The sequence below is a fragment of the Phodopus roborovskii genome, unplaced genomic scaffold (assembly GCF_943737965.1).
Source record: "Phodopus roborovskii unplaced genomic scaffold, PHOROB, whole genome shotgun sequence".
In the NCBI taxonomy this organism is placed as follows: domain Eukaryota; kingdom Metazoa; phylum Chordata; class Mammalia; order Rodentia; family Cricetidae; genus Phodopus; species Phodopus roborovskii.
This window is the reverse complement of record NW_026126651.1, coordinates 3205063-3346878: the sequence shown is the minus strand read 5'-3', so window position 1 is coordinate 3346878 and position 141816 is coordinate 3205063. Positions and strand designations below refer to the sequence as shown.

The window sequence follows — 141816 nt, the reverse complement described above, 5'->3', positions numbered from 1 at the left end:
TTAATGCATGCTCAGAGGAGAAATCTGATTTGAGTTTATGCCATCATTAGTGACGTTCACTCGGGTCTTCGGGTGAGGCGGTGTCTGCGCCTTTCTTGAGTGTTAAGCTGCTGCCTTTCCCTTTGTAGCTGAATTGTGACGAGATGGCTGCTACTGTGAAGGGTACCTGCCACTCCTCATGGACTTTTGCTAAGCAGTTTTAATGATGCATCCCTGCATTAACTGTTATTATAATAGTTGTAAAACTTTTCTAAATCAATTATTCCTTTTATGTTTATTATTTATGAATGTAAGGAAGAGCTCCCCCTACTTCCCTATTCATTACTCAGTTTATATTCATGGATCTTTTTTTTTTTTTTTATTCAGTGCATTGTCATCAGGTTTTGTCATTATTCATTGTAACACTCAAATTGTCCCGGAGGCCGGCTGATGGGGACCCCGTCAAGGTGGCCCCTCCATCCTTTTACATGCCCCCACCACTCTGACTTTGTGGGGCCCTATGTCACCTTGCTTCTTGGAGAGAAGCTTTCAGTTCTCTCCTTGTCCTAACCCTGGAATTTGACACTTTTTTCCAGGAAGTCTGATTTCTCTTAGTTAAAAAAGGAGTTAGGATCAGAGATCTGTTCAGTAAGGGAACTCACAGATGCCGGGGTAGGGTGGGGTCAGTCACTGCTTCCAGGCACTTTTGCCCTGACGTAAGCAGCCTGCTTGTGTAGGTATGGAACTGTAATTTCCCATCATGCCTTGGCCTCTGCTCTGACATTTGCGGGGTTGTTCTTTGCTTCCCCAGTCCCATGTGTGTGGAGCTCCAGCTTCCAACAACGTTAATGTACTTTCCGTCTGCACAGTCCAATAGAGTATGGGAAATACTATCAAAACCTACACACACTTTCTATGGAAGGAAAGGACCTACTATGTAATTTAAGATGTTTTTGTAGTTCTTTCTTTGTTTTTGTTTTTCAAGGACAAAGACAATTACTATTATTTAGAATTACTTGGGATTCTCAAGACCGTGTGAGTCTGTTTTCTTGGGTTAGAATCCCAAGTAATTCTCTGAGGGCTGAACAGTTCTTACACAGGCGTGACCTAAGACCATTGGACAACACAGATGTTTACATTACAGTTCATAACAGTATCAAAATTACCGTTCTGAAGTAGCAATGGAAGTAGTGTTGTGGCCGGGGGTCACCACACATGAGCAACTGTATTTATTAAAGCATCACAGCATTAGCAAGGTTGAGAAACGCTGTTCTGCAGTATTTGCCTGCCCCAAAGCTATTAATTGCTGTGAGTTTAACCAAGCTGTGTGTCCTCTGCATGTGGGCCCATGCTGCTCCCCAGGGTATGATGGCACACCTTTGCTGGGTCCAGATGTAATGTTGTACCGGGCCCTTTCAGGCTGCGGTGGACTTCGGTGCAGGGGGAGGGCAAGGGAAGTGAGTGTCCTATGAGAGAGCACAGGAAGTCATCCAGGACACACGGCGGGCAGCGCAGCACAGCGCAGCGCACGCAGAGCCCAGGCACTGGCCGGCACAGGGTCTGCCCGCTGCTTCTCCCTGTAGAACTCCCACACTGCACTTTTCCTGCATCTTCTGCCCATAGCCCTCCTTGTGTTAACCTTTCCTGTAGGGGCTCGTCCCCAGAGCCTGCTTCCCAGGCTGTGGCCGGCCCCTGAACTAGATACCCTCGCAATGGAGTAGAGTGGAGTCTTGTTCCGTAGGTGGCAAGGTGCCCGTGTGCGGTACGGTACGCCAGATGGGTCGGTCAGGCAGGATGAGTGAGGTGGCTCCATTCTCAGAGAGGCAAAGGGGTGTGCCGGCCGTCACATGGCTAGGGAGCAAGAGTACCAGGTTTTCTCGTTCCTTCTTCAGAGCCCATTTTCTGCTACCCCACACTAAGTGGTGAGAGTATTGGAAATTCAAAGGAGATTGGATGAAAGCAGATAATACCCAAGGCGAGAAGTGAGCGGACTGGGCCTCCCAGGAGCTGAGGTGGTCCAGAGGGCAGAATACTTTAGGTTGTGCCTGTGTGTCTCTTGGGTATGGGTCTGAATTGGAAATACATACGCAGGCAGGGGACTTGTCTTCCTGACCTAGAGGTCATAAGAAAGGAGAGACTGAGTGTGGGGACAAGGCACACAATTTTGATGTCGTGACAGTGTAGAACTTTAACAAGAACCAAAATCAGTGTAACACGGAGCTGAGAAGGGACAGGGGAGTCGCGTGGGGCTCCAAAAGAGCAGGGCTGGAGCGGGAAGGCCAGGAGCGGTGCAGTGCAGGCGTTTGAGACTCCCTGAGAAGCGCAGCTAATGGCTCCAAGTCTGAGTAGATGCCAGGCGGGAAGGACGCGCGGAGGCAAGCCTCACTGTCTGAAGACCGTGTCCCGAGCCGGTCAGCTCTTGCCTGCACAACCCTGACTCCCCTGCTGCCGCCACACAGGACAGCTAATGCTTGGGGTAGAAAGGGAATCCCATTTTCTCAGATGAGGTAACGTGGGGAGTCTTGCTCTGGGGACACGGATGTCCTGTACCTTGCTTGCCCTGATAGCTATATCCTCTTAACTGCTGAAGTCCACCTGCAGAAGTAAAACTTTGGAGAATTCGGAACCCTACCTAGTCTTTCTGCCACAGAAAGCTTGCCAGGCCTCTGTAAGACTGGAGAGATTCTCCCAGTCCTGATGAATGGTCCAGTTCAGCCAGATTTGGGTGCCCAGAGAAGACCACAGGAGGAGAAGCTATTGAGATGTCTCAGTGGGTCTAAGAGGAGTGAGTCTTCACCCAGGTGGAGAGAGCTTGGAGGAGGAATGAAACTGCTGAGCTGGCAGCTGGCCGGCGTCTCAGCTGCAGGCAAATAAGCAAACTCACTCTCACTTCCCTGCGCTCATATTTAACCGGTTCCTGGTGGCGGCGGTGGCAGGTTCAATCCCAGGGGATTGACCTTGGAGAGGTAAATGCTCTTTCTACCTATAAGCCACATCTCCAGCCCCAGTTTACATCCCTGCAGGAATGCCACCTTAACGACTGTGCCCACACATGCTTAGGACTATTTTGTGCCAACTTTACCCCTCGCCTCCCATTATTTTTTTATTGTCCCTCACTTCGTGCCCTGCATTTGGGCTGTGGGCAGAGATGCTAGGCAGGTAGTCTATTGGATGACAGAGGGCAGAGCCTGCGAATAGAAATCCCTAGTGGGAAGGACCCTGACTCAGAGAGCCCAGGGAGAGCAGCCAGCTGGGGTCGGGATTTGATGTTTGAACAGTTCTCCAGGGCTTACTAAGTAGACAGTGGGAGACAGGAAATCCCAGTCAAGGAAAGTAGAAAGCATAAGAGCTTGAAATGACATTGATGTGAGTGGGAAAAGAGAATACATTACTCGAGATTGAGAGTTTATGAGAGGCGATTATGGACCAGCTCACGCTGGCCTTGTAAGTTGTGCTTTGTAATTTAGACCGTGCCCTCCCAACAGAGTGTCCGGGGAGCTGAGGAGGGTTTTCATCAGGGCTCTGATTTGTGTATAAGAAGGGGAGGGCATCTCATCTGTCCTCCAGCACCTTTGTAATGCAGACAAGACACACGATCACCGTTCACTATCTGAGAACGCTCAGGTCCCAGAGGCCTCAGGAGCCGGAAGGGAGAGGGCCCAGAAGTGACTTGGCTTCCTGGCTTGGGATCTTTTGCCCTGATACACCTCCATTGTTCATAGTTTGGAGAAACTGCCTGCCACTGGGTGGTGGGTAGGCACTGGGGGGAACGAGATGAAGCAAATGGCCATGTGTGCACTCTCACTGGAGGAGTGTGGCCTTGCTTGTGGTGTCCAGAGTCCCCACCTCTGTGCCGGAGCACAGAGAGGGAGTAGCCATGGGCAGCTCCATGCACACAGCTCGGCTGGCCTGGCAAAGTCCGTCCATCACTTTCTCTCTCGTGAACTCAGCGCAGCAACTATGGTGTGGGACCAGCACTTAGCTGTCGTTGGCTGGCTTCTGGAAGCTTGATCCCTGACGCTGGTCAGCTTCAAGTCATGATCCCAGGCTGGCCCCCAACACACAGGTGTAAGCCCTTTGCCCTCTGTGTGTGTTTTATGAACTGAAGCTTTTTGTTTGTTTGTTGTTGTTTTTTTTTTAAGGTAACATGAAGCAGAAGTAAAGGATGTAGCTTGTAGATCAGCCAAACTGAGATTATACTTCTGTTGCTGCCTCCTTAACTCACTGTGGAAGTCATTGAATATGTATGAGTCTCGGGCTCCTCGGCTCTAAAATGAGCAAAGCCAAACATACCTGGAAAGATGTCTGTGATGATTAAAATGTGCCAATGTTTCAAAAGTGCCCTGGAGCACAGCCTGGCGCACATGAGTCCTTGGGTTATGGCAGTTTTAATTATTGTCCTTATCACTGTCACCACACCACACTGCTGCCACCGCAGTGAAAGAATGTTCTGGAAAGAAAGACCAGTGGGAACAAAATGCCTTCTATTCCTACTGCTAGGTTGCAGTTGCCCTGTTAATTTACTCTTTTTACCTTTGGAGTTCTAAACACACAAGATTTTATAGTCAATTGGCTTTTTTCCTATGTGGAGGGAACTGCATCATAATTTTTAATAGTTCCCCCCTTTATAAGAATACTGTATTAAGACTTAGAAAGTGAAAGAAAAACCATACTCCCAACCCCCCCACACACACACACCAGAGACAGGCATTATCAATCTGATATCTTTCAGTCAGTTTTTTTTCATGTTTCATTATAGAGTGGATATTGCATTATGGATACAATTTTTATGTGATTTTTTTTCCAGTTCACACGATATTTGGAATATTTTCTTAGTGTAAGCATCATTTTCCTAGGCTGCTCAATAGTCCATCAAATAGCTTTACCACAATTTACATAAATATTTGTTTACCAATAGACATGAAAGCTTTTTTCTGTTCATCAGTATAAGTTGCTCCCTGTAACAAACAGACTTAGGGAGCCAGCCTCAGTATAGCCAGGAAGATTAAGGTGACCTCTTACTGTGCCTTTAGTCTCCAGTGAGTCATCATGGGAGATTCAGGTCAGTGACAAACCACCTCAAGCTTAGACACAGTCTGGAGCCACTTCCTGAGGGGCCTCTCCGCCACACCCTGTCAGGGTCCATGTAATGTGTGTAGTACCCTCCACAGGGTTGACTCTGGGACATGGGATCCCAGCTTTGTGCAGGGCAAGACCTAGGAGCCCCGGCTGCCCTGCACACCCACTGCGCTCAGAGCCTTGAGTGCCTCCCTGTGGTCGGAACCTTCCTGTCCACTGGGGCATTGGACAGGAGCTTGTCAGAGTCATGGTGGTTCCAGTGTTTTTTAAAAGTACTTCGTGTTTATGGCTGCTTTGCTTGTGTGTGTGTGTGTGTGTGTGTGTGTGTGTGTGTGTGTGTGTGTATTATTATATGCCCTTAGAAGCCAGAAAAGGGCACCAGATCCCCTAAAACTAGGATCATGGACAATTTGAGCCATTATGTGGGTGCTGGGAATTGAATTCAATTCCTCTAGACGAGTGGCCAGTGCTCTTAACTGCTGAGCCATTTCTCCAGCTCCTCTAGTCTTTCTTTTAATTAACAGATATTTATCTGTTATATATATTTGTCATGTACAACATGAAGTTTTTAAGCAAGTACACAAGTCAAGCTAATTTATGTATTATTTCCCATACTTGTCATTTTGTGGTAAGAAAGCTTAAAATATACTCAGTGTTTTTCTTTCTTTCTCTCTCTCTCTCTCTGTGTGTGTGTGAGTGTGTGTGCACACGTGCATATTCACGTTTACATGGATGTAGACATACACGGGTGTGGGCATGTGTGTACATGCGTGTGTGTATGTGTGAAGTCCTGAGGCTGGTGTTAAGAATCATCTTCCATTGCTTTTCCGCCTTATTCATCGAGCCAGGGTTTCTCAAATCAAATAAAAAGAAAATGTCTTTACAATCCAGCTTGCTTTAGGGATCTGTCATCTCCACCTTCTGAGATGGAGTTGTAGGTGGTTTACCATGTCCACCCTGTGTTGATGTGGGTTATGGGGATCTGAACTCACAAGCCTCATGCTTGCTTGCACAGCAAAGGCTTTAACTTCTGCTACTCGGCATTTTTCAAGAATGTAACATAATATTATTAATTACAGTCATTAGTGGGCTCTAATGTGGATGAACTCAAAGAATACTCTTCTAAATGAAGTAAGCCAGGTGCAGAAAGGCTAGATGATCTGACTCTTGTGGAATCATTCCTGTTGTCATGAAAGTTCTCACAGTTAGACTTGCCCTGGAACCCAGGACAAATCATCTCCTCTTGCCAAGCCTCATCTCCATCCTGGTAATGCAGCTGATGTGCATGGCCCTTCTCACATCAACATCGAGAGTACCTGCCCCCTTCCTCAGGCCTGAGGTTAAAATGAGCATTCTGATACAGCTCGCACACGCTTCTCCAGAGTCTAGAGCTCTTAATTAGCATCCATGGAGCCACAGCCTTCCCACTCCGTTACTTCTTCCTGACAGCAGACTGAAGGGGTAGAAGTATCTGCCAGTGGTTGGAGAAACTGAGTTCAGAACCCTCAACGACCAACTGTTTTCTTTCTTTCATGCATTTGGTACTTTTATTCTTCCTCTTGCTTGTCAGATATTAACTGAGCCCCGGGATTTGTACATTTCACAAGTGCAATGCAGAGGGGAGACACAGCTGTGTCCTCAGGGGGCATGTGTCTAATGCAGAGACCAGAGGAAACATTAAATGACAAGGTGCCTGCTGCAGTGTGATACCGGATGGATGGGCACAGTGACGGAGTACTTGAGTCAGCCTAACCGCTGCAGCCAAGGGGTCCAGAAGTGCTCCGAGAGAACAAGTGGATAGAGCCTTGTGCGTAGGCAGCTGGGAGAGGCCATTCTGGATGGATGGACGGGCATGTACAAGAGAACACACAAGCACTAGAGAACACTGTGTTCAGAGGCCACAGAGAGCCTGGGCTGGACGGGAAGGGCCAGAGCAGAAGCATCTGCTTCCACTGACATCTTGGCTGTCACTAAATGACAGCAATGGTCTTTTTAGTTCCGTATTTAAATATTGCTGTCTTCCCAGTTTTTTTTTTTTTTTTTTTTTTTAAGTAGCATGTGCATTATAGAAATTTTGAAAAAGTGCTGGGTATACAGCCCAGGCATCTCAGCCCTTGGGAGGTAGAAACTGGAGTTTAAAGGCCAGCTTGAACTACAAGAGACCCTGTCTAAATTTGTGTGTGTGTGGGGGGGTGCTAGAGAGATGGCTTGGTGATTAAGAACACTGACAGAGGACGCAGGTTCTATTCCTAGCACCCATATGATAGCTCTCGACTGTCTGAAACTCCCATCCTAGGGGACTCACCGTCCCCTTCTGGCCCATGCATGCACACAGTGCACAGCCATGCAGGCAGACAAACGCCCATACACATAAAGCAAAATGAAAAAAAAAAATTAAAGACATAAAACTAATTAAAAATTTTAAGTAGAAAAGAAGAAAGTTGGAGAAGTAAAAAGTAGAAAGAAAAAATTTACTGGTAGTCGAAGTGGCTACAACTTAGGCAACTTTAACATCTTGATGCATTTCTATTCAATGTTTTTCACACTGACTTTTTATATAACTGTGCATGTTATAATTATAATTTTAACCTTTGTATATGGTGCTCTTTTCTACATTTTTCTAAGATTTACCAAAATGAATGTGCATGTCATTATAAAATAACATGATCATAAAACATACTGGCTGAGATATCTATACATTTTTTTTTTCTAATAGCATATATTTTCTTTACTTTTACAGATTTCTTGTGGCTCAGAGCACAATTTGGCAGTAATTAGTAAGTAACCTTTACACTGATAACAGTTGATTGTGAAACCCATGTAACAGAATTGGAGAAGACTCTTTGGGGAGCCAGGCGTAGTGGTGTGGGTCTGTAACCCCAGCATTCCAGCAGCTAAACACAAGTTCTAAGCCAGTCTGAGGTATATAGGGAGACCATGTGCTGTGTGTGTGTGTGGGGGGGTATTTTGGGAAGAAAGCATTTATTAGAAGCCCGTTTTATGAACATTTAAGACTGTATCATTGAGTCTCTTTTGAAGGTTCCTGAGTGTCTCCTGCCTCAGAAAATGACATTTAAAGATAATGAGACCTAAAACTGAGGAGTGGGTTGGACACTTCCGGATCTCTGGATAAAACCATTCTAGAAAGTTCTTTTCTCTTGCCTGGCCGTGCCTTTGGAAGCACGGGGCTTGGCTCACTGCCCTTGTTGCCTGGTATACAAGCTGCACTAGGGAGCTCCCAGTCAGACATGAACCTGGCTCATTGAGACTTCCCTTAGTTGGCTCTAGATAATGCAAGTTCAAGGTTTTCACGGTTACACCCAAGAGTAATTCATTCAGGAAAGCTGTCTCGTACTTCCCCTGGTCCGTTCTGGCTGAACTACACTATGTGGCAGCATGGGCTGCTTATGCTCTTGCTGCTCACGATCCTTCACCCCATATGATTCCACACGTGCATGTGTGTAAGGTACACGTACAAATTAGACAAATACTGCCAATAGCTCATAAAGAGATGTATCTTAAAAGCCGTTCTTTGGTATACATGAAATTTTACTATTAAAGAACAAAGCAGTCTTGTGCGTTAATGACATGGGTATGCATGTTTGTTTCTACATACAGAGAGAGTTAAGTCTCAGATGAACGTTTGATATTCAGTGTCGTCAGTAATGAGAACACCATTTCCCATAAATACCCAGTACAAAACAGCAGTATGTTTAGAACCATTGCAAAAACTGTTGGAAATTTCTGTCCTAAGCCAAAATTCACTTAATGATGTTTAAAGCTTTATTTGGGGGTGTGGCGGGGGGGGGCATACTTAGCACTTATTTCAGAGATCAAAACTTAGGTCTTTAGGCTTGGCAGCGAGCTCTTTTACTCACTGAGCCATCTGGTCAGTTCTGTTTAATGACTTAAAAGAAAAAAAAAATCCAAATCAGCAACATACATGGCAGTTTTTAAAATCAAACATTGCAGCGTAGCCCAGCCCAGCCACTTTGATACTGCTGAGACGTGACAGTGGGAAGAACTAGAGAAACTCTTTGTTCTCATACTTTGACATCATGCTTCTAAAAGAGCAGAAACCAATTTCTGTCACAGGGAGGCTGAGCCTAGGTTTTCGGGGCGGTGTTTGTCGGCCTTGTCACATGTTCAGAATCTAGGCTGCAGTGAGATCACATGATACAACATGGGCTGACACTGCCAGTGACACCTTAGCTCCATTGCTTATTTGATTTTGAAATAATGTATTACTGTGTGCGTTCAGAAACCTTTTTACGCCTGCCATATTTTTCACAAGCCCCGCGTTCAGTCACTGTACCCCATCTGAGGTTGTCCCCACAGTTTAAGAAGCTGGGCGGTAAGGACAACAGTGTCGTGGTAAGGTTTCCCAAGTTCGGTGCAGGCTCCCGTGCCAGCGGGAGCTCAGACAGGGTGTTTAACCCTCTCTGCCTCGTTTTCCTTGCCACTAAAGCAGGGGTGGCCGGCACATGGTGCTATGTGGCGGGGTATGGGCTGCACTTGCAGAGAACCCCTCTTCGGTCCCCTGCAGTCCTGTCCGGCAACCGACAGCCGCCTGTAACTGCAGCGCCAGGTGATACAAAGCCCCTTTTCTGGCCTTCATAGACCCTGCAGGCACCTGTACAAACACATATCATATGCACATCATTACAACGGAAAGTAAAATCTTTAAAAAAACAAGTTTTTAAAAAATGTCGGTTGCTGTGGTCTGGCTGTAATTGAGAGAATGTAAAGCAGCACCAGTCACTGCTGCTGTCACTGGCTGGGAGAAGACAGTTTCCCCTGGGAGCAGCATGCATGCAAGTCAGCCGCAGGAGAGGGCCCAAGCTCGCAGAGCTGGAAGCTGGAGGACAGAGGCAGCCTGGGGCCTGGGACGAGCAGAGCCGGCCAGCAGACAGCCATGAGTCAAACCAACCCCACCTCAGTGTGAACTCCATTCCCTCCTCGTCCGTGCAATGGGGATGGTAATTCCTAAGTGCGGGGCTATTGTGCACATTGGGCAAGCTGCCTCTTTTGTCTGCTTCTTTGCTTATGATTCCAGTGAAGTGTTCCCCTGTTGGGGGAGGGAAATGAAGATATTTTGGGAAAGAGGGTGTCCCATGTTATCTTAGTAAGGCTGTCAGGGTCAGTGGGGAGGACTGGACAAGTGTTTGAGGGTTAGGGTTAGTCCACACGTGATGGACTCGGAATACTTTCAGAAAATGCTGCAGTGGAACCAGAAGAAACCAGACTTTGTTCACGGGCAGGAGCTTTAATGGCTAGCAAGCATGTACTGACCAGAGAGCCTGGAAAGGGAATTGGGGCAGAGAACTGTGGAAGGGTGGCATGGAGGATGTCTCTATCTTAGGAAATAAACCCAACTCCACAAAGTGAATGTGTTCTAACCCGCTTTATGGACAGCTGGGACTCGGGGATGCGGTAGGTTAAACAGGGTTCCCAGACGTGTACGTGGTCAGGCTCTCACCTGCCTCTAAGACTGTTTTCCACCTACCGTGTCCTGTGCCTGAAGCTGTACCAGGCTGTGGTTACACTACCGACCTCACACAGTTGTGAGTAGAATGCTGACCGCCACAGAAGTGAGGGTGTGATTTGCTGTTATGTTTAGCTGTTGTGACCTCATAGAAGGGAGTGGTTATAATCGACTGTAAGGACTTGAGACCCAGGGGCCCCGAGAGCTATAGAGGATGGAGAAAAAGGCGTCTTCACCCTGGATGTCAGTGTCCTGGACAAAGTCTGCATGTTGCTGCAGAGGCCATGGTGAGAAGAATCCTGACCCTGTCTGGGTCCAGACATCTCAGTGCCAGCCCAGGTTTGTTCCCAGTCAGGATTTTGCTACCCATTTCCCAGACAGGGGTCCAGGCTCTGCCTGTCCAGCCTAGGGGCAAGTTTCTTGGCAGCCACTTTTCAAAAGCCTTCTCCAAAGAAAAGAATTCTACATAGTGACTTTATCTACATCTGGGTCCTCCCCTTCTTTGGCAATTTAGGTGAGTTTGTCTCTTAGTTTCCCATATAAGACTTTCTTGGCATGTCTGGTGCTTGCCACCAGGCCCCTGTGGTGAGGCAGGCTGGCAGCTGGCGTGAGCCCTGCTTGGGAAGGACTGTTAGATCCAGGCCTGCAGGTGCTTAGGGGACATCTGAGGAGGGAGCAGAGTCCATTGGCTGTAACTGAGTTGGCCACTCAACCTCCGGCCTCCTGCAGTTACCCTGCCCCACTGAGCTGGATTCCCAATTGCCATCCCGACGCCCACCCCAGAAATGGGTCTTCCCGAGTGGCACAGACACGCAGAGTCCCTGCTCACTACCTGTGCATCCTAGGTGTCTGGGCTGGTGCTCACTGTCCTCTTTTTTCTTCTCGCCCAGGATTTCCATTGTAGACAGGCTGCCGTGGGCAGAAGTAAGCAAGGCCACGTGGCCACACTTTTTAGAAGACCCTTGCTAGGAAGGTAGCTCTGCGAGCAAAGGACCAGCCATCTGTTGGGGTTACTTTTCTTCTTCTCCCTTCCTGACAAAGGTGACTTGAGGACGGCATAGTTTATTTGGGCTCACAGTTGCAGGGAGACAGTCCATCGAGGCAGGAAGCCATGGCAACCAAATAGAAGGCAACTGCTCACACCACACAGGAAGCAGAGACTGATGAGTACTTCTGTTCAACTCACTTTCTCCTTTTCATCATGTCTGAGACCTCAGCCCATGGAATGGTGAGTGTCCCCACCTCAATTAACCTAATCTAGATCGTCTGGAGTGGCAGTCATATCTTGTGTTTGTTGGCCAGCCAGTCTTGTCTTCTCAGTGGGCCCCTAGGGAATGACACTTGAGGTTGTCCTTTGGCCTTTACATACATGTTCACAGAGGAGCCCAAACATACACATGCATACACAGAAAGAAAAGGAGGTAGGCAGGCAGGGGGAGCTGGCTACGTTGCCTTTCTCTGCACTCTACACAGATCCTTTGAAAAGGACGTTATTGGTGAAGGTTTCTGGGGCACGAGGCTTGCCAGAGAGCCTTCGTTAAAGGCTTGTATATTGGCAGGAAGCATGGTCCCTACTTTTCCAAGCAAAGCCAGTTCTTGTAGCAAATTGAAATGATAGTCTGTGCATCATTTTACTGATGACTTCCAGCTGTTGAACCTTTGAACCTTTGCTAGATGTATGGGAAGCGCCTGCCCTTGGCCTGACACCCATCAAACAGGGCCGTGTCAGAATTTAATAGAGGAAAGTGTAATAGAGGAAAATTACTTTTTTACTTTTATTTTATGGTACTAGCAATGGTACCTTTGAACCCCAGGGCTTTGTAGAGTGCTTTGAGGCACGTTTAAGCTTGCACGTTTCTCTGTGGGGTATGATAGGCAGGCTATAAATGCCTTCTCTGATTATGTCATTTCATATTCATAGCTAAGTGATGAGTTGGTACTGCCATGAACATTGGTATGTCACTGTGGGAAAGTGTAGTTATAGGATAAATTTCCAGAAGTGAAATTATTATACAAAAAAGGGAATTGTATTTTTAATTTTGCAAGACATTGCAGAATTCGCTGCTGTAAGGATGATAGCATTTTTTTTTTTCCATTCCAATCAACAATACGCAGCAGTACCCTTTTTTTGCAATGTGCCTGACAGACGGTTGTAACGATTTGGATTGTTGCCAGTCTGATGTGACTGTAAACAGCTTTGTTCAAAGTGGCTTTTTATCTTTGTTTTGTTCTGGAGACAGAGTCTCTCTACATAGCCATGGTTGTTCTAGAACTCACTGTGTAGATGGAGTTGATCTTGAACTTACAGAGGTCCACCTCCCTCTGCCTCCTGAGTGCTGGTGTGTATCAACATGCCTGGCTTTTTTTTTTTAACTTTATGCACTTGAGTGTTTTGCCTTAATAAGTGTTTGTGTACCACATGCTTGTCTGGCGTACATGGCGCCCGGAAGAAGGAGTTATAGACGGTCACTACCCACTCTGTGGGTGCCAGGGATCTAACCCAGGTCCTCCGAAAGAACAGGAAAGCGCTCCTCACCACCGAGCCACTCCCCAGCCCTTCCCCTTTCTTTTGAACTTGAGGCACATTTATGGACTGGCAAGATGGCTCAGTGGGTATGAGCACTTGCCTCCAAGCCTGGAAGCACGAGTTCCAGCCCCGTGACTGGCTTTGAGCTCCGGAGAGCTGATGTCTGCAAGTTGTCCTCTGACCTCCATGCCTATGCTTAGTGCACACACGTGCACACAGGCACGTGTACACACACACACACACACACACACAACATTTGTGATGACTAATCTTGGTAGTCAGCCTGGTTAGGTTGGGAAGTAAACAGGCGCTTACTAAGGCAACTCACAACGTACCTATCTGAGAAGGCCTCCTCGTAATTGTCTGTGAAGTGTTTCCAAAGCCAATTAGACCACTGGGGTTTTGATCTCAAGAATGGTTTAATCCATTAATAGATTCACATTTTGAATAGACTTTGGAAGGTGATGGATCTGTGAGTGTTGACGTCCATTTGAAGGAAAAGGTGGCTTGCATGTATTCTTGGGCCTTAAGTCTTGTTCTAACCACACTCCTGCTATTGCTTCAGTCTGCTTCCTGTCTGCCATGATGTGAGCTGCTTTATCATGCCCTCCTTGACACAGTGGCTGAAGCCTCAGACATCATGAACAAAACGAATTCTCTCTTAAATTATTTGTTGGTCTGATAAAAGTTACAGAACATATACAGTGAGTGCACTGGAATCCTATCGATTTGGATTAAGGGCGGTTCACACAAGAAACTTCCACCCAGGGCAAGATACAAGACACTCCCAGCGCCACAAAAGGCAGCCTCGTGCCCCATCCCGGCAGTAACTCTCCCCTAAGTGGGAGTCTTTCCTCTTCTGCCTCTAAAGATGAGGGTTGCCGTTTGAACTGCATATAAAGAGCAGGCCCCTGCTGTGTGACTTTTAACCAGCACATGTGTCGCTAAGAATTACCCATGCTGTATGCAGCAACGGCTCTTGGTTGTGTGGCAGGTACTCCTCTCCCAGCTTGTACCAGGCTGTATTTATCCTTTAACTACTGGTGAACATCTGGGCTTCTTGCTGGGGGTTGTGAGGAGAGTTGCTGTGGGTATCTCTTAGATGTCTCCTGCATGTGTAACTGCACTGAGGAGCTGTAGATCACGTGTGATGTTTGCATGAGAATGGCCCTCAGAGGCTCATATCTGAATGCTTGGCCCCCAGTCAGTGGACCGTTTGGGGAAGGATTAGGAGGTGTGGCCTTGTTGGAGGAGGTGTGTCACTGGGTGGCTTTGAGGTTTCAAAGTCCTACAGCATTCTAGTTTGTCTTCTGTGTGCCTTATGGTTGTCTCCGCATGTAAGCTGTCAGTAACTGCTCCAGTGTCTGCCCGCCCGCCTGCCTGCCTGCTTTTGCCATAGTGGTCATAGACTCATCCTCTGGAACTGTGGTCCCAGAATTAAATGCTGTATTTTATAAGGTACCTTGAACACGGTGTCTCTTCGTTGCAGTATAAAAGTAACTAACACAATGCCGCTTAAGCATTTCTTAAAGTGGTTGCACCAGTGCATGCCAGCCATCTGTGAGTGCTCCCAGTCTGTGTCCTCCCTCAGGCCTCTGATGAGCGTGTGGTGTGGCGTATCGCAGATTCTCATGCTCCCTTTAAAATGCCTCAGCTAACGACACGGAAAGTGTTTGATCGTGCCGGCCAGCTGACTGGAAGCTCCTTTTTCATAAAACTCAAAGCCCCCAGTGCAAAGGGTTTGCATCTTTGCCCACTGCTTTGGATTGTCTGGTTTTTCTTAATGACGTGTGGCTTACGGAGCCCACCATTTGTTGGGAAATTGCATTGCAAATGCCTTTGCAGCCCTTTGCCATCTTCGTAATGTCTTCTGGTGAGTAAATGTTCTCTGCCTTAGGGACATCCAAATTATCAATCTCTTCTTCAATGCTCTGAGGTATTGGTACCCAATTTAAGATGTTTGACCCACTCCAAGGTCATGAAAATTTTCTTCTGTGTTTTTTATGTGAAATTTTGTTTTGTCTGTTAACATTTAGAACTAAAACTCCACCTCAAATTCATTTTAAAAAACATTACTTAGGAACTGCCTATGAAAAAGTTTAATCTCTCGCCGCTAAATGCAGAGGCCCCTTGGCTAATAGTCAAGAGATGGCGTATACACATGAGTGTGTTTTGATATGGGTCTTTCTTTCCATTAGTTTGTTTTGTAAGCCCTTCTACTTTGTTCTCCTCAAAGATTATTATTCCATTCCAGCACTCAGACGGCTGAGGCAAAGAGGGTCCCTAGTTGGAGGATAACCTGGGCTACATAGAAAGATGCTATCTCCATACACACACACACACACACACACACACACACACACACACACGCATGCATGCACTCACACACGCACACACACACTCACACACACTCACACATGCATGCACTCACACACACACTCACACACTCACACATGCATGCACACTCACACACACATGCACTCACACACGCATGCATGCACTCACACACGCACACACACACTCACACATGCATGCACTCACACACACACTCATACACGCATGCACTCACACATGCATGCACTCACTCACACTCACACACACATGCATGCACTCTCACACACACTCACACTCACACACACGCATGCATGCACTCACACACACATGCATGCACTCACACACGCATGCATGCACTCACACATGCACACACACACTCACACATGCATGCACACTCACACACACTCACACATGCATGCACTCACACACACACACATACTCACACATGCATGCACTCACACACACATGCATGCACTTTTTAGTTATTTTAAGTGAGGTTCAACATCTTTTTCTATGTTGAGGCCATTGACATTTCCTCCTTTTTTGATGGGTTATTGCAACCCTATATTGGTTTCTTCATTGCTACTGAAATAAAATATACAAAATTAGTGGCTTCAAACAACATTGTTTTAAGGCTAAAGTCCGAAGTCTTGATAGATTTCTGGGCTAAAGTCGGGATAGTGATTTGTTTCTTTTCTGGTTGCTTTTCTGGTAGGATATTAACTTAAGGCGGGTGACTTCTGTTTATGCTGCACATGTTTAACTCTGTGAAGCGGTGATTTCTCTTTTCTTTTTTGTCTGTCTAAAACACCTGGTGTTGAATGGCCAGTAGCAAGGCAGGAGCAAGGACAGGTGGGGCTGGCAGGCAGAGAGGATAAATAGAAGGAGAGCCAAAGGAGCAGCAAGAGAGCAAGGAGAGGATGGAGGGTGACAGGGGCCGGCCGGCCAGGAGTAAGGACAAAGTAAGACATACAGAAGTGGGAAAGATAAAAGCCCAGAGGAAAAAGGTAGACGCGTTCATTTAAAGATAGGAAAAGCTGGCTAGGTACAAGCCAAGCTAAGGCCGGACATTCGTAACTAAGAATAAGCCTCCGTGTGTGACTCATTTGGGAGCTGGGTTGAGGGTCCCCTCAAAAAGCCAAATGAGTAAAGTATCACACAACATGCTCTAGAGCAAGTCTGCCACTCTCTCCACGTCTGTCAGCCACCTTTTCAGAAGTGACTCGCAGCCCTTGCCTTCAGAGCCATGAGTGGCTGATAGAAGCTTTCTCCTCTGACATCCTCTGACCTGACTATCCCCTCCCTCCCTATCCCCATTTGGCCTCATGGTTCTGTGGACCACTTGGGCAATTTAGCACAATCTTTGTGGTAATGTCAGCTAATCAGTTGCCGTCATTTGTTCATTCAATTCTCCTTTGTCATCTAACCCTAGATTCACAGGCTACAGGAGTTAGGATCCAGGCATCTGTGGGTAGTCACTGTTTTTCTTATCACTGTATCCCTGTGGTCCAGGGTCTGAATGGGCATTCTCCAGTCACATGCTGAATGCGGAAACAGTCAGACATGGGAGATGGGTCTTTTAGGGGTGACAGCTGCCCCATAAGAAAATGAATTGCCCTTATAAAAGAGGCCCAAGGGAGCTTATTTGCTCATTTCCCCACATGAGGACAGTTAGCAGTCTATGAGAAATAGCTTCTACCAAACACAAAGCCAGTGTTGGCCTTGGAGTTCCCAGCATTCAAATTTTGAGTGGCGGAGCCCTGTTTGGAAGTGACCACAGCTATGGCATTTGGTTAGAGCAGCCCAGGCAAGCCTATAGCCCTCTCCCACCAGTGGACAGTTGGTCACTAAGAGTATTCCATATAAGGGACAGCTGTCCTTTCTCAGTGGTATTCTTGCATATATAATCTTCTGAGTTCTCCTCTTTTGTTTCTGCTTCTGGTGTTTTGTCTTATTTTGCCGTTATGATTTTTGCCATGTAACCTTTTCTGTTAGTGGGGATTACACTGATCAGTCCTTTTAATGTGGATTCTGGGTTTTAAGGTGGTGTAGTCCTCCACAGGAATATTTGCAGGCACATGCACGGGAGTCCAGAACTCAACCTCAGTGCCCTTCCTTAGGTATCAGACACTTTTATTTTTAAAGACAGGGTCTCTCACTAGCCTGGAGCTTGCCAGTAGGTTAGGCTGGCTGGCCATTGGTCACAGGGATCAGCCTGTCTCCACTTCCCAAGAGCTGGGGTTACAAGCCTGCACCTCATTCCCTGCTTTCTCTGTGTGGGCCCTGAGGGTTAACTACATCCTTTACTGACTGCGCTATCTCTCTGACCCTGCGCCTTTCATTTTCTCCTTCTTTTAGTATGTTAGTTGTTGATCCCATTTGGAATTCATCCTAGTTTAGAGTGTCAGGTGTGGATTCAACTTCATTATTCTCCAGATGGCTGCTCAATTATCTCAATACTGTTGATCGAAGTCTTTGGCTGACTTCCTGGCTCCTGTTGCTACCAGAGTAGCCTGAAGGCTCAAAGAGAGGAAGGGACTTCCCCAGCTTGCCGGTGCTGGAGTTAGGACGCAGTAGAATGCGTGCTGCTTGTCAGGGGCTTCCTGGGCTGTGCACCAGGCAGAGTGGGCGCTAAAGCAGAGCTTCTGTTGGCTCTGTGCTCAGAGGCCCTGCTCCTGACCTCACTGCAGTCTGGAACTGAGTGATTTGTTTCCCTTTCTCACCTGGTGGCTTGGGTGCCATTTTCTTCTCCACCAAGCCAGAAATACAACCAAAGCTTCCACATCTCATATTAATTGTTGGTGGTGGGTTTTGTGTATGTGTGTGTGTGGGGGGGGGTTGTTTTGTTTTCCTGCCATTTTTCCTAAAGAAAGAGTGTTTATATCCCTCCATGGGAGTCATTCTAAGTGGCATGGCAAGGGGAGGCTGCCGGGCTGTGTGTGGAAAAGGCTCCTGTGTTTGCTAAATTACTCTGTCAGGCTGACCCTTTTTAACGCAAAGGTGACCATGACGTTTTTTGTATATTTCTCTGGTTCTTTAGAGTTGTTTAGGGTAGCAGAGACTGTAGCTTTGACCCTCTGCATGTACAGATACCAAAGTCAATGGGAGCTTTGAGAAAGAGAATCTAATAAGCAAGGTGAATTCAAGGCCAAATTGTGAAAAATTAAAGTAAATTGGAACCCTTCTGCTGAGCTAGGACTGAGCTCTGGTCCCAGCAGTGGCTGACACTAACTCTAGGCACTTAGTCATCTGCACCTCCCAGCATCCGTCTTGGTGTCTGTTACCTGTGTCACCATCTTGATAAAACTAAGCCATGTGCCCATGCCCCTCAAATGCTTTTTAAATATTGACTGAATAGTATAATCTTCCCTCATGCTGCGGAGAAATATGGTAGCTGGGTGTCTTGGGGAGCTCGTGTGTAAGGAGAAAGAGCTGTGAATGAAATTTGCTTGAAAATACTGAGTGGATGAGGGAGCGAGCGAGCGAGCGAGTGAGAGAGAGAGAGCGAGAGAACGAACACAAAGTAGACGGGAGATAAATAGTAGAGAGGAGGAGGAGGGAGGTGTGCTGAGTCCTGGGGAACCCATGAGAGAGGTAGGTCCTGAGTGATGCAAGGGTGTGCAAGGGTGGGCACGAGAAGGGACGGGTGGGCGACAGCCGAGACAGCTTAGAGTTTCATGGGACCAAGTCTTCAGTGACATTGACTCAGCAGAGTGGATCCGGGACGCAAAAGCCTTCAGATGCCAACTTGTATAAGAATGAAAAACTACTTTGTAAAGGACAGTGCCTTTTTACAGAGCAAACGCACAATGAGTGGCTAAGTACCTGCTAAATGCTGGGGCCACTCTTGAGTCTTTGCAGCTAGGTAGCATTTGAGGCTGGGATGTAGCTCAGTGGTAGAGCACTTTGCCTAACATGTATGTTGCCCTGAGTTTAATGCTTCCCCCCTTACCCCACCTCCCAGGGGAGGTGAATGCTCACTTAGTTATCACCTCGTAAAATAGAAATGAGATAAAGCTGAGTTTCTGTTCCTAGCGCAACATCAAGACCTGAGGGGAGCCAGGGTTCCACCTGCTGACTCTAAGGATGTGCTTTCTCATCAGGGTGGTCCTTTGTAAAGTTCAGACTTGGTTAATCAGCTTCCCACACAGGGTCACCTGCGCTTTTTGTGTGCACGGGGCAGAAGTCAGCCAGAGCAGAAGCGGCATTTCCCCTGTGCGCCCCACGTCACTGGAGTGCAGCACTTCAAGGACCAGGTGTGTTTAGCAACTGGACAGCTTTTGACAGTGGCCACGCAGTCAAGCCAATGAGCCAGGGAGCCCAACGTTGGGCCAAGTCCAGGGGCACATCTGCCTCCCTGGGAACATGTGAACTCAGCTGTGGCTGCCTTGCTGCTGCCCTTGGCCCCTGGAATCCCCTGTGCCCTCCAGGAGCATGCTCAGCTCTTCCACAGGGAACGGGGTGACCATGCCGTCAGATGCACTGACTGAGCAGAGCTTCCACGAGCACCCCACGAGCCCACGTGGCTGCTCCTGCGTTCGTTCGTTCACTCATTAAGAGGCTGAGCCCTGAGCATTACACAGGTCAGAATCCTGCCCCAGCACTCACACGCCCAAGACTGCCATGCCTCCCAGTCACCCCGCAGCGGGGCCAGGGGGAGCTTCCCAGGTGATAGAGGGAGTGGGAACAGGAGAGCGAGCTTTCAGGGAGTGTGCAGACATGAGCAAGGGCAAACTGGAGGGAGCAAGGGCATGGGGAGGGTGGGGCTCGGGTATTTTACCCAGGCAGAGCCTCTCATATGATTCCTTTGTGCTAAGGGAGTGAGGTGAGCCCGGAAGAGACTTGCAAAAATCTCACCAAATGGCCTTACAGAGCAAGAGGAAAAGACGAGACAGGGCATTGTTCAATGGGTGCCCTCTAAAACCTGAACTTTGAATGTTGCCAGGTGAGGCTGGTCAATAGCTTCAGCTGCAGGACTACGGGAGAGGGTTGCTTTTCCCTCTGACGGAGAGTTGCAGGCTCTCGGTAGATTTGATGAGGGAAGGTCCCTGGGCCCAGAGAACCATGGGCTTAGCAACTTTAAACAGACTTGAACACTAGCGTGGCTCCTCAGAAGAGAGTTACGGCTGAAGGAGGAGCTCATTTGCCCTTCAGACCGTGGCACTGTGAGCCCTTAATGTGGCACAGCCCCCACCCCTGTGCAGTCACTGTAGTCCGGTGCTACAGGAGCATAGACTTAGTCTTTTGTTCTAAATATTTTTCTCCCTGGGCTTGTTGTTAGGACTCAGCTGTAGTTTAAAAAGAAAAAGTAAAGGAGGAGGTAGATAGGTATCCCGGCTTGTATGGTGCTTGCCATGAGAGCATGAGGACCTGGGTTTGAGCTCTAGAACCCACATTTAAGACAAATAAAACAAAACAGAATAGCTGTGGTGGCATCTCTTGCTATTATTCCTGAGGCTAAGGAGGCGGAAACAGGCAGATCCCTAGGTCCCAGTGACCAGCAAGCCTAGCCTATTTGGTGAGCACCTGGCTAGTAAGAAATTCTGTATTAAAAACAAGATGAATGACTCCTGAGGAATGATGTGCAAGGTTGCCCCTTTTGGTGACACTACCTAGTTGCTTTTAACCGTATCTGCAGAATACCATCCACACCTAGAATAGATAGGCCCAGGCTGGCATGTAAAACTGGTCGTCACATGGCTCGGGCTGTGCTCTGAGAAAGTCATTCCAGGGGCAGCGGGAATGCCATGCCAGTTATAAGAGGGTTGGAAACACAAAGTCATGGAAGGAGATGGGGCTGTTTCCTCACTGGGGAGGCACCAAGGCCCCAAATTAGGGCAGTGACAGCATAGAGAGATCTGGAAGGCAGAGCTCAGCTTGTTGGGGAAAGTGGCTCAGATTCCAGGGGCGGTGCCGATTTTCTGCTTGGTCGACTGGAGAGATGTATCACCATTGAGAAAGGAACGCCTGGAGAAGGGAATGGGTAGTGTGAGGTTTTTAAATGCAGAGGAATGTGAAATGTCTGTGGCCCACCCGAGGAGGATGCTGTGGTTTAAGATTGGGGTAGAGTCCATTATCTGTATAATGAGGTCAAGAGGAAGAGAGACACAGGCCCACTGAAGCCCAGTTTCTCTTTCATTGATAGGCCAGTGGTGTTTCTGCCATGTGGTCCTGCATTAGGGTGTGGTATCGTGATACCAATGATAACATTGGTAACCTTAGAGCAGCCAGCATCTCTGCAGGCAACTTTATTCTTGCCACTGCAGGTGCTGGGCCCGTGGCTCGTCTGGCTATCTTTTGCAAGGAGTCGGCCCTTTTAGTTACTTTTCCTGTCACCTTGATAAAACATCCTGACAAAAGCCACAAAAGTGGCTCATTGTTAAAGCATACAGTCCTTCGTGGGTGGGGGCCCATGGCAGCAGGGGCTGGTCACTTAACACCCATAGTCATGAAGCAGAAAAGCCAGTCATGCTGCCGCTTAGCTCTCTTTCTCCGCTTATGCAGTCCAGGATCCGGGCCAGAGGACAGCACCACTCACAGTGGACAGGTGTCTCACTAACACACACACACACACACACACACACACACACACACACACACACAGACACACACCACTAACACAATCAAGATAATTCCTGTAGGCATGCCCAAAGCTCCATCTCTCCGGTGGTTTTAGATTCTGACAAGCTGACAACACTCACCATCACTTAGCCTACCCTGGTAGATGCTCTTCTAGATACCAAGATGCTCTTGGCAAGAAGGCAGCTCCCCTTTGCAGCATATCCCTCCTAATAGTGTGACATAGAACATTTCCATATATGCAAACCTCTTCCCGAGAGGAAGCCTAGAGTCCTTACTTCTTGCAGGCATGCAATGTAGGCATGACTGATGCTGTATGTAGTGGCTCTCACCGCATCAGTACAATCAGGCTGCCTGGAATGAAGTGCTCTGCCCTCCTTCTTTCCAAGCCCAGGTTCCTCTCACGCAGTTATCCGCTAACAGGGGCCTTAGTGCCCCAGGAACAGCTTGCTGAGCACCAGGCAGTGTGCTCACACTTTTGACGTGCTAGTGACAAAAAAGAATACCAACTAACATGCATGTGCAAATACGATTTTTTGTTTTTTGTCATTTGACTCTTACAATTTAATCATTGCAGCAATCATATAAGAGAGATACTATTATCCACATTTATCTACTTTTGAGTGAGGGGTCGGTGCAGAGAGATTAAGCAACCCCAGCTGCATAATTAGTAGTTGTACAACAATCAGTGGATGTCAAAGGATTGGGGAGATGCTCTGATTCCCAAGTCTGTGGGTCAAGGCCCCACGCTGTCTTCCTCTAATGTATCTCTAATCAAAGCTTTGGGGCAAAGGCTGAGGCTCCAGCAGCCCCAGCAGGCTGGACCCAGCCACTGATCCCAGCATGCCAGTTAACTAGGCAGTAAGGATGAGAATCAGCGTGGCCACACTTGAAAGAACAAGTGACTCACAGCCCTCCATAGCCTCTGCGTCAGCCTGAGTCCCTGCCCGGCTTTCCCTCGACGATACACTGCCCTACAGGTAGAAGCCGAGTATCTCCTTCCTTCCCACAAGTCTTTTGACCAGAGTGGTTTATTTATTTCAGCAACAGAAAGCAAACCAGAAGAGTATGCAGTGTGTGTGTGTGTGTGTGTGTGTGTGTGTGTGTATTTTTCATGTGTGTGGCCGTGCTGTGGAGGCCTGAAGTTGTCACTGAGAGTCCCCCTTGACCACTCTCTACTTCATTCTTTGATACAGAGTCTACATCCAGGGCTCACCCATCCGAATCGTCTAGTTAGCCATCTTGCTCCGACCGTGTTATCTCCACCTTCCGAGCATTGGAATTACTCATAGCTGCTATGCCCGCCTGGCATGTGCACAGGCTCTGGGAATCCAAGCTCTGGTCCTCATGCTTGCTCAGGAAGCTCGTTATGCACTGAGCCACCTCCCTGTTCCCAAACCCCACTGTTCTTACCCGTAGCTCTTGGCCGTGGGAATGAGCACCTTGGGTAGGTCGATATGACGAGCGGAGCAACAACCTGGTCCTGGGGTACAAAGGCAGACAACCCAGTGTACGTGTGGGACCGCAGCTCGGTCTCCCGTGCAGCCCTTCCCGCTTTCGGGGTAAGCAAGGGTGTGGGGTTGCCCAGCTTCTCTGAAGACACAAGGCCCTGCTTTCTAGTCACATCCTCTTCTCCAGCAGTCGCCTTGGATACCATCCGCTCTGAGGCGATCCGTGATCGTGTGCGAATGTGACGCGTCACTCTTGTTCAGCAGCAGCTCAAGGCCAGCGCGCCTTCAGCTCTCAGCTTCGAGTAGTGAGGAGGAATTTCATCCGTGACCGTGCCTCTGTTCTCACAAATCTGAGGGTGACTTCAGTAGGTGCCACCCCACCCCATCAGTCTGTGCTCACACAGGACCCCTGGGGTCACACTGTGACCCCACTGTGACTGAGGGAGCATGAACCCTGCAGAGCCTCCGTGCTCTTGTATCTTAGATGGAAACCCTTAGACTTTCCCTGCACATGAGACATTTTTATGTGGCATCTAAGTTTATATAAACAGGTATCAGCTGTTTATTGATAAACATAAAGAAACTTAAGTTAAAAGAGCTCTTTGGTACGTATTCTTTACCTATGCAAGCCAGATTGCATACTAATGGGAAGGATCTGCTTATGTGTTTCCTTTTATTATTATTATTATTATTATTATTATTATTATTATTATTATTATTTTATTTAAATTTGAAACAAGCTTGTTTTACATGTCAACCACATTTTGGCAACCTCCCATCCTCCCCTCCCCCCATCCCCCATCCCCCATCCCATCCCTTTCTTCTCCCCAGGGAGGGTGAGGCCTTCCATGGGGAGTCTCCAAAGTCTGTCATATTATTTGGAGCAGGGCCCAAGCCCTCCCCCATGTGTCTAGGCTGAGGGAGTATCCCTCTATGTGGAATGGGCTCCCAAGTCCATTCATATACTAGGGATAAATACTGTTCCTCTACCAGAGACCCCATAGACTGTCCAGCCCTCCCAAATAACACCCACATTCAGGGGGTCCAGGTCATGCTGGTTTCCCAGCTATCAGTCTGGAGTCCATGAGCTCCCCCTTGTTTAGGTCAGCAGTTTCTGTGGGTTTCTCCAGCCTGGTCTTGCTCCCTTTTCTTATCACTCCTCCCTCTCTGCAACTGGATTCCAGGAGTTTAGCTCAGTGTTTAGCTGTGGGTGTCTGCTTCTGTTTCCATCAGCTACTAGATGAGGGTTCTAGGATGGCATGTAAGGATAAGGTAGTCATCAATCTCATTACAGGGGAAGGGCATTGAAGGTAGCCTCTCCACTATTGCTTAGATTGTTAGTTGGGGTCATCCTTGTGGATCTCTGGACATTTCCCTTGTGCCAGATTTCTTTTTATACCTATAATGGCTCCCTCTATAATGGCTCCCTCTATTATGATCTCTCTCTCTCTCTCTCTCTCTCTCTCTCTCTCTCTCTCTCTCTCTCTCTCCCTCTCCCTCTCTCTCTTTCATTCTTTTCTGTTCTTTTCCCGACTCAATTTTCCTGCCCCTCATGTTCTCTCCCCTTCTCTTCCTACCTCCCTCCACCTGCTCCCTATTTGCTCAGGAGATCTTGTCCCTTTCCCCTTCTCCAGAAGACCATGTATATCTTTCTTAGGGTCCTCCTTGTTTCCTAGCTTTTCTGGCAGTGTGATAGGCTGGTGATCCTTTGCTCTTTGTCTAAAATCCATATATGAGTGAGTACATACTATGTTTGTCTTTTTGTGACTGGGTTACCTCACTCAGGATGGTTTCTTGTAGTTTCATCCATTTGCCTGTGAATTTCAAGATTCCATTCCCCCCCCCCCACTGAGCAGTACTCCATTGTGTAAATGTACCACATTTTCTCCATCCATTCTTCACTTGAGGGGCATCTAGGTTGCTTCCAGGTTCCGGCTATTACAAATAATGCTGCTATGAACAAAGTTGAACAGAATTCCTTGTTGTATGAATGTGTATCTTTTGCGTATATGCCTAAGAGTGGCATTGTTGGATCTTGTGGTAGACTGATTCCCATTTCCCTGAGGAACTGCCATACTGATTCCCTAAGTGGGTATATGAGTTTGCACTCCCACCAGCAGTGGAGGAGTGTTTCCCTTTCTCCATATCCTCTCCAGCATAAACTGTCTTTGGTGTTTTTTATTTTAGCCATTCTGACAGGAGTAAGATGATATCTCAGAGTTGTTTTGATTTGCATTTCCCTGATGGCTAAGGATGTTGAGTACTTTCTTAAGTGTCTTTCAGCCATTTTAGATTCCTCTACTGAGAATTCTCTTAGTTCTCTACCCCACTTTTTAATTGGATTATTTGGTGTTTTGGTGACTAGCTTCTTGAATACTTTGTATATTTTGGAGATCAGCCCTCTGTCAGATCAGAGAAACATCACCCTTTACAATAGCCACAAATTACATAAAATACCTTGGGGTAACACTAACCAAAACAAGTAAAAGACCTATACAATAAGAATTTTGAGCCTTTAAAGAAAGAAATTAAAAAAGATACCAGAAAATGGAAAGATCTCCCATGCTCTTGGATAGGTAGGATCAACAGAGTAAAAATGGCAATCTTGCCAAAAAAGCAATCTACAGATTCAATGCAATCCCCATCAAAATCCCAGCACAATTCTTCACTGACCTTGAAAGGATAATACACAACTTTATATGGAAAAACAAAAGACCCAGGATAGTCAAAACAACCCTGTATGATAAAGGAACTTCAGGAGGCATCACCATCCCCAACTTCAAGCTCTACTATAGAGCTTTAGTCCTGAAAACAGCTTGGTATTGGCACAAAAATAGACAGGTAGACCAATGGAATCGAATTGAAAATCCTGATATTAACCCACACACCTATGAACACCTGATTTTCGACAAAACAGCTAAAATTATACAATGGGGCGAGGACAGCATCTTCAACAAATAGTGCTGGCACAATTGGATGATGGTGTGTAGAAGACTGCAGATAGACCCATGTCTATCGCCACGCACAAAACTCAAGCCCAAATGGATCAAAGACCTCAACATAAATCCAGCCACACTGAACCTCTTAGGAGAGAAAGTGGGAGGTACCCTTGAACAAATTGGTACAGGAGACCGCTTCCTGAACATAACTCCAGTAGCACCTACACTGAGATCGACAATTACTAAATGGGACCTCCTCAAACTGAGAAGCTTCTGTGAGGCAAAGGACACAGTCAATAAGACAAAATGGCAGCCCACAGAGTGGGAAAATATCTTCACCATGAAAAAATAAGTCTTGACCAGGTCTTGATACTGCAGGACATAAAACATCCTCAGTGCTTTTTGGAGTTGGTTTATGTTTTTATTTTATAACTGTTGGTGAGAATGCCACTTCACATAAATACATAAAACAAAACAACAGAAGAATGTTTAGGGCTGTTTCAGACATTATTAAAAATCCTGTGCTAATCTGAAGCCCAAATTCAACTTTTTTTTTTTAAATAAAACTCAAACCATCAACTCAAATGCAGTTTTTTTTAAATCCAGCATTCTAACACAGTAAAATTAAAAAAAAAAAATAACCTATACTAGTTTTATACTTACATACTGATAAGTGACAGTTGGAAAATATTAGAAAGAAACTATTACATTTTACAGTAATTACACCACAGTTTATAATGTAGGCTCAAATGTAGGCTGAGGTGTTTTGAGCATATCCATTGGTACAAGGTGTGGTGATGGCAGACTGTACCTGTCCTGTGCTCAGAGCCAAAGAGACGGTGAAGTCATATGATACCAGAAACACCTCATACCCATTATGTATTTGATTTTGAACTAACTTTTGGTCATTATGTGCTCATAAACTTTTTACTGTTGTCAAGTATTTTGTGGCCCTCCACATTTAGTTACTTTGCCCATGGTTTAAGAAGCTAAGTCTTAGCGAAGAGAGACCTACACTGCCAAGCAGCCAGTCAGCGTCTTATAATAATGTTATCTGATTTCTTCCTTGCAACAGCTCTATGGAATGTGGTTGCCGATTGAGAGCATAGGTTCTAGTTAATACCAGAGTTCTGAATTCGAATGTGCTGGCTAGTTTTATGTGACTTTTGAGAGGAAGGCTGTAGCCGGGCCTAGAAGGCATTTTCTTTATTAGTATTTGACAGGAAAGGCTCAGCCCATTGTGAGTATTACCATACCTAGGCTGGTTCCATAAGAAAACAGGCTGAGCAAGCCATGAGAGCCAAGCCAGTAAGAAACACCCCTCATGGCCTCTGCATTAGCTCCTGCCTCCAGCTTCCTGTCCTTTTTGAGTTCCTGTCCTGACTTCCCTTGATGATGACAGTGATCTCAAAATATATGCCAAATAAACCCTTTCCTCTCCAACTGTCTTTTTGGTCATAATTTTTCATTGCATTACTAAGACAGATAACTTGAAAGTGTAACAGTTGTGTGGCCTGATTTACTTAGTTCCTCTGACTATGGTTTCCCGTCTGTCAGTGGCGATGATAGTGGCCATCACAGAGGGTTGTGAGGACAAGAGTGTGGTAAAGCCCCAGCATGGGCTGCACACGGGGAGTATTCAGATAGTGGTTTTACAGCAGGAGGAACACTGTCTCTGGAAGGTTAATTGTGTATCACTCCTTTCTATAAAAGGAAAGAAACTGAGGTTCGGCATCTTGTCAATTATTACACAACCAATGAGTAGAATTGTTGAACAGCCCGGGTCTCCTGATACTTTACCAGACACCTCTGAAAACTGGAATAAATGATCTCAACTCATTTGAACTAACCCCTTGATGATACTCCAAACCCGACACCCTTTCTGCTGAATCTTGCTTCTCTCCAGACAGCCTTCCAGTGAAAGGTGGGTGTGACTGTGAATACAAGCCAGGCAGGCACCTGAGTGATGGAGCAGGAAATACTCTGAGGAACCATGACTCCCCGGGGTGCTCCCGGAATGCAGGGTTTCGGTTAATGGATTTTCTCAGAGTATGAACCTCTTCTTTCTACTCTTCCCTGAAAGTCACTAGAAAACTCAGTGCAGCTACTCACTTCCTGCTGCTCAGAGAGCTGAGCAGTCCAGGAGTACAATTGAGCTCGTAGGATGGCCAAGGACCTTGGTGGGGTTCGGCCGCTAGGTGTGAGGTGCCGGACTCTCCTAACTCATCAGTCTGGGTCCTTCACAGGTGTTGTAGGCTCTGACATGCAACAGTGCTGTGTGCACTGAGCTGGAGGGCCAGAATGGGAACACTTACCCACACATCACTAGTGAGGAGATGGTGCGTGGGTGTCCACTGGGGCCGTGTATCGGACCAGAGCTGGAGGGCTGTCATAAGATGACCACACCTGGTTTTGAATCCTGTTTTGCCACTTAGTGATAGCATGGCCTTTGAGCCAGTTACTCTTGGGTCCCAAGGTTTCTGGTCTGTAGAATTCAGAGAATTTTAGGGGGTTAGGATACAGCTCCACGGTGCAATGTGCACTAGTACACAAACGGCTCTGGGGTCAACCCCAGTACCACCAAGAAAAAGAAGGCAGAGAGATCATTAAAATGGTGTTATTGGTAGATTCCAGCAGAAAGACAAGCATTGTGCCTGGTCTGAAAGGCCCTCAGCACACAGAAGCTCTTACTGTCTCCACTGATCTCAGTCTGCCAGGATACCTGCCCCTAAGATCAGAGAGACAAGGGATCAGACTGGTCTGCTCTGAGCCCATCCAACTCTAGGAGTCTCTTTGAAGTTGATCTACCCTGCGAGCTTTGGAGAATGCCATTCTCTTTCTAATAACAAGTCAGAGAGCTTTTATTCTATAGGTAAAAACATCTTTCTGTCCAGAGGTGCTGCAAAGTCACAGGCTAACATCTGTGTGTGGATTTGTTGATAGTGAACTCCGTGGTCTGGAAATGGACTGTAGGGCAGTCTTCTTAAGACGCGCAGGGTTTGAATGTGAGACCAGGAGGCATGTGAGAGGGGACTGGACATATTCGGGTGGTCCGGATGTGGAGAACAGATGTTTGAGATGTGAGATATATTACTCTTGACTACAACAGAAACTTCCCTTGGTGTGGAAGCATTCACGTTTCTAAAGACGGAGAAATCTACTCAAGTATAGACCTTGTGTTTATGTAAGTAGGTGTGCGTTGCCTCATGTACCGAAGGCCATTGCTGACCACGCTGCCATCAGAGGCATTCACCAGAGTTGGTCTTATTGCAGAAGAAAGAGGACCCAGCTAGAAGTTAGGGGGCCAAGAGGCTGCTCTTGCCTCACTCATGTTCAACATTGTGACTTGGATAGCATGTAGCCTCTTAATGCTTTGCCTCCTCATTTGTAGAGACAGTGCGCCTCTTTTGGAAAACCTTTCAGCAGCATTGCCAAGAGCTTTGAAGAGAATTAGTTACTTTAATTCATTAACTCATATCCTCAAATTCCCTCTTAAGGAAGGCTCTTAAATTTGGAAAAATCTGGGCTAGAGTCCAGCTTGTCAGAGGCTCTCCATCTCCAATACCATCGTGGTTTTACTTTGTATTTTGGTGGTGTTTGGTGTGTGTGTGTGTGTGTGTGTGTGTGTGTGTGTGTGGTTTGAGATAAGTTCTTACTGTGTATACCTGGCTGGCCTGGAACTCATGATGTAGGCAAGGCTGGCCTTGAACATTGTGGTGACCCTGTCTCTGTTTCCTGGTGCTGCAATTATAGGTATGTGCCACCACCTTTGGCTTCATCTCGATGCTTCTATGGCTTAGTAAAATTGAGAGCTACACAAATGTCCATAATCCGTGTTGGACGAATGAGGGCCATCTCCCTGACCCATCCGCAGTATTTACTAAGAAGCATTACACTTTTGAGGGCCAGCATCAGACTGGTAAATGTGAGGTCAGACGCCATGGATAAAGAAAGCAGCAGGGTGAGTCACAGCTCCCGGCACAGGGAACATCGCTGCTGCCCTGCCCTCATGCCAGCCGGCTGTCCTGGCGTCGCCGGCACAGTTCCCTCAGTGTGCGACTTTAAGGATCCGTGCGGGCTTCCCTCTGCCCAGCTCCTTCCTCCTGAGCTGCCCTTCCCATACCCAGCAGCTGCCCACCTCTCCTTTCTGCCCAGGTCTGTAGGTTCCCTTTCCCTGCTGAGACGGCATCACTTACTCCCCGTTCTTGTTCTTGTTGGCTCTGCTCCAACAGGTGTGCTTTGGCTGTGTACTTATGTCTTACTTCGTGTCTCTCATTGGCTTTTGTGTATATAGTCTGGATGTTCCACGAACGTGTGATAACCAAGTTCCCAGGGCTTGGACAAAGGCCTGGCGTAATCTGCGTACTCAATATTGACTGTGTTTTCACTTTTTACCTTTCTGTTTGCCTTGTTTACTGTTCATATCATAATGGCCATGTAGTATACTCAGAATACACATAACAATAACTCATTTGTTCATTTATGTGCCTTTGAAGGATAACTACCTCAAATGTTCTCAAATCCAATAGTGCATCAGAGCTGCCTGTCATTCCATTCAAATGCAGATTGCCTGACCAAGAGCCTTCAGCTGTTATCTGGGCACCCTTAAGCATCTCCTTGGCCCTTTCAGCTTACCTTAGGTGTGTGTGGGGTGTGTGGTGTGGTGTGTGTGTGTGGTGTGTGTGGTGTGTGTGTGTGTGGTGTGTGTGTATGCGTGTGGTGTGTGTGCGTGTGTGCGGTGTGTGTATGCGTGTGTGTTTATGTGGTGTGTGTGTGTGTTGCTGAGATTGAACACAATTTCCCACATACAAGTCCTCTATACTGAGCCCTTTCTCAGGCCCGTTTCTTGTGTTGGTATGGCTGGGTTCCTTGCTAGCACACCTGTGAGAAGCTCCAGCAGACAGGTCTTGTTGAGCAGCAGGCCAGATGGTGAACAGCTCCACTAGCTTCATTACCAAGCACCTCTTCTGTGCAGAGACTGCTTTATGCAGCAATTTTTATCTGCATAGCAACACTTGGAGGTTACTTTTATTATCTCCATTTGATATATATAAAGCCGTGCAGAGAAAAGTTGTGATTTTACCAAGGCACGCCACCCACCTTAGCTGTATGCAAGCACACCGTGCCTTCCGTCCAGGCATGACAGACGAGCACACTTGGCGGGCAGCAATGCACCATCAAGTGGAGGTCCCAGCTCTCCGAATGTGCCGCGGCACCCAGCCACCTGCTTCCAGGGTGCAGTGGAGCAGGGGAGTTCAGTTTGCCGTGCTGACCTAAGAAGGGCTATTTTTAGTAAGAAAGTAGGTCAGGGGCTGCAGTGTTGCTGCGTGAGAGTGGAGCAGCCTCCCCTCTCAGCAGGACACTTCCTGGCTTCTCTGGCAGCCAGAGTGGAGATGAGGAAGGCAGGATGGGACTCGTGGGGCATAGCATACATACACCTACGACACAGAGGGCTTGTCTAGGAGACCCTGGGTGCAATTAAAATTCCCTTTCGGGAGACGGTGGTGTAGCATGCTGCATGGCAGCCACTGTTCTGGTTTGATGTGATTATCTCAATCAGTGCTTGCAGTTGCTTTGCGGAGAACATGAGAGATTGCTCAAGACTGAACAGTTCTTGCTTAGTGGAGCCAGTTTATAGAGTCCAGTGTAAGACCGTGACCGTACGGCCAGTCCATCACATCATGCTGGGGCTGATTCTTATAAATTACCACCCTGCCCTCTGACTCATTTTCGTCAATACTTCAGAGAAAGGAGTACAAAGTAGGCTTTCTCCACATGAACTTAGCCCGTCAGGACCCCCAAGGGTAGCAGGACCCTTCCTGATCACATGGAGGCCTGCGGGAACTAAAGCCAAGCTAAAGCATATGATTTTTGTAGACTCACAGTATTTGAAGTCCTCAACCCAACTCAGCCTACCACATCGCGCTGCCGATCTGTGACAGATTGTGGGGTGCTTGTCGATGCATGGGCCGATGCAGACTTGTAAACAGAGTGTAGAAATGTACTACCATGAATGAGAATGTGTAGCACAAAGGACTCTGATAGACATCCACTCCCTGACGAGAGGCCACTGATACCATCAGCCTTGACATTTTGTTCCTGGATGTATTCTGGTACTCCTGGTAATTCTACTAGAGAGCCTATCTCTTACAGAGGCAGGTACAACCTGAAGCCTCTCCTACCATTTCTAGACCCAAGGCTAAGTGACCTTGGAAGAACCATATTCATTATTTATTTATTTATCTATCTATTTATTCATTCAACAAACACATTTGAAATTATGCTATTATGCAATTAGCAAGATCATTTCCACCCCCACAGAGTTTATGTCCCTCTCTGGTCCTTATTTTACTTACTCATCAAATGAGTAGGGAAGAGAAAGAAATGGGCCAGTTTTTTCTATCTGTAAGACTTCACAAACCTACAGTTCCAAGTTACAAAGATCCATCACTGAGTTGCACTGTCATTCTTACTCATTTGTATCTAATGCAAAAAGAACAAAATGAAAACCACCAGTTTCAGACTTGGGAGGGGCAGCAAGAGCATAAGCTAATTTAATTTCCTCATACACAACGGGGAGGAGGAGGCTACACGAAGGGTGTGCCCTGTCTGCATTTTAGTGACGCCAGGATGGAGAGGGCAGCCATCTAAGGCCAAGGTTCACTCCTGTGGTGGCTGCCTCCCAACCTCCAATTGATGAGCCGCTCCCAGGAGAACTTCTGGAGTTCTGCAACAGTGAGCTCTCCAAAGTGTCCCTGCCAGGGCTCTTTGCAGCCCAGGAGAAGAGGTGGGGTGAGGGGATAGAACTGGTCACTGAACCCCAGAAGTGAAATAAGACTGAAATGGTTTGTGCCAAGACCGCCACAAAGCTAGACATGGAGCTGAACCAGGACGACGGAGTTCCTCAAACAAGTAGATAGGCAACTACAAGGTAACTTCGAAAGAAGCCTGGGTAGAAATAGCTGGCAAGAAGCTGTCATGAGCTCACTCGGAGGACCTGCCAAGGGCCAGCCTCCCTGCTGTCCTCAGAACCTCCAAGCCTTTGGAGCTTGCCTGCTGCCCACTTGCAGCCAGCCTTGGAATCTGAAGCTGGAGGGACAAAGGATGTTTCTGATGGCTAGCAGCAGGAGGCCCATCTCTTAGGCAGTAACTGGGGCAGCCTCACTTAGCACCAGGAAATGCTCTGCTGTTACTACAGAACCTTGGCAAATGCCAAAGCACCTGCTTTTCTCTCCTCTCCATCACTGTCCGGGAATCAGTGCATTGAAACATTTCCCTTGGTGAATCAATAGCATTTTCTGGCGTCTAGTGATTCCCTTGGAAGAAAGTGTTCAAAAAAGCCAGAGACAGCGAGAGCATCATCCTTGATGAAAACCTCTGTCCATTCTGTATTTCCATGTGTAATTTTAATCTACTCAATTGGCTCATTTCCCATGCTTTATTGTAATAAAAAGCAATTTCCAGTAGACATATAACATTGTCAATGAGAACAGCTCATCCATGTACATAAAATGCCATGTGCAAATTTACATACTCTATGGTACCTAGCACTAAAGACACCTTGTATCTCAGACAGAGACTTCCAGATGGATGTCTGGAGTCTCCAGCATTGACTCCCCTTCCTCTGCTGGAAATGCTCTCAACCTTGCAGAGAGAGGGCTGGGTCACCAAGCTAGTCTCCTGACCTGTAAGTCATTCCAGCCTATCACCTGGGGTAATTACAAGTCAAGACTAGGAAATTCCTGTTGCGATGCCGAGTGATACAGTCAGGGTTGGTGTTGTCTTCTAAGGGTTCCTCTGGCTTTGCTGTCTTAGCCCCTTCCCTCATCTCTCTTGCTTAGTTCCTCTCCCCCGCCCTCTCTCTCTTCCCCCTTGTCTTTCTTTCCTTCTTTTTTCTTGTCTTTTCCTCCTAGAGAACTCCTCTTACTAATTCATAAACTGCTCAGGTGCAGGGGGTCACAACTCACCGCCTCTGTATCCCCGAGGCCCAGCACAGCGCCTAGCGCCTGGCACCTGGGCAGAAAATGATGGAGGGGAGGAGACAAATGCATTTTCATGACGTCGCTACTACTTAGATACATCCGCGTAATCTTCATAATTCGTCCTGAAAGGTCAAAGTTCAGTCGTAATAAATCTCTTCTGAAGTATAAATAGAACAAGTACAGCCTGGAAGACCCTGACAAAACAGGGTTGTGTCTTTTAAATCTGAGTGCGTGTGCGCATGTGTGTGTGCATGTGTGCGCGTGTTTGCGCAACCACACACGTGCTCGTGCGCATGGGCATGTGCGTGTACATCGTGAACATGTGAGTATCATAGGACAGCTTCTGGTGTTAGTCCTCATCTTCCTCTGTTTGAAACAGGGTCCCTGGTTTGCTGTTGGTACACCAGGTTAGCTGACTCATGAGCTTCTGAGAATTCTGTCTCTGCCCTGAGAACTCTGGGATTAAAGACACGAACTACTGTGTGGGTTCTGGGGAGTCCACAGACCCTTGTGCATATGCAGCACACTACCTCCCCAGCCCATGATCGAATATCTCGTTTAACTGCAGTTTCTCTGAGGAGGATTATGCACCCGCTGTTCATGCTTATTGTTGGGATCGGCTTACTAAACTGTGGTTGTAAGAATGCCCAACGCAAAATAAGAACATAGACATTTTAGCTCCTTCTCTCTTTTTCCCTTGCTCAGTGTTGAGTGGTAGAAAGAGTAAGGAGGAAGCCTGGATTTCTCTCTAGGTTGGCTTCCTGAGACTCTGGCTGAGCCACCGACACCTTGATGGATCCCTGATTACTCAACCCTGAGCTCAGCAGGGTTAACTCAAGCAGCAAGAATCCAAAAGACTGTTGCAGGCAGTTCCTGTGCAACCCTGTTCAGCCTCAAGAGACCCCAGGCCACTACTAACCGCTTCGTTGGGGACTGGAGATCTGGGCACTGGTTTTGTGACAGCTCCTCTCTCCGTGTCCTGGCACACTGCTTTCATAAGCATTTCTTTTCCAAACTCTAACAAGCTGTTTCAGCCCCAGACAGGAAGCCAGACTAGTTTGTTCTGAGCAAATTGGTACGTGGTGAAGCCTCTAGCAACAGTACTGCCAGCAGCCACTCTAAGCACTGAGTGTGTGGCATCCTGAGACATCACCATGAGCGGGCATCGTCCCGTTTTGTAGGGCAGTGGTTTGTGGTTAAGACTATAGACCTTAGAGTTCTACCAAGGTTCCAGTCCTGGCCCAAGTGTGTTCCTGCACCCGCTCTCAGGATTTCCTCAGCAGCAGAGGCTGACTAGGAATGTACTGTGAGGACTATTCAGTGAATCCTGCTACTTGGCATGCTAAGTCAGTCCTCAGCAAATGTTGCCGTGGTAATGACGGCAGTGGTGACTGTGCCGCTCAGCTCCCCATTACTGTGACAGGGTACCTAACACAGTAAACGTGAAGGGGAAGTGTTTGTTTTGCTCCTTTGGTCCAAGGCTGGGGGTCTGTGGTGGCTACAGCACGTCATGGCGCGGGGCCAATGCTGGAGGAAAGCTGTTCCGCTCATAGCAGGCAAGAAACAGAGAGAGACACGGAACTGGAATGCAGAGTCCCCTCAAGGCCTTGGACCCCATGGTCTAACCTCCTTCCACTGGGCTCCACCTCTTAAAGGTCCCTCTGTTTTCCAGTATCACCAAGCTGAGAGACGATCTTTTGGGGGACACGTGGATCTATAGCATAGCCATAGCAACATTGCAGTCAGGCCACTATGTGCATATGAGAAGGGCTAAGAGGGGAGAATACACAGTTTCTGTTAACCCACACAGGACCCCTGGGGATGGTCGGAGAAGGGGTCCTTGTATGCTCGGATGCGGTGAATGTGGGGATGGACCACATTTTACTCATGCGTTCAGTGACCTGTCTATTGGCCTTGTGCTAAAAGCTGACTAAGCTCTGATGCTAAGAGCACCATGAACCCTGACCTGGAGAGCCACGCTCATCGGGGGGAAACAAAGCCTATGAAAACAGCTGCATCGGCCATACACAGTACAAGCTAGGGAGATTGTGGAAGAAGGGAAGCGGGTGACATGACGAAATACTTAACAGGGGCCCTAATCTGTTCCAGGCAACCAAGGGAAGGAGAGTTTTGCTGAGGAAGGGAGGTATAAGGGCCATCTCAGCTGAGGCCAGGGGGGAGTAAGATACGGTCCCTGAGGGAGAGGCAGCTCAGTGCTGTGAGAACGGGAGCTCTCTGGGTCTCGAGTGTGGAGAAGAATATACCAGACCTCTGCAGGTCTTGTTAGGGACTTTCCTCTTCATCCTCTCGAGGAAAGTTGGAAGAATTGGAACAGAGGTGCACATGTGATGTGGCGCAGGTGGACATTTGAAGAGGACCATGTCCAATGTAGCATTTGCAGATCTCCCAGCAGGGATCCTGGGCATGGATGCAAGGCCAGGTATGGGCAGCAAGATGAGAGGCAGGCTTTGCACTATTGTAGGTGAGAACGGATGCCGAGCTGGGCTAGAGGGTTACAGCGGAGGTGAGAAGAACACGGGATTTGAAGGCGAACCCTGGGGACCTTAGGATGGTTTGGGTGTAGCCATGAGGAAATGCAAAGCATGGGGGAGTGTGCCATTCACATGTGGATGGGCCGTGGATCCGTGTTCCATTCACATGTGGATGGGCCGTGGATCCGTGTTCCATTCACATGTGGATGGGCCGTGGATCTGTGTTCCAGTCCACATGTGGATGGGCCGTGGATCTGTGTTCCAGTCCACATGTGGATGGGCCGTGGATCTGTGTTCCAGTCCACATGTGGTTGGGCCGTGGATCTGTGTTCCGTCCACATGTGGATGGGCCGTGGATCCGTGTTCCAGTCCACATGTGGATGGGCCGTGGATCCGTGTTCCAGTCCACATGTGGATGGGCCGTGGATCCGTGTTCCGTCCACATGTGGATGGGCCGTGGATCCGTGTTCCATTCACATGTGGATGGGCCGTGGATCCGTGTTCCAGTCCACATGTGGATGGGCCGTGGATCCGTGTTCCAGTCCACATGTGGATGGGCCGTGGATCCGTGTTCCGTCCACATGTGGATGGGCCGTGGATCCGTGTTCCATTCACATGTGGATGGGCCGTGGATCCGTGTTCCATTCACATGTGGATGGGCCGTGGATCTGTGTTCCAGTCCACATGTGGATGGGCCGTGGATCTGTGTTCCAGTCCACATGTGGATGGGCCGTGGATCCGTGTTCCAGTCCACATGTGGATCCGTGTTCCAGTCCACATGTGGATGGGCCGTGGATCTGCCATTTTCTAAGGTAAAAATATGGTTTTTTGAAGCTCGAGGGAAGTTTTATTAGCACCTGAAAGAAAAATTACAGAGCAAGGGAGCTTGGAACTTCAGCAGCCAAAGTCAGAAGCTGTGTAAGTAGCAGCATGGTCTGGGCGGGGGGTGGGGGCTTCAGAAAAATAATGGGGAAACCCAAACTATCAGGGCAAGAGTACTTAGGCGTCTGGCCAGTTTCCCAGAGAAAAAGCTAGAAGAAGAGAGAAAAGTTATACTGCTCTGAATTCTAACCCAGACAGGCAGGCTTGGCAGTGATGCTGTGCGGGAAATCTATGAGCAGCTGCCCCGCGCTCGCGCGAGCACACACGCGCATGCCCTGTGGGCTTCTGTGAAAAGAAGATAAATATTTCTCTCAGCTCCTTAATGTGTCTTCAGTGAGTCATTCTCCCTATGGGGTGGACTCCTAGCCAGGTGAATTATAGGCCCAACTGAATTATTTCCTAATATAACACTTGTTTTACTTATTTAGTAGTTTCATATATGCATACATATTTTGTTCATATTCCCTCTCCATTTCTCCAGGATCCACCTCTCCCAACTTCATGTCCTCCCCATTTTTATAATCTGTTGAGACTAATTTTGTTGTCCATGTACACATGAGAGTAGAGAAAATAATTTTTTGTTTGTTTTGAGGCATGGTTTCTCTATGTAACTTGCTGTCCTGTAACTCACTCTGTAGACTAGGTTGGCCTTGAACTCACTGAGATCCTCCTGCCTCTGCCTCCCCGGTGCTAGGATTAAAGGTGTGCGTCACCACCCGCCTGTTGAGAAAATTAGTCCTTGTTTTGTTTTGAGACAGGGTTTCTCTGGCTGCCCTGGAACTCACTCTGTAGACCACCTGGCCTGGCCTTGGGGGTGGGATTTTTTTTTTTTTTAAATAGGTAGAAGGTGATTAGGTTTGAGTACAAAGATTTTGACTAGAAATTGATGACATTTCACTGGAGGTGACTTTTAAATATTCAGATATAGGCAATAGGACCTAGTGGCTTTAGATACCCTTGGACAGTCTAACCTCTTGGGGGGTCAGGCTGGAGCAGACAGTGACTCTTTGTTGGGGACAGGTGTCCCTGTAGAGACTGGGTGACCAATTGTTGGGTGGGGCAGGGAGATTCCAGCTTAGGGACTTTGATTCTTGGCTTTGCTCTTTTTATTTATTTATTTGTGATATGTGTGTCTATGTCTGTGTCTTTGGTGTCTGTGGTATGTGGGTGTGTGATGTTGTCTGTGGGGGGTGGGGGGTGTGTGTGTGCGTGTGCGCGCGCGTTGTCTGTATGTTGTGTGTGTGGTGTGTGTGGGGTGTGTGGTGTGTATATGTAGTGTGTGGTGTCTGTGGTGTGTGTGTGTGTGTGTGCGTGTGTGTGGTATGTGTGTGGTGTCTGTGGTGTGTGTGTGTGTCTGTGTGTGTGTGGTATCTGTGTGGTGTGTGGTGTCTGTGGTGTGTGTGCGTGTCTGTGGTGTGTGTGTGTGTGTGGTATCTGTGTGGTGTGTGGTGTCTGTGGTGTCTGTGGTGTGTGTGTGTGCGTGTGTGTGGTATGTGTGTGGTGTCTGTGGTGTGTGTGTGGTGTCTGTGGTGTGTGTGTGTGGTGTGTGTGTGTGCGTATCTGTGGTGTCTGTGGTGTGTGTGTGTCTGTGTGTGTGTGTGGTATCTGTGTGGTGGGTGGTGTCTGTGGTGTGTGTGCGTGTCTGTGATGTGTGTGTGTCTGTGGTGTGTGTGTGTGTGTGTGTGGTATCTGTGAGTGAGTGAGTGAGTGAGTGAGTGAGTGAATGGGACACTGGGGTCACTGACCTGAGGAAGACCCTTCATGTCTCCCCAGAGCACAAATGCAAGGCATGTGTCAACTCCCTGCAGCCTCGGTGACTAGGACATTCTGTCCCGTTTCTCCCTGAGGACTGCCACCCTGTAGTGCAGAGCCCACGGGGCTTGGCTTCCGAAGAAGGTTCCTTTCGGGTGCCAAGGGCAGCATGTGTGCAGTGTGACCCCAGTGCAATTCAGTGTGCCCTCTCCCGTGCCAGCTCTGTCCCTAAGCTGATCCTTCCGTGTCGTAGGAGACCCAGGCTGTGTTATTTCTAGGGGGAATGTCAGCGAGATAGAGACTAGTTTTTTGTTGGGGTTGGCACAGTCCTTGAGGCTGCTTGCTGCTTACAGAACCCTTGACATCCCAAGCAGGACTCTGAGACCGTATGTCACCATCTGACACACTTTCATCAAGCCAACCTGAAGATGGTTGTTTGTCCCTGTTCATGGTGTCCACAACAGCTATCCAGGGAGCATCTGTCCATGGAATTAAGATTCGTGCCAACTGTTTTCTCCACCCAGCATCCCTGCAAGCTCCCTAAGATGGAGTTTCCCAGCCTCCCTTCACTGTAAGAACATGGCTCCGCAAGGCGCAGCTGTGTGTCTGCCTGTTGGCAGTGCTGTTTCTCACACTGAAGAGTTGTGGCCTTGCACACGCTAGTTCTTGATATTGTGTATGGCTGTTGAGAAGCCGGGGTGAAGTGTGTGGAGAAGCAGTAGGTGCTCTACACTGACTCAGCTGTGTTCTCAGGCAGCATGTCTGCAAGGAGAGCCTAACCATGCAGCCACCCTGAAGACGCCAAAGCGGCTTTCCCTGCCCAAGTGCCAGCTCCCTGTCCAGTGGGAGTGTGACCCCTAGCTCCATCTCCCTGGGAGGGCAGGCCCACTGCCCAGCACGGAGCCTGGCATGGGACGGTTTGGAGCAGGACGGCTCCGTTCCCTGATCCCCTCCACCTCTCTCTCCACGGCACCCTATTGAATACACCTAGAAACTGAGGTCATGTTGAGTCCTTTCTATAGCTTCCTCCCCTGTACTCCCCCCCTCCCTCAGCTGAGCTCTGTCAAATGCGGCCAGCTTTGCCATGTGCCAGTCCTGGAAACACCATCCTTCGATGACATTTTCCCTACGGCTGGGCTGTGGCGGGAGTCTCGTCCTCCCTCTCGGCCTGACGCTTCCCTTTCCGCGTCTGCTCTGGGGCAGATGCAGGAAGGCCACACTTGGCTTGGAGCTTTCATGCTGTTAACCGTGTGTCCCGAGCAGTTAGGGACAGACGTAACCTGGAACCCTGGTCTGGGTTCTGGGTCGTGCTCTCAAGCTTGCTGACTCCTGTGCAGTGACTAAGGCGAATGTGTGACAGGAAGGTGGAAGCCCCAGCTCTCCCGCAGCAGCCTGGGACATCTAGGCTGGCATCTGTGCTCGCTCTGTAGCACTTGTGCCGGTACCCACGCTCTCATTCACACGGGCATGCACTAGGATGCACATATGCATAGAAACAAAGGTTAAAAACAATAATAATAAGCGTATCCATCTGGCTTTCAGGGAGTATGCGTTTACTCAGCCCCTTTGCCAGATAGGTTGTGGCTGCAAAGGAGGCAGACAGCTCTGTTTTTCATGGACCTTACATTCTAGTATGGGAGATGGTGACAGAAAGGTAAACAAGTAAAGCAGTAAGATTATTTCAGATTTCTATGCATGAAATAAATGTGCTGTTGAGGCAGTGAGTATCTGGGAGTTGTTTGGTACACTTTGGATAGGGTGGTCAGGAAAGGCCTCCTAAGGAAGCCACCAACACTTGAGTTGAGATATTCTCTTAGTCTGTTTCATGCTGGAGAATTTATAATCAGTAGAAATGTGTTTGCTTATAATTCTGAAGGTGAGCCACTGGCATCTGAAGAAGGCCTAAACCACATGTCTCCATGGTACAAAGGTACAGAGAGAGAGAGCAAGCCAGGTGTGGCGGCATACTCCTGGATCCCAGCACTTGAGACGTGAAAGTAGGAGGGTCAGAAGTTCAAAGCCACCCTCTCCTACACGGTAGATGTGAGGCCAGCCTCAGCTACCTAAGACCTGTCTCAGAGATTGCGTGTGGGACAGCAGGGCAGAGAGAATGGGTCGGCAGCGTCGAATCTGTTTTGTAGTCAGCATGAATGTGTTAATGGGTACAGCTCTCCTGATCTCAACGCTGATGAGTCTTCTAGCACATTTGGGGGAGACATGGCGACCTCGAGTGAAGAACAAGACAAGCACATCCAGACAGAGGGAGGGAGCGCTGGGACAATGCCCCAGTGTCCTAATTTCAACAAGCCACTGGGGTGTGTGTCTCTCCACGTGCGGCCCGGTCCAGGCCATTGCCTTCTTTCTTGAGGAGTTTTAGCAGCCATCCTGGCACTCCGGCATCCCCTCTTAAGTCTTGCAAAGGATTCCCCACTTGGCTATCTCATGTTTTTAAGGTCCCATCCATCTCTGTGGCATTGTAGATCACAGCGACACCTAGTTTTCGGTCTAAACTCGGGGGTGAGGAAGAATGAGAGAGCATGCCCATGTGATGGGTGGACTCGAGAGGTGACAGACAGACCGGACTGCCAGGACAGGAGACGGCATAGTGGCCAGCTCTTGCACCTCTGGGAGACTGCTTGGGGAGGTGAAGAGGGTAGAGATTGTAAAGAACCCTTCGTTCAGGCGTCCTTTGGGCCTGGTGTCCTGGGGGCAATGGCCAGAGGCTGCCGGGTCCCCCTCTTTTGAACCTCCTGTCTTAGGTGAAGGCAGAGAGATGTATTATACAGAGGTGAATCTATCTGAGGGCAAAGGGGGGGGGAGTAGGAGCTCAAGAGACAGGGTTAGCGTTTCTTAATGTTAGGGAAACTCTTCGCAGGGAACATCCTAGAAAATGCAATAGCGTTTATAAAGCTTTCTGTCACTGTGACAAAATGCCTGATACAATCAGCTGATAGAAATAAGAGTTTGCTTTGGCTCACAGTTCAAAGGTCTCAGTGTCTTATCAGTACCCTGTTTGGTTTGGGCCTGCAGCAAATTAGGGCATTACAGTAGGGAAGCAGAAAGAGAGAGGTACCAGGTCCCCATGATTTCTCTCCAGGGACCGAGCTTCCTCCTATTAGGTCCCACATCTTAAACACCCCCTCCCCCCCCCCGCAAGCACACACACACACACACACACACACACACACACACACTGTCAGCACCACATATTGGGGACAAACATTTAATCCATGCATCTTGGAAAACATTTCATCTGGGTTGTAGCAGAGCAGATTCAGTCTCGTGTGCATGTTGAATCTGCAGTGAGGGGCTTGGTATAGCCTGTTGAGGGTGTTAGATTTAATCCAGAAACAAAGCAGCGTCCTAGAGTCAGTGTCTGGTTGATAAAAAGCCAGCAGCCGCCACAGAACACTAACCAGCCTCCCTCCCCCTCCCCCTCCCATCCCCCTCCCCCCTCCCCAAATCTGGATGCAGCCACAGCAACATTCTCCACACAGCACTCCAGGTAGCCACTTCCAGTCAGAAGTGGAATTGGCAGGAGATGAGGCCCATTTGGCATTCCCAAAAGAACACGCATCTGTGAATCTGCTTAAAGAGCTCTAAGACCACATTCTTCCTCGAATTGCTTCATTAGCTACAACTCCATGTTGCCTGCATCATGTAAGACACAGTGGGAAACAGGGGTGGTGGGGACGCCCAGGACCCTCGCCACTGGGGAGGGGTGACCACAGCACGCAGGCGGAAGTCCGCAGGGATGTGCTTCTGAGTGTGGTCACGTGTGTGTGAATTTGAAGGGGACGGTACTGAGACAGGAAATCCAGGGCTCTCGGGAAGTCCAACAGTCCTTGGGTTGTAGGGGAGTGGAATGACCAAATGACTGAAGGAGGCAGTCTGGCCCCTGTAAAGATGAATGGCCTGGATCAGGGAGTCAGGAGGTAGCCCTTCGTCTTTCAGCTCAGTAGCAGCCCGGGTGGTCTTTGTAGGACCCCCGGAACCCACACAGGCCCGTGTGCTAGCAGGTGGTGCAGCCTGGGTCCCAAGCTTGGCTGCTTGTTTCTCAGCTCTGCTACAACTCAGCTGTCTCCACCCCTGTAACTATTCCAGGGCAGAACCGAACAGTTCTCCCCAAACCACATTATCCCTCCGTTCTGAAATGCCTCAGTTTCGTCAGCATAAACTATCAAGAGCAAGCATGACTCCACATCTCAAATCCGCCTTCTAAAAACAGAGCCAGTGCCTGTCTCAGAGTTGTGAAGAAAATGTATTAGATTGTATTAAACAGCAAGATTGTCCTTTTTGGGGAGAAACTGAACTAAATCTTATCATTCTGGCTGGGGATTTTAATTGCAATTCGAGTCGGTTTGATCTAAATGTGAGCATCTATCTGGAGAACATTTATTGACATCTGCTGTGAGCAGAAGATGAACAAGCCAGAACTGATGGCCTAGCCTGGGATAAAGCATATTCACTATGACTCAAGTGGACAGAGAGTGTTTATGCAACAATGGTCCATGTCCCAGCCAGGAACAGTCAGAGGAAGGGATCATCTCCAAGTTCACCCTAACAGGTAGGAAGTCTGCCTCCCTCCACAACTCTATGTATGGGATGCAGAATTCAGATTGAGTCATTGGAGGGTGTGCTCTGCAGCTGTCTGATGCTCCCAGCCACCAGGCTGTTTTTGGCAGAGAATCATGTCAGACCTTTGTGAACATGCTATGCTGTACCTCAATCATGTCAGGCCTTTGTGAACATGCTATGCTGTACCTCTATCATATGTTACCGTTTGCTGGCTAACCTCCTTGGGCTGGTTTCAAGAAAAAGCCATTCCCTGCATCAGAGGTTAGTATTCCTTCTTGTGCACGCCTTGGGACTATTGGTTCAGCATGTGACCCTTTTCGCTATGGCTGCCACTGAAACTCAGAACCTGAGTACATTTGGATCACCCTCTTTCCGACATTGTTCAAGCACTCCTGGTCAAACTTGCCTGGGTAGCACTCCCTGCTGAGCTCCTAGGAGACACATGCTGGCCCTGCCCTGTGGGGGGTGGTGCAGTTCGGTCCCGAAGGGACTGTGGTTGCAGCTGGAAGGAGCTCTTAGGGATTCTGGGGCGGAAGAGAAAGGGAACTCAAAGATGTGCATAGTTGGGCCTTTGAATGAATGCACTGATGATGAGCCTTCAGGTGTGTGACGTCATGAAAAATGATGACAAGGCAAAAGTGTGTTTGTGAATGTGTGGCAGCTTCTGACTCACTGACAGCAGAAGGGGCTAGGTCATCACGCAGGGACTCATGCTTAGAGCTAAGCTCAGGCACCTGCATACTCTCTGGGTAGGTAGTAAAATGTCAGTAATAGTTTTCAACAACTGTAATATAAAACCCTGGGCTTAGAAAAGACTTCAGATGCCGCCGGTCCCACTCTCAACACTTAATCCTGAATCCCAGAGGAATGCTAACCAGGGGCAAAGAGCTAATGCTAGAGCCTCGACTGTTCCCAGATCCCTCTGAATTTACATATGTCCTGTCTGCACATTCCATGGTTGTCTTAGCCAGTGACCAGGAGTGGCTGTGAAGACGCCTGATCACAGCATCTCTTATAAAGGAAAACATTTAATTGGGGCTGGCTTACAGTTCAGGGGTTTAGTCCGTTTTCCACATGGAGGAGAGCATGGTGGCACTCAGATAACTGAGGGTTCCACATCCAACTCTGAAGGCATCAGGAAGAGAGCAGGACACTCAGTCTGCCTTGAGCATTTGAAACCCCCAAGCCCACCCACGATGACACACTTCCTCCAACACGGTCGCTCGCTCCTACTCCAACAAAGACGCCACTCCCGGTGATCAAGCATTGAAATATGTGGGCCTGTGGGGGCCATGCCTATCCAAACTCCACAGCGACGATACCTGTGTGCTTGAAGGACTGAGGTTTCCCTGGGAGAGTCGGGCGGGACTGGCTTTTACGGTTCAGCTGAAGGAAGACCTGAGCCTGTAGGGCGGAAGGCAGAGGTTGGTGGGTAAGAGCACAGAGGTTCGGACAGCAGGCTTGGATGGGGAAGCAGAGAGAAGTGAGATCCTCTCACACTGTCTCTATGACTATTCTACTGACTTCTCCCACCATGCTCCATTTGTTGAGCTTTCTCTACATGGAGAAGAAGGGCTAAGATCCAAAGTGAAGGTAGCATACACCTCCAGTAGCCCGCGCACTGGGGGACTTCACCACTAATTTTGTAGTTCCTTTTGTGTAGAGTACCCAGCCACGCTCTAGAACCTGACATTTCAGGTCTTGGGCCTCGGAATGTGACCCACTTACTAGGCATGATTCTGCCATCATAGTCTCTTATGCGCAGGATCTGGGAATTGCCATCATCACCCAACTGTCTATGGCTTTGGGTTTCCCAGCAGGCCCTATGAAGGCGCTGTGTGTGTGTGACTTGCCTTCTATCCCATGACCCTAGGACCAGAGAGCTCAGATGACCTCCACGCCATGCTGAGCCCAAGAGTAACGGCACCCAGCCTGAAGGAGCACCAGGCAGGGCTTTAGTCAGTGCAGACCCTGTCTGGGACTGTTGCCCGCCTGCCTTGGAATCATCAAGCAGCATCACGGTGAAGACTCCAGGCTACCTGCTTAGTCAGAGCTTCTGCAGGCAAAGGCCAGGGATTGATTTTTAGACGTTTAAATGGTTTTATTTATATTTGGGTGTGATGTGCTGCCTCATGAGTTTATGCGCAGCCACATGCATGCAGGTACCTGCAGAGGCCAGAAAAGGGTATCAAATCCTCTGGACCTGGAGTTGTATGTAGACCTTTATGAACTGCCCCATGTGGCAAAGACCCAAGCCTTTGCAAGAATGGTAAGCACTCTTAACTGCTGAGCCATTTCTCCCGCCGAGAATCGGTATTCTTGACAAGTATGGCAAATGACTCTTAATTATCTAAATTTTGAAACTCTACCTTATATCACTTAATATTTTTCCTAGACCTTAGTTTCTTAATCTGAAAATAATAAAATTGTATGTCCAGGTGTATTATTCAGAGTTCTTTAGAAGAACAGAACTGATGGAATCACACACACACACACGGGGGGGGGGGGGGGGGTCCCACCCTTCCTCCATGTCCTTTCTATAAGCTTCCAGTGGAAGGGGTAGCTCAGATTAAATGTTTCTCTTCCCCCCTCAAAGATCCAGATTAGAAGTGTCCTCCCACTTCAAATAATTTAAGGAAAAAAAAAAAAAAATTCCTCACAAGTGTACCCAGCTACTTGGGTGTTAGTTAATTCCAGATGTAGTCAAGTTGACAACCAAAATAACCATATCACAGCAGGTTACCGTGAAAATATAAAAGCACATTGGAAAAATGCTAGAAGTTGAAGTTGATACCTATTATTATAATATGCCATTAAAGTTTGCCATTTGGCATCAAGGAAATGTGAGGTTTTTCCCCTGGAAACTGGTAAAAAGGGCTAGGAGCTCACCCTGGGGAATGTGTGTTTACTGAGTGGATGAATGAGTCTCTCTAAGAGAGGGAAGTTGGCATACTTTCTCTTTGATACCCTCCGCTCCTGAATTCAGTCACTGCCGTTTCTGGGCGCCTGTTACAAGCCAGGGCCCTGTGCCAGTCGGGGAAGATAAGAGGTTATGAGATGCCACTCTGTCCTGGAGGGCTCAGAGGTCAACGTGAGTGCATGGTGTCAGAAGCATTTGCTCTTGAGCAGGCAGGGTGGTGGGATCCGGGCTCTGGCGACGAGAGCAGGAGGTGGCTGTCTTTGGGCTGTCAGGAGAGTTGTCACCCAGGGCTGTGGCCCGCAAGCCTTGATTGCCCCAGAAGAAAAGTGCCTTTTCATCCCTAGTCACTGACTTCTGTCTTCCCTCTTCCATTCCACTGAAATTTCTGCTTCCTCCTCTTCTCCCCCATTGAACAAATCTCAAGAACTCTGTGTTCTGAGATTTTCTTCAACTTTTCAAAATCTGCTCTCACACTCAGAAGTCAGCACCTCAGTTTAGTCATGAACTCTGAAACAGTGCTCTTTCAAGGAAGGGTGAGGGTCACAAGGGCTTAATCCAGAGCGGCTCAAACTGCATTGGTTTTTTGTTGTTTTACACATCGGGTGGGTGTTGTGTTTGAGTGGCGTGCTGGCTAATCTTATGTCAACTTGAAACAAACTACAGTCATCTGAAAAGAGGAAAACTCCATAGAGAAAATGCCTCCATAAGATCTAGCTGTCGGGCATTTTCTTTCTTTCTTTTAAGATTGATTTTCATTGTGTGTGCCCTGGCCTTTTGCCTGAATGTGCATCTGTGTGAAGGTGACAGATCCCTTGGAACCGGAATTACAGACAGTTGTGAGTTGCTGTGTGGGTGCTGGGATGTGAACCCTGGTTCTGGAAGAGCAGCCAGTAGTAAACACTGAGTGTCTCTGCAGCCCTCCCCCCCCCCAAGGACATTTTCCTAACTAGTGATTGATGGGAGAGGGCTCAGCCATGATGGGCGGTGCCATCCCTGGGCTGGTGGTCCTAGGTTCTGTAAGGAAGCTGGCTCAGCAAGCTGGTAAGTAGAACTCCTCCATGATGTCAGCATCAGCTCCTGCCTCCAGGTTCCTGCCCTGGATGAGCAACGGAAGTGTAAGCCAAACAAACCCTTTCCTCCCCAGCTTGCTTTTTGGTTGTGATTAGCATTAGAAACCCTATCTAAGACATGGTAATGGGGAGAAAGTTATTGGCAACTTGTTTTCTCCAGTCTTTTTTTATAGTCCAGGTTTAACTTCTTTACAAAGAATCCAAATTAATAAAAGTCTCAGAGGAATTGTGAAAGATGATTCCTTGTGTTTAAGTAAACAGTGATGGAACTCACACCTCAAGAATGTATAGCCCTCCTCAACTCAAAAGTACCGTGCCCATCACACCCTGATGCTCTATAGATGGCCCATAGGCCAGTGGCCTCGGCAGGTACCAATGAGCAGAACCCTAGCTGACCTGAGAACCATGGGTTCTAACTTATTCCCTGGCAATTTCTATGCAAATGATAGTTTGAGAGAGATAGTGAAGATAGAACTTTATCCCTCTTGATTGATTGATTGATTGATTGATTGATTGATTGATTGGAACATTGGAGAACAGAGAGAGCAAAGAACTCTTCCAAGTACCCAACATTCAAGACTGGCCTGTTTGATTCCAAGCTCAGCATTGAGTCCTTGGGTTTCCTGGTGTTTGAGAGCACTTCTTCATAATCTTGAGGAGGGGAGGATGTGACATCTTTCAGGGTCCCAACTTTGTCTTTTGCAATAAATAAAAGTGTACATGGTTAGTCTTGACTTTATTCCCAAGTGGGAAAGCTCTGGCCAGCAGGATGCCTGCATTTTCAGGTGGGCAGTGTGACAAGTGTGTGAGGAGTTGGATGTAGTGAACAAGGGCCACACAGAGGGCTGAGCTGATTCCTTCAGGAGGACAGCTTCTGATTTGACTGATTGCATTTGGTGACCAGCCAAAGCCAAGAACTCGGGCTTTGGACACTTGATCTCCTCTTGATTTATGAATGACTCTGCCTTGTAGAGTAAGAGTGGTTTTCTCAAAGATGGGGGAGGGAAGAAGCAGCAGAAAAGAAGGCGGGCCTGAAGAATGAAAACGACAAAATGTGTTATTTATAAGGGCCAAAAATAAGTACCAGGTCCTCCACTCAAGCAAACAGGCAATGGCCAAGCTCTGTGTGGTGTAGAACAGTTGATGTCCCCTGGATTTACAAGGCTCCAACACCAGCCCGGGTCCCTGCAGTGCTAAGAGCTGTTTGAAGGAAGTGGCTCTGTATAGGACAGCGTTTTAGTTCTGAGTCCCAGCTTGCAAACTGGAAAAGGGAATTCCTGGAAGAATAAGAGAAAGGCAGTGACTTCCTGTGGATTGGGGAAGAAGACCACACACACACACCATTTCCTTAGTCTCGGGCACACTGGACTTACCTGCAGCCAGAAGTCCAGGCAGGGCTAGACTCAACAGGGACAGCCCAACCCTCCTGTCCTGCCCCACCCCCACTCCTGCCCCAGATCCCTGGTAGAGGACCACTGCTAATGCTGTGCGGAGCACGTCCAGGGTTAGCCATGTCTTACTGCTTACTCCAGGCCCGTCTGGTCAGCCTTGAAGAACTTGCTATAATATTTTGGCCTATTTACAAACATCTCCAAACATCTTTCCTGTTTCTATAGGGAGTGAGGAAAGAAAGGAGAGAGAGAGAGAGAGAGAGGAGGCTGTTTTTTTTTTTTTGGTTTGGTTTTGGTTTTTTCTTTTTTCTTTTTTTTTTTTTCTTTTTTTTTTTTTTTTTCTTTTTTTTTTAAGCAAACTTGTGCTCAACACATCTCCATATTTGCCCAGTGGGGAGAGAACAGCACTGGTATCTGGGGCTCTCTGGTAAATAGTTAGCATTTCCCAGATGCCCGTCTCAGACTCCAGCCTGATACCTTCGTTATCTGATTGCGTCTTAGACCCAAGGGGTCAGTTCCCAAATCCATTTTCCGTTGAAGGCCAAGGTCAGTACCTAGGGAGAGGTGAGTGAAGAGGGGCTTCTGAGGGCTGCACTGCAGTCATGAGGCATGCACAGTTTGTGCTCCCCAACAGAGCAGCAAGCCAGGGACACGGGACATCAGAGTGGCCTCACCGTCTCCTTCCTCCCTCCCCCCACCCCCTACTACACACACACACACACACACACACACACACACACACACACACACATACACACACACACACACACACATACACACACACCCATACACACACACTCACACACACACATACACACACATACACACACACACACACACACACACACACACACCCTTCAGCCTCTGCCTTCCTTTTTGTCTTTAAAATTCCTCTCCCGGGAAATGCCAACTACACAGTGAGGAGAAATGCTTTGCCTAGCTCTCACCCCGGAGCTTGCTGAGTGTTCTTTGCTGGCTGGCTGCTGCCTCATAAGCCATCAGGGCGTTTGTGCTCTGTGGCTCTAATGTAGTTTTATTCCCCTCTGTACATCAACCTGCTGCTGCCTCTGGTCTGGCCTCGAGGGTCTCCAGTTTCCTCCTAACACACAGCTGTCCCTGGAGGGGACTCAGATTTGCCATCATGATCTGGCAATAAAAGGGCATCCAAGAAGATGGGCTTCCTACCCTTGTGCCCCAACTCATTGTTATGGAATCTGAAACTTGAAAGAGACCCCAGTAGTTTTTCATTTTTTTAATAGCTTTACCATTTTGTGTATATGGATGTTTCGCCTTCGTGTACGCCTATACACCCTGTGTGTGTGTGTGTGTGTGTGTGTGTGTGTGTGTGTGTGTGTGTGTGTGTGCTGTGCCCACATAGGCCAGAAGAGAGCTTTGGATTCCCTGGAACTGGAGTCACAGATGATTGTGAGCTGCCATGTGGATGCTGGGAATTGAACTCAAGTCTTCTGGAAGAGCAGCCAGTGCTCCCTACTCACTGAGCCATCTCTTCAGCCCCATCCCCAACAAACATGAACTCCATGTATGAGTTCCAGACAGCAGAGCCCACCTCTCCTGCCCTGAAGCTGTATAACCCCGGCTGGTCACCCAGATATCTAAGAAAGGAAAGGTTTGCAGGGCTCTGCTGAAGAAAAAGGATGCTGTGGATAAAGGGCCTGAGCAGGGTGTGCTTCATCATGAAGCAGGGTAATGCCGTGGCTGCCCTGTAGCCAGGAGCTTTTCAAGCGTTTGCAGAACACTTGGGTCCTCGCCGCCTTTGCCATGTGTGGGTTTCACTCCCTGAACCTCTCTGACTCTGCACTTGCTGTTGTTATCACCAGTACTTTTACTCTGGTAAAGCAACACACTCTGCTCCTCACTTGTCTGGTGCTATGGTGAAAGACCATGACCAGGGAAACTTAGGGAAGAAAGTTTATTTGGGCGTGTGGTTCCAGAGGGCTAGAGTTGGTCCCAGTGGATGAGCATGGCAGCGAGCATCAGGCATGGCAGCAGGACCGGGTAACTGAGACTTGCACCTGCAGCTGCAACATGGAGCCAGTCTGTAAACACTGAATTCTTCAAAAGCATCTGGCTTATGTTAGAGATGAAAAAGTGGCGAAGGCGAGGTGCTGCGGCTGGTTCACAGGGCCTTGTCTGGGTTGTTGATACTATAATTGTACCTTAGTAGACACTATGTGGACATTGTCTTCAATTGAGGAGACTGAGGCCATAAACCCAAAATTGCAGGACTACTAAGCAGCAGAGTCAGTCTGGGGCTGAGAGCAAACCCCCTAAGACTCTTCTGCTACCTCATCCCTCATCCTCGCAGACGGCATCTCCAGGTGCATCCTAGAGACTTCGATTCTCTGGGTCCAGGTGCATCCTAGAGACTTTGTTTCTCTGAGTTCTGGTGCACCCTAGAGACTCTGTTTCTCTGGGTCCAAGTGCATCCTAGAGATTTTGTTTTTCTGGGTCCAAGTGCATCCTAGAGACTTTGTTTCTCTGGGTCCTGGTGCACCCTACAGACTCTGTTTCTCTGGGTTCAGGTGCATCCTAGAGACTCTGATTCTCTGGGGTCCAGGTGCATCCTAGAGACTTTGTTTCTCTGGGTCTGGTGCATCCTAGAGACTCTTGCATCCTAGAGACTCTGTTTCTCTGGGTCCAAGTGCATCCTAGAGACTCTGTTTCTGGTGTACCCTACAGACTGTTTCTCTGGGTCTGGTGCACCCTACAGACTCTGTTTCTCTGGGTCTGGTGCATCCTAGAGACTCTGTTTCTCTGGGTACAGGTGCATCCTAGAGACTCTGTTTCTCTGGGTCCGGTGCATCCTAGAGACTGTTTCTCTGGGTCCGGTGCATCCTAGAGACTCTGTTTCTCTGGGTCTAGTGCATCCTAGAGACTGTTTCTCTGGGGTGTCTTTCCACTGCTTCTTCTACCTGACATGCAAGCTTGAGAGCTTTCTGGCTTTGCTCATTCTCTTCTCTATGCCAATTTGAATAGTCACTCTATGTTCAATAGAGTGTTCTGGAACAGGAGCCAGGAACCATGGGCTGTCTAGCTTATGGAAGCTGGTAAACTGTCAGTCATTGGTCAGGGTTTCATCAGAAAATGGTGCTTCCAGAAACACTCTAGGCATCAAGACGACGTACTGGGTAGAGTGTTCTAAATAAATAAATAAAGTGAAGGCTTACGTTTGACTCCAACCATGACTGGGTTCTCTTCAGAAGTGAAGAGTGAAGTCACTCTCCAGTGGCAGGAGAAGCTCAGTCAGTCAAAATGCTTGGTCACAGGTACATAAACTCCTCTGCTGGCATTTTCCACGAGCAGTTTCTAATTCTACTTTGCTTACATTATGACAAGGTGCCCTTTGGAATAAGCTACATCTCAAGTAAGTAAATCAGTAAAGACTATGAGTATCGACATTGAAGACCGCGTTCATTTATCACCATGCTCCCAGCAAACAGCCCAGTGTGTAAGAAGTCTGCAGTAAATGTTTTTCAGGGGAGTGGATGGTATTAATAGATCAGAATTTAAAAAATGACTTATAAGATGGTATCTTGGTGCCCGAGCTTTGACTTTCAGCTCAGAAGGCCATTAAAATACAATTCTTAAATGATGTCTCTTGGATTTTGGAGGGTCTCGTCATTAAGGAATTGTGGGTACATACTAAAACAGATACCAAAAATCTGTCACAGCTTATACAAGACAGCAGCTCAATTCCTCTTACTGTTGAGGGCTCAGTTGTGCCCCTCCTAATTAGCAGGTAGGAGGGCTAGAGACAAATGTGACTGTGGGACAGTGAGGTCTAGAATGAGGTAATGAAGGTTAAATGATGTCAGAAGTGCAGGGCCTTAATCAGAGAGCATTTCTGTCCTTGTTAGAAGAGGAAGTCACCAAAGACACACACACGCACACACACATGCACACACACACGCTTGTGTGCACAGAGAATGCCATGTGGTAGCCCAGCAGAAAGCAGCCATCTGTGAGCCAGCAAAGGAGGCCTCCCCAGAAACTCACTCGGATGGTGTCCTGGTCTTTACCCTCCAGCTTCTAGAACTGTTAAAAAAAAAAAAAAAAGATTTCTGTGGTTTCAGCCACCCAGTCCATGACACTTGGTTGTGGCAGCCGCCAGCAAGTCGTCCACATGGGAGAGATCTGGAACTGCCTAGCCAGGGCTAGTGCTGCGTTTCTCGCCCCCTCGTCTCTGTGTCTCCTGCTCTTTCCTCCTCTCTTCTCTCAAATCCTCCCCCTCTTCTCATGATTGGACCAGTGCCTTGCACATGAACTGCATCCCTGCTCACCCTAACTTCATTCTAGCTCCCTTCCATTACCCATATCATCTCCAGGATGTTCTTACAGTCCAAGATGGCAGGAAGCAGATTGAAAGAGGCCCTTGCCTGCCTGGCCACCAACAGTGTCCACTTTTTCTCCGTGGTCACAGCCCATTCTAGAGTCACACATAACTATAATTGCCTTAGTCCATCCTTCTGCTGCTGCGATACATCACTGTTACCTAAAGCAACTTGGGGAGGAAAGGCTTATTTCACCTTGCTGCCAATAACCCCATCAGTGAGAAGAGCCATGGCAGAAACCTGGAGGCAGGAAGTGCTGCTTACTGACTTGCCTCATTCAGCCTGTTTTCTTATAGGTCCTGTGATGCCTTGAATAAAAATGGCTCCATAGGTCAGTAGGGAATGGCACTTATAGAAGGTGTGGCCTCAGTGGAGTAGCCCTGTCAGAGGAAGTGGTCCCTGGAGGTGGGCTTAGAGGTCTCAGATGCTCAAGCCATACCAAGTGCAACAGTCTTTTCCTGCTGCCTATGGAACAAGGTGTAGAACTCTTCAGCTACTTCTCCAGCGCCCTGTCTGCCTGCACGCTTTCCACCATGACGACAATAGACTCAACTTCTGAACTATAAACTGGCCCTGTTTAACTGTTTGCCTTTATAAGAGTTGCCATGGTAATGGTGTCTCTTCACAGCGATAGAAACCCTAACTAAGACATACCCCAAGACCATATGTCCAGGGATGGCTCCACCTCCTCTAGGATGGATGGGCTCTCCCACATCAATCATTAGTCAAGGCTTGCCTACAGGCTAATCTTATGGAGGCATTTTCTCAATTGTAGGTCCATTTTCTGGGATAAAACTAGCTGGCATGTGTCAAGTTGACATAAAGCTAGCCAGCACAATAAGGAACCCTGAAAATTAACCTTTTAACTGGGCATGTGGCTGCCCTGAGTTGAATGTGGAGTGCGTTTACTAGCAAAGGAAGGCAGAATGGGGGCGGGGTGGGATGCCGAGAGCCTGTGCTTACAGAGCACAGCTGGGGAACCAGGAAGCTGAAGTCAGTACCTCACCTCTCTACAAGGGAATGGAACCTCAGTGTCCAGAGAGAGACTGTGGGAGGAGCTGGTTCTCTGTGGCTGGGGAGTGGCCTACACCCTCTGCTTGCCGGGGCTTAGTAATCTTACAACTTTCTCGTCCCCTGTTTCTAGCACCTTGCTCATATCCCATTCTTAGAACATGTTTGCCCGCACCTGCCCTCAGTACCCGTGTCCTGGGATGGTTTTTTTTTTTTTTTGATACCTTAAGTCCCGCCCATTTCTCCAGGCCCAGCCAGAATCTCCTGACTTTCTTTCAAAGTTGTGCATTTGGTGTGTGATGAAGAGGGTCCTTTACCTACTGTAGACCCCCCCCCCAAACCATAACTGTGGAATGCTTACAAGTGGTCAGAATTGTCAAGATCATCAAAAGTGTTGGAAAAACATTCACGGGCCAGAGGAGCTTAAGGCTACAGGACAGTGAGGTGTAAGGTGAAATGGGATGGTTACTAGAAGGATCGAGCGTAGCAGTTAGTTTGGAGTAATGTGGCAGGGCTCATCTCGTAGCTGACCGCTGCATCATAGTAACTTACCATGCTAACCATGGGGAAACCGGGGAGCAAGGCTGGTGCTTCGGGAACTCAGCACTAGGTTTTCAATGCAAAGTAAAAGCTAGTTAAAACAAGCCTTGACTGCCCTAGTCACTGGTGGTGTGAACGGGCTCTGCTCCTCCACTGTGAGTGCCAGCCCATACTGTCACTTCAGGGTAGAGAGCAGGCTTCGGGAGTCCAAGCATGCTAGTGTTCTGGCCCCTGGCTGTCTTCTGATACTTTCCACATTGAGCCTTCTACCAGCTTGAATGCGTATTCTTCTCTTGCGCCTCCCCCCCCCCCCAGGGCTACCCAGGGAGGCTGTGGAGGTTCCATGGCTCAGCAGGGTCCTGGCTCTCCCTGTGTGGAGTTCCTTTGAGCCTGAGTCTGTGCGTGGAAATTTCCCTCTCCTGACAGATTGTGCTCATGGAGAGAGATTGCATTTTTATTTGCATATTTCACTCCATTCTCCCTTACCCCATTGAATTTAGTTTTTCTCTTTAGGAATCAGTATATGAGTCAAACTGCCAGTTCTAAATTTAGCGCTGCCTGTGATACGGAGAATGGGTTTACTGCTGCCTGTGATATGTATGTAGAAATAATGGTTTTATTTATCCACATCCAGTAATTCTGACTGCCTGCTGGGTTTTCTCAGGAAAGAGTTTGTCATCTCCTTCCCCCCTAATGATGAAATGTTGCCTGTTTGGGTCCCAGAGGCCCAGCCTGAGTCAGACGCTAGTGACTTGAGTCTCTGTTTAATTAAGCAATGCTATCCGCAAGATTTTGCCACCACAGAGCTCTTTGCCCTGTTCCAAGGAGTTTGGAAACAGGTCGGGAACAGGCTCCTGGACCAGCTGGAGCAGGTAGGCTTGTCTTTGGGCTCCAGCCTGATAAGATTTGTCCTTTAGGGGGTGAGGGGATTATCCCTTTGTGCTAGAGAATGTATTGTGCACTGTGATCTAGGTACAGAAGACACAGGAGTAAAACAGAGCTCTCTCGCCCTTTGAGGAGACAGTCCCATGAACATGGTTGGAGGACAACGAGAGATGACATGCTGGGCCGGGCATGTGTGGCCCTGGGTGGGAAGAGGGAAGTGAGTGGCCCATGTTGTGAGGAAAGGCACAGAAAAGAGATGTTAGAGTTGGGGCTTGTGGTTTGATGGTAGGTTCTTCCAGGGGATGTAGTTGAGGACTTTCTGGGCAGAAAGAACAGAACCTGTGAAATCAAGCAGGCAGGCAGCATCATGATGTCTCGTGTATTCTTTCAAAGGTGTGCTTTGGGCACCTTTCATGGACCTGGCACCATTAGGCCTAGAATAGTAATGAAGCTTACATCCTGGCTCAAATGGTGTAAAGCAAGCAGTAAGAAAGAGATGATGTGTGCTAAGATCAGGAGCCAAGCACTATGGATTAGTTTACATGCAGCTCTAATAATGTACCATGCTTTTAAGTGACGTGCGTCCCAAATTCTCAACGTCACCCCTGTGCCTCCCTTCTCTCCCCTTCCTTTTCTTTCTTTCCGGAAACAAACCCTAGGGCCTGGGTGAACGGCGCTCTCCCGTGAAGCTCCACCCAACCCCTATCCTCACGCTCACGAACTCACTTCTAGAAGCCCGGTGTCCCAAGTCAGAGTGATAGCTAGCAGCACCATGCGACCTCTGCAGGCTCAAGGCTTAGACTGCCCTCCGCTTTGTCCCTTTTCCAGTGGTTTCAGGTCTTCTGGAGCTCGTTCCTGCAACAGTCCGGTCTGCCTCTGTTTTCCCGTGGCCTTCGATCCTTGTCAGTATCTTTCCCTGTCTCTTACAGACACTCGTCACTGGACACTGATAGTCCATCTGGGGGTACATCCCAAAGTCCTTAACGTCACTGCATCTGCAAAATCAGAGCCTTCTTGGGGAAAATCCAGTCTCTGCCTTTTCCAGCTTATGGTGGCAGCTGGCATTCTTCATTTATGACCACATCACTCCAATGGCTGCCTGAAGGGTCGCATTACCTCCTTGTCTGCCTATCAAACTTCCCTTCCTATCCAGTTCCCCTTTGCCTTTCCCTTAAAAGTGTTCTCATGGCTTAGGCTTTAGCTCAGTGTCGAGTGCTCGTTAGCATGGGTGAGCCCCACACTCATTTCTAGCACCAGTAAGGGAACCTATGATAACATTTAGGACCAAGAAATATAAGCCAGAGTAACCTCCTCACCCCCACAGTCCCTTACTATGATCTCCTCTTAAAGACTCTTCCTGATGGGGTCTCCTGTCCGAAGTTCTGGGTGTTTACCACACTGACATGTTCTCTGGCGGGCCCGCTTACGCCTGCAGAGCACACGGTTAGAAGGCCTTTGTATGTACTGTATGTAGCTCTCAGAATTTTCCAGAGGAAGACACCAGGGCAACGTAGTGATGATCTAAGGGCATTTCAAAAAGCAAGGAGTGGAATGATTGAGCCCCACCCACTGGCTCCTCCCTGGAGCACACTGAGCAGAGTTCTTATGGGGTCACCTGGGTTTGAACCAGTGAGCGCCAGGACCAGAGCAGGGACAGCTTTCTATCGGCTCCTGTGTGTGTGTGTGTGTGTGTGTGTGTGTGTGTGTGTATGTGTGTACCTGCACAGCACAGCTTTCCAGTACAGACTGGTCTTACGGGGTGGATTACAACACTGCAGGTAGGAGCTTTGCTCAATCCGTGGTGACCCTGTCATTGAGTGATGTGTTGCTTTGGTATGTATGCAAAGATCTTAAAATGTTCAGACATCAGAGAGTTCAGCGTTGGCAGTGTAGCGTGGGAGCCCAGTGTAGCTGGACAGACCAGATCACAGACAAGAGCACTGTTACAGAGCTGCTGGGATTCCTATGGGAAGCGCGACGCACCCAGGGAGAACTCTGGAAAACGAGTTGAGGTCATTTACACAGGGGACTGTAGGTACAGGGAAGTGTCAAGGGATACTTAGATGGCTCAGCAAGTAAAGACACCTAAGCCTGACGATCTGAGATACGTCCCTGGGACATTCGTGGTAGAAGGAAAGCTCTAACTGCAGTGAGCTGCCTCTGACTTCCATCCATGTGCACACGCTAGCGCTAGGGCCTCTGGCTCGCGCTGCAGAAGTACTACTCTCCCAATGCCTGAGCTCAGAGGGGGCTTCCGAATAGAGGAGCCATGAGATTGATCACAGGCCTGGAGAGTGGAGGCGAGACTGTGGAGGAGGCGGGTGTGAGGAGGACACAGGACTCACAGAACCAAAGCTGTGAGCTGCCCAGCCTGGGCTGATCCCGGGTCCACACTCACTCCCAAGGGTCTCGCTGTTCCCTTGTCTCCAAAATGCATAGCCTGCCTTTGTGCGTCTCAGGGGCTTTGTGAAATCTGAAGAATGGGCTGCATACAGCCCGGCCCCTGGCGCACCCTAAGCAGCTTTGTGAAATCTGAAGAATGGGCTGCATACAGCCCGGCCCCTGGCGCACCCTAAGCAAATGTCTTGTTTCTCTGGTGTAGTTCAGAGTTGGTTTTGTCACTGTTTTTTCCTTATAACCACCTTAGGAGGAATTGTTTAATCTCTCGTTTAATAGGTAAGCAAATCGAAACTCTTAGAAATTAAGAAGTTCATCTAACTCTCCACAGGAAGTAGATCAAGGTCAGAGTTTTGTTTCTGGTTTTTGTTTTTTCAAGTCTTTGATCTTCCTACTGGGAGACACAGCTTTCGTGTATTTCGAGCTTGGTTACAAGTAAATTCTGGAGTGAGACCACGTATACAATAGCACGGGGACAGAAAGGACACTGAGGCTTCAACCAGTGTCCCTGCAACAGTAAGAACATATATGCCTGGTCACAAGAGACTGGAATGTAGAAACTTCATCCTTCCAGCGCCTGCTGGGAGAGTCCCTTCCACCATGATCCACTGTGCTGGGTCTGAGTCTCTCCGCCAAGGAGGAAGTGCTGACTGAAGGGTTAAAACGTCTCTTGGCAGCCTGTGTGCTGGTGGGTGTTTGGATTGCTGTGGCTATCCCTTCCACTGTCCTCCCCCCCCCCCAAGCGTTTAGTAAGCTTCCTGAAATGCTTCCAGGCCCAGCCCCACTGACGAGGGTGGGTTATGTGGTGATGAGAGGGTTAAAGGAACAGTGTGGTAAGGACCTTTCTATGGAGAACAGTGCTACCTGCCTGTTCTCCAGAAGCCAAGATAGGCGCTAGCTCTGGGGGGGGGGGGGGGGGGAGGGTGATCTGAGCGGAGGGATCTGAGCTGAGGCCTCTTGCTCGGTCACCCAGCACTGCTCTGAGGTCATTATTTCAGCAGCCTCGCACTCTGCCTTGGCAATGGACAAGTGGATTTCTGGGGCATCCTGCAGCCAGGCTTGCTTTCAAGAGGAAGATGTCTCATGTTGTGCCCAAGCATCAGTTTCCTCAAGAACCCACTTTCCCGGATACTAAATGGCCAAGTTTAAACATGATAAAACCATGAAGAACTTAGGAAGGCCGGAACAGTATGCCTGGGCCAGAAATTCTGTCCCAGCTTTCTTTAGAGAAAGTCTGCTTTGTCATGGCCCTGTGCATAGACCGGTAGACATGTGGCTTTGGAGTCACACTCACCAAGCTGAGTGTCCCCCACTGCAAACAAATACCGGAGTAGCAAAACCTGTTTCCCCAGATCACATGGAACATCAAAGGAGGACAGCTAGGTAACTATGCATGTGTATTTATCAGGGGCCATCAGAACATCTGGCTGTGTGTCCGGCTTCTCTGCCTATGGGGGAAGACCAAGGGCTGGAGAGAGACACAGATAAGCCTGGAGGAATTCAGGAGAGGATAGCTTGCTACAGAGCAACCCAGAGTGGCAGCTCAGACTGGAGTCACAAGGCTGGAGATTGGCAGCAATCCAGAGACAGAACTCAGTCTTCTGTAGAAGCCTCTGTCTTTGATTTGCAAGCTTCAGCCAGCTAAGTGTGGCCCACCACGTGAGGAAGGGCAATCCACTTAAAGTCAAACATTTTAACCCTTAAGTAACTACATCTAAAGGATGCCTTTACTACAACGTACACCCTAGCATCTATCCAAACAGTGGACTCTACCAGCCAGCCTAGTTGACACAGGAGGAGTAAGTATCATACTGGGTAAGGGTGGAAGCTCTCGGTGAAGGCACCCTTCCATTTCCCACCCCCTTCCTCCTCTTCGAAGGCCCTGCGAAGCCTAAAGAAGCATCATTCAATGCCACCGGTGGCACATGAACCCAGAGCTGTTAGCACCTGAGCATGGGCCTGTGGGCTCCTCCCACCTTTCTTGGGACTTTTGCTGGCTTTCCCTCCTGAGGCAGCCCTAGCTAACCACTGTGCTCTGAGCCATCCCGGTGCCCGCTCCCACCGCGCCCGTCCAAGCCGCTGCCAGTTCTCAAGCTTTTGCAGCACTGCCGTTATTATTTCCATTGGGCCAGATGGCATGAGCTGTGAGTGCCATCGTGAGATGGCATGAGCAGCTAGGGTGGCCTTGCTGGGAAGTGCCAGTTAGGACTGACGACTGGAGCGCTTTCGGTGAGTGGGAGTAGCTTCCGCCTCAGACGTTCTGGGTGTCACCTGACTGCAAGAAAAGCTGGACATCTTCCCACCCCAGACATGCACATGCCACGGCCTACCCCCAGATCTTCTTGGTTTTATCAGGGTCTCTTTGGGGAGCAGGAGTGTTTTGCATGCGTACAAGTGTGCCATGTACGTGCAGTTCCAGCAGAAGCCAGAAGAGGGCACTGGCATTGGACTCCAGTTACTAAGCTGTTTTATGAGTGCTGGGAACCAAACCCGGGTCCTCTGCAAGAGCAGCCAGTGCTCTGAGCTGCTGAGCCGGCTCTGCAGCCGCAGGGGCTTCTCATTTTAGTGGGGTGTGAGGTTGCTTTTGCTGAAATTGAAGAATACCTTGCAGGGGTCTGTAGGGCAGCATGAGCTTGTGACATCTCACTTCACCACCCCCCACCCCCACCCCCTCACCCCACCCCCACACACCCCCACACCTCACCCCACCCCCACATCCCCCCACATCCCCACTTTCCCACCCCCACACCCTCTCACCCACCACACCCCCTCACTCCCCACACCACACCCATACCCACACCCTACCCCCATCCCTGCTTCTAGCACGATCTTGGGCAAATGTCACTTTGTGAACTTAGAGCCTCGTGACTTACAAGAGCCGGAAACAAGACCGCCCGCCCCCACCGCCCCTCGCTTTCTGGGGTGTCACGGACAGCCTCCAGGGCTCTTTGTCGCTCAATTTCCGCTCCTCATAGAACAGGGGCCTGGGAATGGGCTTTCCCCATTTTCCAGGAAAGGACATTAAGGTTCAGAAAGATGAAGTGATTTGTTTAAACTCACATATGGTAAGTGAAAGCCTGCGCTTGAACATGGGGTCCCTGGCCCAGCCTGCTTCGTGCGCTCTTGTGGCTGATAGCGTCTATGAAGCTACAGCATTGGGAGGGTTATGAACGCGTCCAGGAGAGAAGGTGCCCCTGGGAGCCTGGGGCTCGGAGAGGCAGGGCGGGCTGAGAGAGCTTCCTTGCATTGGAGGATGCTGGTCTCTGGCCATCAAATTTAAATGCTTTCCAGTACTGTCGACCTAATTCAGAAGGCGGTTATTGAGGCATTACCCTACTAGGGGACAGAATAATAATAAAAACTAGACCGGTAAGTTTTGTATTTGAAATGTAAACATAAGGCTTTGCATTTACAGGAGAAGGTGCAATTAAGTCATCCCAGACAGACAAGAGCAAATACAGCTGAGGCCCAGTGCCTAAGGCAGGGCTTCAACAATACCAGACAGGAAATGTGTGGTGTCTCCTCTTTCCTAGCACTACAGGCTACTGCACTATGGGTAACAACTGGGGGCCGCCTGGGTACTGTGGGGCCCAGCTAGGTGCCGTCTGCTGCAGCCCTACCGTCCCTTGTTGGGTTCGACACAATGCGCGCGCGTAGCACCAACTACAAAGAAAGAAAATGTGCCCTGCATCCTGATCAGAGAGCGCAGTGAGCAGGGAATGGGCAGCCCAGCTGCGTGGGGGTAGGCAGGCCTGAAGGACTGTGCCTGCCCTGCAGGGGGCGCTGGCTTGCAGGCAAGGTTTTCCATCCACAGTGTTTTGTATGGTGATTTTAAACCCTGTTCCTCAGTGTCCTGTGCAGTATTTTGTCAGCATGTTGCCATGGAGAAATGGGTTGGGGCTAGAAGCTCTGTCCTCTGTGTTTCTGGACCCACCAGCTGCCTTCTGCTCCTGTGGAGATGGATGGGAGCCAGGATGGCACTTGTTCACAGGCCCTGGCTCTTCAGGCACTGGTGCTGTGGCTCACGTCCCCAAGGGCTGCCACTGCGTCTTTCATGCAGTGCCGTCTGTGTGTAGGTATCGTGCTGTGCTTTGCAGATGAAGAGTGGCCCTGGCTGGTGGCATCTGCCTGCCTGTCTTGCTCTCCTCTGCATCTCTCCCCTCAGAGTTACCGGGATGGTTAGTTTCTCTTTCAGCCTTTGTAACTGTTTTTTTTTTTAGAAGGTTATGGCTCAGCTCTACATTCCTGGATCCCATTCTGTTTTTGTAACCCATCATCCAGCATAAAGCAAGGGACTAGGAGGTTCTCAACCAGGAAGCATATTCCAGGGACCTCTCAGGATATCTGTGTGTCTTGTCTTTCTTCCTCTGCTCTGAGCCTGTGATGTGTGGAACGAAATAAACCAGTGCAAAGAGATATAGGACCCTCTGTTATGATAAAGCATGAGGGGACCTTGGCGGATCCCATGGCGGGCGAGGATGACAAACAGGCCAGGCAGACGGAGTGTAAGTGAGAAGTTTTATTAGAAAGAGGAGGGAACGGGAAGGAAAGAGGAAAGAGGTAAAGAGACACAGAGGGAGGACAGAAGAGAAGAGGGAGATGGAAAAGTCCTGTCTGCCCCATGGGGACAGCAGGAAAGGGAGAGCAGAGAGCCTAAGTGGGCAGGCTCTTTCTTTTAAAGGGTCCTCTGCACCTGCATGCTGACCAGGGCAGGCCAGCATAATGCCTGGGTCCTCCCTCTCTCTCTCTCTCCCTCTCTCTCTCTCTCTCTCTCTCTCTCTCTCTCTCCCTCTCTCTTTCTCTTCCCCCTTCTCTATCTCTTTTGGACAGGGCCTCATGTAGCCCAGACTGTCCTTGAACTCACTATATAGTCAAAGATGACTTTGAAATTCTGGTCCCCCTGTTTCTACCTCCAGGGTGCTAGGATTGCAGGTGTGAGCCACCAAACTTGTCTATGCAGTGCTGGGGATCAAACCCAGGGCCTCACGCATGTTAGACAAGCACTGTACCCACAGAGCCACAGAGCTCTACTCCACCCCTGCCTGGCTTCTGCCTTTTCTAAGCTGTATCATTTCAAGTAAGTGGCTTAACCCAATAGTTGCCTCTAAACCTGTATCACCAGGATGTCAGTAATTGAATTTTAATTTAAAAAAAAAAAAAAAAAACTACCAGTGGTCATTTAACCTCACCACATGCTTTCCTAGTAGAACCGTATTGAGAAAAGTAGCTCTGCAAAGACCCCTTTGCTATAATCAGGAGATCCAAAGAGTGGCCACAGCCGTGACCTTGGTCCAATAAGCGTCTCTTTCTACCAGAAGACCTCGATTGGGTGTCCACATTGAAAACGTTCAGGAGTTGGATTTTACCACCTTGAATGGTTCCTCTAGTTCTCAAAGTCTGAGAATTCCATTGCGGGGGGGGGGGGGGGGGGATCTCTCAGCTTGCGACCCTCATCACCAATACACCCCTAGGCTGGAGGCTGACCTCAGCCTGACTCCTGCTGCCAACTCTGCTCTGCCAGGAGGCTGGACCAGAACGCTGATACTGGGTGTAGGAACATCTTTTAGACAGCTCCTTCGGATGCTCCTTCTCTGCCCCTCCCCCAGTGCAGTGGCAGTGACTGGGCTTGGCCTGCATCCCAGAACAGCGAAGAATTGTGGGAAGGAGGTGGTTTTTTTTACCCTTCACCTGTTGACTCCCCGAGCCTTTTGACTGTTGAGGTTTCTATTTTCTCAGCCACCTGCAGTCCACAGCTCTGTGCAAGGCAGTGTGCAGAATATAGAACAATAGCCATTGTCCTCAAACGGTGGCAGTCTGTGGCATGGACGGCTGAAATAAGGCAGAGTTATGCAGGTTCCTGGGAGACTTGTCTGGGAAAGCTGTGGTCTCCATCCAAGAGTGGACCATCTCAATCTTCTCCCAGATGTTGCCTCTTCCATAGAGCTCAAAGGCTTTGACCAGGGAGTGAGCTCTGAGTCCCTTTACTGCCCTGAGCTTATCTGTAGCAACTGTTGCAGACTTTCTAGAGGAAGCGGACTTGAGCTGAGCCTTGGAATGGCATGGGAGAGGTGGGTGAGCATATTTGGACTGCAGGGCAGGACATAATGCTATAATAGACCAGGGGTAGAACAAGATGAGAAGTCCTTATACAGAGAGATGTGGGAGCATGGGAAGCATTGGGCCTCAGGGCAGGCAGCCCTTATATCCCGGGATCCCTATGGACTGAGAGCCCACCCGAAGATACCTGGCAGGGTAGAGGAGACAAGGCAGATTAAAGCTGAGGCTTTTTCCTCACCTGGGAGCCATACTCCAGTACATCTCCTGAAGAAAGACCTCCACTAGCAAGGCACAGGGTCCCTTCTCTGCATCCTCTCCTCCACCCCAAATAGTAGGTTCTAGGTTGGTAGGACCCGGGGTAGCCTACTAGGGAGTAAATCTTCCTAAGGTGTCTGCCCTGGCTCATGGGCTGTTCCCAGCCCTGAGCTTGGAATAATAAGAGGAATGTTTAAACTCTGTTGGGAGTCAGAGTCTAGATTTATCAGCCAGGCCTAAAAGTCTAGGAATCTGATGTCCTGCACCTAGCTGTCTTTGCAATCTTCTATCTTAGCTGTTTTTCTATTGTTGTGACCAAGACAACTTGTAAAAGAAAGCATCTGTTTGGCCTTGCAGTTTCAGAAGGTTGGACTCCATGATGGCAGGAATGGCTAAGTTCACGTCTTGGTCCACAAGCAGGGGGCAGAGAAAAAAGCACCGGAAATGTCACCCTCAAAGCCTGGCACCCGGTGACATACATCCTTCAACAAGGCCACATCTCCTAATCTCCATAAACAGTTCTACCACCTGGGGACCAAGTTTTCAAACATCTGGGCCCATGGAGGCCGTTCTCATCCAGACCACCACGGCATCCAAATTCCCCTCCATAGGTAGCATCATCAATGTCCGGTCCTCTTGGTCCTGTCTCTGTAAGGGCCTCTCCATCCCTCTTCTGTATCCTACTGTCCTTGAGGAAGCTCAGGCTTCATCCATCCTGGACTTCATCTTGGCCTCCAAACTGATGTCCAGGTCAACCTGCAATTACACTCAACCCAAAGTGTCCAAGACATAAGATTGCATAGGTGCTTTATATGTTACCATGGCAACAGCAGTGATGTGCGGATGATTCTGCTATTCTCTTACCTGATGCCTTAGCAGCTTCCCGTTAGCTGTCAGATACAGTCCAACATCTGTAGTCAGGCCTTTGAAGATGAGGTCTCCCAAGGCATTTGCAATGACTTGCCCCCTACCTGTCAGCCAAATTTCTACTACTTTATATTCTTCACTTCCCCCATCAAATGTAGCTACCATTGTTAGCTTGGCAAGCTCCAGAGTCCTAGCCCAGCCAGCTCTCTACCTACAGTGTTCTCTAGGTTTGGAATGCCCTAGTTCCTGCCACAACAGTTTCTCTTCACCCATTGGCCATGTCTGTTGGTCTCCTACAGACATGTAGGGGATGAGGACTGTTGTCACAGATGGCTCAGATAAGGTGTAACGGGTCTCTCATTGCTTGAAAGGCCCGCCTCCTCGCTGAAGCTAGAGTCTGAGTCAGGGAAGTTATAAAGGGCTGTATGGCCACACCCCACAGTCTAGTCCTTGAGGGGATTTGAAAGTTTTCCCAGTGTCTATGGGAAATCCCTCAGCCAGCTGCCCATGGATATGGCCTCAGTATGTTATGCACAGACAGGCTGGTCCTCTGACGCACTGGCCAGAGAAGGCAGGAGACCTGTTACTAGATCTGGGTCAGGGAAATCACTCAGGTATGACCCAGGAATGGCGTAGTGTCAGGGTCTTCAAGTGACTGTCACTGAGCAGTCCATTTTCAAGAGCATCCAGCCATGACTGTGGGGGAGTGATTCAGGCCCTTAGGTGGCAGAAGGCCACGGAAGTATAAACAGTGGACCCTGGGTCCTGACCGCCTCGTCTGAGCTACTTCAGGGCGCCCTGGTCCTATAGCTGCTCCAAGCAGGGGTCAGCCTGGAGGGTCTCGTGGGCTCCATTCTGCACCAGGATGATTTGGGAGTGTGATCTCAATCTAGGAACGCCTTCTTCTGGTCTTCCATTGTTAGTTAGGTGAGCGGAGCTGGAGGAGACGGTGGCTGACAGGATGTGGGGCCTTCCTCTCCGCCTCACAGCCTGTCTCCCCAGGTCTTTGCTCCTACTTCAAAGTCATGCCATGAGCACGCTACCCTCTGGGCCACCGTTTGGAAAAGCCGGTCTCAGCCTGATACTGCCTGTAAATGGCGTAGAATTAGGCTAATCAGTGGCTCTTAATTTCCCAACAAATGCGGGTGCTGTGCTAATTGCCAGGGTCCACACCAGCAGCTCCCCGGTTGGCGACATCAAATGAGAGAAGTGGTAATTTGGGGGCTGGAGTGGGGGAGGACCTGCTTTGTTGGCTGAGCCAGTTAAAAACTGTATTAGACCGCATGAACCAAAGCACAGCCAGCCAGGGCCTGGCCCTGTTGATCAGCCAGGGCATTGGGTGAGTAGCCCTCAGAGGATGTGCAGGAGCTGAACCGATGTCCAGCATCTCCTCATCCGTGAGTAGGTTTGTTTTGTTCTTATTCATGGAGGAAGATTTCACCAGCAGCATGGCATGGTACTGCCAGAGCAGCTCATCAGGGATAAAGTTTCCCCAACCTTGGTCTGTTACTATGGCAACATGGCATTTCCAGACTCTCCAGGCAACCTGATGGCATCTGCCTCTGTGAGCGATTCACATGGAAAAGGGTCACTGCCCGTTCTCCACTCCAGAGAAACCCGAGTTATGAAGACAGGGCACCATCCCCCGAGGACCGGGGTCTCAAAGGAGTGTGGTGTGGCAGCGTAAGTGGTTCCTCCCGTCCGCCTGTCTGCAGAAGAGACCTCCCAGAGGAAAAGCGCAGGGAGATGGACCAAAAAGAACACAGCACAAAGGTTGTGGCTGGGAGGGTCGTGGAGTGTGTGTGTGTGTGTGTGTGTGTGTGTGTGTGTGTGTGTGTGTGTGTGTGAGGCTGGTAGTTTGGTGGCAGAGTGGACACTGGTGGAGAAGGCAGGGTCAGTTCTGCCCCGCCCCCTGGACCCTCCCACTTAACCTCTGCCTGTCAAATCCATGTTTCAGCTACACCCAGAGTCTGTGAGGGATGCCTCCCTTCCTGAGCTGCTGACACGCCCTGCTGTCCTTAGAGCGGGTGCTCCTCCCCTTCTGTCTTGGCTCACTGCTGTGTGCCATCACACTCCTGTGCTCACCGTGCTCAGTGGGCCTCTACTCTTCCTCTGTGAGCACACAGAGACGCAGAGGAAAAGGCGTGAATCCGGAAGTCATGAGGCACGGGTTAAGAACTCAGGATCCAGGCAGGCTATCCTTGATTATTTCCTGGTTTTACCACTGGTTTTGAGGTGAGCCTAAGCCTCGACTAAACTTCATTTCACCCCACCTTCTCCTTCAGGCGAGAAATGGGGGTCCTGAACATCCTCACCCTAGGCTCTTTGGGTAGATAAATGGCGGAACAGAAGGGGGTCAGAACAGAAGCCTAGCTCTTAGTATTATTAACTGTTAGTCATTGCCCTTAAAAATGGAGACTCTCCATCTTCACACATCCTCCTTGCTTGCACATACAAGACACTGTGTGTGGAGCTGACATCAGGTGGATGTCGTTGCCTGGCTGGATGCACTCCTGATGAGGAGCCATTCACGTTGGGGGCTGTCCTGTCTGGCGTCTGCAGCTGCATGGTCTCCGCAGGGCTGGAGCCACACCAGGTTGAGTCTGTCCTGTGGCTCAGCCTGCACTGTAAAGTGTGTGCCCATCTGGGACCCATAGTCAGATGCTGCACAGTCTAGGACTTCAACCATGGACTTCCCCAGAAGAACATAACTTCTTCCTTTGGGAAAAAATCGTATTCACAGTCCCTAAAATCTAACTTTATAATCAACAAAAGACTTCTATTTGCTCTCCTGGAGCACCGGGCACCGGAATTGTCAGCATTGAGAATGGCCCATTCAGTGGATAGAGTCTACATCTCCATCACAGGGCACTTCCCATCTGATCCCACACGGTAGGGAGTCTGGAGGGGACCTTGATCTCATCTTTGATCACAGCTCTGTGGGTCTTCCCCATGAATGAATCTTTGGTGTGTGTAGTTCATCTTTGCATATGACCTCAGTGAGATAAAGAACAATGAGCTTTAGCCTCAGAGCACCTCATGTTTGATGGTGATGCCATCCGTCACTTCCAGGCAGGCAGCCATTCTCCTAGAGGTGCTCCCATGCCAGCAACCTGCTTCAGCTTTGCAGTGAGGCTGATGGGGCCTGGGAGGGCCTGACACTCTGAGTGATAGGCCCTCCCTGTCAACAAGGCTGCAGGTGCAATTGGGTGGAGGATACGTGGCCTGGTATGTCAAGAGCACACTGTTTTCAGGAGGCATAGCCTGTCAGCTGGAGAAGTACTTGGGGGCTGCTGAAGCTGACTCTTTCAGTCTTCAGATGCTGAAATAGAGAGCCTGGGCCCTGCCTTACCCACGCTCACATACCAAGTGAGTGTAACACAAGCCTTACATCTCAGACGAACCTTTGTGTCTCCCAGCGTCACACTTCGGCATTCTCCCTGACTCTCTGGTGTTTCATTGACTTAAATCGTTAGGTAAGGAAAGAGGAGGAAGCTTAGAAGATGCCTCAGTGGGTCAAGACACTTGCCCTCAAGCCTGAGTGCCTGAGTTCAGTCCCGGAACCCACAAAGAGTGGAGGAAATAAGCAGCTTCCAAAAGCTGTTCTGTGACTTCCACAAGCACGCCATGCACATGCATGCAAGCATGAACACACACACACACACACACACACACACACACACACACACTTAATTTTTTGAAAGGTTTTTTTCAGAGATGTATGCCTCAGACAGTATTTAAACAGACTTTTAAAGAAATGAGTTGTTATAAAAGCAGCATATGACATTGAAGAAAATAGGAAAGAATTTTACTTAGAAGTCAGTAAGTTAAGTTAGTCCTTAGAAATTGCCTAGCAAAGAGGGTGTGTCCTGTAGATGGAGGAGTGGCCCGGTGGTTCCTGCAGGTTTGACTCTGGGCAGTAGGACCATCCAGAGAGTCACTTGGGGACTGAACTTAGTGTCATGGACTTCAGATCTATGTGTCACTATGACTAACCCTAGTGAGAATAAAATCCACTCCAGCTGGCAGCCTCCACCAAGTAACTACTTCTCCATGAGTGTTCTCATTTGACTGTTGGCTCATTAGGGAAAGTCTGTAAAGTAGTGAAACTGTTCTCATTTGGAAAATGAGACATTTGAGCCTGAGAGAGATTAAGTAGCTTGCCCCGGGATCATAGAGCTAGGAAACAATGGAGCCCCTGACTTCAGAGAGTCGGCATCAGAAAGCAGGGTACTCAGGAGACATCAGTGTGTGAACAGAGTGGATGCTGGCTCCCCCTCTGGAGAAGAAGCTAGGAGCCATCTGGCCCTGTGGTTCTAGTCCGTGGAGCTAGGGCAGTGAAGGCTGAGTACATAGGGCTGGCGCCCCTCACCACTGCGCCATGCAGGGCAGCATCCCAGAACCAATTTAGTGCCCTGAGATGCTGAACACAGTTTAGCTAGTGTTTCTCCTACTGCGGTGGCTATCAAAATCTGGAATGCACCAGAACGGCCCCCTGGAGAGCTGTTCTGGGGTGAGCACCTAGCCTCTTGTGAACAAGTGAGGAGGTTATCAGGACATTGTCAGGGATATAATGGCCTGTTCCTTGGAGCTGGAGAAGCAGGAGTCACCCCAGGTCATGTAGTCCTGTAGAAGACGGCCCCCCCCCACCCCCTCCGAGTCTAATCTGCATGTCTCATCTGTACCACAAAGGCAACTGGGCCAGCAGACAAATGGAACAGCAGAGACTAACAAGTGGTTTCCATAGCGATGCTTACTGGCTTGTGCCTGTCAGCACGCCTCAGACAAACCCTCATCTGAACCCTGGCTAGAGCGGTGTGAAATGTTACCTGCTCCGTTCAGGGGAAGGAAAGGTTCCAGAAGGGTGGCATGCTTTTGTACTGTGACTGTATACTGGGGAGAGGGGGGCCCCCAAAGTTCTTTAGCTGGCAGCAAGTTAGACCAGACCAAAGAGGGCTAGGAATTGGATCCTGGGCATGAAACAGGGCCATCGCAGCAGCCGATGGAGGGTGCCAGCTGACAGGGACCATGTGATGAGCTCTGCTGGGTACTGTATGTGTCTGCTGAGAAACAACAAGACCAGTGAGGGATGGCTGTCCTTGCTTACAGGTGATGAAGTCAAGACCTAGGTGTACATGCCAGATGACTTCAATATCAAATCCAAGCTTGGCTTGCCCCATAGCCACTGAGTAGCAACAGTTGATTCCAAAATCTCTCTTCCCACCTCCTAAGTACTCAGGCTAAGTACTGGCCAGTGGCTCCTCCTCATCGCAGAAGGGAGAGGGTTGTGCCAGTCTACTGGCAAGTCTTTCTGGGAGCTGTGGCGAAGCATTCCTGAGCAGGTCTGCCAGACAGAGGCCTAGAGCTAGGCATGGAGCTGATCTAGTCCTTTAATATCTCCATTCTCCCATTAGTATGCCAGTCTGTCCAGATATGCATTCACACACACACACACACACACACACACACACACACTCACTCAGCAGTTTCTTTGGTGAGGATCGCTGTCGTTTTCCTGCCCCAATCTTCAATCTGGCTTCTTCTCAGAAGACTGAGCCAGTCTAGGGGCATTTAGGAACTATTTGCACCAGAAGCAAATATTTACCGAGCACCTTTTTTAATGTATAACTTCTTTAGTTCTATGATACAGCTATTGAAAAAAAATCCACTTCTTGCTCCCTTGGGAGCTTTGCATTCTAGCAGAGACAGAAAGATTCTGGTGGGCTGTTACATGGTAGGAAAAGAAGAGCCTCAAGCTCCCCAGGAATTAGATGATATCCCCCGAGAAAGCCTGGCCACAGGGTCCAGGCACCTCCTGCCCAAATGGCACACCTTCTGGGATTGCCATTTCTTTCGTGACAGCATCCCAGGAGAGGATGACTTGGCTGTGTCCATGTCAGCAGCCGGGTCATTCTTGGGGAGGAAGAACACTGTTTCTCTTGGACCTGGATTTACAGCTACACATGGTGGCAAATTTCCTTTCAAACATACAGTTTTTAATGACAGTAAGAATAGTCGCAAAGAAAATGCATATGTAGTAATCTGTATAGTATTATAAATACAAGGTAATTGACTTTGTCAATGGAAAAGCGAAGCCAGAGACTGATTTAGCATGGTTCAGGACCCCCGTGAACTGCGTGCTAGCACCCGAGGGCCCATCTACATCATACCTCCTACTGTTTCTCTCTTGGTTCTCGGGTTATATGCCCACCACAAGGCTCACTGCAGAGTGTGCTCATTCATGTTTATCTGGCAAGGACATCTGACATTTGTTTGTTTCTGAGACAGGTTCTCTCTGTGTAGCCCTGGCTGTCTTGGAACTCACTCTACCAAGCTGGTCTCAAACTCACATAGATCCACCTGCTTCTGCCTCCCAAGTGCTGGGATTAGGATTAAAGATAAGCACCTCTGTGGCCCCTGGTACCTCAATCTTTGACTGCCCCAAACAGAGCTCATCATCTCCTTTCTCCCAGGCTTCCTTAGCTTCACAGACACTGGTACTGTAAGGAAGTATGTGACTCCATACTTTGGGCAGTGGAGGGAGGAATCGCCCTATATTGTGTCTGCATCTGGGTCTTGAACTTTATCAAACTCAGCACCAAGTGAGACATGTACTGGGAGATGCATAGAGGGACTCAGAACGTCTGGCATGTGAGGACCTAGGTATGCTGGGAAAGCCAGGAGAGCCTAGCATGATCCGTATTAAACAGTATCCTGTGTACCAGGTGGGCAGCAGTTGGCAGACGACAACTGGGTCTGACCTGTGACCTACTTTTATATGATGACAACCATCTTTAAAAATAAAAATGTAGATGTATTTATTTTATTTGTATGGGTTTGCATACATGTATGTATGTGTATCGTGTGCATGTCTGGCGCTCACAGAGGTCAGAAGGCAGTGTCAGATCAGATTCCCTGGAGCTGGGGTAACACGTGGCTGTGAACCACCATGTGGGTGCTGGGAACCGAACCCAAACGAGTGCCCTTAACAACTGTGGAGCCATCTCTCCAGCCCCGCAATCCGTCCTCAAATGACCTCAAAGGGCTGTCGAAAAGGGAGTGGGCGGGACTGCAGAGATGGCTCGGAGGACCCAGTACCTGCTGCACAAACAGGAGGACCTTAGTGCAGATCTCCACCACCCTGGGGAGAGGATGTGCGACACACTAGTGAGGCCCACAAACCTCAAGTACTCGCGTGAGAATGAGCTCGCTGAAGCCCAGTGTATAATGTGGGGTTTAGCAGTGTTGGGAGCCCACTCCGTGTTCTCCTGGGCGATGAACACCATCCATGAAGTGTGGCCACCTCACTGGGCTGTTACAGCCTGAGCAGATAAAGCACACAACCCGATACACATACTGTCCTCAGAGTGTCGGAGAAGAGACGTCTGGGCTTGTGCCAGCTCTGCACCAAGCAGGCATGAAAACCTTGGCTCCAGCCCCAAGTGCGGCCTCCTCAGAGCGAGTTCCCTTTGGCAGAAAGGCATGGCAGGTGCCCATTGCGCTGTGTCCTCTGTGGAGGTCAGCTCTGTCTTCTTCCCACCCAACCCCTGCTCCCCACCCCCACCCCCACCCCCCGCTGATTGTCGGCTGTCCTTCTCACCAGGGTCAGGCACTGGGCCCATGCAAGGTGCCAAGCTGGGCCCTAAGGTTCTGGGCTCTTCCACCCTGCTCCCTCCCTCCTTTCCTCCCTCCCTCCCTCCCGCATCCATCCATCTCCCTCCTGCTCAGCCTTGTGAAGTTCTGCCCAACCAAAGGGAGGCTAGGAAGGTACTCTCTGTATGTGTTTCCTCATCTTGCCAGCCAATCAGAAGACATATTTCCCCAGACCTGAGCCCCTGACCAGCGCTGCCTCCCTCCCAAGGAAGTGGAGCCCTAATGGCCATCCCCTTAGACCCAGCTGGCCTCCCTCTCTTAAAACAGTGCTCTTTTTGGTGTGCAATCACATAATTGGAAAGATTTAGACATTGGATTGTGGGGAAATCCGGAGCATTTTCCGATAAAAAGAGGCTGTCAATTTGTGCGTGCTGCTGAAAAGAACTGAGCTTTACAAAAGGCCCTGAGCCTGCTCGATGTGATCACACCTGCACTCCCAGCGCTCGGGAGGTGGAGCCGGGAGGATGGAGGGTCAGGGTTAGCCTCGACTGTGCAGTAAGTTAGGCCGGACTGAATTTCATGAGACCCTCCTCTTCCCCCAATAAACCCCCAAATATATGTCTGCTGAAAGATCTAAAACAAGAAAAAAAGCCTATCTTTTGGATTTGAACACTTGAAAGTTTTTATATTAACTGGGAGGAGAGGGGGATTGTAGGAAACAGCACAGAATCGAGGGGAGAAGAGGGGTTTCTGTAACAGTGAGCTGCCGTTTTGAATTCAGATAGAAAAAGATGCTAATAAACACTAGTGACGTGGGAGGGGAAAAGCTAGCCACCGATCTCCATCCTGGCGGCTTCTCTAAAGGGAGCCCTGGCCGCCCTCAAACAGCCCTCGGGAGTCTCCAAGATGGTGGTGCCCACTGGCTGGGAATCCCCGTCCTACAAATCTAATTTGAAAGGTAATTAGAGGGAGGGACAAAGATTCACGTTGAGGTGTTCACGCAATGCTGTAGGAAAATGGAAAATTAGAAACAACCTGAGTGTCTGTCTGCTAAGGGCCAGTGGGCTAAAGCAAATTGTTTAATCTTCACAATGTGCAATTAGGCAGCCACTACAAGTAACCTGCTTAGCAAAAGACTCCATGAACAAAAGGAGGTGACACACCCCAGACTTCTGGGAGGAGCCACTTGCAGTGCATAGAACGGGGGGGGGGGGAAATGCACTAAGACGTCAGTAAGAAAGAGGCAAAGAACAAGCAGGCTGAGAACGTAAGCATGTGACTTGGCTCCGACTTGTAAGGCAGAGCCCTCTGTGTTAGTAGGAGTGCAAGCTAAGTGGATGTACTCACCGGAGCGGCGGTAGTCTACAGGGCAAGATGCGGAGGAACAGAAACGTGTCCATAAGCGAGGGGAATGCCCCTGCCGCCACTTTGATGAACTCCGGCCTATATTTAGCAACATGAACCCCCCACCATGACTTGTATGTGCTTCTGAGAATCACCCTGCATGGACATCATTGTCTATTAGGAAACGTGTTCAAAGATGTTCACAGCTGCACGGTTATAACAGCAGCCACATTGGTGATGTGTAATATCATAGTATACCACACCTTGGTGTACATAGCCCAGCGGCAACAGTCATGACCAATAAAAACTGGCTGTCCCGGGGTCATGGCTGAGTGGAATATGACCTTACATCACGAGAGGCTCTTAATGAGCTAGGTGGTTGACTCACTGGCTGAGATAAATGTCTAAAGCAGCGTCAAGTGTAAAGAATAGGTTATATAAAAGGCGTGCATCGGTGATGTGCTTTTGTAAACCCTTCAAACAAACACATGAGCACACACTGTTTAAGGACATAGATGTACATATAAATATATGTGCATGAAGGTGTGGACACTGGCTTCAAAACGGTGGTTACTGTTGCAGGGTGGAGGACGCAGAGGGGGTCAGGCTTAAAAGGTTTGGGGTTGTTTGCTTTTTAAGGGAAGAATTGAAGTATGCATGGGAGCTCATGTTCTGAACTTAGGTTAGGGTGTTGTTGCACATTGTTTTCCATGCTCTTCTGCATACTAAAATATTTCAAATTTTCAAGTGGTTTTCTTAAGCAGGGAGGTTGAAACAACGTCTTTCTGTGTAGCCTAAGCTGATCTGGAACTCAGCGCCTCCGGCCTCAGCTTCTCGGGAGCTGGGGTTATAGAAGGATAACGTGAGGATATATAGGAAGCAGGCATAGCCCAAAATGAGAAGCTGGTAGCCTGAGCCAGAGTGGTAGCAGCAGAGACGGAGGGAGGTATGAGAGGCTGGAGTCGGTAATCGATCACGTGTGGCCTCCACGGTGGAAAGCCAGGATTGGAGCATAAACAGCTGTGGAGAGGAAGGATGGGAAGGGTACCCCGACTTGAGGTGGAGAGGGGCCGGCGAGGTGGCCCTTGAACATACCCTGTCAATGGTTTCTTCCTGTGTGGAGGGAATGTTGTAGTGACATTTGTGCCCTCTCTCCCACAGGTGACAAGTGTTGTTCCTGGGGCTGGAATGAACATGGCATGTGTGGAGATGGCACTGAGTCCAATGTCTGGACTCCATCCCCAGTACGGGCTCTTCAGCCACCATCAAGAATCCTCCTCGTGGGCTGTGGGGCTGGCCACTCCTTGGCCTTATGTCATCTGCCAGCACGCTCTGTGCCACGCCAGGGTCTCAAGATCACCCACACACTCCAAGATGCCACAGAGAACCCTGAGTCTCAGGATGCCATGAACAAAGAGAGGAACCGGAAGGAGAGACTATCAGTAACTTCAACCCAAAGCAGTTCTGACAGGACGAGGAGTGAGGGACCGTGAGAGAGGACCCTTAATAAAGTGCCTTATCCCAACAAATGGTTCCCTGGAGAATCTTTCTGTCAATCAGCTCAGGGCCTCAGTAAGCCCCGATGTCTGGGCAGAGCCACAGACAGAACAATGAGGAGCTGCTTGCCCACTGCTCAGAGAGGGCTGAGCTATGGAGAGGACATCTGTTCTACTCAGCAAGTGAGGGGATCCTCACCAAAGATATACAAAGTTAAAACATCAGCAAGGAAGGCTTCAGCCCTGCGTGATGTCAGCCCAGCCCCATGGCTGTGTTTTGGCCCAGCTGCCTTAGGACAGAAGACAGAACATTCTAGGATATGAGCAGCATACATTTCCCTTCTAACTTGGGGGTTTATTTTCTGTCCAGAGTCCATGGTCTGTCTGAGGGAACTCTGCCTGGAGGCTCAGAAAGGAAGGCACTGTCTTCATGACCAAGGGCCCAGGCAAAGGCATAGGGTCGCGTGGGGAGAATGGAATGGAGAGTAAGTGGAGAGAGCCCAAGGCGTCTGGGAAGACCCAGCAGAGAAAACCCCAGTGCAGACGAGGGAAACTGTCTCAGAAGATGTCTAAGTCTTCCTCCAGCCAGGCAGGATCCCGGGGCTGCTGAGGCTGGTGAGCTGTATCGCCTCTGAGCTGGGATACTCTGCTCTCCTGGCTTCCAGAGGTTATAGAAGCCCAGGACATTAAAGCTGAGGGATCTTCCATCAATACACAGCCCACAGGCCTCCGAACTACTTTCTTCAGAGCCTGGCATGGTGGCATGTGCCTTTAATACCAGCACCTGGATGACAGAGCTAGGCCGATCTCTGGGAGTCTATGGCCAGCCTGGGCTACATATCGAGTTCCAAGCCAGCCAGGGCTAAAGAGTGAGACCCTGTCTCAAAAAACAATGCTGACAAACAAAACCAGCACCCTGTACTCTTCAGAGCCTGAGGCATCTCCCTGTAGACTGGGAAATGGGCCAGGTAGAAAGGGTAGTTTGCCCACCTTTGGGTTCTTTGGGTAGAGTTGGTTTTGTCTTTATATATTGTGATCTGATTAAGATTATATGTGATAAGTGCACCCTTAAGAAAGTATAGAAGCTGCTGATTTTGTTCAACCTCTCTAATTGCTCATCAGCAGAAAATGGTGCCTGAAAGGAGGGAAGGGCCATCTCAAGGTCTCATACCTCACTGCTGGCCCAGGGTGAACCCAGCCAGAGCCCTGTACTCAACAAGGGTGGGATAGGAAACTAAATGACTAGAAGTAGGTTCTTCTCAGAAGTTATGGGTGAAGTCAGTTGCAAACTCCACAGGCCTGAGCCTAGACACCGCTTGGAGCCATAGTCTGACCTGCAACCCCAGTGCATGAAGTCTTGCTCCTAAAATTGGACCCAAGAACTGTGCTCTGCCCTACACAACCCCACCTCCCAGGGCCAGAGTTACAGCGTTTGTCCTCTGGTATGCTCTTGGTAGCGTGACCAAGCCCATGTCCTCTGATTTGCTCTTGCTAGCATGACCAAGCCCACAGAGATGGAGCAATTGCCCAGTGGTAAGCCATAACGGAGCAGGCTCAAGGTTACTGTCCTGTAGGCTGAATAGTTGTCCAAAACCAGACCAGAACGCATTATCACTGACCCATACTGCCCAGTTTCCAAGCACAGGGAAGGCCAAAGGCAGAGCTCCTGCCGCATTCAGCATGACCTGGAAAATCTCCATGCCCTGAGGTCTCTTGCTGGAGCCCAGCGCCCTGTTTGCATGAGCTAGAAGCATCTTCTCAACTGAATAGGATCAGGGCATCAGCCCTATCTAAGGCCTTTGATCTAGAACTTCAGTGCTTACAAGTGGGTCAGATCCTTCTGGAAGCAGACACATGCAGGGAGGAATGGTCGGTCCCATCACCCACTGCCTCACCTCATCCACTCCATTCTGCCCTTCCTCTTGGCGGAGTGGGCAGAAGGCCCTCACTTCACTGACTGACCCGATGAGGGAGTGCCCTTGTCAGAGATGAGGAAGGAAGTGTTGATAAGTCCAGATCCTTTATCCCCTGAAACCTTTGGTGGCAATTGTCTTTCTGAGAGTTTGTCCGAGTCCCCTTTCCTGGCAGCCTGTGAGGGAGCCAGCTCTTAGTTCTAGAACTTAGCAAACTGTAAATGAATGATCTCAGTGTCGCGGGGTCACCATGGAGTGGGGAGGTTAACTGAGCCAGCTCTGAGACCGCACCCTTGGATCTGTTTACAGTTTCTAGAGAGTCAGTCTCAGGTCAGCTTGACTCCACCTGCCCCGTTAGGCTCATTAGAATCACAGGGGCTTACCTGAGGAAAAAAAAAAACTCACTTCAAAAACAAGAACTACAGTTTCTTGATTGACTAAGTGAATTTGCCCCGTCCCCATCCCACCCTCGCATCCCCGCCCCTCATGAGAAGAAAGAATCCCACCACTGTGTGGCTTGCAAGGGTCTGGCCAGGCCCTGGAGTGAGTGCTGATGACCCCTGACCCCGTGCAGCCAACGCTGCTGTCCCTACTTCCCACACCCCCCCCCCCCCCCCCGTTTCCCTCTGGTCACAGATCCCCGCCTTCCCTTGAGACACCTGCCACCATTGGCCACGATGGGCCCTCACATGCCTGTGAGGTCCACTAAAGTGTCCTTGGATGCTGTGCTGGCTAGTCTTAGGTCAGCGTGACACAGGCTACAGTCCCCTGAGGGGGGGGGGGAGCCCCAACTGAGAAAATGCCTGTGGGATGTTTTCTTAACTGGCAGTTGATGGGGGAGGGCCCAGGCCATTGTGAGTGGGGCTGGCGGCCCTGGCTGAGCAAGCTGGGAAAAGCAGGCCAGTGGGCAGCTCCCCTCTGTGGCCTCTGCCTCAGCTGCTGCCTCCAGGTTCCTGCCCTGTGTGAGTTCCTGACCTGCTTCCTCCAGTGATGGTCTGTGATGTAGAGGTGTGAGCTGAATTAAAACCCATTTCTTCCCCGACTTGCTTTTGGTCATGGTGTTTCATCGCAGTAGTAGAAACCCTAAATAAGACGGGTGGCGGTGCTTAGGGACAGTGAATCCGGGCCTGTAACTCAGAATCCATCCTTTTCCACTCTGGCTGAGGTTAGCCATGGGCGTTAGAGGGGGGAGAGCTGTGGGGGGGAGGTGTGAGAGGGCCAAGCATGGCCGCCGCAAGGCCGGAGCTGCCTCGCTGCAGCGCAGAGGTGGGCAGGGAGGAGGCCGCTGCTTCTAGAAAACTAGCCGAGGGAGTCATCCGTAGGGCAGCAGGGTGGGGTTGGCCAGCCGTGGTGGGTCAGGAGAGATCTGGAACAGAACAGGAAGTGGCCCCTCCTGTCAGCCGATGGCATTCCATGAAGAAGGGCAGGAGGCCAAATCCAAAGAGTCCCAGGTTCACCATCAAGGACCAGCCCCAAGGTGACAACCCAGCCTGAACCCTGAACCCAGGTTAGGATGACTTCACCTGCACTGGGCTGTGTGGCTTTGGGCCAGTTGCTTTCCCTCTCTGCGCCTTGTCTCAGCTGTAATGTGGGCCGATTGCACTGTTAGGCAGTGTTTGTGAGATGCCCCCTACACAGTCAGTCCTCTCCAGCTGTGGTGTTCCGCGGCCTGTATTCCAGATGGCTTTGTGTCATTCAGCAGAGCCGCATCTTCCCAGCAGACCCCTGGCTCACGTCAGTAGTGGTCTCAGGCAGCGGCCTAGGTGTGTCCTGAGATTTGGCTATCAGACCCCTGCACAGAGGCTCCGCCCACCCCAGCCTTGGGTTCTTGCGCCTAACTGAGTACCAGGAAGTTGAGGCAGCTTCTTAGAGAGGTGAGAAACTACTGTAGGTACAACTGTGTCCCACCCGCCCATGGGATCTCAGACTCAGGCCGTGCTGGGGGGGGGGGGGCGGGTGGCAGAGGGGCTGAAACCTGAGGGAGGCTGAGCAGCTTGCTGCCGTCTCTGGCCTTGTCCCCATCTTCGCATGCTCAGGGACTGGCTGTACAGCCATGGGGTCTCTTTCTTTCCACATGAACATTCTGGAATCACCAATGGATGAGGAAGGATCAGATCTTCCATTCCCAGTACCCAGTACCCCCCAGAACAGATTCTACTCTTCCCAAGGTGTATCCAGGCTGAGAGAGGAGAGCTCGGTGAGGTGGTCTCTAGAACAGGCCCTGCAAGTTGGCCAGGGCACCAGACCTGATAGCCACACCCAACAGTAGCCCTAGCAAAGAGGTGCCCATGGCTGCACAGGGCAACTAGATGCTCCAACATGGCTTCATGCAAGGACCCACCCAGATGAGTCACAGAACCATACCAGGCGAAGCCCACAGACAATGTGCTTTTGTCCCTTGGCCCTACAGGATCTGCAGCCCTACCCTGCAGGGGACAGCTTCCTCCGAGCCCAGCAACACCTCGGCTTAGATGGTACAGTAGTAGTTGGGCCCAGGATTGGCACAGCTGTACCCGAACAGAATGGACATTCTGCCTGAAGGCAATAAAAACTCAACTCAGTGCTTCATCTCAGAAGTCAGCGTTTTATTTCCAGGGCCAGGGCCCTGGGAGAGAGGGAGGTTGCTGTCTTTCCAGGAAATGTTGCAGTGGAAGCTTGAGATGTTGCATTTTTTTTTCCAACTCAAGCATGTGTTTTTCAAAAATATCATCCTTCCCCACACACACACTAATTTTAGAATCAGACCAAAGCCAAGCTACTGTCCTCTGTTTCTGTTGGGAAAATACTATATTTATTCGAGATGCAGAAGCGCGCCTCTGCAAACCTCCAATTGCTTCAGAAAAACAAATCTGCTTTAGACTAGACAGAAACCGTGTTACAAAATTTATTTCATGCTCGAATCTCTTTGCATAACATTGGGCATGCAGTTTTTTTGTTTTTGTTGTTGTCTTTTACTCTGAAGTACTAAATTGCATACAATGCCAGGTTGTGCCTTAATAAAGGCGGAGGGGAGACACCCCTCTGGTGGTCCTGAACTGAAGGTACCCTACATCCTGGCTTTAAAATGACATTGGAAAATCCATGTGGTGTAACTATGGATGGTTCGTTGTGAAACTTGGTTGCACTGGATCTACACACAGAGATGAGCGAACCAACCTAAACTAAGCACTGTCGGGTCTCGAGGAGGCGTCCGCTGGGTCACAAGCATGCCAAACAGAAAAGACGGAGGGCGGAGTGTGAGCCCCCACAATCCTACTCGGAGCAAAGTTCTCTGTTTTCCGCTTGAGAGATGAGCTACGAAGGTGAGGTCAATATGACCGATGACTGACTGCCCTTTTGAACCCTTCCCTCTGGGTCTTGTGTACAAAGAGCAGTCCATTCCCCGGCCCCGTCCTTCTTCCCTGGCCCCCCACTCCCAGAAATGTCCACATTTCTACTGAGCGCCGTTACAGTTTGGCTCCGACACCATGTGTCAAAATAAAGAGCACTAAAAGAAAATAAAAGGACCCTTGCTTTTCTCTCCATTTTCTTGGTGGCGGTGAGGGTAATCATACAGTTACAGCGGGGTCTGGTGGGTTTGGGTTAGCTGGGTTTTCTGTTTAACTTCATGCAAGTCATGCTAAGGCTCCCCTTCAACCCCCCTCCCCAAATAAAAGGTAACTTCTAAAAAAAGAGAGAGAGAAGAAAGAAGGGTGATCCTCTACGGTCAGTTACCATTGGCCGTAGAAAAAGCTACGTCCGTCTTAGTACAATGCCCGGGCCACTCGGACTCGTCCGGCAAACCTGCATGGCGTGAATTTACTCTGTCCGAGGGTGAGGAGGGGCTGCAGGTCCACCCAGATGCTTAATAGCCACCAGTGTCCTCGGCCAAGCCGCCTGGTCAAGTCACTCTCACAGCCTCTGTCGGCATATACTTAGCAATAACAGGGCTTTCTTTGCAAAGATCTGTATGTAGAGAATACAATTAACACTTGAGCTCCTCTTCGTGCTTTCCCCTCCCGCTCGCTCGCTCGCTCGCTCGCTCGCTCGGTACTTAGTTGTTAAGGGAGGAGGAGGAAAGACTGAGCAGCCGCATGCAGAGGCAGGCAGGTTCTTCTCCAGCTGGCTTGTTTCCCATGCAGCGAACCAGCCTAGCAGCCTCTCTCTCTTCCCTCCTTGGGGGGACGGGTGAAGTCCCTACTTCTGTTCTGCACCTGCAGACCTAAAGGGCTCCGAATCAGCCAGAGCAAAGCAAGTTCTCGTTGCTATCAGGAGCCATGAGAGCCGGGCTGGGGGGAAGTGTGTGGGGCCTTCAACCTTGGCGCCTCCCAGAGAGTCTAGCACCCAAGCCCAGGTGGGCTCTCAGGGTGGGGATCGCCTGTGGATGGGGGTTGCACTCAACTCCCTAGCACTACTGTGAAATAGGGTGCTTCTGGAAGCACAGTAGAGACAGTTCTCTCAGGCCATACCGGCCATCCAGCATCCAAAATGAAGGAGCCAGGCAGCCAGCACCTTACTGGGCCAGGGCACAGCCATGGAGATAGTTTTCCCCGTATTCTTCAGTGTGGCCCCCTGATCCTGGGCATTCTAGAGGCTTTACCTGGGAAAAAGCCAGTTGCAAAGAGAGCAGCAGACCCATCCATGTCAAGGATGAGGCCCCCCTCAAGGCTGGTGGCCCTCTGCCATGCATCACCATGCGGGGAGCAGCGTACCACACCGCACTGAGGTCCATGGGACCTCAGGCAGGGCAAACAAGCAGAGACCAGCCTGCATGAGGCGGGCATCACTGAGCAACCGTGCGCAGCCCAAAGGACATTCCCTCATCCTGGTGGTGTAGGCTGCCTCTCCTCTTCTAGATCTGCCTTTATTCCTGGAGTCTGTTTCCTCCTTGTTTCTGCTTTAACCGTTTCCAACACTAGTGAAGTTGACAAAGGCCACAGACTACACACCAACTGTTGCTCTCAAGCCCCTGGCTCCTGTCTGGCCCACCCTGCTCTCCATCAGCGTGTGTCTATGTGAGCATGTGCAGTGCACAGATAGGTGCATGAGCTTCCCAGTTAGTCTGCTGCCCTGAGAAAGGCCCAGGCCAGTGCCCGCGGCCCTGTGTGGACTGTTCGGAGCTCCTTCCCATGCCTCGCCCCAGCCCATGCTAACCCTCTCCAAACCCTGACTGCAAGAACACCCTTGTTGCGGCCTTGAGCAGCCACGAGGAAGCAAGCCCCACCTCTGGGGCAGTGGTAACTAACTGCTCTGGCTATGGAAAGGGTTATGCGTAGTCTCGTTTACAAACCTTGTCATGGCAAGTTTTCTGTTTCCCACTCCCAGAGTTCTGACTAGCACACAGCTAACCTCTACAAGGAAAGTGGCCTTGTCTCCCAGCTCCAAAGCCACCTGTCTGTGCCTCCCTTTCCACTGGCCCTCAGACTCTCTACAAAGGGGACCTCTTCCATAGCACAACCCTAGGCTAAACTCACAGGGTGGTGGCCGAGCCAAGTACCCTCCGCAACTAAGGCTAGGAAAGAACACTGCCTTTTTGGACTGCTATACCCCAACTCTGGGGGAGTCGAGACCCTGTTTCTTTAGGTACCCCCTTGGCTTGGGTTTACAGCTCACGGTCATCCAGCCTGGGCCAAGCCCCTTTCTACCATTTATCGTAATACCAACCTACAGCGATCTGGACCTCAGCTTCTCTGCCAACCCGCCATCCCATTGGTGAAAGGACTCTGACCTTGGGGGACTCCCTCCATCCCTGTCCCCTCAGTGTGCCTGCCTACCCCTCAGCGCCCCTTGCCCTCCGCCCTGCCCACCCATCTGCAGGAGCGCAAGGCGGGCCCGGCCAATGCAGAGAGCGCCAGCTTCCCCTACATACCCTTTCTCATTCCTCCACCAGGTGGGCACGCGTACTCCCCGGTTGATAAGAGGAAGCAGGGTCCGTATCTCTCGCGGGTGCCAGAGCGGGTAAAGGGCAGGCCCTCATCGGGAGTGAGGGCCTGGTCTATGTGGGGGCAGTCTTCGTTCGCCAGCGCGGCCTTCGCCACCTCCCCATTCAGTTTGGAATCTTCAAACATATAAGCAGAAGCTATTGAGACACTGAAAACTGTTTAGTGAGAGGGGGTGACAGGCCGAAGGTAGGGCATTTGACAGAGGACTTCCGGTTCCTGAGATGGAGAAGTGGGTGGTCCATGGAGGAAGGTGCAAGGCTGGGGTGGGCTGCTGACAATGAAGGGAGGGAGGGGGAGGGAAAGAGGGGGGAGGGAGGGAGGTAGATACTCCTAGGTTTGCTCAAAGTTTGCAAAAAGATGAATTAGTGATGAGCCTAGCGTGTGGTTCTGGGAGCCAGGCCCAGGGCCCAAGGCAGGGTTAATGAGACAGAATGATGTGATGTGTTTATGGGGAAAGGGCCAGACACACAGCTCAGGGGGAAGACAGACAGACATTCAGAAAGGCCCCAGTCCAGAAAGGTAGCCTTTCAGACCCCTCTACTTCTAACAAGCACCTGGCTGACTCCCAGCAACCTTCAGCCCCGCTCAGGCCCAGCGGGGCCCCATTTGACCTCTTCCCTCCCCCACCCCATCTGGTTCCTGCTGTGTCCCCAAGTCTGACCACTCAGCTTGCTCCCTCCACTCCATTCTGACCCAGTTTGACCATTCAGATGTCCTAGCCTTCTTCTCTGTCCCCACAAGGACCAAATCTGGTGCCTCTGTAATTTTATCCCATACAGACTAGGCCCTCAGATTCCCGTCATCTCTACAGACTCGCCTGGATACATATTTTACACTGTCCCCACACAAACTGTATTTTACCATGCTGAGCCCCATAGAAACTAGACTGGCCACACCTCGGGTCCCTCCTTACAGGGACACAGTCCCTCTGAGACTGAGACCACACAGGCTGAGCCTGATCATTCCTCTACACTGTTCACACAGCTACAAGTTCCCTTGGAGACTTTGTCCTATGCACAGATAAGAGGTGGCCATACTCATACTGTCTCTACGGAGACCCAATAGGGTCCCTTCAATTTCCCATTCCCCATACAGACTAAGCCTGGTTACAGGTATCACCACCCCTCTAAGGACCCAATCTGATAGGTCTACTCTATCATTCATGCAAATGAACTTCCTGTGCACCCTCATAGACCCAATTAGATCACTCCATCTGCTCTGTCCCCATGCAGACCTACACCGTTGCCCACACACATTAAGCAGAGTCTCCGCAGACCACTCCAGGGGACCTGGTCAGCTTGCACAACAAAGATGCACAGGTATGCATGAGGCTGTATGTCTGGACAGGGATGTGGGAGAGGCTCCCGTTCCTGTCCCTTCTGCCGGCATCCCTGGCAAAGCGGAGCAAATGGATGTGCAGGAGACCGATGCTGATGGCCTTGGTGGGGGGAATGTGAGGCTCGGCTTCTGTAGTGGCCTAAGGAGGACCTGGGGGGGGGAGGTCTCAGGGAGAGCACCCTGGCCCTCCCAGCTTCAAGAGCAAAGATTTGGAGACCTTCAGTACATGGCAGAGGTGACTTGACTGACCTTTGTTCCCTATCTCTGTCCCTCTTGGGGACTCTGCTAGGGTGAACCCCACTCAAATGCTGTGCCTATAGGAAGCCCTGTATGAGAGCCCTCTGGTAAGGACAGGAAAGCGGCCCGGGGGATGTGTTAGAGAACACTCTCTGGAAGAAAGCTAGGGGGCATTCCCTCCAGATCTGACCCTTCCCGCCATCCTGCTCACATCATGTAACTACGCACGGGAGTGATCCTTCCCTGCGTGCACACACGTGGTGTGCACGTGAGTGGGATCACCACCCGTGCACACCATGTCACTACAAAGAGGCAGTCAGTCAAAAGAGAAATGGACCAATCAGGTTTATTCGTAAAGCAAATCAAAAAAAAAAAAAAAAAAAAAAAAGTTTCCCATCATAATTTTGGAACTTAAAAAAGTCTGTCGTACAAGATGGCAAGGCATTTCACGTACAGTGCGTTCCTTGAAGATCCCAGGCCTTCGCTCCTGATTGACTCTGAACCAGAAAGGCCAGTTCCCTAGGGAAACTCTGGCACTATGTGACAAGCTGGGAGCTGCCTAGTGTATGGGGTGTGCCTGTGGGCACACATATGTGCCCATGAATGCATGTTTCCTCCCTTACATCCCATTTTGCTCTTATGTCCCTCGTGGAGGGTCTGTGGGCTGGAAGGAGAGGGCTGGGGAGATGGGGATGTGGTATGGTGAGGAAGGGGTTTGGAAGCTGGGGTCTATGTGCCTCGAATGCCTTTTTCTCCAGGGGAACATTAGTGCTTCCAAGTGCATCTTCTCCTGCTGGCAAAGATGCTCTTGAGTGAGTGTCCCCAGCCTGCTCTTCTGGTCCAGGGAAGGGTCAATCAAATAATCACTGCTCCTTTCTGCCTCTGCCTCCCTAGAGACAGTGCAGCCTAGGCGGGGGTGGGGAGCGGGGGAGGGGGAGGAGCGGCCATCCCGAATCTAGGGGACAAGATGGCGGGCAGTTCCCAGGATGCCCCTGGAACCTGCCCTTTCTTTCAGCCTCAACCTTTGAAAGGGGACCTATGGCTGAGTGGCTGTTGTTTTATATGCATTTGAAGATGTTCCCAGCAATGGAGCCATCCACTCCCTGTCCCAAACTTCAGTGTGGATGGCCAGAAGAGGAAATAACCAAAGAGCGCCAACTGTCTAAACCTGAGGGACCACGAGGAAAGCCACAGGGGCAGGGTCACCGAATGCCCACTGCCCGGCTCTTCTCTCCCGGGATGAAAGGACAGCCTAGGTTCCCACTTGCTTTCAGAGGCCTGGGCCTGCCTCCCCTGGTCCAGGACCCCACGACCCCACAGGCCTGCGATGATGAAATGACAGCATGCTCAGCGTCTCAGAGATGATTTCCAGGCTTTGAAATGAACTGAGATGAACGTCTGTGACAGGGTCATTTTTTTTTTAAAACTTTGGAGCAAGGAGAACCTACATGACCAGGCCCTTTATCAGCAGGGCGTGCTTGTCTGCCATCTCCAGATACTTCTGACGTACTTACTGTTCACACCAGCAGCGGGCGCCACCAGGCGCACGCGGGGCTGGACAGGGGTTAGTTGGGCTGGGCATTGCCTTGGGTTTGCCCCCAAAGGGGTCTGCCCAGCTGGGACTCAGGGGAAAACATCTCAGGCTAAAGGGGGACAGCCGCGAGCAACACAGTCATAAGAACCACCACACTCGTTCAACAAAGAGAGAGAGAGACATGATTAGTGGAGGGAGGGGGGGAGATGCACAACACAGAAAAGAACGCCCATGCCTGGCATCCACTGGCATCTCATTTTTCCTCAGATCTCCTTTACCCACATGAGCAGTGTCGACTCCACTCTGGGTCCAGGCTGCCAGCCCTGCAGCTGGATTCTCGGCCATCCCCGATCTTGCCCTATCAATTCTGTCCCCAGTGCCGCCATTCTCCCTACCCCGAGGTCTAGCACTGTTCCAAGGCAGCCACTGTAGCCCGAGAGAGGGCGGCTGGAAGACCCAGACCACCCTGAGGCTGCAGGGGTAGCTCCTGAGTGGGGCATCTCTGAGGTGTCGCTGTGGATCTGCATAATCACAGGCAAGAAGGGAGCCAAAGCTGGCCGCCTGTGCCCCTCTTTATCCCTTATGCTGGCTGGGACCCTGCAACCCTGCACCCCACACCACAAAGGACCGACCCACACCACGGAAGCAGAGACGAAAAGACACACAAGAATTGACATTGCAGGACAAAGGGGACAAGGGACATTCCAAGCTGCCTAAAGCAAGTGATCGGCCCCTGTAAATGGGGGAAGGAAGCCCCTTCCAATGGAAGGGCAGCTTTTCCAGGGAGCTCTATCCTAGACAATCCCTCCCTGTGCTTCCCATGCACAGGTAAGACCTGAACCTTTGGCAGCCCCTCAGGCAAGATCCCATAAATACTGAGGCCATTCAGGCCATGGCCCAAAGGAAGAGCTCACAGCGTTCCTGGGACAGACAGGCTGACTTTAGCTGTGACTGACAGGTGAAGGGGAGGGGGAGGGGCTGGAGAACTGACTGCAGGGCAAAGCCTGAGTTAGAAATGGAACTAGAGAAAACTCTGGTTGGGGGCCTGTTTGACTGCCTCTACTGAAGGGCCTCGTCGAATCTCCAACATCCCCACGGGTCTGGTCTCGTGTGTGTGTGTGTGTGTGTGTGTGTGTGTGTGTGTGTGTGTGGTGTGTGGTGTGTGTGTGTGTGTATGTGTGTGTGTGTATGTGTGTGTGGTGTGTGTATGTGGTGTGTGTGTGGTGTGTGTGGTGTGTGTGTATGTGTGTATATGTGTGGTGTGTGTGTGTGGTGTGTGGTGTATGGTGTGTGGTGTGGTGTGTGTGTGTGGTGTATGGTGTGTGGTGTGGTGTGTGTGTGGTGTGTGTGTGTATGTGTGTGTGTGTGGTTTATGGTGTATGGTGTGTGGTGTGTGTGTGCGTGTGGTGTATGTGTGTGTATGTGTGTGGTGTGTGGTGTGGTGTATGGTGTGTGTGTGTGTGTGGTGTGTATGGTGTATGTGTGCGTGTGGTGTGGTATATGGTGTGTGTGTGTGTGGTGTGTATGGTGTGTGTGTGTGTGTGGTGTGTATGGTGTATGTGTGTGTGTGGTGTGGTGTATGGTGTGTGTGTGTGTGGTGTGTATGGTGTATGTGTGTGTGTGGTGTGGTGTATGGTATGTGTGTGTGTGTGGTGTGTATGGTGTGTGTGTGTGGTGTGGTGTGTGGTGTGGTGTATGGTGTGTGTGTGTGGTGTGTATGGTGTGTGTGTGTGGTGTGTATGGTGTGTGTGTGTGTATGGTGTGGTGTGTGTGTGTGTGCCCTCAGTACGTGGACAATAATGTCACTGAGTGTGCAGAGGAATCTGTGCCTGGCTAGAATGAGCTGGGGTCATCAATGGCTGACCTGAGGCTCCATTAGAGCCCAATCCTGACTGACAGTGTTGGGGAAGATGAGTCAGAGGTGAGTAGGTCATGTGATGCCACTCTGGCTGGGCACTTCCTGCCGGGACACACAGTGGAGCTGGGGGAGAAGCTAGGCCACCCAGAGCTGAGGAAAGTGTCCTTGCCCTGGTTGGTGGCTCCTGGGGTAAAATGGCTAGCTAACTCAAAACAAAAGGGCAGGCCTGGAGCTTCCCATGCGTGGGGACATGGCTTGACCAGGAGGTCTCGAACTCTGCCTTCCCTGCCCCAGCCTAGAACACAAGCTACAGTTTGCTCATGTGCCTACAGCAGTCTTGGGAAGGAGGAGGCATGGGATGGGGTGCAAGGACTGGAATGTCCCCAGGCCAAAGATGTGGGGCCTGGGACATCGCTCAGGCTGCTGCAGACAGCGGGGTAAAGGGCTGGGATGGGAAAGTGAATCAGATAGCACACCAGCAGCAAAGAACAGCACTCACCCACCAAGGGAGGCTCTCTCTCACCTGAGGCTGAACTAGCTTGAAGCCCCCTCCGGACCCAGGCATGGGTGCTCTCCACAGACTAAGGGAATCTAACAGCACACACCAGCCTCACACTCACCCGGTACCTCTTAGCTCAGGGTCATCACTCTTCTCTGGGCCATCTGTCCCTTGGAGATCCCTGTGTCCTCAGAGTAAGTCATTGGGATTCCATGGGTAGAGGTAGACTATGGGTGCTCATCTTCAGACCAGAGCCCCACGGTCAACTTTATGTGCTATGTGCAAGTTCTCATAAAACTGAGATAGTCCCATAATGAACCACTAGCCATGGAATATGAGAATATATCCCTGGGTGACTAGTATTGTTTCTCCCCCACCCCCATCTCCCAGTGAACCCATGGGTAAGTGGTTGGGATGTCTTGTACTGCTGCTACTGCAGTCCCTACCGCTAGATACGGGGGCAACTCTCAGTGGTGGGAGGTTGTTGCTGGTCTGTAACGCTTTCATCTAAGCTGCCTGGGGTGCGGTCCCCCTCTAGTCCTTTGCTCACCGGCCACTTCCATCAGAAGGTCACCAGAAACTCCCACTGGACCATCAACCCAAACAGACACCGTGAAAGCCAGGGTCACTCCAACAGATTCCTAAAGATAAGTGCTAAACTCTAGAGAGGTGGCAGAGGGTGAGCTGGTTTGGCATGCTATGGGGTAAGTAAGCTTGTCACAGAAGGCTAGGGGCAACTCCTAGCAAAGAGCTGGAGCTAGGCAACTGGCCTACTCATCATGGAGCTAGGCAACTGTCCGCATCTCATGGGCCACTCTGCCACTCTACACAGCCTGAAGGCACCCGTGTTAATAGACCAAATCAAAGGCTGTGAGGCGTCCCTGACGCACACCTGCCCCCTCCCTGCCCACCACGGGCCAGTAGTCTGTCAGAGCCTTACACTCGACTCTTCTGACCAAGCAGCAGCCTCTGGGCTCCTGCTAAGAGAGTCCTCGGCAAACCTCTGTGGGGGTCTCTTCAGAACTCATGAGACCAACCACGTCAACCTCCTTAGCCAGAGCCACCAGGGAGGTCCCTCTAGCAAGCTCTTGGCTTCTGGATTTGGCCGCCCAGCATATCCCTGGGGCCCCAGGCTCCACATCTCCAGAATGGGCACAGGGTCCTGGGTTGCCCATGGAACTAAGGAAGCAGTCTGACTGAATCTGGAATCATTGCTACAGGGGGCGGAGGTGAAAGGTCAGATCGACATGCCTCTAAGAGGTTTCCTACCTGCTCTGTTAATTTCTAAAATTTCTTCCTGGGCCAGCGGACATGTGTCACTCTGAGTACTGTGGTGAGGAGAGTTTACGACAGATTTACAATAATTGGGAGATCCCAGCTGTGGTGGCCGTGGAATATGCTTCTTTTTTTTCTTTGGTAGTTTCTGCTTAGCCATGGCTAAAGAGTAGTACATCCCGAAATTGTTCACGATGACGGGCACCGGCATGGCAATGGTCAGCACTCCCGCCAGAGCACACAATGCTCCCACCAACATACCAGACCACGTCTGAGGATACATGTCTCCATAGCCCAGTGTCGTCATGGTGACCACGGCCCACCAGAAGCCAATGGGAATATTTTTAAAGTGTGTGTGCTCGCTGGCGCTGGGGTCATTGGGCTGCGCCCCTATCCTCTCAGCGTAGTAGATCATGGTGGCAAAGATGAGCACGCCCAGAGCCAGGAAGATAATAAGCAGCAGGAACTCGTTGGTGCTGGCCCGGAGCGTGTGGCCCAGCACACGCAGGCCCACGAAGTGACGGGTCAGCTTGAAGATGCGCAGGATGCGCACGAAGCGGACGACACGCAGGAAGCCCAGCACGTCCTTGGCAGCTTTGGAGGACAGGCCGCTGAGGCCCACCTCCAGGTAGAAGGGGAGGATGGCCACAAAGTCAATGATGTTGAGTGAGTTCTTGATGAACTCCACCTTGTTGGGGCAGAAGACGACACGCACAAGGAACTCAAAGGTGAACCAGACCACGCAGACGCCCTCGATGTAGGTGAGGAAGGCCTCAGTCTCTGCTTCCCGGTAGTACCGCACTTGGGTGCCATTTCGAACATTCTCAATTTCCGTCTTGTTCACGATGGGGTTGAAGCGCTCATGGGTCTCCAGACAGAAGGTTGTGATGGAGACCAGGATGAAGAAGAGGGAGGCAAAGGCCACGTACTGTGGGCGAGAAACACAGCGTGTCAGAGTAAAGGTCCCACTCAGTGTGGAGAAGCCCGGAGGGACTTGACTTGGGTCCAGGCTGGGCAGACCATGCACAGAGCTCCTCCAACACAACCCAAGCCAAAGCCACATTTTCCTCCCTGGGCTGTACCACAGTAGGAGCAGACCATGCACAGAGCTCCTTTAACACAGCCCAAGCCAAGGCCACATTGTCCTCCCCGGAACCTATAGTGTGAGTGCTGTTGCTGAGCCCGGCCAGTAAAGCCTGCATCCCATCCCTGTTCTCCTAAGCCTCCTTTCCTGACACTCCAGGGTCCAGCAGAGCCACGAGAGAGACGGAGCCTGGCTACATTAGTGTGGGCTGTCACTAAATACTCTGATGGCAAGTAAAAAACAAAGGGAAAAACCAAAAGCTTGCACTGTGTTAAGCCACACAATCTGAGGTGTCTGTCACCGTATTTAGCTACACTGACTATGACGCTGGGACCAAAGTGTGCAAAGAAAGACTGCTCTACTGGAACCAAGCCCCTTGGAGGCTGCATCTATTTCCTTTGTTCATTTACTTAAAGACGCCGCGTGCACGCACACACGTGCGCGCGCTCACACACACACACACACACACACACACACACACACACACACACAGCAGGAAGTCAAAGTTTGGGCTGGCATTGGCACTCCTGCCCTATTCCACATGCTCTGGGAGGCCCAGAATTGCTCGGTTGGGTTGACCAAAACCCTGGGGCCTGGAGGAGCCCAACCTGCCAAAGGATGTGGGCACCAAGAACTAAGTGGATCTTCCAAACCACGCTCTGGGCTCCGGGGAGGAGAGAGAGGAGTAGGAGAGCCAGCGCTTTAGAATGACAGCAGATTCACGAGATGGCGCTGCACGCCACCTGCACCCACCAACAGGAAGAGGCCTGTGTAAGCCGCGTGTTCCGGTGCGCTGGCACCCAGCTGGCCTAAAAGCAATGCAGTTTTCGGAACCTTTTTTCATAGGCTACTACTATCGGATGCAACCCATTTGCATTCTTCCACGGACCTGTGTCTCCTTCCCATCCAACCATCCTTCCTTTCTGGCTCCCTCCCTTCTACTCTCCCTGCCTTCTGCCCATGTCTTTCCTTTCATACACCCATCCATCGATCCATCATCCTTCCTTCCATCGTCTCCACCCCTTCTAGCTTCCAGTGGCCCCCTCCTTCCTTCCTTTTCACGGCTCACCATCCTACGGGCACCCAACCATCCTTCCTTTCCACCACTCTTCCCAAGGCAGCAGTCCAGCACTTAGGGAGCTCCCCGATCGGCTCAGGAGGACACGCACAAGACAGTGCAAAGCGCTGTGTTGAAATTAGGAGTCTCTGCGCCCTTTGAGGCCTGTGGGGCTGGGGAAAGCTGGGAAGCAGAGTCTTCCGACTCCAGGAAGCTCTTCCTTCAGGATCCCGCTCTTCCAGACCAGGGATACATGAAGGACCAAAGTGGAGGCAAAAAGAAGGGCCACTTTCCTTCAGCTCCGGCTTGCCCAGCCACCATGCACCCTCATCTGCTTCGCACTGGGACCTGGAGTCCCTCTGGGCTTCTTGGAGCTTGGCCTTCACAGCCTAGATTCCCCAGGGACAGGCCATACTGCCCCCTGCAGTTACCCCTGCCACACCTTTTCCTCTGTGGCCTCTCTCAGCAGGACCATGTGGGTTCTCAGACACATGGCCACTGGTGCCACAGCTGCTCATGCCAGCTACCACGGGGAGAAGCCCAGAGTCCTCGGGCTGATACGCCGGCCCTGGCTACACTTGATCTCTCAGGGTCCTCGCCCTACCCGCGCCCAACATTCTTGCTACATGTCCCTCTCTGCCACTCTGATGAGAGTGCCTCCTCGTGCTGGTGGCTTTGCACCCGAGGGCCCTTCTTCCAGAAAGACTTCCGGCCATGCACACTATGTGGGAAATCCCGTGCATCCTCAATGCCCCATTAATAGCCCTTCCCCTGGGGTGAGGCTCCACTGGCAACTGTGGTACTCAGGAAGCAGCCCGCCAAGGCGCTCCTCGAGGAATCTCTACAACTACCCAGGGAGGCCGCGAGTCAGTCTCCAGTGATTGCTCCTTAGTGTCTGCAAAGTCTCGTGAGAATAGCCCAGACAGGGCATTGGTCTTCCAGGGATGCCGCAAGCCCTCAGAGCTCTCTACTCATTTGTCCCCTCACAATACATCACTTCAGGGACATTCCAGGGGCGAGGGTCTGATTGTAACACAGTACAGGGACTGACATGATGGTCTGGCCACTCGCCCACTGTGTGACCTCGACCTGAGGAATCTGAGGGGGATTAAGGTCCAGGCTGTGGGACCCCCAATGACTAACCAGGGGAACCCTGGCCCATGTCCAGTGTTCAGGCCCCCAGAAACTGCAGGTCAGGTTGTCTGCCTGATGGAATCCAGGAAAAGGCCAGATCTTACTGAGATTAGCATGGAGGGACTGGGAGACATCTCAGTTGGTACAATGCTTGACATGCAGACATGCATTCTGGAGTTAGATCACCACAACCCATGTTAAAAGCAGAGTTGGAGCTGGGCGGTGGTGATGCCCACCTTTAATCCCAGCACTCCAGAGACAGAGACAGGTGTGAGTTCGAGGCCAGCCTGGTCTACCAAGAAAGTTCCAGAACAGCCAGGACTGTTACATAGAGAAACTCTGCTAGAAAAACCGGAAGACAACAAAGCAAAACAAAGTTGGGCATGGAGAGATGGCTGTGCGGTTAAGACAGCCGAGGCTCAATTCTCAGAGCCTACGTGGCAGCTCACATCTCCTTCAGTTCTAGGGAGTCCAGCGCCCCTCTCCTGGCCTCCACAGGTGCCGAGTGTGCGCATGCACATATATACATGAAGATACACACACACACACACACACACACACACACATAAAATGCGGATGAAATAAAGCACTATGGGAAAGAAAAGGAAAGTGTCAAGTGTGATGGCATGTGCTTGTAATCCCAGAGTTGAGGAGTAGAGGCAGGTGGATTTGTAGAGCTGACTGGCCAACCAGAGTGTTGAATCTGTGAGTCCCAGGACAAGTGAGAGACAGATCCTGTCTCAAAGCATAAGGGGATTAACAAAGGAGGATACCAGAAATTAACACACACACACACACACACACACACACACACACACACACACACACACAGCCATGGTTATCCAGGCTCAAGGTGCAGCCTGTGCCCCAATGCACAAAGAGCAGAGGATAGAGGAGGGAAGCAAGACCCAGACGAGAGCCAGATAGAAAGGCTCTGTCCCCAGGAAGACCCTTACGAGACTTCCAGAACATCCACCTTCTCAGCTTCTACTGCCACAAGCAGGGCCCTGGAGACTTTTGAGTCCCTGTAGATCTTTTGGGGGGAAGCTACTTCTGGCTCGCTGAGACACCCCATTGCTCTACTAAGCTCAGAGGCGAATAGCAGGACAGCCAGGGCCCAGCCAAAACCAAAATAGCATCTCCCTTTGCCCACCCCAAGGTTGGGGGGAGAGATAAAAAAAATTACCAAAGTTAGGGGGCCTACTGTGTACACTGTCTTGGTAGAACAGGTAATCATATCCCTACTGTGTCCTGAAGGAAAGCCAGGAACAAAGGGGTGTGAGGACCACACCAAGGCTTCCTGGAGAGTGAGGGGGACGAGACAGAGGCCTAGCGTTTCTCAGCTCAGACCCTGGCCTTTCTCACCACCATACTCCCTGAGCTTTGCTCACTGAGAAGCCAGCCTTGGATTGGAGCTGGGTGGTTCCATGTTGGGTATGACCCCCTGCTTTCCCAGAATCCCTAAGAGCAGGCTGTGGTGTTCCCGTGACTGACGGAGAGCAGACGTGATTGTGGCCACACCTGAATGGATTCTAGGCCTTGGTGCTCGGACTTAGTAGCTCTGGGACAGAAGCAGCCCTTTGAGGATGGGCCAGTGATTCAAGTATCTTTGGGTGGTCCAGCCTGAATCCTACCTAGCCTGCAGCCTTGCTCTGCTCCTGGGAGACAAAACCTCACAATATTCAGAGAGCACCACTAAGAGGGGGGTGGGCACCGTGAGCATTGGCCCCAGACAGGGAGGCAAGCTCTGCCTCATAGGCCCAGGGCAGCAAGCTCCAGAGCAATGCCAGGGTTGTCACTACAGGGCAAGGACCGGGGTAATTTGTGCCCTATTGTGCATCAACAATCGCCCACAGGCCACAGATTCAATGACCCAGAGTACACACCTAACCACCGCCCTAAGCTCAGACACAGCAGCATAGGCATGGAGAATACAGCTCAGCGCCTGAACCACACCGAGGACATGAGCAGCCCACAGAAACCTTAACAAGGCATGTCGCCTCACCCCAACCAGCCACACTCTGGTAGTATGCACACAACACAAACAACTCGTGTACACAGCCAGAGCAGCCCATGGAGCATAGCATACAAACCCCCTCCCCACCTCTCTCAGAGAGCACACACAGACTCCAGGCACCTCAGCCCGACCACTCTGCCTCTGGTACCCTCCCCTTCTCTGCAGTTTCTGCTCAACCCTTCGCCCCCCCCCCCCGCCCCTCCCCAGCCGCCGCCTTGTCCCCACTAGGGGGCGACTACTTTCCCCACAGCTCTGGCAGCTCCAGCCTGCCTTGCCTCTCTGCCCCCTCAGCCTTCCCTGCCGCCCTCAGACTGCATCCCTGTGATGCTCGCTCCTTTTGCCAGCCCTTCCCTGGAGCAGCTGGGCCCCACCATGTCCGGGTCCAGGCCAGCTGACCCCTCCTGGGACTGTGACCTGAGGATGAAGAGCTCCTCTGCCAGGCAGCCCAGAGGTGGTTGTCTGTCCCCTCCCCTCCCCCCCAACCTTTGTCAGCTCAGTAGCTGCCTTGTGAAATTTAGGACACTTAGTTAGCTACGATGACTGATGATGGCTACGCAAACACAAGCTGATAGTTTCTGGCTCTTTTTATTTATTTTATTTTTTTTCCAGAACCAAATCACAAACCATGAGACCCACCAATTGTGTTCTAGAAAGTGGTAGTCATAGCAACAGAGCAAGGCATCCCATTTCTATGGTAACCAGGATGGTGAGGCTGTTGGCTGTAAAGTCAGACAAACCTACTAGGGATCTGTTGACTTAAGATGTTTTATAAATCAAGTTATTTTTATCACAGCTCCACCCCTGAACCCGTAAGTCAGAAAGGCAACCTGCTATCTATCAACACGACCAATGAATGTGTGCTGGGGCTTTCATTAGGAATTACTTATACCACGGTAGTCTCTAGGAAATTGTGCTCACCTTTCGGAGAGCACAGTACAGGGACTGACATGATGATCTGGCCACTTGCCTGCTGTGTGATCTCAACCAGTCCCCCTCCCCAAGGTGAAAGTGAGGGGTAGACTTGGTCCCTCTTGAGGATTCTGAGGGGGATTAAGGTCACAAGCAGTGGGAGCCCACAATGGCTAACCAGGGGAACCCTGGCCCATGTCCAGGCTTCAGGCCCCCAGAAACTGCAGGTCAGGGTTTTCCGCCTAATGGAATCCGCCCCATGGGGGTTCGCAGCGTCCATTAGAAGTCAGTGATGCAGAGCAGGCAGGACAGCCAATTGTCTTAAATAAATTGTCAGTGGAGTTGGGTTTGGAAAGGAAACTGAATTAGACTCATCTGAGCGCCCTTAGGTTAGGCACACCCACAGTGTGCTGGGCCCGCCAGGGCTACGGGACCGGAAAGCTCATGAGGTGCAACCTCTTTGTTTGTTGCATCTACAGCCTCCAGCATTTCACCCAGGGAGGTCCCAGGGCTCTGTTTGGGTGCTTAGCCCTGCTCCTGCCACAGACGCATGCTGGCACCTGCTCAGGGAGCAGTACACAGAAGGAGCTCCCTGCAGGGCTCTGAGGAGGTAAGAGCTGGGGAGGGTGTGTGCACGGCCGAGTGTGCCATGCTTGGAAAGTCTGTGTGCTGCTGTACGCATGGTGAAAACGTCACCAGTGGTTGCGAACTCTCTCCAGGCTCAGCGAGCATTTTAAGTGGTGGCTTTGTGGTTTCTGTGTGTTGGAGAAGGGTCTTTGGGGACACATACGTGAGGTGCATGAATGCATCTATGTGGTATTGAATGGTTCATACACACACACATACACATACATACATATATATGCATGTATAGGGCTGTGTATGAGGTATGGTATATGTACATGAGTGTACACATATATGAGCCATGTGTAGTCTATGGTGTGCTCATATGCAAGGGAGAGGCATGTACAAGGATATGTGGGTGCATGTGTGTGCATGTGTGTGCATGTGTGTGCATGTGTGTGCATGTGGACAGGCCATCTCCTGGAGAGATCAGAGTCATGGACTGGTTTGCCCATGATCAAGCCCATGGTCCAGACCCTATTCCACACCAGGAATGATCATTCACATACCAGCCCAAGGAGAAAGAGGCCAGACAGGTAGGAGTGAAGGATAGCGCCCGAACCAAGCCGGCAGAGAGGCACAGCTGTACACAGTGCAGACTCTCCTTCTGTACCCTTTCTCCATACCTGCCAGCATCTCTATCCAGAGCTCGGCCAGGGCCTGGCCTCATAGAACTCAGAAGCCAGGACAGACACCACCCCCACATTCAATCACACGCAGGCACCCACCCTTGGGTGCACCCACACCAGGCCACGCTGATAAACACGCTACAAAGTCCTTCGGGGCTTTCTTAAGTCACAGCATGCATACATCCTTAAAAGGCTGTTTCTCCCCACACCCTACTATCATGCCACTGAGCATATGGTATGTTGATTCTATCTCAGAACCATAGAGATGTGGTTATTAGGGACTCAGGACACGGAGATAGAGGGGCCCTGCAAGGTCTTCTGAGACAGAGCCACAGCCAGGGCTCTTGGCTCTTGGGAAGAGCACTAGGTTCTGGCATGGGCTCTCATCACCATGAGCTCTGGGCCTTGACTTAGTCAGTGCCCTGTCATGCCACCTTCTTCCAAGTCTCTCAACTCCAAGTGCCCCCTCTTTCTCTTCCCTGGGCCAAGAGAAGCTCAGGTCTGTCAAAGGAGGCAGCAGCTGAGAAGAAAGGACGCGACCTTGAAGTCAGCCAGCCTGACATTCAGTCCCAGTTCAGCTGGGTGGCCTTGATAGTCCTCAGTCCTTCCCAGGCTTTCATTTGTTTGCAGGTGACACTGACGCAGAATACGGCTTCACACAGGAACTAGCGATATGTTTCACTGGGTGAAGGCACTTCCCACTGAGCCTTACAACCTGCATTTGACCCCTGGAGTACACATCGCTCCGGGAAGAAACTGACTCCCTCCTCTCTCTCAACTCCGCATACAAGCTATGGCTCACATGTGCACACACACAGTAAATAAAGTTCAGAGAGGGAGGAGGGATGGGGGAGGAAGAGAGAGGGAGGGGGAGGGGGAGGGAGAGGAGGAGGGGGAGAGGGAGAAGAATGAGCAGAGAGACATTTGAACGTGTTGTCGGCCCCAAGCAACCTGCCCAGTTCACCATCCCCCTGGACCTCACACTGCTCAATCCACCATTGCCCACCGTCAGCATCGGAGCATCTCCCACACAGAAAAGCCTAGCAGCTGGCAGTCAAGGAACGGCAACCATTGAGTTGGGGATCGCCATGGAAACTGAAGCACAAACATCACCACTATCCCTCAGAGGACCTGGTCTACGCTCAAGCCCGTGGGAAATGAACGAGCCCAAGGCCACTTCCTGTCTGGATGTTCAGCAGAGTGACCAAGTCATACGGGGACAAAATGTGATAGAGCCAGCCTTGGCCCCAGTATCCCAGTGTATGGGATCAGGCTGGCGGCTTAGGGCACAGCCTGAGAGACATTTGATAGACTAGGGAAGAAGGCCCCAGGACTTAGCAACGAGGACAAATGGATGGATCCAGACTCCCTGGGAGTGCGGACAGAGAGCTGGAGTGACAGACTCAAGGATGAATCTGGTGGGGGTCAAAAGAGGGGCATGTGACAAACAAGGGTGTCAGTAGGGGCTTTGGGGAGGCTGAGGAATAGATGCGCAGACACAGAGCGCACGAAGGAATGAGGGCAGAAATGTCCTTTCCAGTTATGTCCCAGGTGGCTCACATGTCCCAAGGTCCGCTTGGCATGCGGGATTTATGACACAAGAAGAGACTCACATTTCACATGGCTCTGGTGTTCACACGAACAGGAAGCAAGGCATCTGAGATGGCAGAGGCCTGGGGGTGGCTTCCATTCAGTCCAGGGTTCGAATCCTAGTTCTGCCACGTCCAGTCTGACAGCAGAGTGGTGCTCTGGGGAGTTTAGTCTTGTGGTTCTTAAGGTGGGTCAGTGAGACACACCCAGGAATTAAACCACAGCTAAGAGGCGTGGAGGGCGTGCCCCCAGGCCTGGGACTTCCCAGATTCAGGGAGAACTGTGGGGCGTGAACCAAGACTGCCAGTCCCATGCTCTGTTCAACATGGAAGGGGCCACAGTTCCTCTTCCAACACAGCATTTAGGGGTTTGCCTTTCCCGAATCACGAGGGAGAAGAGTTACAGGAGCAGCTACAGGGGAATTGCTGCATTTCATGTCTTTCCCCTGAACGTGGCTTCCTCCCGTCTCTACCTGCCCCAGTAACTACAGATGGGGGCCGGAGACAGCCTCATCCTCAAAGAGCTGAAGGCACTGCCTGGACCACGCTAGGAGTGTCCAAGACCCAGAGCTTAGGGCGCGGCCCACAGAGGATGGAGATCCTAACACCGTTAGACGCCAGCTTCCTGTACTCAGTGCCTGACTTGGAACCGGGTGAACTTGGGGCTCGGGGTGAAGGACAAACAAGGTCACAGGAGAAGTGGGGACTGAGCCAGAGCTGCCTGAGAATTTCTGGCCCAATTCTGGTAACAAGATGAAGGACACCTATAGCCAATAGGTCTCTGGTAGGCTTGGCTTTTCTGGCGCATTGACATATAGACCTCTGCCAACCCACGAGACTTCTGGGGAGGACCGCTGACCCTGAGTCCTCAGCAGCATTTCCCAACCCACCCCATAACCCACTTCCAGCTCCTTTAAGCAGCCAGACGGCAATGGCCATGGCCATGTGAAACAAGTCATCATGTCTGCGACCCCTGAATCCATCTGGACACGCCACCGTGGCTCCAACCCCTGTCAGCCACAGGCAGGCAGAGTGACAGAGGCCCACGATCCAAAGACACCTGAGACTCTCCAGGAAAGCATACCGAGGAACAGACCGTAGCGACAACAGGTGGCCTGCTCTCGCCTTCCCAGACTCAGAAGTAGGGCCTTGTCCCACATGGGCAAGCGGGCCTCCCAGTCTATGCACCCGACTGCTTGCTGCCTGAGAGCCCTGAGTCAGGGGCCCTGTGGGGTCCTCCTGCCACACTGACCGCTTGGGAACTCAGCGAGCCCTTGGCTGCTTTTATCTGTTACCTCCGGAGGTGCGTGTTACGTGCCCCACGCCTTTTCTAGAGAACCCCAGGCTGGAATGAGATAAACATGAACAAGTCCCCAGATCAGGGTTAGGGCCTCCAGAGGGGGCGCTTTGTGATCCGCTCTGCAGTGAGCCTGGGACAGATGTCCCACCTGTAATGAGTCGCTGACACAGCCTTTGAACACCTCCAAGGGAAGTGTTTATCTCTTGCCTCCCAGCAGCCTCCTTCACCCTCCAGCTTTGGGCCTCCTCCTGCTGCTGCCATAGGCCTGCCCATGCACATGCTGCCCTCTAGCTCCTCACCACCACCCCAGTCAGCGCAGTATGCAGTGCCATTGAACTCCATCATCCCGGCTTCATGCTCAGCACAGGCAGGGCGGTCCATGTCTCTGGGAACCTCTACCCCAATTTGTAGAAAAGAAAATTAAGATTCAATGTGCCTGAGACCTGTGCACCAAAGCCCTGCATAGCTCCGATGTGGCGGGCGGGGTTTGCAAACAGCCTTCTCAAAAATCTCTCTGCACTAACACCTTATACGTCCTTTTCACATCTACCCCAAGCTGCTCTTGAAGGGAGACATTAGTCTTTCCACCATGGTGCAATGGATACAGCCTTGTACCACTTACCACCCATCTTCCTAGTTTGAATCTCATGTGAGCAACACACACACACACACACACACACACACACACACACACACACATTGGGTTATTAGCAGTGTAGTTTTAATTGTCCCCATTCAGCAGAGGAGAAAACTGAGGCTCTGGGGTTCATGGAAGAGGTAGAAAAGGAGTTAACCAGGGACCCACTAGGGAAACTCTCTCCACTGTCCACTTTATGTCATATGGGGTCCTGACTCGTGTGTGTGTGCGTGTGTGTGTGTGTGCGTGTGCGCGCGCGTGCATGTGTGTGCGTGTGTGTGCGCGCGTGCATGTGTGTGCGCGTGCATGTGTGTGCGCGTGCATGTGTGTGCGTGTGTGCGCGCGTGCATGTGTGCATGCGTGTACGTGTGCGTGGTGGGGGGGAGGGCAGGCATGGAGAGTGCAGTGGATATTGCCCATGAGGGACCACTAGGGAGTGCCCACATGCTGTAATACCTGTTGGATATTTAAAGGGTGTGCGGGATACTGACAATAGCAGAAGCCGTGTCTCTGGCAGGCGGGCTGACATTTATTAATCAGCCATGAAGGGGAAAATGCACCTATATATGGCGACAAGGCCCCGGAGGGGAGTGCACAGCATATGCAATGCCTTTGACAAGCTCTGGGTTACGGTAGCTTCCGGTAGGAAGCGTCGGTTCACACAGAGGCCGAAGGGATGGACAAGATGAACGGAAGCAGAGGATAGGGCGTCTTCCCTGGGGCCCCTGCACTACCAGCCGCCCCACCACCACCCAGTCCCTTCTATTACACGTCTTGGTACCCACCTCTCCAACCGCTCCTTGCTCACACCCTTCTCCCAGCCTCACGGTTGCAGGATGCCGCTGAGAGTCCTCTAACTCCCTTCACTTCCCTTGGGCTGACTCAGTCACAACTTCAGTTCTGGCTCCCATCAGGAGAGCGTCAAACAGCACAGTCCCAAAGGCGACCCTGCAGCCCAGCACTTCGCATGCACATAGGCCTCCTGTGCCCACCTCCCTGGCATCCCTGAGTGGTGTTCCAGGAGCTCACTCAAGCTTAACCTGGCAGCTAAACTCCTGAGCACCCGCCACCCCCACAGGCTTCTCCATCTCCAGGACGTTCTTGCCAAAAACCTTGCAGCCACCCTTACCATCTCCCTTCCCATCACACCTCACATCTAATCTGTAAGGGAATCCTGGTTACCCTGCTTAAGCCACCCTTCACTCCAAGCCCTCTCCACCCCCAACTGCCGCCACCCATGCCACCCCCACTGTCTTTCCCTGTGGCTTGTGGCCACGGGCTCTGGACTCATCTCCAGGTCTCAACATTCCTGGGGCACACAGCTTCCAGATGAGCTCCTGAAAGCACACGCTCAATTGCATCATTTCTCTACCGAGAATGCACAAGGGCTCCAGTTTCTCCTGCTTAGACTGAGCCTTCATCCCCTTCCAGCCTCCCTTCCTACCAAAGTGCACTGTGCCCTCCCTGCCCACATCTACATCTTCAGACACGTTCCTCGTGCGTGCGTGCGTGTGTGCGCGTGCGCACATTTGACACACGTCTGCCCTAGGCTCTTCACACCAGCGGTGCCCTCTGCCTGGAACGTTCTTCTCTCAGCAACCCTGTATCCCTGTGGTCCATCTCCTCACCATCAGGCCAGGTTAAAATCTGAACCAGCCTCCCCAGTGAGTTGGTCTTCCTTACTCTGTTTTCCTTCCCAGGGTCTGCTCGCATCACCTTCTAACACGGTAACACCCAAGCCTCGCCGAGCTGTGGTTTGCATCCAATAACATTCGCCCACATTCGGAGTCCAGTGGGGGGGGGGAGCTAGTTTCCACGATGCTGTAAGGTCTTGCAGGTACTGGCTCCACAAATCATGCCTGGCTCTGCCTCAAGGCCCAAGGAGAAAGAAGAACCCGACCCCAAACCAGGGGGCACTAATTAGTCACCAACCACTTCCCCTTCTGTGGTCATGGGCACACACACGCTGACCCATGTGCGTCAGTCCCCAGTCTGCATGTCGAGCGCAGCTTCTCTCGGCACACATCTCAGGAAGTGAGTCCTCACTCGTGTCTACACGTGCAGCACATGAGACCATGGGCTCACAGACTGTGGGACAGTCGGTAGGCCAGGGACTGAGAGCAGACCCCGTGTGTACTGGCAACTAGCTGACGGCACACCTGTACGCGCTGGCAGTTGACAATAATCCCTTTCACCTCCTTGACAGTGGGAACAATTGCTACACAAAGACCTCAGCATCAGCATGACATGCGTCACCCATGAAAGCAGACACAGGTCGCCAGGGTACCGTTCCAGTGAGGAGGCCGATCAGTTGAAGGTGTTTGTGCTGTCATTCAATGGCATCTGGCCCACCCATGAGACAGAGCAGCAATGGAACAAGGAATGTAAAAAAGCCTGGGTATGCCAGAGTGGAGACTTCGAAACCTGGGCATCAACATTGAAATCTGGGACGCACGGGGAGGTGATGAGACCATGTCTATTCCCAGCATCCTGAGATCACTCAAGGTGAGGAGAGACATGGGCTGTTTGACTCCCAGTGCCACCCACTCCCTCCCCACCCCACACCCAGGCCTGGCCCAGCCAGTCTGGGCTTTAAAAAGCACAAGGAAATGTCACTTTCCTTTTGAGGAGGTGTGATGGGATGAGATGGCCTGGGCAGTTTAACAGTCGGTGTATTCAAAGGTTGGGGACAGGGACAGAGTCTCCAAATCCTGAAGCTTGTTTTGTACCCAGACTGGCTCCAAGTCCCTTCCTCGGCAAATGCAAACCTGCCCTGTGCCAAGCCAGAGGCCCCAGGCCTCTGACGTTGGCACCAGGTTCTGCCAGAGCCCGTGGGACTCCTGCGTCTGCCCAAGCTAGGAACAGGAGTTGGCCGGTGAAGACTCTAGGTTTGGGGTCCAGCATCCAGCTGCCTGAAGCTCAGGGGCTGCTGTTTCAACAAGTACCACCCACACTAACAGGCTGGCTCATGGTGGCTGCTGACTGGCCTGAGACGGACAAATGTGGGTGGACACCTCCTGGGAGGAGAAAGCTCCGAGGACATCTGTCCACTCTTTGACGTAGCATTCATTCGATCACTCAGTCATAAACTAGTATACTGACGGGCGCAACTACTGTGCACATCACATAACCCCTTTAGGAATAACAGCTCTAGGTCACGCTTCCAACACAGGGCCAGGCGCATGGTAGGTACTTAGAAGCGCAGATGAAAGCAGCCACGGTGTACTGACATAGTCTGAGCCACACGCACCTTACATACCTTGTGTCTCCTCTCATTTCGCCCTATACTAACTCTGAGGCTCGCACGTAGTTGTGCTGCCCTCCCCCAACCCTCACGAGTGTGTTGTACGTGAGTATGCATGTCCAGAAGCGCCGTGGAGGCCACAGAAGGACACCAGGTGTTCTGCGTACTCTTCCTCTCCATGTTCCCTTGAGATGGGGTCCTTCGTTGAACCTGGAGCTATGCTGGCATCCCTAAATCAATCCTTCCCTCTCCACCTCCCACAGAGCTCGGTCAAAACTACTTGTGTGGCCACACCCAGCTTTTATGCGGATGGTGGGGAGTCAAACTCAGGTACTCCAACTTGTACACGTGCTTGTATCCATTGAGGTAACCCTCTGGCCACAAAGGAAAGGGAGGCTCAAAGAAACCCAGTACGTTATCCATGATCACATAACTGGGAAGCAATGATGTAGGCCGGACTGGAAACTCAGCTCTGTTTGGCTCAAGAATATTTGCTTTTGACCATACTCCTCCCGCCCCCCCCCCGCCCCCTGCAAAAGACACTTACTGAATGAAAGAGTTAACGAGGAAACATTGTATTGGTGCAAGTGTGTGTCCACGTGTGCATGGCCGGCCGGCCACTGCTGTGCATGAGTGTTGGAGCATGCGTGTGCAGCTGTCTGGGTGTCTGCCTGTGGGGCTCTTTTATGGAAAGGCTTCCCCTGTTGTCTTGGTCTTGTGTGTGCAGGAGCTATACTTAGCCACAGCCGTGACTGTAATGAGCAGTTAGCTGTGCACCAGGCACTCACTGGGACCCTGTTTCCCAGGGAGATTGCTGGGGCCAATGTATGTGTGTGTGTGTGGGGGGTAGTGCAGATTGGTGCTGGGGAATGCTAGAACAGAGCTGGAGGGGGGCTAGAGCTCATATTTCTGTGCTTTGTTCCAACTAAGAGCCCTAGTTCCCACTGGAAAAGCATCTTCTATATTGCAGTACCAAAGCCTTCATCCAGGTCCTGCCAAGCTCACTGATTGGCCATTCAGGCCCACAGTCCCTTTATTGCCCTTGCTAGGCAACTGAAATAGAGTCTAGGGATGGTAGGTAAAATGACAAGCGGATGGTAAAACTTAGTTGTTTAACCGAGGTCTCCTGGGTCTCAGGGCGACCTCATTCGCAGTGCCATGTCCCCTGCCAGCAAAGCTACACTGTATAGTATAGTGTGCCCGCACTGCCAGGCTCACCCAGGCTGGCAACCAGGAAAAATACCCCCCCACCTCTTAACAGAAAGAAATTATAGCATGTTCAGTGTGTCCTGGGGTCTGTCTGCCTTCCAGCGGCTGAGGTGAAGGCAGGGCTGACGATCACCAGGCGTGTCCAGCTTGATCATGGTTTTCTGTCCTCCATCAAGCCCTCTCACCTCTGAGAGTGGGCCAGGCCTTTAAGATCAGCCTCCAAACCCTCACCCTCAACCCTCTTATTCTACCCACGAGCCCACCTCTGCCTCAGGCAATACCGCTGCCTGCGCCCGTGGGCTCCATGGCTCTGCCCTCAAGTCCTCAGCTTTCAAACCCGGCTCTCTAGGATGTTATCATGTGATGGGAGGCAGTACTTCCTCTTTAGTCCTGAAGGTCAGAAACAGAAATCTATCTGTCCATTCAGACAGCAGGACACCTCCTGCCTCTGTGCACACGCAGGGGGCTGAGTACTCACGCACATGCCCATGCCTACCCACAGATACACACTCACAAGAGATGTGTCCACTCCCCTCCCGTCTCTCCACCCATTCGTCTGTCTGCCCCTCCATCCATCCATCCATCCATCCATTCCTTCATGTCTCCATATATCTATTCACCTGTCTATCCATCCACCCACCCAGACACACATACATAAAGCTTCCCACTAGCCCACCCGCTTACCCATCCCCCTCATCCCCATCCAGCTGTGTGTCTATTTGTATGGCCCTCCTATCCATTCCCCTACGTGTACTCACAGACTCATCCTTCCAGTCATTATTTCTTTCATCTGCCACTCATCCAACATGCCATTCTTGACCATAGGATCACCACATCCCACAGAAGAAAGAACACGGACTGGTCCAGCTGCAGATTACCTCCACTTTCAAAATAAGACCTGGGTCTCATCTTCTGCTAATTACCAACTAGATGACCTTAGACAAATCAGTTAATATCTCTGGTGGACCCTTTTATTCATTTTCCCTTCATCATAATGGCAAATCCTTCTGCCTCCCAAGACTATTTGGAAACTGACCGTGTAAACAAAGATCTATTGATTTCCTGGTCTATTCGGGCACTCTGTGATCTTAGGTGTTCTTTGTACCTTTGTGGGCTTCTGTTGAGTCTAAGAAACCTGTACCGAGTAGAGCGTTTAGAAGGCTGAAGTAAGGAAGCGTTCTCTGGAAGCCCAGGATGGAGCAGGCTGTTCCGGGGGGGAGCCTGGGAGTCCTCCGCAAAGGAGAGGCAATCAAAACTTGCCTGCAAGGGTGCATCCATTTTACAAAAGGAAGTGAGGACCACCTTGCCACAGGAAACAGAAAGCAAGGACAGGCGGGTGGCCGGGCCAGGAGCTAGAGGAGGCTGAGGAGCCTGTAGATGAAAAGCGGGGAGGCCGTAACAGCAGAATGTACAGGATTCCGAGAGTAGTAGCCACCAGGCTTCAGAGAGGGCTGAGGGCACAGGGAGCCACCACGCTTGCACTCAAATCCCCAGACTGCTGGAGAGAAAAGAATACATCTGGCTGGTGACAGCCATGCCTCAGGAGACATAACTCCTGCCACCCAGAAAGGAAGCCAGTGCCTGGCATTTCTGACCTTTGTGCCACTAAATATATCATTGGTGACAGTGGTTCCTGGCCCTGAGGCTGTGAGGACACCAGGCTTCCACACTCTGCATCTCTGTGGCTCAGCCAGGGCCTCAGTGTACACTGAGGAGAGCCTAGGCCCAAGTCCAGCTGGTGCTGACAGACCCTGCCCTCAGTAAGCGCTGTCCCAGCTGCCAGGAACCAGGCCAGGGGCTCTGCTCCTCAGAGCCTCACCCGCCAGGGACACACATTGCTGTTCCCGTTTTTTCACTTGAAGAAATGGGCTCAGTTAGATGCCGTCTGCCTACTTCCACACCGAGGCAGAGTGAATACCTCAATCTAGTATTGCCCTGTCTCTCCCCGGAATCACTTCCTTGCCCTTGACATGGTGGTCTCTCCTCACACAGGGCCTAACTAGGAACCATACTCTCTGCCTAAAATCTTCTTTCTGCTGCTGATTGTATTGGATTCTCCAACCCCACTATGCATGCCTTACAGCCAAGGAAATGAAGACCCAGAAATGCGCTGGCTGAGCACCAAAGTTTCCACGAGGAAGCACCCTGCAGAGAGCTGACCTTCAGCGGATGAAGAGAGCCCTCACTCCAGGGCTCCGGCTGGCTCCCCAGAGCCCAGCGGGCAGCTATGTTCCTCACAGCTGATCAGTGAGCCCCTGAGGTTGAACATACAAACTCATCTTTGATGACTGGGACACTGGCCTTTGTGTGCAGCTGAACTGTGAAGTATGTCTCCAACCCTGACCAGGCAACAAGGCTCAAGAGCAGGCTTCTCTACCAGCTAAGAGGGCAGAAAGGGGTCCCTGGGAAGCTTCCGGCAGGCCTGGGGCTCCGCGGAAGTCACTCCAGTAATACCAACATCATTTACAGACATTAGGTTTCTGTTCTAAGAACCAGCGGAGCTAGTGACTTCAGAACACCCTCAGAAAAGACATCTCCCTGAAGAAGCACTGAGGATGATCTAATTTGCACCTGTGCTGGCCACGTGCATTTTGAAAAGCTCTGTGTCTTAATTCAACTGGAGCCCCACAGTGGCTTCCTGTTTCCTCCCACCGGTGAGCCAGGATGGCCAAGTACTGCAGAGGTCACACACACACCTTCCGATCTAAAGATGTAGGATGCACTCCAGCAGTATGACTGGTGTGGCCCGCAACCTCTCCCTAGTTATTTTCCCAACACACTCTGTAGTGGGCAGCTCACGAGGGGTTACGGGCTAGAAGCAACTGTGTGAGCTTCGTCTGCCAAAATCCCTCACCAACTTCCCTCTGGCCTTACACCCAGCTCTGGAGTCACTTTACCAACCCAGTCTGGTGACAGCTAGGCACGATTGGTCTTCAGCGAGAAGTCACTAAACAGCCAGGCAGAAACTCCCTGCCATGAAGAGCCGGCCTGTGCGGGCTGCTTGTGACCGTGCAGGGGGGAGGCCAGAGGCCAGAGGAGGGCACTGCAGGCATGCACAGGGCTGAGCTCTCTAGCTGGCAGGCTGCAGAGGACACCAAGGCAGCACCCCACCCCTGCTGCCCTGCAGGAAATCTGTGAGGAGCAAAACCCTCTCTGACATAGCCCTGTCCCCGGGGTTGGCTCCGGAGACGCCTTTGCTGTGACTAGAGCCCCAGATTCCATGCCTCTGACTCTCTCCGATGTCCAGACGCCATGTGGCTCTCTCCCCTGCTAAAAGTGCTGTCGCTGTGGTACTGGGTCCCCTTTGGCACATTGCATCTCCATTGTTTCCCGCCTCTCACAGTGGCGTGTAAGGTCCCAAGGGCACCAGCTTCTGACTGTTTGGGGGTTTCGTTTTGTTTTTTCTTTTTCTTGGCTTGATCCCTAACATGACGCCTAGTATGGACAACAGAGCCTACCACACGGTTAGGTGCTTCTCAATATCTGCTGGATAAATAAATGACTAAATGAGTAGAGTGCTAGCAGTAGCCCCGAAAGGGTCTGTATGTGCAGGTGAGGTGCCATGTACCGCGGCAGAGGAAAAGGACGGGACGGGACACCATGGGCCGAGGGGAAGGTAGGAACGGGCTGGCGGCCATTGGGTGAGAGGTGGACAGGGCATTTGAGGCCCTCCAGAGGCTAGGAAAGTTTCCCTCATCTGCCTCAGCCTGGGCACAGTGAGGTGAGGTTGGCTCCTGAGGCCCCAAGTTCAGCTGTCCGGGGCTGCCCCTGCTAATATTAGCCTGTCCCCACCCAGCCTGGCGTCAACTTGGCGGGGTAGCCCAGCCTGGGAACGGGCACTGTCCCTGTCTACTGGCACCAACAGCAAGCAACTCTCACCTCTGGTTCCAAGACCCTCCAAAGCTCTGAGGTCCACGGGACCCCTGCCCCTGCCTGTACCTGAGAGGTCCTGCCGGAAAGCTGCACTGCTTGGAGCTAAGGGGTGTGGCTCCTCCACTGCCAGGCCCACCATGCTGACACACTTGTCCGCATCTCAGGTCACTGAATTTGGCTCTTGGCCAGAGTCTGATGTCAGCTGCCTGTCTGCCTCCCTCCCTTCTCCCAGCAGGTGAGGAAGAGCAGCGGTGAGTGGTCCATGGCAACAGACAGGGAGACTGAGGTTCAAGGGGAATGTGACCTGGCTGTAATAATGGGGTCTCATGGGAGAATCTTGGCCTGTCTCCCAGAGTGACGTCATGAAAGCCAGATCCTGGGAGATCGGGTGGACTTGAGTCCTATGGGCCAGGGTAGGTTAGGTGGCCCCTGGAAGAGGAATATTTTTTAGGAGATTTGGAGGTTCAAAGAAGAAAGTGGGTAGAATCTCCCGTGGCCACTAGCTGGTGGGAAGGTAATGAAACCTACTGGTTACCTTCTGGGTTCTGGACAGAGGGCGTAACACATTTAATTCTCCCGACTTCCCTATGAGTAAGGAGCTATGAATAGTCTCCTCTCGAGGCACAGGCAGGTTGGGACACTTGTCCAAGGTCACACAGCTGGTGAGTAGTGGGGCTGAGACTTGAACTCAGGTCTCCCCACTCAAAGGCCTGCCCTAAGAAGAGAACGGAACTTTGAGTCACATTGCCCAGGTCGGATAGTCAGGGACTGACTGATGTTCCGGGTCGCTCCACATTTATTCTACTGCGTGTATGGCTGAAACTCCACGTAGAGGAATTCGGGGTAAAATCACACCCTTCCCAGGCCTCCGTGAGAAGGACTCTGTTTTGAAATCAGTGTCTAATGCCTAGAGCGTCCCACAGGCATAGTCGACAGAGGACAAGAGGGGCAGGGAAGATGGAGAGGGAGAGTCAGAACTGGAGAGAAGGCTCAGAGACAGAGAGCACTGACTGCTTTCCAAAGGACCCAGGTTCGATTCCCACCACCCACATAACAGCTCACACCTGTCTGTAACTCCAGTTCCAGAACTGGACATTCTCACACAGGCATGCAGGCAGGCAAAACACCAATGCACATAAAAAGTAAAATGAGAAAAAATGAGAGGGGGGGAGGGAGAGGAAGAGAGAGGAGGAAGAGACAGGTAGAGAGAGAGTCCCGGGAGAAGTTGGCTTAGGTTATAGGTCATACCCTGCAGGGGTTGGGAGCTTAGATCTCTGTATATCGGGCTTAGATCTCTGACTGGGAGTGCCCAGGCTGATGCAGTGGGAGATGGAGTTTGGAGAGGGCCCTGGATGTGAACACCTTCACCTGCAGGCCTGGAGTGCCTGCAGTAGCAGAGGTAACCATACCTTGATCTGGGTATCACAGCAGCGCATCACCGTACCTTAGCCTGTTCACCAGGGCTCCAGGATGGGAGCGGGAAGGGTTCCCAGGTAAGGCAAGGAAAAGGGGGTTCCGTGAAGGGTGAACTCAAAGGCATGACCCCTCTTGGATCCTGCCATTGCTTTCTTCATTCAGTAATTGTGTCTGTTTTCAGACGAAGCCTTGCTATGCAGCCTAGGCTAGCCTCTGCCTCCCGAGTGTGGGGACTGCAGGCATATCCTGCTGCCCCAACCCACACCCAGATTGCTTGGCCTTCAGCAAGGACTTATTCCGCACGCATCTTGTTCCAGGTACGGCGCTGGGCTTAAGGGATGCCACAACTGGTAAAAGAGGCTGAAATTACTGACGCCATGGAACCTACAGGCTAGAAGGACAAACAAGCCAGTACGGAGAGCACGCAGAATGCCAGATGCCCAAGAGAAAACCGTGGTGCCCAAGAGGAAGAGGGAAGCGAGATGGCTACACGGCGGCAAAAGACGAGTGGGCGAGACCTGGGCAGGAGGGCATGAGAAAGAAGGTTGGAGAAGGTCGCTCTTACAGACACTTACAGTCCCTGGAATGAGTTAGGCTTCTCCTCTGAGCGAGCCCAGAGCCCTGAGTGGGACAGAACAAAGGACTGGTGGGTTCCAGAAACCTTGGTTAGGGCTTTGGGCAGAACAGAGTGAGCAGGGCTGAGGTGAGGAGGGTAGAAGGCTGCAGCGCAGAGTCTACAAAGGTAGCTTCGGCTAGAGAAGTCAGGGGTGATGGGGTGTGGGTGGACTGTGGGTGAGTGTGAGGCTGGCATGTGAGGGCACACCCTCAAAGCTTTGCATGTGGACGGAGGCAGTTGGGCTTTGCCGAGAAGGGGCCTCCTCACCCCAGCCTTCATCATCTTGCCACCAACCGGACTGCAAGGAGGGCCAGAGTCACGGAGCAGCTCTGCCGACCCACGCACACTCCCCTCCTCGGCCCCGCTGCCTACCCGGGCACCCCTCAGCCTCAGATGCACACGGGTCATCCGGGCGTCCCGTTAGAATGCGGGCTCAGACTAGGCTGTTTGGGCTGGGGCTGGAGACTTCATTTCTAACAAGCCCAAGCCAACCCCCATCAGCTCATGTTGCTTTTTCAAGGGCCCATGCTTGGAACAGCCGCCACCCATGTAGTCGCCATACCAGGGACCGTCTCCTGCTAGCATTAATGTCACCGGGCAAGGCCAGTTCTAGGACGGGAACTTTTGCAGGAAGCAGCCCAGGAACCTGAACTTGTTGGAGCACCCAGGTAGTTCCCAAGGGTTAGTCTGGGCAGGAGGGTCCTCCAGCACCTAACCCCGAGCCTCCATGACAGCCAATGGCAAGACTCCTGCCCGTCCCACATACCATTCCTCTACTCTGGGCCTTTGCCCAATACAGTCAGATACCAGAGGTCCCCTCTGAATGGCTTCTCGCCACTCCCCGAGGGCTGACGGCCAAGCAAAGGCCCTGTGGAAGAGGACAAGAGCTGGTGTGCACTGAGCAGATGAAGCACAAGGCAAAGCTCTGAGCTTGCCTGTGGGCTGGCGACCTACCCAGCAGGGGTGGCTACTCTGCAATGAATGGATGGGTGGATGGATGGATGAATGAATGAATGAATGGATGAATGAATGGATGGATGGATGGATGGATGGATGGATGGATGAATGAATGAATGAATGGATGGATGAATGGATGGATGGATGGATGGATGGATGAATGAATGGATGAATGAATGAATGGATGGATGGATGAATGAATGAATGAACGAACGAATGAATGGATGAATGAATACCTGTTGAATGTGCCAAGTGAAGAGAGGCTCTGAAGACCCTTCCCTTGGGCTCCTTCCCACTTGGTGCCAGGACTGTGTCCAGAGAAGTGGCCTGTGCTCTGGAGGATAGCTAGGCGGGTGTGGAAGGAGAAAGGAAGGACAGAAGGACTCAACAGACAAGTTGAAAGACAATTCAGCTCCTTTGGGAAGCGGAAGTCCAGAGTGGCATGGCCAGGGGATTCTTAGTGCCCATTGAGATCAACCTTCCTGAGTGGCAGGTGGAGAAACTAGCCCCAAGGCATTGGGTCTTGCCCAGACCAGCTCAGCAGCTTCAGTGGCAGGCTATAAACCTTGTTCTCGTCTAGTTGTCCAATGCCCACAACCGGAAGTTCGTTTGTGATCCCATCAGTGTACATCCCTAGCTGCAGGCCATCAGAGGTTAAACACTCATGTCTGGTCTAAATTGTGCGAGATGGGTGCCTTGGTACCCAAGGTCTTCAGTCCAAAAGGAGGAGGTTTGCACAGGCAGCCAGGCTGGGAGCTGAGGAGGGCAGATGCATGCTCAAAGGGGAAAGGGACAGGGAATGCAGGAGGGGAAGTAGATGAGCAGAAGCCCAGAGGTGAAAAAAAGCCTGAAGAGCGGAGGCCCGAGGGAATCTGACCAAAGGGGATAGTAGGAGACGCGGCCCCAGACCAGAGCAGGCCCCAAACTCAGAGCTAAGGAGCAACCCGCCTTCTTTCCACACTACTCCTCACACAAGGTAAGTTTCCCCTTCCCCTGGTCCCTCTGCCTTTTCCTGAAGGGCCTACCAGCGGCAGTGGGAGATGGCTGGGCAGTGTGGGGGCGCTTTCTCCTTTGAGGATACTAGAGAGCTCCTTTAGTCCATCTGAAACATGGCCCTGGTGCTAGGATCCAGGTCAGGGCCTGCTGAACAGGATCTGGACAGGTCCCAGCGTCTGTGCAGCAGGAGACAGACCCCGAATGCCGCCTGCTCCATGCATGAGCTAAGGGCCCTTGGACACGTGATGTCACTTCTCAGTGATGAGGGCATGGGAATAATAACGTAGCCCTGGGGGGGGGAGGGGGTGTTGTGAGACCTGGATGAGAACCTGTGACTCGTTCGAGCCCTTTACAGTATGACATGCATAAGCACACGAAGAAACAACGGTGTCCAGGTGATTTTGGAAATTTTGACTCGGGAGGTGTTAGGAACTGGGGACAAACCCTGGATTCCCTGACCTGAGGCTTGGGTCTGGGAGGGCAAATGACTGTTTATTCCATCTGGAGAGGAAGTGTGGGGGCAGGAGGGGGGGGGAAGGTACAACGGGAACCAAGAGCTCCTGCGCCGTGAGTTTGGGTCCCGCTGACACATGCGGTGAAGAGTTGTGTCCTCTCCTCACTGAGTCTGTATTGTCCACCCTGGATGAGGAAGGTGGCCTTGATGATTCCCTAGGCCCTTCCTGCTGTGCCCGCTTGTGCACTTCCTGTAAAATGCCACGTTAGGAAAAGAACTCCCCGTGAGGTACCCCATCCCTCACATCTGTAAATCTCATCGGGTTTTTCATCTTCCATCACTCCTGGTGATGTCTGGTGACACTAGCCTGGCTTCAGTGAGAATCCGGTTACCGCTGACACAGCCTTCTGCTTCCTGGTGGTAATTTTCCATTCCTCCTCTTCCCCCATCCTCACCCTGCTCCTCGGCTACAAGCTCCCACATGCCTGGTGCTTTCTTCACAGATGAGCCCAGTGGTCAGCCCCTAACTGCAAGGTCCCCTTGCGTGGGTCCCTGCATTTAATGTCATGAATACGGTATGCTTTCTTATAGACTTGTGCTTTGATCCATGCCCTTGGAGAACGTCTCTAATGGCAGTGGCTGGAGGTATCCAAATAACAGCTATCCATCCCACATCCTATGCACAGGGGAAGTCCCTTCCAACCAACTAGTTCTTCTAAACAAAAGCTGGCCACCAGCTGCCCTGGAGCCTCCGGCCCTCCTTTGCTCTGAGCCACCTTCACAGATGGGAGCTGAGACTGGGGTAGTGGCCAGGCTGACCCAGGAGTGACAGCAGGGTGTGGCTTCAGGCCCTGACCTTTTGGTCCGGAGTGGAATACACTAGTCATGAGACTGCTCAGAATAGCCAGAGACACTAAATTCAGCTGTCGTGGGAGGCTTGAGGTCCCTGGCTCAGGCAGTGGACCCTGGAATGAGCCCCTACCAGAACCTTCCCCCACCTCTGAGACAAGTCTTGTCTGCCCTGGGAGACTTAAGCTAACAACCCCCAAAGCCTCTAGTAGCAAATGCCAAGCCTCCAGATTACCGAAGCTGCCCCCAGGGTGGCAGAGTCCAAACCCTCTCCAAGGTGAGACTCCAAGTGCCTGCTGAGCTTGGAGTCAGAGATGAGGGTTCCCAGACATGCTGCTCGCCTGTGACCTTGACAAATCACTCCTCTCTGGGCCTCAAACCCCCCCTTGTCATAACAGCTCCCACTCTGTTGTGTGTAGAGGAAGCTTATGGCCTGGAGGTGATAACCCTGAATGAGCAACCTTCTCATGAACATCCAACCACCAACCAGATTTGTTCTGAAGGGAGGGGCTCTGGGACTGAGCCTGGGGACCAGGAAGGTACTGCCAAGAAACTGCTTTTCTGTGGGTATGAAGAATAAAGGACAGGAATGGGTTAGGAAGAGAGAGTCCTGGGGGAAAGGAAGGGGACATGAAGAGAAACGGTAAGCAACCAAACCAGGGCAGATGATCATTCCTTGAGTGGTGACTAAAGTCAGGCAAGAGCACACTGGAGAGTCAGGCTGGATGAAGGTCAGAGATGGTTGTGAGGTAAGACAGTATCGCAGAGCCACAGCAGAAATACCAGCAAAAGGCAAATTGAGCCACAGCAGCAACCGCATTTCTGACTATTTCCCGTGTGCCTGGCCATCTATGCTTACCTCGGAGACGCTCGCTCTATGTGAACCTCTATGATCAGTCCACCCAGTCCTCCCCCTGTTCATCAGTGATGAAAGCTGAAGGATGCTAGCTCCCAGATACCCGGTCTGTGGCTTTCTTTACTTAAAGGGCCTTGGGGGTTTGGAGGTATAATAAAAAATAAATAAATAAATAAACACAAGGACTCCTGGTAAACCACAGTGGCTGGATGGGCCGTGCTGCTGCTATAGGTTTCCATTACACGCCAGCATGTCTCAAGGGTCCCCTGTCCGGGGAGGAGCGAGCTGCCTAAGAAGTCTCTCTAATAGCTCTGCCTTTGCCTGGGCTTCCAGAGTTGTCTTGGAAGTGGGACCCAGGGACCCAGGGAAAGAAGAGGATTCTTGGGCTAGGCCCTTCACTGTAACCACTAGGTGACTCCCTCCACAGACAGCTAAGAAGCCTTAGGACTGAGAACAGGGCAGAGAGGGACAGGGAACCAGAGAAGAGATGGACAGTAGTGTTCAGAGAGGTGGGACTCCCCAGCTTTGAGGCCATAGGCATTCATCGGGTCCAGTGGCCTGAGCGGGCTGATACCACACATAGACATGCATTCGGGACACTCCCCGGCCTGCAGCCTAGAGACAGACCATCATCATATGACACGAACAATGCTCCTGGTGACATGTAAATCACAAAGACCTCTGGGCCTCTGACCTCAGCTGGCTCTCAAGGGGTTGTGGAGGACAGGCTGGAGCCAGCTGGTCTTACACACGTGCTGTCACACCTCTGCAACATTTCACACAAGAACTGGGCTCCCTCTGCTTCTGCCTGCCAACACCCGCTCACCCCGCCATGGCGGGCCAGTGTAACTTCAGGAGGCAGCTTGTCCCAGACGCCCTCGTCCCCTTATGCACATGCTACATCACCACTCACACCGTTGTGTGTCTTCGGATGCAACAACCCCCATCCCAGACTACAAGTGGGGCTCAGCCCCAGCTCACCTCACTCCCCAACCCTGCTCTGGGATGACAGGGGCCTAGCTGTTCTGGCCAGCACTGCCGCCCCTGAGAGCTCCAATGGGACATCCTCTGCCAACCAAAGGGTCCTTATCTTCCACAGCCAATATCCTGATAGCTCCTTGGGGGAAAGCGGTCTCACCTCACTGCTGACCCACACATCCACAACTGGCCTGTCGGGGACACATATCTTCTGAGGCATGGCATGGCATGCAAGGACATTCTTCAGTCAGACAGCCCAGGAGTCCCGGGAGATGGAAACAGCAGGCAGGGGGCCTACAGAACGTCGCCTTCCTCCAGGGACACCGGGCCACACAATATCTCTTTCACATACTAGCACTAATAGCAGCAATGATGCACATCTAAGACCCTCTTATACAGACACACTTCGTCACACATGGGCCCTCACAATTTCTGAACACATAACCACACGCTATTTGTCACACGGAATATTCCCAAATAGCATTGCACACACAGGCTTACACATACACATGTACACTTGCACACCTGGCCACACATCACTAAGAGATACACTGACCTGGAGTCTCACGGGCAGCATGTCTCATACACATGCATGTTCTTTTTTCTTATTACACACATTCTTTCACAGGCCCCCCCCCATCACACACACACGTGCACACACACACACACACACACACAGCACCACCATCTATCAACACACATACAATCTCACATCCAATTTCTTTGACATAAGGATCTCTCTTATACTCACAGTCTCCACACACACACACACACACACACACACACACACACACACACACACGAACACACAAACACGTGAGTGCCCCCAGAGTCACACTCACCTAACGTTTTTATTCTTACACACGAGGAGTCTCACACACCCACACAGACGCTCATGCACATTTCTAGTTTATATTTCACACACACACACAGACAATATCACATGTAAGATTCAGGTCTAGAATCAAGGGGGAAACGTTGAATGCTAAACCCAGACCCACCAATCTGAGAAGGCTTTTCCAGGCTGTGAGGGGGAGGCTCTAAACAAAGGTGAGGGCAGCGTCAGAGCAAAGACAGGGGGGGGGGGGGAGGAGGCAGCAGGCTGGTCTCTGCGCAGGGCTGCAGAGAGGCAGCGCAATGCAGTTAGGCTGGCCGGACCGGCGGGCGGGCGGGCAGGCGGCAGGGGCCTGGTTCTGATCCCATCTCTTCCTTTAGCTCTCTCTGTGGGTCTCAGTGTCGTCTTGTGGTACCCACACAAACAAGAAGGGACTACAACCTTTTCGTGAGGCTACTAGAGGAAGACAGTAGCACTGCTTTTGAGAAGGGGCGCCCACTGACACCCACCTGCACCCCAAGCCCCACCTGCTGCCTCTGGCTGCCCAGCTCTCCCTTCATTTGCTCTTCAGCGGCCACTCGTGTGAGCCTTGTGCCCTTAGACTGACAGGACTTCGAGCTGCACTTAGGTGTGTACTTGTCTCCACTGAGTGAGGGCCACCCCACAGCCCAGGAATGACCAGTGGGTGCAAAGAGAAAGTGAGAAGTAACCCCTACTGACCCTCGCCTGCCCTGACACATGTGTACCCTGATCACAGCAGAGTCCAAGGAGGCAGGCGGAGGGGTCCAGCCCTCTGCAACTACCCTAAAGAAGTTGGGCCTACTGGCCTAACTCCCGGGGGCCAAGGTCAAATGTAAGCGGAACGGTTGCTCTAATCCAGGCCTTGGCCTGCCCTGTCAGGCTCCTCTCTCCCAGCCTATGCTGGTTCATTCTCTCAGTCCCACGTTCCAGCCCCTCCCCACAGCTCAGCATAGCCTCCAGTTACATAATCCTCTAGCTGTAGTGGCCTCTGTCATCAGGAAGAGGGGAGAAGAAGAGAGGCCTCCCCTGCAGGGCCCCGGGCCGCCCCAGGCCAAGGCAGAGGGCCAGGGGCCACCTCAGGGGAGAATAGGTCCAGGAGACTTTGATTTAAATTTTACTTGGCTTCCTACTTCCGGGTTGACCTTGGCCAAAATCCTCAGCGGCAACGTGGGAGGCCCTAGAGTTCTCTCCACCCCTACCCACAGTGGCACCTGTTCTAAGATTCAAGGTATGAGTTTTGAACGCTGTCCCCACCCCTCAGGCCTTCCTGCTTTATCTCAGCATCAGATCTGTCAGGTGTCTGGCCATACAGCCCTTCCTTGTCCTTGGGCACCTGAGACCCCTCCCCCCCCAGCTTTATCTACTGATCTTCCATGGATTCCAGCTCCTCCTCAAGCCCCCTTAACCCCCGAGCTCTGGCCCAGCTCCTGGTCAGTGATCTGGAGCAGTGAAGGGCAGTCAGACAGAAGCAGTCCTTTGCCTGGGAGGGGCGGTGTAAATCCCCAGCCCTACCCCCCCCCCATCCTTGGCACTCTTCAGGTCAGAGAACAGAGTTCAAAGCCCCTGAGTCTGCCTTCCAGGGTTCGGTGTCTCCCTGGGGTCTCTTTGGGGACACAGTCCATCAAATGGTCCCTGCAGCCCACCATGCTCTCCATTTCATGGAGGCCATCTGAAGGGCCAAGGTCAGCAGCAGGGTGTCCTTTCTAGTAACAATCAGCTATTCCTAAAGGGGCGTGGCTGAGGAAGGCACACCCACTTCACAGGCTTCCTCCTGGTATATTTCCCAGGGGCCAGAGGAAGCAGAAGTTTAAGGATTTCTTAAGTTCTTCCTCCAGGCTCTCCCCAGACCCAGAAGGGCAGGTGTGACAGAGGTCACCATTCTCTGTGCCCCACCCCCAGCCCAGATCCACACCAATCATAAGCTATTAATTAGAGCATTTCCAAGACATCTCCTTAGATGGCTTAAGGAAGGTCCCTGGGGAAAGAGGGGCTCTCTCTAGCTTCCCAGCAGGCTAAAAACACCCTTTCTACTCCAGAAGCTCCCTGCCCTAGGAAGAGGAAGGAGTCGCCGCCTCCCCCAAACCAAAGGGCAATCCCACCTTCACAGCGTACACCTTCTAAAAGCACGGATGGGCCCTAACAGGAGAGTGGGGTGTCATGTACATTCAAAATACACATATGCTCACTTGTTCCCACACACTTTCACCCATCCAAAGACACACCAGTATACTTACATCAGAATGCATGCAGTCTACTCACACACACACACACACACACACACACACACACACACACTCACACGCCATTCATATGCTCTCATACAACTAGCAGTACAGACTCATGTCTCATGTATACAAACCCAGTCACCATTGTAAAACCATCCCTTCTCTCTTACACATGTCCACACCCCCTTCAGTTCAGAACTCTGGGCACTCACTGTCCATTGCCCCCTGCCCGCGGGAAGCGGCAAAGGCTGGCTTTCCGGGTCAGGTCCTGGTGGATAAGCTGTCACTTACCCGCGCATAGCGGGATGAGTAGGGGTCCTCGAACAGCGCCCAGATGCGCGGCTGCCAGCGGCGCCAGAAGCCGCCAGGCCGGCCATCTGGGGAGTCACTGAGGGCCAGTCTCTTGGTCATCTCCAGCTCGTCCTCGCCGTCGCCCGAGTCGCCCGGGCCGTCGGCATCTGCGTCGTCGGCGCTGTTGTCCAGGGGCGCGCCGCCAAAGCTGTCCAGTGCCTCCTCGGCGTCGCGGTGCTGGCGGTAGGTCATCCAGCAGCAGGGCTCCACGTCCGTCTCGTCGATGCCCCAGAAGGCCAGCTCCTCCTCGTAGAGCGGCCCGCACACGTCGGCCGGGCAGTGCAGCTTGCCCGTGCGGTAATAGTTCAGGATGTGAGCGAAGACGCCCGGGTGGCGATCGAAAAAGAACTCGTCGGCGCGCGGGTCATAGTCGAAGTGGCTGTGGGCGTCCGGCTCCGCCAGCCAGGCAAGCCGCGTGCCGGGCAGCGTGCGCAGCGTCGAGCGGTACGTCTGGTGGCGCGTGCCGCCCACGTTGATCACGATGCGCTCGCTCTCGTCCCCTTGGCCCATCGCGGCGCCCCCTTAGGCATGGCGCGGCCCAGCGACACCCATGGGAGCTGCCGCCAGGGGGAGTTGGCGACGGGGAGGGGGGCGCAGGGCCTCTTCCCCCCTCCCCCGGCCGTCGGGGGGCACAGAGGACCGAGGCTCTGGCCACCCACCCCAGCGAGCGAGCCAAGCTCCCTCAGGAGGAGCTGTCAGTCAGGTACGGGTCCAGGGGTGTGTGCGCGGGCTCCCAAGGGTCTGCAAAGCACCCAATGTGAAAGGGAGCTGGCCTGGCTGCGGAGGAGGCAGAGGAGGAGAGGAAGGAGGGTTAGGGGGAGGGAGGGAGGGAGTGGGGCGGCGCTCAGTGGCGAGCCCCGGGAGGAGGGGAGGAAGGGTGGGGGGGCCGGGCTGCCAGTAGCATCTCAGCGGGAAAATGGAGAAACCGACACAAAGCTTTTTAGGGGAAGGTCAGCTGCTCCGTTCCGGGGGGCCCGGACCAATAGAGCGGCCCCAACAGGGGGAGTGATGGGGTGGGGGGGGACGGGAAGCCCGCGCTCGCCTCTGCGGTGGTCGCCGCGGCGCGCTCCCGGTGTGCTGGGGACAGCTGCAGGCTGCTGTCCTCCCTGTGTGGCGGGTCCCCTCCGGCTCTCCTCGCCTGGCTGCCTATTCCCCTCGGCGGCGGGTGAAGCAGCCCGCCTGCCCTCCTCGTTCCTTCTCCCCGCCTCCCGGAGGAGATGGCGGGTCCCCTGGGCCGGGGCACCTGGGTGCTGCCCCGCGGGGCGGTCGCTGAGCGCAGCGCCTGGTGCGCTCGGGCTCGCTCGGCCAGGGCTTCTGCCGGGCTGCGCTGGGACTCGGGCTCCGGCGGCGGTGCTGAAGGGACAGCTCCCGGGCGGCTGCCGAGCGGCTCTGGGCCGAGGGAAGGCGGTTCTCCCGGCCCGGTTTGTTGGCGGCGCCGGCGGACACTGGCTCCGGGGTCCCTGCGCCCCGCGCTCCGCTCCCGGATCCCGGAGGGCGGGTGGCGCTGGCAGCCGGAGCGAGGGGCGCTGCCGAGGTCGGGCCCGGGAGGCGGGGGTGGTAGGTCCGGGCGCGGCGCCGCAGCGAGGCTGGCGAGGCCAGGGAGGCGAGGCGCGGAGCGGCCGCCGCCGCCGCCGTCACCGCCGCCGCCGCCGCCGCCTCCGGGCTGCTGCTCCGCTGCCTGCTCGCTCGCTCGTTCGCGCGGTCCGCATCCAGCCCGCGGCTCTCCGGACACGGGCACACGGCGCGCGCAGCCGCACTCGCCCCCGGAGGGAGGCGCCGCGCTGGGTCCTAAAAAGCCCTGGTTCTGCGCCCCCCTCCTAGGCCCGCACCGAACCCGGCCTCCCTCCACCCGGGCGCTGGGGGCGCCCGCCCTCCCTCGCCTCTTGCTCGGCGGGGACCCGCCGACGCTCCGCCCTCGGGGAGCTCCACCGGTTGGGTGGAAGCTCCCAGCGACGTCTGGGCCCGCGCCCCCCCGGGTCACACCGGGGTGAGAAGGGCGTCGGCCAGCTCCTCTACTTGGAACCCAGGAGCCATCAGATCCTCTGAGTAGGCAAGCCGTTCCTCGACCAGGACTAGCACTGACCTCTCAAGGAATCCCTTCATACCGACCCTCCCCAGGGAACCTCAAGGCCCCCTGATCCTTCCAGAGATATCCTCTTACACGGCCTGCAAAATAGTTCTTACCAACCCCCTGTCCCGACTCTCCATTGATGATAAATCTTGAGCGCCTCTTAATCCTTTGGACCCTTTCGGGCCCTGCACCCTTTCTAACTCTACGGTGACTAGTCACGAGGACAACACACAGATCTCAGTTTGCCCAGTAACTTGAATTATTATGAAAAGAGGCGCAAAGACCGCTTGGCTCCTTGAATACTGACAGTCTCTGCCCCCGCCCCCAATAGCTCGAGCTGCCCAGTGTGTCTGGGGGCTGTTCCTTCAGATTCAAAGTTGATGCTGGGGACAGAGACTATTTCTGACCTCAAAGTCCTCCTGGCCTGGTTTATTTAATCAGCAATCATTGTCTTCATCCTTACTCCTCCAGATCTGTACCAGTCACAAAGTCCCAACAGACAACTCAGACGTAGCTCTTGACCCCCGGGGACTCCCAGCTTTTTAGGAGAAGCGGGCAGGTGGGATTATGAGGGACTGGAAGGTCAGGCTCAGCTCCAGAGGCTGCTGACCCGTGAAATATAGTCACTGATCGCTGTCCATCGCAGTCAAACGCAGCCTACCCTGGCAAAGGGGGTTTAATTAGGAAGTGAGAGGCTCTTATTGACTTGTTGGCACTTATTCACTGTGCAGTGTCCTTCTTACTCTGGTCAGTGTCAGCCCCATGTCCTGATCACAAGGAGGTCCAGTGTGGTGCACTCCGGCCCGGCTCCAATTCAGATCCCCGGGACACAGGCTCCCAACCCTGGGATAGACAGACAAAGACACAGAGACCCAGCTGTGAACAGTCAGGATGAACACCAAGGAGGAGCCCCCCCCCCAGACTTTCCCTTCCTCCCAGACAGAAATCCAGGGTCCCCTCCTCAGGACCCCTGAGGAGCCAGTGTGCCCCCCCCCAGCCCTGTCTGCAAAGCCCCATAGGACAGAGCTTGGCTCTCCACATGTCTCTCTGGCTCCTATCAAGCGCTGTCAGCACCTCTGGAGATCACCAGCCGTTGCTTTTCTCCACACCGCCCTAAACACCGAAGCCGCTCACTGAGATCTAGGTGATTTGGGAAAAGCTAGGAAAGGGCTAGGGACCCTGATGCTCCAGCTTCAGAGATACTGGATATCTAGACTCCCTAACTGAGGCTGAGTCCAAGGTCCCTGAGGGGTAGGTCCTGAGCTCCGTCGGGCCCCACTCCACGGTGAGTACTGGTGGGCGCGCAGTGTGTCCTGGGCGTGGGGAGGAGCAGGCAGAAAAGGGACTAGGTCTTGGTGGGACAGAGAAAAAACGCTCCCAGCAGGGGAAAGTTGGGTGGTGATGACTCTTAGTCTTGGAGAAAGTTACAGGAAAACAGGTTCCCGCTGTAAGCTTCTCGCTGTGATCCTTGCTGACACCCCCTCCCACTTCAAGCAGTTCTCCTACTTTTGTATCCTAAGAAGGACACAGAAGTCTCCTCTCGCCTCCTCTTCACACCAAGAGAAGGCTGACATTCACAGAAAGTCCAGAAAAAAACAAGATGAGACCACAGGGGGAAAAAAATAAAACAAGGAACAGAGAAATACAGCTTTGTGGAGGGGAGGAACGGCTGACCAAGCCCAGCTTCTTCCCAGAAATATTGCAATCCTGCCCTTTCCCATCCCCAACTGTCTACAGCATAGCTGCCTGCCCCTTTACAAGGGAAGGCTTACAGTCCTGTACAGAAATGTCTTTGGTACCTATGTCTGGTTGGGGGTGGTCTGTCCCGTCCCAGGGTTCTGAGCAGGAACTAGAACAGACTGCGTAGTGGCCCACCTTTGACTAACTGTGACCTTAAGCAAGCCACCCAATCCCCGCGTGCTTCAGTGGCTTACAACTACGTGGGAGAAGTACTCTCCTGCATGCTTAGCTCCTGTGCTCTGGGCTTTGCTGTTCCTGTTAGGGCTGCACAGGGCAGAGGAAGACCCCTGTAGGAATTGCTGAACTCAGGATGAACTGTTCTGGGTGAGGAGTGAGAAAGAATATGAGGGGGATACCTGAAGCCAAATTGTACCTATGCTGTCACACCTGGACCTCGCAGGCCTTAGGTGTAGCCCTGCTGCGCTCCGGAACTGGCCCCGGTCCAGCCCCTCAGGCCTTTGTCCAGGTTGGCACAGGGTTTGTGCAGCTCTCCCAGGTCAGGAGCTTCCGTGTTCCTCGTGGGTTAGGCTGCCATCTTGTGGCCGGGCCTGGAATCTACCCTAAACTGGCTGTGCGGAGTATGTTCTGCCTGCCCTTCTGGACTGGGCCAAGGAGCTGGCAGGCATCCTCTTTCCAAGTCAGACCTCCTCCCTCTAATGCTCAAGGGAGAGCAAAGCAAGAGGCGCCATTGTGGGCAGTTGGTGACCTTGGCCACCTGTCTAGCTTGGTTGGTGACCCTGATGCTGTGCTGGGTTGCCTGCAGCTGAGGCAGAGGCTCCAGAGAAGCCCAGGAAAAGGCTGAAGTGAAGAACACTTGGGGCACTTGTGTGTGTGTGTGTGTGTGCACTTGTGTGTGTGAGCACACGTGTGTGTGCATGCGTGCATATGTGTGCACTTGTGTGTGAGCATGCGTGTGTGTGCGTGTGTGCTATGTGTGCACTTGTGCGCACGTGTGTGCACTTGTATGAGTGTGCACGCGCACGCTCGAGTGTGTGTATATGCGCGTGCGCACGCACATGCACGTGTGTATTTAGATCAGGGCCTCTCAACCTCTGCACTGAAGACACTGCACCCTGCACCAGAGAACCTATGTTGTGCATTGTAGGGAAATTAACAGGCTCTTTCTATCCACTAGATGTCCGTAGAAGCTACTTCCCAGCCATGGGCTTCAACAACATCTAGCACGAAAGTCCCTCAATCCCCTGGCTTCTCAGGACCACACTGGATGAAGAATTATCTTGGGCTACACATTAAATCAGAGGATGTCCAATTAAAGTCTGTAGGTCCCAGGAGCATACGATTTTACTTTGTGGGACATTCCTACTCCAGAACCATGCAGTTGAGTTACCAGAAAGCCTAAATCAAATCCCACCACATTTTAAGTAAATTCGGAACTTTTGTGTGGGGTCTCAATCACAGCTGTGCTGTGACCATGAGCCACAGATTGGACACTCCCGGTCTACAGTCTCCACAAGCTGTCCTTGGGAGTCTAAAAATCTTTAGGCAGGTTTAGTTGTAAACACTGTCTCTGCTCCTCACTCGCTGCATGGACCAGTGCGCTCTGGGCCTCTGCTTCCTTGTCTGTGTGAGAGGGCCGCCGCTGCTCTGTGGGTTTTAATGCATCAGTGTCCTGTGCATCTCCGTTTCCCTCTTCTCCCGGGTTAACCCATCCTACGTCTCTTCTCTAGATTCCTGTCGACCCACAGCCATAGATCATCAGTGTGGTCGGGAGACGGGACACAGCTTTGGGAGGACAAGGACGTCACCGCCGCCGCCACCTTTCCTGCTGGCTCCAAGAATGAGACGGGGCTGGGATAATAGAAGCAACTTGCAGGAACCCTGACTGGGGACAGCCAGGAAATGACGAAAGGACAGAAATGCATGCACACATATGTACAGGAAATCTGGGGTCCATACGGGGATGCACTTGGATGGAGGGGACCTACTGCTGCCTGCAACCCAGAACCTCAACCTATTATCAGGTACAGCACAAGGAGTGTGTGTGTGTGGGGGGGGAAGCTATCTGGTCCTTTTAGAAGGTCTCTCTGGGCGAGCTGTCTCAGGCTGTGAGCACCCAGGAGGAAGAAACTGCAGCGCTAACGTTTGCACACGCCCGTCTCTCACTTGCACTCGGACCCTGGAGGAAAGTGTTGCCTTCACTCTTGAGCCTGGCTTTTGTGGGGAAATGGCTTTGCCAGCTTCCCACGGGGATGGGAGTACTGGGCGGTGGGGACGGTGGACACTGTTAAAGTGCACTTCCAGCAGCTGAGGCCCTCCTGGTTCACTAGTGGGTGCCCAAGTGTCTCTCAGCCTGGAGGTGGGTTGGGTCCTGGAGAGGCTGCGTGGACCTGAAGCCACGGCATTTTGAAGGTTATACTCTTAAAAAATGGCAAAAGACTAGAAAATTGGAGATTAAAGGAAATATTTATTTACATAGAAAATAAATCAGGGTGACATTTAAATGAAAGCTGAGAGTTGTTAATTGATAGATGTTAAATGTATGTAACACTAATAAATCCAGAGCAGAGCTTTATTTCTTAAAAAATTCTCTGTTTCTGTCTCTGTGTCTGTCTCTCTGTCTCTGTATCTCTGTCTCTCTGTCTCTGTGTCTGTCTCTCTGTCTCTGTCTCTCTCTGCCTCTGCCTCTGTCTCTCTGTCTCTGTCTCTGTCTCTCTGTCTCTCTCTCTCTCTCTCTCTCTCTCTCTCTCTCTCTCACACACACACACACACACACACACACGGGGCGGGAGTGGGAGCGGGGAGAATGATCACAGGACATACATGAGGCCAGAGGACAGCTTGTATGATGTATGATGTGGCTCCTGGGGTTAAACTCAAAAGTCCTCAGGCTTGGCAGCAAGTGATCTTGCCTGCTGAGCCGTCTTGATGGTTCTAAAGACGGTATAATTACTAACCATCTAGCAATACTTCAGTCAGTTCTGTTTACTCAGAAGCATTCAAATTCAGACCAAAAAAAAAGTGGCCATACTCAGTTTGTACAAGAGGCAGATACATAGATCAATGAGTAGTTTGTACAAGAGGCAGATACATAGATCAATGAGTAGAACTGGGAATCCAGAACACACCAACAGGGTTCTGGGCAAGTGTGCCAGGACAGCTCAACAGAGACATCGTCTTTGCAAGAAATGAAGCTGGAGCAGCTGGAAATCCATGTGCAGCAAGACAAGTTAGTATCCCTGTCCCAAGCAGTCCATGTAGAAACAAAAATTAACCAAGAAGGGATTCCAAAATGTGAGACCTAAAACTATATGGCAGATGCTTTCTTGGTATGATATAAACACAGAAGCAAAGGTTGACTTTCACTGAAGAAAAGAAAAAAATGTGCTCAAAGGACCCTAGCAAGAAAGTGAAGGAAGAGCCAGCAAGGATCTAGTGTCTAAAGTAGGGAGATCTTCTGTAACTCAGTGAAAAGACAGCCAAACTTAGAGCAGGCACATCATTTGCGTAACCACACTGAAAGAGGATATGGGCAGCCAGTATCACTAACACCTTTAGTTAAGAGAACACTTAGCACCACCCTGTATCCTCTAGGACAGTCGCAGCAGAACGGACAATAAGATATTGTTAAGGATGTGGAGAAATTGAATTTTAGGTGTTGTATTAATTATTTTCATGTTTATGAAAATACCCAAAAAAGTAACTTAACAGTTTGTTTGGGCACAGCAGGAGCATGGGGAGGCTGGTCACATTGTCTCGGCATTCAGGGTGGGGAGGCAGACACAGACAGAGAGACTACATGTTTCCTGCTCACCCTGGGACCCCGGCGTTGGGATAGCACCACCCATATTCAAGGGGACCAGTTGAATCTTCCTGGAAATACTAAAGCAGACACACACTAGGGTTTTCTCTTACGTGCCTCAAAATCCCTGAAGCTGGTAAGATTAGCCATGAGAGAATTGGAACTATGCACTTACATACAAAACCTTGTGATGTTCTCAGTAGGGCACAGCAACTAGGAAATGGAAGTTCCAGTGTTTGTCAGCTATGAATAGATAAAATGTTATATTCCCATTCGACGGAGTTCTATTCATACGGAGTAGTCATGCCCTACGACATGTGTGATGTGTATAAACCTTAGAAACCCGCTGAATGACAGAAGCCCCACAAAAGGAAAGGCCACACATTGTGTGACTCCATTCATATAAACTGTCCCCAAATGCCAGCAGTGGTGGCGCATGCCTTTATTCCCAGCACTCGGGAGGGAGGCAGACACAGGCGGGTCTCTGTGAGTTCAAGGCCAGCCTGGTCTACAGAGTAAGTTCCAGGACAGCTAGGGCTGTTACACAAGAGAAACCCTGTCTCAAAACACAAAAATAAAAAACCAAGGGGTGGGTGGGGGAAACACAACCAGATATCCCCAAACAGGGAAAGCTATAGCTTAGTATCGTCCAGGACGGGGGTGGGGGGCGGGCATTTATGGTCACATGATTCTTTGGAGAACAGAGTGCTCTGGAATTAGATAGTGGGAATGATTGTGGCACAAGCCACTGAAATATGGACTTTATTATTGCTTTGATTTTTTTTTATCTGCTAGTCTTTTGAGACAACGCCTCCTGCTGGCCTCAGACTTGTGGCAACCCTCCTGCCTTGGCCTCTTGAGAACAAGTACGCGTCACCACACCAAGAAGAAATGAAAAGAGATGGATTTTATTTCATGTGGGTTTTTCCTTTAAAAAAAAAAAAAGCACTTTTAAGGTTTATTTATTTTTTTGGATGTATGTGAGCATGTCCTTGTATGTATGTGTGACTGTATGTATAGCACATGTAAGCAGTACTTGTAGAGGCCAGAATAGGGTGTTAGCTCTCCTGGAGTTAAGGATAGTCCTAAGCCATAACATGGGTGCTGGGAGCCTACTGAGCCTCCTGCCAGAGTGGCCAGCGTTCTCAACTGCCGAGCCATCTCTCCAGCCTCGTGAGTTATATCTTAATAAAGCTCTGGGGGGGGGGGGACAATAACGGAAGGCCACCAGGAGGCTAGAAATCGTCACTGCTGAGGAAAAGCTCAGTTGCTTGGTGGCTAGTTGTTTGTAAAAGTTCTAGTTCATTGTATTTGTTTTTGTCTTTCTGAAATGCTTCAGTTGGACTTCAGAATACGGATACACCTTACTCAGAATATTTATCTAATGTATGTATTTATGTGTGTGTGCATGTGCATGTATGCCATGGCACACACATGTGGAAGTCAGAGGACAGCGTGTGGGAGGGAGTCAGTTCTCATCTTCTACCGTGTGGGTTCTAGGGATCAAAGTGAGGTTGCCAGACTTGCTCAAGATCACCTTGAACCGGTGAGCCATCTCACAGGTGTAAAATCATTAACCCTCTCACAAAGAGAAGCCTCAAGTCCAAGTGTGTGTCAGTAAGGTCGGGGGAGGGCGCGGTGGCTGAGGAAGAGCTGGGCGTGGACTTCTGGCTCCAATGCATGCACATCCCCCCACACCTTAATTTTTGTGTCAGGGCTTTCTCCCTGATCCCGGGTTGCTGATCAGTTAAAAGACCAGTGAGCCCAGGGAGCTCTCTATTCCCACAGAGACGGGGTTTGGAGGCACAACCCTGTGCCTGGCTTTACGTGAATGCCAGGGATGGAACTCAGGCCCTCAGGACAGGAGGCAAGCACTTTGCTGGGGGAACCATCTTCCCAGGCTTCAGATACAAACTTTTAAGGTAGTAATGACTTGCATGTGGGCCGTCCTTTAGGGCACATTTCGTATTCAAACTACAATGCTCTGAACATATATTTTAGATACAGTCATCTTCGCAATGCCAAAACGATTTCAATTTATTTCACCCTTCAATGTTATGGCCTCTGTTTTTATATTCCATTTATTTAAAGTATAATCCACCCAACCCAAAATGAGATTTATTTATTTAGGTAGGACTTTAATATGCCTGTAAATGTCACTAAACATAGGAGCAAGCCAGAACAGAAAGACACAATGATCCTAACAGATTGCTTAATGTAATTTATTCTGAAAATTCAGAAACAGCCTAGACCATTTAGGCTTCTTCCCAAGGCCTTGGAAGAGGCGCGTGCGTAAGAGGGGACCTGAAGCCTTACTCTCTCTTAACTCATCTTTCTTGAAGTCACGGCAAGTTAGCTGGGTGTGCACTGGAAATATATGCTTGCTGCTGTGATAGTCTGAAAGCCCAGAGAGGCCCATTTGTTTGAATACGTAGTCCCCAGTTGGTGCTACTATGTAGGAAGGATTGGGTGGTGTGGCCTTATTGATGGAGGTTAGCATTCAGGCTTCTAAAGCTCCTACCTTCCCCAGTTCCCTCCCTCCCTCCCTCCCTGCCTCCCACCCCACTCCCCAACCCCCCTCAGCCTGGCTCACACTTGTGGATAAGGTTTTAAGCTCTCAGCCCCTGATCCTGCACCATGCCTACCAGCCCGCCTCCATGCCCCTCGCAGACTCTAACCCTCTGGAACTGTGAGCCCCCGATAAACGCTTCCTTCTACAAGCTGCCTCGGTGAGGTGTCCCTTCACAGCAATAGTAAAGCGACTAAGACAGTTACCGTGTGAACACATGCATGTAGGTGTATGTGTGCACACTGGACGCCATGACTGTAGGTATTCTTTAGATGCAGCCATGTGCACATGGCCCCAGAAGCAAGGAGTGTGCCACCTGCCCTGGAAATAGGGTAGGCGGTCGGTGCTCCAGAAGTGACTGGGGCAAGGGACAGAGGGCAGGGGACCCAATTTCCATTCTCCGAGATGTGATCCGGCCTCTCCCCTCCTTCTGACTTCCTCTGCAGGTCATAGCACAGGACAGGAAGAGCACAGTGTCTGGAGCCCCCTCAGCTGGGTTTAAGTCCTGTCTCAGGACAAATGCTGGTCCAGGTAGATAGTCTCCAGCCAGAGTTTGAGACCTAAAGCAACTGTCAAGTTTCTAAATAAGAGCAGAATAGACAAGGGACATACACAACCAATTGACACAAAACAGAGGCGCATGGGAAAGCAAAGGGGACCCTAGGCTTATTTTATAGCTACTGTGCACTAATACCCATGTACAGCTGAAACTTGTCTAAACGACGTTTCTGTCGCTTGCAACTAGAAATGTCCTAACAGTGACCCCATGGCTACCTCTTCCCCTCTTCAATGTCACCACAACCCACTCCGTGGCAAACCAGGGTCTGAAGCCCTCCATGGAGATTGCTTTCATCTCATCTAGGCATCCACAGCCCAGCCACTGGGAAGAGTCGTGCGGACTGCCAGTGTCCAGCCTGTCCTCATCTGCTGAACCATAAATCTCAAAGCCAGGGCAGTCTCCTGGAAGGTGAGGGGGCAGTTGGTTCCCAGTATAGAAGCTACCCTCCTTTCCACCTGACAATCATCTTCTTATTCCCATGTCCAGCTCTGAATGCACCCCCTAACTTCCCTCATAATATTTTTTACCACATACACACACACACACACACTAGGTGAGTTACTAATATTATACATACATGCATATGTGTGTCCTTGTTCCTCTCTGTGTTCTTTGTTTAATAGGCATCACCCCTGTGGCTTTTAAGTTACATGACATCAGGGCTGTGCCCTTAGGGTTCTTCTTTGGACCTGCAATGCTTCCAACATTACTTGTCACATCCAAACCAGCCCCTTTCCGGGGCATGCCAGGTGTCGCCCTAGCAACCCCAGCAGCCCCTGGACTGGTCCTCTGTAGTATTGCTGCTTCATTGGCCACGAAAGGAGCATTGCCAACATGAAGCAGCAACGTGACCAGTAGCCATAACAACCAAAGTAAACAGACCTTTGCAGGAGGAAGCCCAGTATGGTGGCTCGCGCCTGTAACCCCAGCTCTGGGGTTAGGCTGAAGAAGGAGGATTGGCAAGACTTCCAGAGCAGCCCAGAACATGATGAGCTCCAGGCTAGCCTAGCTACAGAGTGAGACCCCGTGTCAAAAATAAAACAAAAATCCACGTAGCTGGTAGCTGGGGCTGCAAATATGCCCTCTGGGAGAGAGGGAGGGAGGGTCATGATATCCGTATTTGCCCCCCTCCCAGATTCCAACCACACGCCCTCCTAGCCCAGCTGCACGCAATCTAGAGCATACAAGAAGGGCTAGGGGTTGGGGATTTAGCTCATAGGTAGCGCTCAGGAGCAAGACCCTGGGTTCAGTCCTCAGCTCTGATGGGGGAGAGAAAAAGCAACAAGAAGAAAAGGAAAGGTTAGAGAGATGGTTCCACTGTTAGGGATTTGGTTCTCGGCACCCATGATAGGAGGGCCTGGTGCCGTTAGCCTCTGTGGGCTCCTGCACACAGGTGAGCAGGGGAGACACATAATTGACAAGTGAGTAAGTCTTCTAAAAACTCTGGTCTATAAGGGGCTGGTGAGGTAGCTCTGCAGGATGCTGACACTGGTGACCCAAGTCCAGTCCCTGGGGCCAGTGTGTTGGAAGGAGAGAATGAATGAAGGAATCCTTTCAAGTTGTCCTCTGATCTTACACGCACACCATGGCGTGTGTGCGCGCACGCACACACATACAATAAACAAATGTTTAAAAGAAGATTTAAATTTTTTCCTGAGGGTAGGACTTCACTGCCATCTCCCCACAAGTCACCCATACATCTGTAAGTAAGTACACTCATTTATTTGTCACGCTGGGCGAGATGGAGCGTTCCTTTGGGCTGTTGACTCCATCTCTATATGAGGTGACATCTCTTCCCATCTCCTTAGGAAAAGTCACAAAACATCTTCTTGCCACCTTGTGTCCCCTCCTGTCTGTTTTGCCAGTCCAAACAGACCTTTCTAAGGTCCATATCTATTTCTGTTCTTATCGTGTCGGTCCCCTGGGGCTCCCTGAGGGATGCTCGCCCTGAGGATGCTCTCAGCGGAGCCCCACATGGACCTGCCTCCTTCTCTGTCTCCCCAGCCCCTGCCCTTGAGCAGCTGTGGGTCCATAAGGCTGTCCCCTCCCTCCCCCTTTGTGTCCTCTCCCGCTTTGAGCACTCTCTCCTGTCCAGTCCCTATCTGCCTGTGTCTCTCTGCACCGGTGTGGGCTGCCCCTGTCCTCACCCACAGACTGTGTTCTAGCACTTCATGGATGGCGATGTGACCAACCCCCAAATGTCTGGGTGCTTGCCAAAGGCAGGGAGTGTGCCCAGTGGTCTCTTCCCATTCAGTATAGGACTTGGCATCTGTGCAGTGGACAAAGTCATGGCATCCCGAGGGGGCCTGAGGGAGTTAGTGTAAGGAGCCCTATGGAGATCTGAGAGGGAGGAGCCAGCATCATGGCAATGGAAAAGCTTTGGGTGGTTCCTCCAGGGTGGTGTTGGGGGAGCAGAGCCCACTCTCAGGATGAGTGGACTTCCTGAATGTGTCTTTTCTGTCTCCTGAACCTGTCCTGTGGGGGTTCAGGAAGAGGATCTGTAGCACAGGATGCAGGAGGTACTGAGACCCCGGGGTCAAGTGTGAGCGAGGGAGAACTTGTGCTTGGGAGGGTAGAGGTCCCTGTGTTGGGGGGGGTTGTCCCATATTTGCTGTTGTGTGTTGCCTACCTTTTTTCTCCCGCCACACCTGTCCAGGATGCCCTCCTTGGACTCCTCTGCCCAGACTACACAGCCCGATGAAAACACACAGCGACAGACATCACGCTGGCCCCAAGTGCCCTTCTTCTCACAGGCTCGGAGTCTCTGCCTTCTTATGAGGCAATGCAAGATGCTCTGAGTTTAGGCTCCAGACTGTGCTGTCTCCTTGCAGTTGCCCTATCATTAAGAGCCTGCAGGTACCACGTGACATGCAAAGCATGCCCAGGGCCCTTTAGCTTTCTCTCCTTGCACTGGAGCATCCCACCCTCCTCCACACATGGGAGGGTATTAAGTAGTTCCAGGACAGTAACCTCCCACAGAGCCTCCTGTACACGCTCTGTGAAGGAGAACTATTGCCAACCTTGTTCACACTTCAGAATCCCTAGAAGGAGATTTTGGAAAACAACAATAACTGGCCCTAAGCAGAGTCCTTTTGCCAGAAGCTCAAGTGGGTGGAGCTAGGTTTGAAATCAACCAGTCAGTCAGCTAATTGATCTATTGGCAGGGTTACACATGTCCTGGGGTGGCCTGGAACTGGCTGTGTAGCTGGAGGATGACATTGAACTTCCGAATTTCCTGTGCACCCTAAGGCAGGCTTATATGGTCCTGGGGTTTGAACCCAGGGCTTCATACATGCCAGGCAAGAGCTCTACCAACTGAGCTAACTCCTCAGCATGAATTACTTTTATTTTAGAGAGGTTGTTTGTTTTGAGGCAAGGTCTCAACTTTATAGCCAAGCCTGCATCCATCCTCCTGCCTCAGCCTCTCCAGTACTGAGATTACAGAGATGAGTCACCATACCCGGCTTTTTTATTTTTAAGCTAACCTCAACCTATGCCCACCGGTTTCACTAGAACCACTGATTTCCTTGGCAAGGCGCGCGGGAAGGGTCCCTATAGCTTGGAGCCGCGCCTAGCCCTCCTTCATTATCTGACACCATCCAGCCTCCTTGCTGCCCTTATATCGCCTACAGGGGTCGCTGTGAGACAGCTCGCCTACATCGTGGAGTGTTTTCCCCCCCTCCCTGGTCCCGTTTGGCTTGCCTAGGAAAAGCCAGAGCCACTGATGTATAAATTAGCGTCTTTATTTCCAACACCTGAGCGAGTGAGCCCCCGAGGCTCACCCACCAGAGGAGTAAACATACAAAGTTCTTGTTTCACTACACAGCATGCCTCAGAGATAAATACAGCCCAGGGGGCTCGGGCTCTGACCAAGCAACTCTTATTTACATGAATAGATTACAAAAGTCTTATATATACACACACATATATTAAAAAGTAAGTGGTCCTGAACCGCGCGTGGGACGGGAGAAGGTGGGATATGGTTACACCTGTTACACACAGGACTGGAGCGGCGGGAAAGAGCGTGTGTTGGGGGGGGGGGCTCTGGAAAATGGAGATCGTGTCTCCAGCCAACAACGGGGACGCGGAGGGCAGGGCTCAGGTGTGTGGGGCTCACCCCTGCGTGAGGAGCTGTGAGGAAAGCCTGGCCGTTGGGGGCAGCGAGTCCTTTCCTTGGGGACCGATGTGGGGACAGATTTCTGCTCTCCCTTCTCCAGCCTCTGGATGTGTGGCTTTGAAAGCACAGTTGGAAGGAGTGTCATTTAAGCTTCATCTTTTGGGTGTGAAGGACCCAGGGAAGTGTGGGCGATGCTCCCTCTCCTGCCCCAGACAGCTTCTCAAAGCACCTGATAGATGGGATTGGGGTTCGTGCCTACGGGGCACTGTGTGGTGGCGTCAGGGGACGGGGTCTGGGTCCCCTGTTCTGTGTCACTGGGGGATGCCCCCTCTGGAGGAACTGGAGATTCTGGAGATGCATCTGCCAGCAGCAAGGCAGGCGCGGCGGGGCTGTCGGTGGAGATGCGCTCCACGATGCTGGAAAGGCAGACGAGGCTGGACACCGCTGCACTCTTTCCTGGTCTGGACTCTATAAGGGGATGGGAAAGTTAGCCATCCGAGCTCGAGCCTCTTCAAGACTCTTACACCCGCCCGCCCGCCCCACACCCACCCCACCTCAGCAGAACACAGAGCTTTGGAGCAGAAGAGAAACGGAGGACTCGCCGGTCTGTAAGGAGAAAGATGAGGCAGGTGTGCGCTGTTTACCCCCTAACCAGTCCCCCTCGCCATCCCAAGTTACCAGTGTGTATGCGATGGAGGCAGGGAGGGGGTACTAAAAGCCTGGGGAGTGAGGGCAGCTTCAGGGGGGACACGGAAGCCCTGCTAGCTGGGAACAGCTGAGGATACACACCACTGGACGCCTCGCTGTAGTAGGTGGCATCGTAGCCATTCTGCCGCCGGGGGCCGCTCGGGGGGCCGCTGTAATCCATCTGCGAATAGCAAGAACGCGGAGTCAGACCCCGGGGGCATCTCAAGCCCTACTCCTTGCCAGGGCCCCTCCCTCGCTCCCCTAGTCTCAGCTGGGGGTGGGGGAGTTCCAGGATTGGGTCAGCCCTAGTTAGCAGGTAAGAGCCAGCCTGCATTGAAACCTGTCGTCTGCAGAGTCAAACTGAGACTGGACGGTGACCCAGGAACAAAAAAAAATTTGCATCTAGGTAACAGGGATTTGAAAAGTAAAGTAAATTTCCTGGGGTCTGTGCAGCAGCGGTTTGATGGCACCCCACTGGGCAAATGGCAGATGCCCAGCGTCTCCAGAGACTCTAGTGACATGGCAGGGACACCTGGGTCTAAAGGACTTCCCCGACCCTACGGGACTCAAACACACTGCAGGTTTGCCAGGTGCCGCTAGCACTTGTCCTCCTCCTGAGTCCCGGCCTTACCATGCCGTCCGAGCAGTTGGAACGTGGGCTGGAAGCGTCCGAGTCGCCGCTGTAGTGCTCGCTGCCTCGGCCCGGGGGCAGCGGGCCGGGAGAGTAGAAGGCAGCGGCGCCAGGGGGTGCTGCGTCCTGGTCCCGCAGCAGAGCCTGCAGGCCTTCAATGTAGCGGATGGCATTGCGCAGGATCTCCACCTTGGGCAGCCGTTGATTCGGGTTGCTGGACGTGCAGCGCTTGAGCGTCTCGAAGGCCTCGTTCACTTTGCTCAGGCGGCGCCGCTCGCGCATGGTGGCGGCCTTGCGGCGATCAGCGTTGGTGGTCTTGCGCTTGCATGCCTTGCAGGCCCACAGCAAGCAGCGACCAGCCTGGTGGTGCCCGCTGGGCGCGCGCACATGCTCATCCTCGCGAGCGCCTGAGCCGGGGTGCACCGTGGCGGGGAAGTGTGTGTGCTCCTCCGGTTTCAGGAGGGTCCCCACGTGCATCAGGCGCGGGTCCAGGTCCTCGAAAAAGCGCAGGTCCGGTGAGTCGAAACACGGGTCATCATAGAAATCATCGGCTGTGGCAAAGGAGCAGAGAGAGCCGTCGGGGCCTGTCAAGTCTACGTCCCGGAGCGGTGGCGACAATAACTCCATTTCCCAGCTCCTGGGCTTCTCGGTCCTGCCTCTAGCTCAACTCAATCCTCGGTAGTCACTGTCTGCCACTCCTGAACCCCGACAGTACAGTGACAAAACGCTGAGGGCTGGACTGCACACCGGCTGCCCTCTACCTCCTCTCCCCGATCTCTTGGAGTTGTGGCAAAGAAAGCGATCGTCCTGGGACCTCCTCGCCCCTAGCTTCGCGCCAGGCGTCCTGGACTATTTATCCAGGGTAGCCTAAAAAGCCCGGGAGCTGGAAAGGGAGGCTGGGGGCGGGACGCCCCAAACCAATGGGAGTGCAGTAGGGCGGAGCTTGGGGTCCCCAGGGTAGCCGCTGGGGCCAGGGAGTGCCCCCTCCCGCGGCTCTGCTCTGCGCTGGGGCAGGGAGGAAGGGAGGCACTGGCAGGCCGCGCCTTTGCACTTGGCTATCCAATGCAGCCTGCCCAAACCTCTCCTGCGCCTGCTCCAGCCTCGGTGAAGCTGGCCACTGCACTCACTTCAGAGCTGACCTTGGACCTCACTGTCTCCTGATTTGTGGAGAAACCAGGCACAGAACAGGACTTAGAAATCAGATTGCTCTTGCGGGAAATTTGTAGAGAGACACAGGGCAAAGGAAAACCCCTTGCGAAGAAGCAGCGGAGGGTGACACACCCTTAGAAGTTGATCCTAAGACGACCTGCGCAAGAGACAATGACACTTGGAAGGTCTAAGTGGGCAAGCCTGAGACAAATAAATGATTTGGTGGCAGTGATATTTGGCTCATTCTGGATCTGGGTACTCCGCAGAGAGCGTCTGGTCTTGCCCATCATCCGCAGGAAGCTTAGGAACTCAGAGCAGTCTATGCGGTAGTTGGGAGATTACCACCAACACTTCAAGCCATTCTACTCAAACTCAGGGTGGACAGAAGGAGGGGGAGGGAACGGGAAGAGGCTCCACTCAACTTACCCAGCGGGATTCCTTCCGTGGGTGCCTAGAGAGCCACAGGTGCCTGTCCTCTCGTTCAGAGTCAAGCCCCGGGAAGTGCCTTTCTTAAGGGCCATGATGGCCAGGACCTGGCCTGAGGACCTCACCAACAGTGCGGTGTGCATAACTGTGGAGGTGACCTCTTCCCTCGCCTGTTTCCACTTCATGTCCAGGGATGACGGCAGTGTCCTGCAGTAACAGTGGTGGTGGTTGGAAATCCAAAGGGAGGAGGGTGTGGAAATGTGAGAGGGAGGTGCATGGCTATGCCAGCCGCAGAGCTTGTGCCTGTCTCCAGCACCTGCTTGCATTATATAACCAGCAGGCTTCTCGGCCTTTGCTTGGGGTGCTGAGCCCCAGCAGGGGGCCTTGGAGTCTCTAGGCTCTGTTCCTCTGGAGACTTGCAGGTGTCTCTTCCCAGCAGGGTCGCTGGGGAGCATAGGAGCAGGAGGAGCCTAGGAGGAGGAGGCAGCCACCTCACTGGCGCTCTGGGTCCCCTGCCAGCCCTGACGCACCCTTTCCCTGGGATGCTCATGCCTCTTGGGGCTCTGGCTTCCAAGTCTTCTCTCCCGGATGCCAGAGATGTAAGCAAGGGTGATCCAGGTGTCTTTCCCGCTAACTTCTGGAAGCCTTCTTACTTGGCCCCTCTACAAACCGGGAGGTCCTCTTTATCCCTCAGACGCGCGGCAATCTCTTCTGGAGTTCAACTCTTGTCACTTCCCTGACACTGGTAGTGGTGTCGGTCCCCGTGGTGAAGTGCTCACCCTCTTCACTCCTTGTCTTCGCCTTTGTTTAATCATTCCGTGTTCGTTATGATTTATCTACCACATGCCAAGTACTGGTCCAAGCATTGGGGACACAGCAGTGAACAAAACCAAGGCCCTATTCACATAGTGCTTACATTACAGGGGAGGCTGCCAGGCCAGCAATCAAGGAACTGGGTGGCATCAGGGGTCTACAAATTCTAAATGATGAGGATGAGGATGAGGATGATGAAGCAAGAAATAGCCTTCATTCCAGCAGCCAGGGAAGGCCTCCCTGTGGTTGACTTGTGTAGTGGCCTGGATGAAGGAAGACAGAAGCCACCACAGCAGGTATTCACAGGATGAGAGAGGAGCATCCTGGGATGGGGCTGTGACTCCTGTGATTGACAGGTTTAATGCACAGCACGGATGCTGGAACTTAACTTGTAGGTACAGGGACAAGAGGGTTGTTAGAGATGTGGCGTCATTACAGGTGTCGTTTCCTTGGACATAAACTCACAATGAAGAATGCAAGTCATTGTTATAAGTAATGCTCTTGATGGCAGCATTTGCCTCCCCCTCCATTTTCGAGCCTAGGCTGAATGTGCTCGGCACACAGTAGGTATGCACGCTATAAGTATTTCTTAGCTGATGAATGAGCAGCGATTCCATTTAATTATGTCGTGCTCTGGCACCTCCAAGGAAGCACTTCAAACCACTTGTGCAAATCTAGTCTTGTTGCTGTTGTTTGTACTGGCATCTCGTTCCACCAGTGGACTTGGGGTGGTGGCCACATCCGGAGCCCTACATCAAAAGCAAGTGTTCTCAGCAAGCAGCTCCCTCGTGGTCACAGACCCAGCTGGCCGTGTGACTGCTATGGTGGCAGCTGCTGCTCTGGTGGCCCTTCCTGCTGGGGAGGAGCTGGCCATGGCTCCAGAGGCCTGGGGGCTGGCATAGCCTGGTACTGGTCTCTGCCTGTAAGCTATGACTGTACCCAACAGCAGTGCAATGATGGTCACGAGGTAAAGGGCCCACCCGGGCCCCAAAAGCTGGTCCACACCCAGTGGGAGGAATGCGACCACCACCCCAAGTCCTCTGGTGGAAAAAGATGCCACTGCAGTTACACGGTTGCCTCAAACCCGAGCAAGCAAAGAAAATATAAAAATAAATTTTGCGCTAACTAAGCAATTACAACTTTGCTTTTTGGTTTATGCTCATCCAAACTTGCCCCAGCCACCCATTGTGGGGGAAGCCATTGGCTGTGGTCCCTTCAGTGTACAGCCTTTTGGGCTCAGGCCCGGTGACCTGGAGAAGCACACCGCTCACCCTGGGCGTCCCCACTGTAGGAGGCTCCTGTGAGTCTCTGTCCTTCCCAGGCCTTACTGCTCAACCCAGGGGCTATAAATGGAGAGCTGGCTTCTGGGCAGGAATGTTGGTCTGGCTGGGCTTCTAGGGTGTTGCACCGGGGTGGGGGGGGAGAGGCAGCCTTTATATATATATATATATAGCCTCTAGAAACCAGATCTAGCCAGCACCTGCCCCAAGCCTCAGTCACCTCTGCCCTACCCAGGCAGGACCTGCGGCTTCCACACTTTAATAATGTAGGTTGCTTTGTTGGCTTGGGTATAGGGGTCTGAAGGGCCAGTGGATAAAAAACGTGGGTGGGTCAGGTGGCACAGGACCAGCCCGAGGACCAGTCTCTGTCCTTAGGTTTTCTTTCTCAATCCAAGCATCCTGCTCTCTTCCCTGCCAATTTTGCTTCCCAGAAAGCCTGATATTGCCTGCCACCAGGTAAAGATCTAGTTAATTTAGGCTGATCTGGGGGGGACTGTGATATTGTAGCTGGACACAGACATGGTCCTGGTCATGACCAGGGTCCCAGAGGCTCTTCATATGTCCCACTCCGGGGACCCTCAGACTCTGGTGCATGCAGGACCTTGGGAGTCTGGCAAATGAACTAGCTGGTGGAAATCATATGTTCTCACAGACAGTAGAGGACAGGAAAGCCAAGACGGTATGAGGGCTGTGGGTTTGAGAAGCGATGCATGCATGACCAGTCTATGATTCATTCTCTCTTTCAGTGAACGTGCATCCAGGTGCTGGGAATACAGCAAGGAAAAGAATATCCCTAGCCACGTGGAGCCCATGTTCTGGCAGAGAAAGACGGACAACAAAAATAAGCACACCAACTAGAAAACTTTAGAGCACACTGCCAAGGTAGATTGTGTGGTCAAAGATGCTAAAAGCAGAGCAGGTAGGAGAGATTGGCGTGTGGTGTGCGGCTTTGTGTTGACTACAGCAAAATGGTGATGTTTGAGTTAAAAGGTTAAAAAATAGATTGATTTATTTTAATTTCATTTTACATTCCAATCACAGTTCTCCCTCCCATGCCTCCTGCTATGAACATTGTTGAGTAAGTGTCCTTGTAGTATGGTTAAGCATCCTTTGGATATATGCCCAGGAGTATGGTATCATTGAGTCTTGAGATAGATTGATACCCAATTTTCTTAGAAACTGATTTCCAAAATAGCTGTACAAGTTTACACTCCCACCAGCAATGGAGGACTGTTCCCCTGACTCCACATCCTCTCCAGTATAAGCTGTCCTCAGTGGTTTTGATCTTGGCCATTCTGACAGGTGTAAGATGGTATCTCAGAGTCATTTTGATTTGCACTTC

At 51.4% G+C, this 141816-nt stretch overlaps 4 protein-coding genes across 5 annotated transcripts in view; 1 reads left to right on the top strand and 3 right to left on the bottom strand.

The window, feature by feature from the left end:
- Sergef (secretion regulating guanine nucleotide exchange factor) overlaps positions 1-76270 on the top strand; it is a 191568-nt gene extending 115298 nt beyond the window's left edge. Inside the window, 3 exon segments of the mRNA XM_051174240.1 lie at positions 7799-7835; positions 75903-76165; positions 76168-76270. Coding sequence (XP_051030197.1) covers positions 7799-7835; positions 75903-76165; positions 76168-76209 — 342 coding nt within the window. The 3' untranslated portion in view covers positions 76210-76270.
- A 5220-nt stretch (positions 76271-81490) lies between these two features.
- Kcnc1 (potassium voltage-gated channel subfamily C member 1) lies at positions 81491-121638 on the bottom strand. 2 transcript variants are annotated; one of them, XM_051174182.1, is made up of 4 exons: positions 120613-121638; positions 90807-91740; positions 83999-84187; positions 81491-82351 (listed from the first exon to the last, which is right to left on the bottom strand). In XM_051174182.1, the coding sequence occupies exons 1-4, from the start codon at positions 121180-121182 to the stop codon at positions 82281-82283; spliced, it is 1764 nt and encodes a 587-aa protein (XP_051030139.1). In that variant the 5' UTR covers positions 121183-121638; the 3' UTR covers positions 81491-82280. The 2 variants fall into 2 exon arrangements, with proteins under 2 accessions (XP_051030139.1, XP_051030140.1); XM_051174183.1 differs by having other exon boundaries at positions 81491-82095.
- LOC127213780 (translation initiation factor IF-2-like) lies at positions 121613-122775 on the bottom strand. Its single transcript, XM_051174239.1, has 2 exons — positions 122756-122775; positions 121613-122684 (listed from the first exon to the last, which is right to left on the bottom strand). The coding sequence occupies exons 1-2, from the start codon at positions 122773-122775 to the stop codon at positions 121613-121615; spliced, it is 1092 nt and encodes a 363-aa protein (XP_051030196.1).
- A 12933-nt stretch (positions 122776-135708) lies between these two features.
- On the bottom strand, positions 135709-137565 carry Myod1 (myogenic differentiation 1). Its single transcript, XM_051174191.1, has 3 exons — positions 136807-137565; positions 136278-136356; positions 135709-135956 (listed from the first exon to the last, which is right to left on the bottom strand). The coding sequence occupies exons 1-3, from the start codon at positions 137431-137433 to the stop codon at positions 135709-135711; spliced, it is 954 nt and encodes a 317-aa protein (XP_051030148.1). The 5' UTR covers positions 137434-137565.
- Positions 137566-141816: the final 4251 nt, after the last annotated feature.

Bases quoted from the DNA above. Each gene is read 5' to 3' on its own strand.
- Kcnc1 (XM_051174182.1), bottom strand. From the start codon at position 121,182: ATGGGCCAAGGGGACGAGAGCGAGCGCATCGTGATCAACGTGGGCGGC. The intron at 91,741-120,612 runs GTAAGTGACAGC...TCTCGCCCACAG, and splicing joins ACTCATCCCGCTATGCGCGG to TACGTGGCCTTTGCCTCCCT. The intron at 82,352-83,998 runs GTATGTAGGGGA...GGAGCCCTTTAG, and splicing joins TGGTGGAGGAATGAGAAAGG to GTCTGCAGGTGCAGAACAGA.
- LOC127213780 (XM_051174239.1), bottom strand. From the start codon at position 122,775: ATGAAGGGATTCCTTGAGAG. The intron at 122,685-122,755 runs GTCAGTGCTAGT...GGTTCCAAGTAG, and splicing joins ATGAAGGGATTCCTTGAGAG to AGGAGCTGGCCGACGCCCTT.
- Myod1 (XM_051174191.1), bottom strand. From the start codon at position 137,433: ATGGAGTTATTGTCGCCACCGCTCCGGGACGTAGACTTGACAGGCCCC. The intron at 136,357-136,806 runs GTAAGGCCGGGA...TGCTATTCGCAG, and splicing joins CCAACTGCTCGGACGGCATG to ATGGATTACAGCGGCCCCCC. The intron at 135,957-136,277 runs GTGTGTATCCTC...ATCCCCTTATAG, and splicing joins CTACAGCGAGGCGTCCAGTG to AGTCCAGACCAGGAAAGAGT.